Here is a 144,179-nt window from a genome sequence, read left to right as displayed (position 1 = left end):
AGGAGTGGTAACAACAGTCCACAAATTGACTACATTTTGACTAGAAGAAAACATCCTAATGTTGTGACAAATTTTAAAGTAATTCCAACAGATCAAGTGGCACAGCAACACCGACTGCTGTGCGCAGACTTTAAAATAAGATCGAAGATAAGAACCTCTGGAAGCCATCGGATGAAGACAATTAAGTGGCTTCACTTAAAAGAAGAAAGTGTGAGGAATCGTTTTAGGGAGAGGGTGTTAGAGAGGATGTCGGATGGACTGGAAAGTGTACAAGACTGGTGGAAACATAATTCAAAAGTAATCCTGACCTGTACAATCGAGGTGCTTGGCGAGACATCTGGAAAGATTAGAGAGCAGAAGGAGGGTTGGTGGTGGAATAATAATGTACAAGTGGCAGTGACAGCTAAGAGGAAGGCAAAGCAGAAGTGGGATGAGTCAAGAGTGGAAGAGGATAGAGAGATGTACAGAGAGAGAAAGAAAGAAACTAAGAGAGTTGTGGCACAGGCGAAGGCCATGGCATATCAAGATCTGTATGATCAATTAGAAACAAAGGAAGGACAGAGAAAAATTTACCAACTAGCGAAATGTAGAAATAAAGCAGCAAAAGACACCTTGCATGTGAGGCAGATCAAAAATGCTGAAGGAAGAGTATTATGGAGGGATGTGGACACATAAAACAGATGGAGAATATACTTTGAGGGACGTTTGAATGAGGAAAATGCAAGGACTCACAGAGAAGATAGGCCTTCTGGGAATGTTGCAGAACATCAGTAGAGTGGAAGTGACGGAGGCCATGAAGAGGATGAGGAATGGAAAATCGGTGGGCCCCCGACAGGATTCCAGTGGAGGCATGGAAATCACTGGGGGAAGAAGGAATTGGCCTGCTGTGGGATCTGTTCATGAAAATATGCCAACAGGAAAATATACCCGAGGAATGGAGGCTGAGAACTCTTGTCCCCATTTACAAGGGTAAAGGGGATGCACAAGACTGTAAAAATAACAGAGGAATAAAGTTGATGTCCCACACAATGAAAATCCTAGAAAGGGTTCTTGATGGAAGATTGAGGAAGGAGGTGTAGATAGCAAAGGAACAATTTTCCTTCATGCCTGGTAGATCAACAACAGATGCTATCTTTGGGTTACGGCGGATGATGGAAAAGTTTTGAGAAAAACAACCTGAGCTACATCTGGCATTTATTGATCTGGAGAAAGCATACGATAGAATTCCAAGGCAAGAAGTCTGGAGGTGTCTGAGGGAGAAGAAGGTTCCGGAGAAATATGTCAAGTTGGTGCGGGTGATGTACAGAAATGTGAAGACAAGTGTTCGGACCTGTCTGGGACAGACAGAAAGTTTTCAAGTAACAGTTGGCTTGCATCGAGGGTCAGCATTAACCGTATTAACCGTTTCTGTTTAACATTGTGATGGAGGTGGTGACTGACAATGTTGTATGCAGATTTAAGAAAAGATGAGGGAACGAAACTGGAAAGATGGAGAAAAGTCCTGTAAGAGAGAGGTATGAGACTGAGCAGAAGACAGAGTATATGTGTTGCACAGTGGGCAACACATATACTCTGTGTTGCACAGTGGGCGGCGGACAGGAGACAGATCTGGAGCCGGAAGGAAATGACATCAGGAGGGATAGGGACTTTAGATATTTAAGTTCAACAGTGGAAGAAGATGGAGGAGCTGAGAAGGAAGTGGGATGCAGGATACAAGCGGGTTGGAAGAACTGGAGGGAGATGGCTGGAGTATTATGCGATAAGAGGGTGCCGATCAATCTGAAAGGCAAAATCTATAAGACAGTAGTGAGGCCAGCTATGACGCATGCTATAGAAACTGTGTCCCTGAGGAAAAATAACATCAGCAGGATGGAAGTAACAAAGATGAGAATGCTTAGGTGAATGTGTGGTGTTACCAGGAAGGATCGTCTGAGAAATGACTATGTAAGGGGAACAGTGAAAGTTACGAACTTAGGAGCGAAGATACAGGAGGCAAAGTTGAGTTTGTTTGGTCAGGTGATGAGGAAGCAGGACTAATATGTGGGAAGAAGGGTCACGCAGATGGATTTGCAAGGAAGGAGGAAGCGTGGGCGGCCAAAGAAGAGATGGAGGGAGCTGGTCGAAGAGGACTTGAGGATGAAGAACTTGGATGTGGTGACAGCCCAAGACAGGAGGATGTGGAGGAGACTCGTCATCAACAGTGACCCCACTTAAGTGGGAGAAGTTGCAGAAGAAGAAGAAGATTATTATTAATGTATATTCTTAGATTTTAGAAATATTATTTCTCCACGTATAACCGCATGTCTATAAAGACAATGGCTCCATTGGATAAAAAATAAAATAGAATAAAATAAAATACTGTAGTGGAATTAAACATCATGTTATTTTTATGTTAAATTAATTAAATATAATTAAATATTATTTTAATTAAGATTTAAGTGACGTCCTTTTATTCGGTTTTTTATATTAATCATTAGAATTTTGTGATATCCCATTTCAAATTAAAATCGAGTTATCAGATGAGTAATAATCATATATGATTATTACTCATCTGTTAACTGATGAGATGAGTAATAATCATATATGGCTATTACTCAATAAACTGATTTAGTAATTTGATTACTAAAAAAAACCCCTTACTAGATATTTAACTAAAATTCTTGATACTAACTGGTATCAAGTTATTGTAGTATCAAGGTATCAAGTATTGTAGTTTGTTTATAATGTCGTAATCGTCTCTGTGTGTGTGTGTGTGTGTGTGTGTGTGTGTGTGTGTGTGTGTGTGTGTGTGTGTGTGTGTGTGTGTGTGTGTGTGTGTGTGTGTGTGTGTATTTATGTACGTGCGTTTATATGTGTTATTAAAAGCCAAAAGTGAATATTTTGTTTTAAGAAAATCTTAGTTAAAATTAGCATTTTATTCCCTCAGTTGTGGCTCCTATTTGGAATATCAGCAATCTTCTTTTCTTGCTGCATATATGCTATTGCGTGGGCATCATTCGAAATCCACCGTGGCCCACGGGTCAACATGTGGGAAGCCATATTTGCATATAAGTTATAGTGAGAAAACAGCATTAAAGCTGATCAATGTATTTTACAGGTAGGAATGATAGAATTCTCCAGTACAGAGCTTACAAGATATTCTTTATATTCTGGTTGTTGTCGCAGTTTGTGATTATATCAGCTTATTGCACCCTTCTACTGTCCTTCATGACGGTTGACGTACGTGATCGACCTATAGAAACCATTGAAGAATTAGCAAAAGCTGTAAAGAAAGGGAATATGCTATGCGGAACAGTGAAGAACACGGCAACACACACCTATTTTGAGGTGAGTTTGTGCGTTCTTTAAATAAAAATTTAATAGAAATACTGTACTATGTTTTGTTAGATGAATATGATGAGTATAGGACGAATTCTATTATAACCATTGTGACTGGTATATTTCATTTAAATGATCTAAATGTATAAATAATAATAATTTTTTGACAAAGTTTATTATAATAAACTTTGTCAAAAAAACATTTCGAACTATATATGTGAAGATGATAATTATCGGCTTCACATATACAGATTATTTAAATATATAATTGAAGTGTTACTAATACATTTTTATTTACTACAGATATTCAGTACTAAATGATATGTGAATACCTTATTTAAATTTCTATAAATAATAATACCAACAATGTATTTCAATTTTTTCCCGTATACTTACAATGATTCATTTAATGTATTAATAGTCAGATAATTTTCATATTAACAATATTGGTTGTGGAATAATTTTATATCAATATACACATAATTCTTTTCTGCATTCTGTCATTTATATTTCAATCTGCAGTTCATTTTAATTTACAAATTATATTTACAGTTTCTTTTTTGCTATCAGTAGGGAATGCTGAATGGATTCATTCACGTCTTAACATTGCTATTTTTTTTCGACTTCTAATAAAACAAATGTCATAAGCAGTTGACACAACAGTAATGAAGGTTGCCACTTTTGACAATAAAAAGATACAACAGGTGGCCACTAGATTCTTCTATTTTCGAAAAGTTCGGTTTCTTTTTGGAGACAGGGTGCATGTCCTTAGGAATCTTTTCAGCCTATTGTTGTTTGTAAGGTTCCTGTATTCAAAAGGTAGTTTATTTAGCATGTCTGGGATGTATGAGCTTCGTGTAGCCTTTCCCCACAGCCAATGTGACTTTTGGTTGTGGGGGTATTTGAAATCCGTTGTGTATGTTTCCAACATTCATGTCTTAAAATGCAAGAACATAAAACGGGCTGTTATGAACATCCAATTGACTCCTTACGCTCAGCTGTAGAGCGTGTCGCCCACCGGATGCAATTTGTTGTACATAAGAAAGGTCAGCACATTGGAAATCGGGTATGTGGTCCAGGAGATCCTGCCTCTGATGAATAAAACATTATTTCTTGTGATTCAATCACTACATTATTTTATGTGTCTCTTGCAAGTTGTTCTTTAAGTTTAATTATTATTATTCTTATTATCATTGTAACTCGCCACATATCCAGCTGGAATGAGTGACGCGGCTGTTGTTCACACCGTCGAAATGTTGTTATTTCATTTTATCTGACTTTGTAATTATCCGCTTGTTTTAGGCTCTGCCAGGGCCAAAATATCCCCTATCGGCTACTTTTGGTACTAAATCTTTTTTTCGAGGAAATCATCTCCCCATACCTTCAAAAGTCTCAATATAAAATTTGGTCTCATTCATTGGTTTTAGATACTTCCAAAGAGGGAAAATTATTTTATGACCACCCTGTAGATGGTTTACGTGGCTATTCCAGATCATATCTGCATCGAAGTAAATTCTAAGGTATCGTATTGTATTAACCTGAGTGACGGTAGGGGTTTTACTGTTCTGTGTTTTTGGTGTTGGAGATTAGATGTTAGATGGATATATATATATATATATATGTTATAAACTGGTCGAGTCAGTGGATTTCTGAATATAATTAATTTTTTCTTATCTGAGTTTAGCTGTGTAAAGTTTTTGGTGAGCTAGTCAATGATCAGATTTCTTTCGTGCTGCATATTTGTTTGGAATATTCTTGCATTATTAGGGATAGATATTATAGCTGTATCATCTGCGTATTGGAAGATCTTGCCTTTGAGAGGTAGCTAGTCAATATCGTGCATATAAATGTTGAAGAGAGTTGGGGAGAGAACACCCTCCTGTGGCATTCTATAGGTTACTGGTAGTTCTCTATTTGGGTTTAGCCCCATACTTGTGATATGCTTTCTATTTTGAAGGTAGTTTGTAAACCATCTGTGCAGAGGCCTATCTATTCCACCGTGTCTCAGCTTTTCTAATAAAGTTTGATGTGTGAGTGTGTGAAATGCTTTAGTCAAATCAATAAATATTACCATGGCAATTTTGTTTTTATCTGAGGCGATATTAATTTAGTCCGTAAAGTCTTCCAGGAGAGATATTATCTGCGTTGTAAGGCGATTCCTTTTTAACTTATATTCGGTTTTTAAAGCTACGTTATTTGGATTTCACTTTATTTATTTCCATAGAGAGTCCTTTCTGTGTATATCTAGAATTAAATTATGCGTTTTTTGTTATCCAAGGATTTTTGGCTTGTTTTTGAACGAATTCTGACTTTCTTTGCAGCTTTCCTATATATTCCTCCAGTGTGAGGATATAATATATAATATGTATTTAATGTTGCTGGATATAATATATAATATGTATATAATAATGTGTAATATATAATAATATGCATATTATATTATTATACTGTATACTGTACATTATAATATTATAAATAATAATAATAATAATAATAATAATAATAATAATAATAATAATAATAATAATAATAATAATAATAATAATAATAATAATAATAATAATAATAATAATAATAAATAGCTAGAAATATTAGAAGCCAATGATATCCTGTACTCGAAAGTTAAACAACAGGCAGCATCAGAATACATCAAAAGAGTTAGAAATATTCTGAAAACAAAACTAAATGGACTAAATACAATTAGTGCAATGAATTCTTGGGCAATACCAGTGATCCGATACACAGCTGGCATAATAGATTGGACAAAAGAAGACCTGGACAAACTGGACCGCAAAACTAGAAACTAATGACTATGTATCATGCGTTACATTCACGAAGTGATGTTGACTGGTTGTACCTACCGAGAAGAATAGGTGGACAGGGTTTGCTGCAAATGAGACAGACTGTGGAAGAAGAAGAATTTAGTTTAAGTTATATCTACAATAGCTCTGAACCAATGCTTCAAGCAATTACACAAGAGGGTCTTCTGAAAGCAACAGGAAACAAATCCGATTACAAAAAGGAATAACAAAATAACCGATATGTGTGTGATGGAAAAATAAACCCTTGCATGGCCAATTTCTTCGAGATACTGAGGACATAATTGACGTGAACAAGACGTGGCAATGGATACAATAAGGATACATTAAAAAAGAAACAGAAGGATTTATTCTAGCAGCTAATGAATAGGCATTACAAACTAATGCAATCAAAGCAAAAATTTTGAACATCAATAATAACAGCAAATGCAGATTATGCGGATTATGCAGAAATGCATATCAGAAAGATGAGACTGTAGAGCATCCGGTCAGTGCCTGCAGCAAAATAACTCAGACTTTATCAAACTGACTATAAACACCGCCATGAGCAAGTGGCCAAAATAATTCATTGGTATGTATGCAAAAAATATGCCTTTCCTACTTCTGATAACTGGTGGCAACATAAAATACAGACAGTATTGGAAATCAAACAGCAAAAATTCTCTGGGACTTTAGAATACAAACTGATCGGCATTTGTAACACAATAGACCTGATATCACAATCATCGACCATCGACAGGTTTGGATTATCGATATCCCAATACCCACTGATAACACATTAACAACAATGAAGTGGAAAAAATTACTAAATATCGAGATCTTGCAATCGAAGTTGGCCGAGTGTGGCTTCAACACACACCAAAGTCATCCCAATTGTTATCGGTGCACTTTATGCAACTTCAAAGAAGTTATCCAACTACTATATTTACAGCAATTAAACTTAAACGAAGTGATCCCATATGACCTACAAAAAAACAGCATTACTTGGAGTACATATTTTACGACGCTACCTGACGGACTATTTTTAGATTCTTGGGTAGAATCTGAATTGTTCTGTATCACCAGTCAAATTTTTGTTTATATGATATCTTGGTTTTACTGTGTATCAATTATTTGAATAAAATAATAATAATAATAATAATAATAATAATAATAATAATAATAATAATAATAATAATAATAATAATAATAATAATAATATACAGCTAGGGTTTACTTTTATATGACCCAAACTGCATGACATATTTTGCAACTTCCACTTTACAGCTATTTCAAAATATGTTTACACGGAATAGAAAATGCTTGGAGCCTCAGTTGGTGTAGACGAACCCTTTGGTTGGAAAAACACCGAGTTCAAATCCCGTGTGTGAGGACAGGAACCTTTATTAATAAAATGGTGAGTTGACCTATCTCATACGGAGGTGGAAGTTTTTCTAGGGAAATTGGGTTTTTTATCTTTCAAAATAGGGAAACTGGTCCCGAATTTGATGGATAATATACTGATGGCACCGCTGATCCTATAACATGATTTCTTAAGAAAATGATAGTGAGACACATATGATCAAATACAGCATTGCCTTATCAAACAATATTGCAATTAGTTGTAATGTAATTTTGTATATAAATCGCCAGTGGTTTCTCGTTTTATTGGTTTTCAAGGATGAAAAAACCAGAGTTTCCGGAGGAAAATCTCTTTACATCAGTATGAGGTTGACTAACTCATCTTTAGTAGGGTATAAATTATATTTAATTTATGAGTTTAAGTTTCTTTTAAATCAAATTATTTGAAATTTTAATAAGGAACGGCTCAAGGAAGTTATTATTCTACAAATATTTAAGTTTTTAGAAAATAATTTGTAGAGAAAGAATTCTATAGGTTACTTTCTAAACTATTATTATTTGAAAAGGCAGAAGGCGTTTAAGAAGAATATCAAATCCAAGCATGAAATTGTTGTTGTCTTCTATATTTTGAAAGATTACATTCTCAAATGCTACTCTTAATTTAAGAAATATTTTATTTTTTCTTGTAGAAAGCTGGAGGTAGCGAAGCATTGGATATTATTAGGAATCACATAGTGCATCACGAAAGTTCTCTGGCAAAGTCTATGCAAGAGGGCGTGAGTAGAGTGCTAAGAGACAAATATGCTTTTCTTTATAGCGATGGTTTAATTACAATACTGTCTGTTGATCACGGAAGACAACATTTCTATATAGGAAAGGAAGACTTTTATTCCCTTTCTGGAGGAATGTACATCCAGCATTCCCATCCATGTAGAGAAGCTCTGAGTATCACGTGAGTATTACGAAATAATGCTTAACATTGTTATCTAAACTTCTGATATTTCATCAAGCACATTATAATGATGATATACAGGAATTGATTTTCGTTTTACTTTTATTATAATTTATCGTGAAACATATAACAGTAAACTTTAAACTACCTTGCACATTTGTTGTTAAAAGGTAGTTGCTTATTATATAGTTGGGGGGGGTAGGTTGAGTGGGAATGGAAATATCTGAGGGAGTATGAGAGTATCAAGAGTATGAAGTTCAAGGGACATTCTGCATGACTTATCCAGTGTGAGCATTTTCTGGTTACTATTACATTAAAAATGATTTTTTTTCCTTCTAGGATACTGAAAATTATCGAAGCAGGACTGGATATCAAGTGGAGAAATCTTGAATTGTTCCTTAAAGAATTACCGTCGCAAATAAAGTCGAAACCCACTTCGGAAAACACAGTTCTTCAAATAAAACATCTTTTCGGCGCTTTTATCTTAATTATTTCTGGATGCATCTTATCACTCCTATGTTTCTTTATGGAAATCCTAAAGAAGGGTGTAAAATAAACACACAAAAAACTCTTTGGACTTTCTTCCTTATGAGTACCAAAAGAATTAACAGCAATTTAAATGGTCGATCACCACCATGTAAATGAGTGGTGGCTTTATTGTTCAAAATATCTCATACACAAAAGGATAAATGTATACACTTAGTAAACCTTTTATTAAAGGGGTTAAGGTATATTGGATTAAATTAAGAAAACGCATTACAATTAAAAGTAATCACACCGCAAAAACATATTCACGAGATTGCATTTGTGTTATAATTACGAGAGTATTTAAAAAAAAATAAGATGATGGTATCGCCCAAGAAACGAATCATAGAAGATGGTTTGAATACGTTAAGAAAATAATGTGATCGTCGGTTTCTTCGAAAGACCGCCAGATGTCACCAGTGGGCCATGTAAAGTAATGTTGTCAGTTACAAAAGGCATCATGACTGCAAATACAATTCGTAAGTTTTGGCGAAAACCTTACAAAGTTAGCAAGATAATTTGTACCAAACTGCCTCCTTCAAAATTATCCACTAAAAATTAATAGTTTCGCTTCAAAATATCCTATTTCATTAATCATGACAAGCTCACGTATAGGTGGGGATATTTTTAACGCGATTATTAAGCATGACAAATCCAGAAAGAATAATTAATACGTGTTAGTTAGAATATGTAATCGTAAATGCTCATTGGTAAGTGTCAGTACTGATTTGCTAGCTTGCCTGTTGGTAAAAGCCACTAATTGATTGTTTACTGCAAAAGGCTACTGGTTCGAATCACACTTAACAGAGGAATGCTTGTAAAAGTAAACTATGGACGAGCTTGCATGGTTACTTCAGTTTATAAAGCTTGCATTTTTAATTACTATTCTTAAATGATTAATCTTGAACCCTCCTGTAAGAACAGGTTTGATATTATTCGAAGAAAACATACTTCTCTTATCTATGCGGGAAAAAAAATCATTCTACTATAGTACATATTTTTATTTCCAACGAATCCGGAATGAGGGAATCATAACATATTGTGCAAATGTAGACTCTTACGGTTTATGATACTTAATGTACTTTTCATGTTCTTCGCGATGAACGGGAGCATACAATACCTAGATTTTTTTTTTTTTTAGTAAGCAATTTGTCATTAGGAGAGTATGATTGTATAATTTTCCTCTATTAAATTTTGTCAGTTTTTCTGAGTGGAAATCAGAAAATTCGAAAGCTTCCTCACTTGTATGAACATATGCAGTCAATGCTGACTGCATATGTTTCATGCGAGTGAGTGACCGTAACAACAAAAGAATTCAACGGGATACGCACCAAAAATTGACCTATTTTGGAATAAGGTGAAAGAAGTCTAGAAAAATATTCTTCTACTCAGTTTACGATCCATAATAGTCTTACTTTTGTGCGTAATATATTCAACTGTAAGCAGAGAAAATGACCAGAAGTTATAAAATACATACACTCAGTAATAAATGGTATAAAAATTTCTTATTCAAATCTCATGAACTCTTTTTCGATAATAATTCCAAAATTTTTATTTCTCCAATTCACAAAGATCGAATTCAATATTTTAGGATATTGAATTAATGCAACTCGCAAACTTACGTCATGTGTAATTTTTCTGACAAGGTCCTGAAAAAATTCGATTCTAATCCGTCGGACAGTTTGAGATTTCCATTTTCATCTTCTGTTATGATATTGAAAGGATTCGTAAAATGAGAAAAAAAAGAAATATCTTTACTAAAAAAAGTCATTTAATAAAAACCAATTAAATCAGAAGAATATTTGCGAGAGGGAGAGAAAGAGAGAGAGAAATGAATTAAATCGTAAGAAATTTCTTTCAATTTCTTACCTTTAAAAGTGATCTCGACATTTACAGTAATGCCGTTCAACATATGGCAGTGGTGTTTCTTAGTCGGATAAATCACGTTAAAATCAACAGTTCTATTGAAGGCCACGCGGTCTGTTGCGAGATCACCGAAGTATGGCTTTCTGTAGTGGAATAAGTCGTACTTTGATGAATTCTGGAATAAAATAACTGTATACAGACGCTGCATTTTTGTCTTGTTTCCTAATGATTGCAATTTCATTCGGTTAGAGATTATCGGTGCTTAGAACAATCAACCAATTTTGGACTGTCAGCCAGTTAAGTAGCGATCTCTACTATTTGTTGACCAAATTATGGAATTGATTAGTTGTCTTTACGATGTCTGATTAGGATGTCCAGGATCACTCAAGATTGGATACGGAAGGGACAGAGGGTATATAGATAAAATAAGGAGTTCCAGTTAGTGTGATGATATACGAAAATAAATACACTACAACACAGGTGGGGGTGGGGAAGAATATGAATAATTCTTGAAAGATTAGATCACACTGATATCTTACAAAAATAACAAAATGCTGAATTGCATTTCAGCATCTCAATGAATCGCGTTTATTATGCAGCTGTAATATTTTGTCTTGAAGGCAGTGAAACATCACCATGCAAGTGTCTTCAGTACCATCGGATCTTTTATCCAAACTTTAGTTTCTGAATTAAACTTACCTATATATATATATATATTCCTGTGATCACTCGTCAAATCACGTGTGATGGAAGTGGGGATTCAGCTATGAAGGTGGATTTAGATCTGCACTGAATGCATAATCCCAACTATGAATTTTGGTGGCAGAGATGCAATGGTTTATATTTGCATCTCCTGGTATAGACTGGGAAGGGAGTGCGGCCGTAGTGCTTAAAAGGATGATCGACGCGGATATCACTCATGAATGATTTAATGCTTCCTACATTGCGGCTATTTTACAGAGAACAGATCTATGTCTCCTTCAAGAAAACAGCCATACTACAGGCGTTAAGTATGAAATAGGAAATGATGTAGAAGATGTTGACTAGAACGTGTGCCTAAAAATGGCACATGGACTTCTATCATACTAAAATAAGAATAGTCCAAAATTCCTGATTCACCTACTGGAGAGAATATTCCTGTAAGTATGAAAAGTAGGTCTGGACCAGAAAAGCGGCACAAATATCCAAACTTTTATGGTAACACTAGATTAACACTAGATCCAAGATGGTAACACTAGTTACCATCAGGTGAGGATGATTCTTTATGTGCGCAACAAGATGAAAGTATGTTTTGGTAGTTAAAATTAGCTGAGTTATGCCAGATTGAATACTGTGATATCTATATGGGAGGGACATTTTCTTATGACAGAATCGGAGATATTACTACTATTATGAAGTCACATTACTCCTTATACCTTTTCATCTAATTTTAGCAGAACAAAACATGTATATTAACAAACTTATTCATAAGGAAATCTGAAGATAAAATGTTGCAAACCAAAAGTGTTACAAATTCGTAAATAGAAATTATGATATAGATGAAACTGATATTTCAGGGCCATTATGGATTAAAATGTATATACTGGAATAAATATATTCTTAAAATATTCAGAATTAATTTCTTTGAATTGTTCCTAAAAGTCAGAGATACTGATGGATATAATAAAAAGTAAAACAAAAATGTTCAATAACAACTTACAATTGAATGAGTTGCATTGCCGTCTTGAGAGAGGCCGATAAAAGTGCTTCGTTAATTCCAGGAAACGATGTAGTAAATGAATGTAACAAGAGCGAGTTATCTATTGGCTGATTAATCAATACGAACCATCTAATCAGAAACCTTGCCCTTGGATGTATCTAAAAACCAAAACAAACAAAAAAGAAACTCTTTTTTTCTGTTATTTTTAGAATTTCATACTTCAATCTATTGACTACATATATAAGCCAAATATTTAATAAACTAATTTATATAATTAAATAATTTACTTCATTTAATTAACTAATTAGCTAATAACCAATTTATTAAATTAAATAATCATTAATGAGATAATTTATTTAGTTAACTAAATATTTAATAATGAATTCAGTAATTAATTTATTAATAACAATTTGCTAATAACTAATAATATGTTAATAAACAGTTAAATATTAATTAAATATCTTTAATTAATTCTTCCTATATTTCGGTAATGCTTTATTACCATCTTCAGGGAACATAAAATTAATGATATGTGCAAGCAGGCACTAACACTGAACAAATATGGCTGAAGACGACAAATGAATTCGGTCCTAAAATGAAGTCAGTCCTAAAAGCATGAAATTTATTTATAAAATATTTAATATATTTTGTTTAATTCTATCAATTTTAAATAATGAAAATGTTTAGAATAATCCAAAATATAAAAAAAAGGAGAAAGAAACATCAATATTTATTCATGCAAATATCGCATGAATAAATCACGAAAGTTAGGGAATTGTCGGAGTAATAACTGCACGTAATCTCCTTAATGACGAAACCCTGATTGCTAGTGGGACATTGATGACAGCTGTGGTTCAGATCACATTCAGAAAAAGTGGAACAATGCTCGTTGATCAATTCCGAAGTCATCAGGATTTTGATATGAGTATTATTTAGTTGATATTAAGACATTAAGCTATTTGATACAAAATAACATGCCGTTAGATTGTTATATTTACCCGCATGTTAGGAGTATCAGAAACAAAGATGCAGAGTTTGTTGCTCTAGTCAATATGTTGCGACTTCAAATTGTAGACATTAGTGAGTCCTGGCTATCAGAATCAGCCATACTAACTGGTATCGAGTTTAAAGGATACAGTATTTTTAGGAATGATAGACAGAATAGGAGACGAGAGCAGAGGGTGTGCTGCTTATGATATCAGATGACTTGAATCCAGTTAGAGTTGAAACCTATGATTGAAGTACTAGTAACAATATTTGATGAGCCAGTGAGTTTGAAGCCATCAGCTGTGAGGTGGAATCTCAGAAGATCAATAATATGGTGGAGTGTTGTTACATAATCGTAAATCGCTTGCTAGAAATGCATCCCTAAATAGAGACGATGGATCGAGAAAAGAGTAATCATAATGGACACTGTAATTGTAATTATCCAAATATTGATTGGATAGCTATGAGTTCGCATGAAAAAAATTAAACTGAATTTATTGAGCTGTTGCGGGACAACTTCCTCAAGCAGCATGTGACAGAAGGAACTCGCGGTCAAAGAGTGTTAGATTTGATTATAGTGTCAGAGTTTTTTCAGTTAAAGAGGTAACTATTCTACCTTCGATTGGTGACAGTGATTATGCGGTACTCACTTGGGAAGTGACTAAGTTTATGAATGTTCCGTTCAGAAAAGGTTACACTGAACTACAAAGCAGGAAATTTTGACCAACTGAGTTCAATGCAAAGATATCGGTTGCTGAAAAGCTAAAGAATATCGATAGTGCATGGAAAGTATTTTAAATACTTAAATGATGCAATATCGAAAATGTACCGAGAGTTTGAAGAATAAATAAGGCAGAAGAGTCACAATTGTTGTGCGGAAAGATAATTCTGAGTATGAAAAGTAACTGGCTCTGCAAGCCAAAGACAACTCCAAAGAATTCTAACATTGCGCTGCTAGTAACATAAAAATTAATATGAAACACGTTCAAAATGAATATGAAACGCGTTCGAAGAATGAAAACATAAAAATGACCAAAACACCCCTTAAGTTACAAGCCATTAGGAAAACGAAAACAAGGACGTCCTCTTAAAAGATTTAACGATGACATCTAAGGCCAGATCAGGCCACTCTAGGCATAAATCCTTGATAAGCATGATGATGATGATGATGATGATATGAAACAATAACTCTACTGAATGCAAATGGCATGCCGATAGCTGATGCAAAAGAGATTGTTCAACTAATGAGCGCCCATTTTGCTAAAAGCTATCAACCTGGCGTATGTGCAAAATTCAGTTCACTGCTACCGCTTCACTGGATGAAGAAGAGGAGTATTACAGCTGTTGCACAAACTGAATAAGAATTCAGCAATATGGACTGATGAGATATCAGAGCGTGTGCTGAAACAGTTCCACTCGACTGGTTATTCCTTTGACCAGGCTATATAATTCGATTCTAAGAACAGGGAAGATTCCTCAGGAATGGAAAGAATGTATAGTAATCTCATTGCAAAAGGGTGGTGCAAAGACCGAGTATCCAACTATTGAGCAATCAGTATCTGTTTCAGGAGTGGTGGTGAAAAGTTTGGAAAAAATTGGTTAGGGCTCGCATTGAGAAATAGGTTTATAGTGAATATCTACTTTGTAATGAGCAACATGGGTTTTCTAAGGGAAGATATTGTCTTTGCAACTTGCTCACATTCTATAATAATGTTACCAGTAAGTTACAAAAGGAGAATGGATATACCATGATACTTTGGGATTTTACTAAGACTTTTGAACTGAACACAGCATGGAAGACTGTTGCGTAAACTGGAGAATATGGATTTGGATTATAAAATATTACGTGGATAAGAGGCTTGCTGGCTGACAGATATCAAAAAAGTGGTATATGGGAGATGTGAGTCGGCAAGATGTTAGGTAACTATTGGTGTACCACAAGGAATAGTCCTCGTTCCACTGTTATTTTAATCTGTACATTAATATTGGAAAAATTTGACAGGCAATATATAGTTATTTGCTGATGATGTAGAGGTAGGAAGGGTAATCTGGAATGCTACTAATGTGCTCTACTTGCAGAATGATTTGAATAGGCTGGAATTGTGGGCATGGGAAAATGAATGTCAACGTCAACGTCAGTAAATACAATGTAATACCCTTTGACGTGATTAGATATCTAATGTCTTATTTATTGGTGGTTTTAGGCTAGAAGAAACTGATCCGACTATTGATCTTGGAGTGTTAGTAGATAGCAAGCTGAAGTTCAGACACTATATTGCAGAAATTGCGAATACATTTCGAAAAATAACTCCAATGCTAAAATGAACTTTCACATGTAAATGTAAGGATGTCATTTTGCCTCTATACAAAGCATTGATAACAGGAAAACTGACATCCTTACATTTACATGTGAAAGCTCATTTTAGTATTGGAGTTATTTTACGAAATGTATTTGCAATTTCGTAAAATTGCAAATACATTTCGATCTGAGAAGATCGTAGATAGCAAGCTGAACGTCAGCTTGCTATCTACTAATATTCCAAGATCAGTAGTGTTTGATCAGTTTCTTCTAGTCTAATCCCACCAATATAATAAGACATTAGATATCTAATCGCGTCAAAGGGACTATTGTGCCCAGAGCTGGTCTCCTGGTTTACGTTGTGATTCTGATACAGTGGAGAGAGAGAGAGAGAGAGAGAGAGAGAGCGAGAGAGAGAGCGCATAGGAGAGTGTTAGAAATGATATCAGGATAGTGGAATACTAATTATGAAGACAGATTGAGAATTTGTAGACTGAAGACACTAGCAAACAGGAGAAAGAGGGGTCATATGATTGAGATTTACAAACTTCTGAGAAGATCATACAAGATCTCAGTCGATGGAAGTTTTCAATTTATAAAGGGTGGGGAATGGACAAGAGGGCATCCTTGGAAGCTGAGTATGAATGTCACTAAGAAGGGGTAAGGGCTAGGTTTTTCTCTCATAGGGTGGCGCGTGATTGAAATGGATTGCCATTAGATGATGTGAGTGCAAGTAGTGTGAATGAATTCAAGAATAAATATGATACCTGTTGGGTGAAGTATGTGGCCTCTCTCGATGAGTCACTGACTTCCTGAAGTCTCTCTTATTAATAATAATAATAATAATAATAATAATAATAATAATAATAATAATAATAATAATAATAATAATAGCAGTATCTGCGGCCCTGACGTATTTTAATATAGAACTCTTGTTCTGTGGATGATTATCTTAGAAGAGATCATCACAGGTTCCCTTTGCATCTGGAAATGGTTTTCCTCACTGGAGTAACTACGATATTTTATTTTCTCTATTAGTAGGTCTTCAATGAACCTGCTCAAGAGCTTTCAAAAGATCTTTTTTCTCGATTTCACTGAGTTATCTAAATCTCTAAGGTTCTTTAATTACAAAGTTTTAGAGAATAATTAAGTAGAGTGATTGAAGAAAGTAAAGTGCAAAGCGTCGATATGGGAAAAATAGCACTCAACAAGTTGAAGAACTTTGTCGTCCTAACAATACAGAAATTAATATGGAGGAACCTACTAAAAGACTCCTGAAGAGATGGAACCGGGAAACATTGGGAATTAGTTTAATTCCTCATGTCTCATTAAGAATGACAGGGAATTTAAAATCAACGAACCAGAGAAAGAAAAATGATAGAAAACATTACATCACTACCGTTTAATAAACCTATTTTAATAAATTAATCATTAAATTGGTACAGAAGTATTTTTATACTAGTTTTATAAATTTCAATAACATTTACAAAAATGACGGATCTAAGAGGGTGCAGAGTAAGAGACAATGTCCCCTTTCGCTCTCCCTCGGAATCCATTCACCACTCACCCGATGAATTTAAACACTACGGGAAACGTACCTGATATTTGAGTTCGTAGAGAACAGGCTACTTCACAGATTAAATAAAACACTTTGATATTCCACATAAGAGAATAAGCAAGCAAGATTAATATTTTGCTCGTTGCGCAACTGACGTTTATTATACCCGCACTTGCAGTATCTTATCGGTGAAACTCTCCTATAAAGAAAGAATGGTTTAAGAACTCTTCTGGTATAACTGGTGTTCGTATATTTCGGTTGCCAGACAACCATGAATTTTCTTTGTAAATAGCAATTTCAGAGTGTTGTTATGGTCTCTTTCACGGTAGTTACACATCATTGTACCTTGTAATAAGTGTTTCGTAGGGTTTATTTTCTCTCCATGACACAGTAGTAGTTATGCTGTTCTATCACTGCAAAGTTAGTAGATCGATAGGAGAGCAGCTATAATATAACAATATGGTTTATCATTTTTTAATGTTCTCTTTTTCTTAAATATGATATCATTATATGGTTTACGTTACAAAATGGTGAAGCCCACTGTTACAAATAATGTGCGGTTTACCTAAGCAGTATTCATCCCCCTCCCCCCTCCCCCAAAAAGAAAGGCTGCAAGTATAACGGAAATGCAAAGTACAGTAGACGTTTTATTGTAGGCCTAAATATGGTTTGAACGTTTGAATGTTTTTTACTTAAATTAATTTAATTAATTTATTTATTTTACAATGTGATGGCTGTCGTTAGTACGACTGAACGTAAATCTCATTCGTCGTAAATCGAGCTGATTATGTATTGCTGTTTGACAGAGTACAGGTACTACGGTCGTTTTTCTTGAGTTTCTGGAGAAAAGATACTTGCCGTTGAAAGAAGGCTTAGAGAATGTTTCTTTAGTCGGCAGATAAAAACTAGAACTTAAAATGCTCTTTCTTTCCAAACCTAGTGCTATGGATGATACAAACACCATTTTTCCACAGGGAAACAAAGCGTTTAAAAAACGTTGAGAGATTTACAGCTGTCCAAGTTATCATTAGGAAAAACACCTATGCGTGTCTTATTCGCATAGTAATCTTTTGGTGTAGAATTCGTTGCCATGATTTCCATACTCACTCCATGATATTTTCCATTAATCAACTGCTTGATTATATTTTTGCATGCTCTAGACTGGATGGCATCACTGGGACATCGACAGAAACAACAGCCATAAAAAAGCAGTAATAATAAATTAAAATTCGAAGAACATGGAATCATTGCATGCGCCTATCGATTTGGTAGATTCTCAAAGAAAAAAATAAAAACAAATTCGTTGCCAAGTACTCGTACATCATTAAGTTCAGCTGAAGCATGCATAGATAAGCTTATGATATGATAATACTGTCCTTACTGTTTACCAATAAACAAAATTTCGATCGTGCACTGAGATTAACAGGCATCACACTTATTATCGTGTCAGAAAAATCATATTAGAATGTGTTCTCAAGGTCATGAAGGTCATCTTACTTATGTGGTTAAAAGACGAAATCCAAACGTGCTTTCCCTTTTGGTTGAGCTCATATTGCACACTTCAGGTGAAAACATCTTTTCACGTGTTGCCAACTGGAGGAATATTTTTCTAGGCCATGCTCTAGAAAAATATTTTTTCAGAGAAGTTCCAGAGAGTTCATTTTGAAGCCGCAACTCTGAAAAAGCGACCACTGAACTCAAAGAATATTTCATACAACAATACAACTTAGAGATTAGGAACATGCGGTGAAGATAGTGGTCAGTGTATTCATGCCTCAACATTTTCAGGCAGAAAGTGCTAACCGTAATACATATAACTAACGGTGATGATATGTATATTATAGTTGACATTTACTTGGATCAAGATAAAGACATTCCTTGCATGGAGGTGCTATTAAATACTAAACAAATACACTTTCTTGAAACTTGAATGGATGCACGTTAGAATTTAGTTTCAAAGGAAGTACAGAGTATTTTATTTTAATGTTACTTTTATTGAATATGACAGTGCAATAAAAATAACAGAATAAACAAAATAACAGTGCACTGAGCGTGTTATTTTGTTTTACATTGTATTCGTATTTTGTTTCATGTATCGTATGTTGGTATATTTCGGAGCAGACTGTTTCGTTCTTGCATTCTTGCATACGCATTGTATTTTTCTTAAATTTGAAATAAAATGCTAATTTTTTGAAAGAAATACTTAGGTTATAATTGATTTCTGTTATAACAGCAATAATTAACTATTTATTCCGGAAATAAAATTCCTTTGAATTTATTGAAGAAATTGAAATCTCTATCTGTATTGGAAAAGGAACAAACAACGTTTCGTGACTTAAAAGGGAAGTCTGTTGAAATCAGTTGATCGTCTATTCAGCACTAACACGAAACAAGGCAGACAAATCAATGGATAAAAGTTTAATGAATGCTCAAAAAACAACTGAGATGTCACTTGACAAAAAAAGAACTCACAAATGCTTAACACATCCATCACATAAACAATTCGAAATACCAGGAGCAAATGATCATAGCTAATTATTATTCTACTAACTCATTTGATTAAAATATCTAGAAGATATAATGTATATAAAAAAAAAATCAGCTAACGCCTTTTTTATTACCGTATACGGGGAGTATGCGAGGCGATTTAGCCATATCTAACTTTTGGAGACTGAGTGGGCAGTTCAATCTCCACTGGTACCGATCAGAGATAGGTGGCCCAAGGCTATCACTAATTAAACGGTACAGAATGAAGAGAGTCGGCTCAAATGGGCCTCCATCTAGTGGTCCCTAACCCTAACACAATATATTTTTAATGTCTGAAAATGATGTGGTTTCTACGGTCCATTTTCTTGAATTGACGGGATGAAAAACCCGAGTTTCCAGGAGGAAAAACCCTGTTGCCCGTGCCAGAGATCGACTAACACGGGAACCAGTCGAAAAAAGGTTTAGAAAAATTTCCTCTAGTCGCCGACTAGACTCGAAACTAAGTCTTCCTTCGTTTGGCCAATCGCCGTGGTATGCAAACGCCACATCCACTGAGCTAATGTATATATTTGATGAAAATATTCCACACTAAGTTCATATTATTGTCTCTGTTCATATATAATACTAATAAACGCTTTTCGTTTTTTAATAATAACAGCTGTATATCAAAGTTATTCGCTTGTTATAAACATCGCAAACACTCATTGTCATGTTCGATCATATTTAAATATTCTGATTATATTGTGATGTCACGGCAGTCGTTGGATATCTGTAAGTTTCAAGTTACATTTCCACCACTTTAGCCCTATGCAACTATCATGTATGAAACGAAAATGTATGCAAACATAATCCTTACAAAGTCTCACATAAGGTTCGTCTCTTCTTCATATATTTCACATTTTAGCAGAAATAGGTGGACAAACAAGATATACTTTGAAAGAAACAACACGGGTTTACTAAAATGAGGTCATGTCTTAGTAATTTGCTCGTATTTTATAATAATGTTACGGCTGAGTTGAATAAAAGGAATGGATATACTATGATACTATTGGACTTTGCGAAGGCTCGATTGAATACTACATTAAAAATTGTTGCATAAGCTAGAGGATAGGGAATTGAAATATCAACTGTCGACTTGGATAAGTGGGTGATTGAAGGAATGTCATCAGAAAGTGATATGCAGGAATGTGCATCTGCCAGCCAACCCCCAAAAAACAGAGCATCGCTAAGAAACAACAAAGATCTCAATGAAACAGCTTACAGTCGAGTACCGAGGAGACAAAATCAAGTGGTAGCACTAACGAAACCCAACTTTCGGAAGAACCTCCACCAACATCGATTAAAAGCAATCCCAGAGAAAAGGAAACGGAACACAGACAACTAACTAACTCTGATAAAGACAAAAATAACGAAGAGGAGCAAGAAACAAAAAAGGAAAAAAAGCCAAAGACAAACCAGCGCAGCTGCAGCAAGGAACCTTTGCCTCCAAGCATTCTGGAACTCTCCCAACAGCCTGTAAAGGGGGATGAAGAGATCAAGCTTCTTGAGTCCTCAGATGATGAAGAGGAAACTGGGAATGCAGATCTTCCTCACACTGAAGACCCACTTGCAAGTGAGCAACTTCAGAGCTTTCTTAAAAACGTTCGAGGCTCTTCACAAAAACTGCTGAGAGCCTATGACAACACCGCTAACATCAGTGGCCTTATCACCCAGCTGGAAGAATTAAGAACTATTCTGGCAGAAAAAAGAGGGAGAAAAACCACCAATCTCAGGAAAAGGATATACTACCTGATAAACGGGCTTGAATCCCAGCGGCAGCGTAACTATCCGTAAAAGAAGTGAGGATTACCACACCAAATAAAACTAAACCATAAAATAATGAGCACCTCAATAAACCTTCTCTCACTAAACGCTAGAGGATGTGCCACACCACTGCGAAACAGGCTGGTCCTGCAGCATATCCTTGCCCACCAGCCAGAAATACTTATGCTGCTGGAAACAAACTTCCATTGCAACAGCAAAGCTTCATATCAACACTGGAAGAACTGGCCTTATACCATGCACCACTATCCTGCCTGACAACTTCATGGATCTGGAGTCAGCACTGGAATTCACCAAAACAGCGCTCTTAAAGTAGAAATACTCGATACCTTTCTGGGTGTGCAATATATGCACTCATTACAACTCAGACAGGAAAGAAAATACATATCATTAACATATACATCCCACAAAATGACCAGCTTGCAGTGCAGGTACTGGAGTTTGTGCGAAACCACCTCAGCAAGGTCAATGACCACATCATACTGGCAGGGGATTTCAACTGCACTCTGGATCCTGCAATGGACAGACAGCAATGCCAAGAACATCGACACTCACTAGAGAAGCTTCTCCAGGATGTAATAAATGATTTCGAGCTGACTGACACCTTCAGACACTTGCACCAACATGGGAAAGTGTTCTCCTGGAGAGCCAAAGGTGGTCCTAGCAGTGTCCTATACCAGTCTCCTGATGTAGGGTATTGTGTGCATCGCACATCGATGCACACAATACCCTACATCAGGAGAGTCACATACCATCCATCTCATGCATCAGACCATGATTCCATCCTTCTTAACATTTGCATTCCTGGACACACCAGATACAAAGGAGGAGCATACTGGATATTTAACAACAGCCTACTAAAGGATACAGAATATATCAGAACCTCTAAAATCTATATCGAAACTCTCATCAGAGATATACCTACTTCACAATCAATTTCCGAGTGGTGGTCACTTTTTAAATCCAAAGTTAAGGTATTCACCCAAAAATATAGTCACCGAAGAAATTTGAATAAGCATTCAGCCCTTAAAAATTTGCAACAACAACAGCAATTGCATCATCCAGAATCTGAGGAATACCAGTCCCTAGAAGCCACCATACGCTCACACCTAGAGCACTCTGCAAGAGGAGCACTAATAAGAGCATGACACAAACATATTAACTTCGCAGATGCCCCCACAAAGTATTTCTTCTCACTAGAAAAACGCCAACAAGAGTGCACCACTATATCTGCTATTAAACCAGATAAACGAAACATCATAGAAAATCATAACGAAATCCTCTTATATACCTTGCAGTACTACAAAAATTTGTACCAAGCCGACCCAACATCTATGGAGGCCACGAATATAATTCTCTCCGATGTGAAAAGACTCTCACCAACAACAAGGAATAACACAGAACTACCCATCACGTTACACGATCTGAAAACTTCCTGCACCTCCTTACCTAAAGATAAATCTCCTGGCATAGACGGGCTCACCAATGACGTTTATCAGTCCTTCTGGGAATAGCTTCGACCTATCCTCTACAGAGTTTTGTCGAAGCGAATACCAATGGCTTTCCACTCAATATGACAACATCAGTTATTAAACTCATTCCAAAGAATGGAGACGCGACGAAACTAGGAAACTGGAGACCCATCTTTATCACAAACACCGACTGCAGAATTATATCCAAAGCCATTGCCAACAAACTTAAACCCGCTCTGAGCGAAATAATAAATAGGCATCAGAGCTATTCCATCCCGGGAAGATCTATCCACGAAAACTTATACCTCATAAGGGATCTCATAAGCATAGCGAACAAAAACAGTGAAACAATGGGTCGTGTAACACTAGACCAAGAAACAGCTTTCGACCGCGTTGAACACCTTTCCTCTTCAACTGCTTGAAAGCATTTGGCTTTGGCTCAGGCATCATTCACTCTATTAAAATGTTGTATGCCAAGGCACAGTTTTGCATGAAAATAAACAACAGGCTTACCATAACTGCACCATACAGCAGAGGTATTAAACAAGGCTGTCCACTCTACTGTCCTCTTTACACAATTGCCATTGAACCCTTTTTGTGTAGACTCAGCATGCTGCTCAGAGCATGTCGCCCTAAACTTCCCTACCAAACCATAACCCTGACAGCATATCCTGATGATGTTACAATCATAGCTCGCAAAGAAGAGGACTTCCATAACATACAAATGGCATACCAACATTATCAGGCGGCGTCAGGAGCCAAACTAAACACACATGAAACCATAGAACTGTGGTGTGGCAAATGGAAAAACCGAACCGATTCCCCAATGTCTGGTACCTGGTCCACAGAGGGAAACAAATACTACCTGGGAATTTACCTAGGAAACACACCCTCTTACGTGGATAAGAACTGGGAAACACCAAACAAGCGTTTCAAGCAAGTTCTAGGAAAGTGGGCAGCAATACGAGCCTCTGTCTCCACAAGAGGGAGAACAATAATCGTTAACCAAATAGCCACCAGTGTCCTTTGGCATACACTAAAGATTCTTACGCCACCAGTGCAATTCATCAAACAAATAAAGTCAACCATATATCGATTCATATGGAACAAAACAAACTGGCTTTCCTACTCCAAGCTATGTAATTCTCTGAAAGATGGAGGACAAAATTTGACCTCCATTGACAACAGGATAACAACGTTCCGCGCTCGATTTCTCATTAATGCTCTACAACAAGAAATATCACACAAATGCACCACTGAGTATATTTTCACTTCTGCCACTAGAGGTCTCTCTCTCTCTCCACCACCTTAAGAATGACAACAGCTCATGTGCCTGTAAATTTAACAAATTTCTACAAAGATGCCCTTCGTCGATGGAAGAGGCTAAACTTCCAGCACACAATGAAGACAGCATCCCTACCTGAAATCCTCATGGAACCCATCTTTCACAACACGATGGTAAGAAGCCCGATCACTCAGAAAGAATTTTTCTTTCCTCCATGGAGCTGGCAAAACGTCAGGATCTTGGGTGACATTCTTTCTCCAAGCCTCGCCTGGCGTTTTCCAAATTCGCTCGAAAACCTGGAATATGAGAATGAATCTGACAGATAGACACCGTAAAGGCCGCTTTTCAAGCCGCTATGCCTGATAGCATAACAGAAGTGGAGCTTAGTCCTCCAAACTCAGAAGTTTCGGTGCCTATCTTTCTGATAAAAACCAATAACTCATGGGAGAAACTTACACCCAGCAACACCAACAAGATCTACAGCACCCTAACACAACAGTCGAACCAAAGAACTTTGTTGGAAAATCCTGCATCATCTGATCAAACACTATTTCAATGGGATCTACCATATCGCACAAGAGCCATCAAACCTGGCACAGATATTTAGTGGAGAATGTGGCATAATATATTACCTACTCCTACTATATTACGAAAATTTAACTCAAACGTCTGAGATAACTGCCTCTTCTGCTACCAACTAGGAACGGTCCGGCATATCTACTTGGAATGCCCAGTCAACACTAAATAAATCACTTTGACTCGGGAAACGGCAGCTCTTACCTGTGGTAGTCTTCATACAGAAGAGGAATATTTCAATCTCGTCCATGTGGAGTCAAATAACCATTTATTTTGCAATTACCTTTTCATCACCGCGAAAGCGGTAATATACAACTTCTACCTCAGCCATACAAGACCAGACAGCACAGCAACTTCACAGAGAGAGAGGCAACTGACCAACTCACTGCAGCCTTCCAACAAAAGGTGAGAAGTTGGATCCTACACGAGCATCACCACTATAGGCAAAACAACACCTTAGATCTTTTCCACCAAGAATGGAATCCACGGAATCAACTCCTGGCTGAGCAGGACGACTGCATTATAATCCAGTGTCCAGCACAGAAGTGACACCTCCCCTCCCCCAAAGAAAGGTAGAAGAAAGGATTGTTGTACTTAACAGTGCGAAAATTAATCAGCTGGCACTCTCATGTAAATAGATAATATTGTGCAAGAGTAACTCCTATGTTCTTCCACATTTATGTTGTTATACAGTATCATGTTAAAATAACTCTTAATGGCTTTAATTTAATAAAAAAAAATAAAAAAATAATGCAATTAGCCTTATAAGTGATTTCAATGTAACATACCTCAACAAGAGTATGAGCATGTAACCACTCTGTCTGACTGCAGAGAACCAAAAACCGGTTAAACCTGTATATAAGATTGATATGTTTACAATAAGAAAAAATCTATCTACCTATTTATCCGCTAGGTGACCAAGGTGCTGCACGTGCGTTCATACCGATCCTGCCTTCCCCCACCTTTTAGAAGTTTATCCGAAAGGAAGGACTTAATTTTTTGTATAGGTATATTCTCTAGCTGAGAGCTATCTACTAATACTAGTCTTGTACGCGTAAGTGTAGTGATAAGTGATTTATGACAGTTTTCTTCTCCTGGTGTACGACTTCGTATATGTCTTCAATTTCGAAGCCATAATTCCTTCTCCGACAGCTGCACCCCTCACCTGAGGCTACAGCCGGCGAAGGATTAACCGCCATTGCAACTGCACATTCATGCACTACCAAGGATTTAGCAATTCAAAGACTCCCTACGACTTCGGATCCGGAAGGAAGAGCAAAGTTCACCTGAACTATGTACATGGAAAACAGGTCAGTCAATTCAAGAACTTACGCTAATGTTGTATCTAATGGAAATATCCCATCGTCTCACAAAACAATGATCTCTGACAGGAATGCCACATCAGCCAGCAGTAAACCGATTAACGCAAAAATAACTACCACTGTTACCAACGTCATTTCCCGAGAAAATGGGATTGTTATTTTCGCCACCAAAGAAAACATCCCATTAGAAGCTTATCTGACGGCGATCGCCAAAATTGTACCTGCAAAAAATATTACTGACGCTTCCCGCGTAGCTGGAACTGCGCAGGTATATTTTAGCCATATCTCATGGGCGCCATCGGTACTGCAAAAAAGACGTCGATATTGGCGATTATCACTTCGAAGCAGCCCCAATATCACTGTCCCCAACAAAAGTAACAGTATCAAATGTTCTCCCTGAAATTCCTCATCAACTCATGAGATCCATGTTATCAAGATACGGTTCTGTCACAGGAAAAATACGCACTTTGTCAGCAGCCACGAAGAAGCCCGAATTTTCCCATGTCAAAAGCTTTCGGAGACAGGCATTAATGCAGTTTCCAAACAACGACGCACTACATGACCTCCCAAAATTAATCAACACGCACATAAAAGGAATAACCTACACTTTCTACTTATCCTCCTCATAACAATGCTTCTTCTGTCATGAGGATGGTCACATTAGGAAACATTGTCCCTATATTACCAACAGTTCATCAACAAAGATCCCAACCCAGAATAGCAAACCAGTTGAACAGAATAACAACGTACATGAAGAAAATCAAAGCATAGGAAAAAGTAAACCAAAAATTCTCTCCCCATCACGAACTTCGGAGGAAAGAAAATCCCGAACTGGAAAAGACAGTGCTCATGTCGCTCTTGAACATCAGCCAAGTATTGAGATCCAAGGCTCTGATAACGAAGTCTCACAGCACAAAACACCGATCTTCCCAACAGAGATGACAAGGACGAACAAATTAAAAGCAATCCCCAGACCCAGCAAACAGAATCACCAACCCAGCCTCACATAAATTTAAGACTTCACCTTATAGAAGAAACTACTCAAAATGGCCTTTCATCACCTGCAGACAGCCAAGGAAAAACAGAGCTCCCAGACGATCAGGAAACTGTATTTCCACATGACGACCTAGAAGAAGAGGAAGCTGCGGGCGAACTTCCCCACACTGAGAGTCCCCTAACCATGAAGCAGCTGACATCCTTCATACCGAAATTGCGAGGCTCTCCACACAAACTTACTATAGCCCTTAAATACACCACAAGAATCCCGGAACTAATATCTCAACTTCAGAACCTACACTCCAAACTGAAATGTAATAAGAGCAGAGTAGAGGTCAACCGGAGTAAGTGAAACTACTACCTAATTAACAGGCTACAAACACAGTACCAGGACCAATATTAGATTAAACTTACAATCAAACTATCATAAATCATAATGTCTATAAGCCTTTTCTCTCTCAATGCAAGAGGACGTGCCTCTGCTCTAGGCAGCAGAATAGCCCTCGACCAGTACAAAAATATCATATAGACCTGATACTTCTGCAAGAAACAAACATCAACTCCTCAACCAATATATCCAGAAGATGGGCAGAGTGGCTATATGACTTACAGCACTCTGCAACCCAACACCATCATGGAGCAGGTGTTAGCTTAGGTGTACATCGTAGATCTCCCTACAAACTAAAAGTGATTGCTGAGATACCAGGATATGGGTTGTATGCGCACATAATAGCACCCAACCATAATACCCTACATGTGTTCAACATCTATATACCACAACAGGATGCTCTGGCTTTACAAATCCTGGATTTCATTCAAAACCCACTTACTAGTATAGACCAAGAAGATATCATAATAGCTGGAGACTTTAATTGCACTCTTGACCAAGAAAAAGACTTCAGTGTGGTGAACATCGTAGCCAATTAACACACAAACTTCAAACACTGGTAAACGATAATGAACTCATCGACGTCTTTCGGCATCAAGATCCTGATAAGAAATCCTACACATGGAGGTCAGCAATCAGAGTGACAAATGGGCCACTATACCAAGCACGACTGGACAGATACTACATTTCCAAACACACCTTGCCTCTAGTTAGAAACATCTCACTCATCCCTTCCTGCATTTCGGATCATTGCTTCGTCAAGCTGCAACTTTCATTATCTTGGGAAGCATCCAAATCAGGAAGTGCCTATTGGATCTTCAACAATACTCTCCTGAAAGATCCAGCTTATATAACAAAAACTCAGGCTTTAATAACCAACCTCACTCACTGGAAAGTGGATACAGAACCAATGAAAACATGGTGGCCCCACTTAAAATCACGAATAAAATCCTTTACGCAGATCTACAGTCACCAGAAAAATCAACAGAGGAACATTAAAATCCGACAACTTGAAGAACAGCTCAAGTATCTCCCAGAAGAAAGCCCTGAACATCATTCTGCCTTCCAAGCCATGCAAAGACAGGCAGAATTATCGGCAAAAGGTGCCCTACTTAGATCGCTGCATACACAAATAAATCTTTCAGACGCCCCCACAAAATATTTTTTCTCTTTGGAAAAAAAATACCAGGCAGCAAATTCCATCTCTGCTATTAGACTTCAAGATGACAGCATCACAGAAGATCCAAGAAAAACCACCTCTGAAATCCTACAATACTACAAGAATACATACAGCACTGCAGGAATAACCCATCATGCCATTCACGAAATACTGAAAGAAACAAAAAAAATCTCTGCATCAGATCGGAACCACTTAGAAAAGAAAATCACGCTACATGAACTGAAAACCGCATGCACATCCTTGCCAAAAAACAAATCTCCTAGCCTTGATGGTCTCACGTCAGAGTTTTTTCAAGTCTTCTGGAATTAACTCGGACCACTTCTCCTCAAAACACTGCAAGAAGCCTACATCAATGGCCTCCCACAATCCGTCACGAACTCAGTTGCACGATTGATACCAAAGAAGGGAGACCACACGGATATCCGAAACTGGCGTCCAATCTCCCTAATTAATACCGATTGCAAAATAATTTCCAAAGTTATAACAAACCGAATAAAGCCAACACTGCCTGAAGTTATTGGCCAACATCAAACGTACTCTGTCCCAGGAAGATCAATACATGATAACCTCCATTTAATAAGAGATCTCATCCACATTGCAACCAGCCAACATGACGTCCTAGCTCTCGTCATCCTTGATCAGGAGAAGGCTTTCGACAGGGTAGAGCACGAGTACCTTTATGAAGTTCTAAAGGCATTTGGCTATTGTCCTCTCATCATTGAAACAGTGTAATTGCTTTACAGAGATGCACATATCTGTTTAAAAATCAACAACAGGCTCACTCGCACTTTGTCATACTCTCGAGGGATCAAGCAAGGATGTCCCCTTTCTGGTCAATTATACACACTGGCCATAGAACCCTTCTTAAAAAGAATACACGACACCATTATCTCCAAACGAACCAGAATAATAGAACCACATCAAAAAATTACCCTATCAGCATATGCCGATGACGTCATTGTGATAGTCCGAAATGAAGCAGAAATGACAGTTACCAAGGAAGCGCACAGTCTATATGCACAAGCCTCAGGGGCCAAATTAAATTCTGCAAAAACCACGGGCTTGTGGTTTTTGGCAGACTTCTATTTATAGACTTCTATCAGGCAGATAGAAGTCTATAAACGATTCTCCGATCGAATGTACCTGGTCAAGCGAAGGACAAAGATACTTAGGTGTGCACCTTGGCAACACCAAAATATATAACACACTGAACTGGACACAGCTGCACAATCGTTTTAAACAGGTGCTAGGTAAATGGCACAGCGTTCGTTCGATGTCTTCACTTAGAGGAAGAGTACTAATGGTTAACCAGATGGCTGCGAGTGTCTTATGGCATACCCTCAAAGTACTCGCACCTCCTGAAGAATTTCTCTACCACATTCAAAAGGAGATCGAACGTTTCCTCTGGGAAAAAACTCACTGGACAACATACCCTCAACTCTGCAAGCCACTCAGCAAGGGAGGTTAAGGCCTGATTTCCCTTGAAAACAAGATTAGATCCTTCAGGATAATCCTCCTCCTAAAGACACTTCCATGCAATCAAACTTATGTAACCACCTTCGATTAAATCACGAAATCATCCACCAGAGGACTTACACTTTCCACAATCCTCCGAATGGCCAGTCCTGCACCATCTCCTCCTAAACTACCTCATTTTTACAAAGATGCTCTATAGTGGTGGAAAAACACAGGACTCCATCACACACTCACAGGATCAATAGAGTTAGCTGTACTTACAGAACCACTATTTTCAAACCAAAACATCACAAGTCTCACAACTGGCCAGCCTTTTCTTTTCGCTACATGGAACTGGGCAGGAACAAGAGTCATAGGAGACCTCCTAACCCAAACCCTAAAGTGGAAAGCATTCACAAACCTACCAATGAATAACCCAAAAACTGAAAAGCAATATCAACAGCTGCAAGTCTCCATTATAAAAGCCTACTGCACCTCAGGAAATCCGTATTCCTTCTAGAAACTGCTCGGGTCCAATATTTCATCTTTTACAATCTGAAGCCTCACTTCCAATTCTTCCCTCCAACTACAAGAAAATATACCACTTCCTCATGTCAGTGTCCTCATCCTCACCATTCTTATATTCAGCCTTAACACTCTCATCTACAAGGCTGCATATACCACACAGTTTTCAGTGGGATCTGCCATATAAATCAAAATGTGCCAAACCAGATTCCGAAATACAGTGGAGACTATGGCATAACATCTTGCCAACTCCTTCAAAGCTCTACAAATTTATGCTAAGAAAAACGGATGTCCATTCTGTGACGTTTAAGGCACCTTGTAACACACATATCTGACCTGCCCGGCAAACAAAGTGATAAATACCTATGCCCTGAATACCGCCTCTAGCACCTGTAACTACACACACAGCCAAGAAGACTACTGAAATTTAGTCCACACAGAAGAAAAACCGACACAGAACATGCAATTTCATCTTGATCTGCGCTAAGGCCGTCATCAACAGCTTTTACCTAATACAGACAAGAAGTAACCAGCACCCATATATCACAGAAACTGCACAAACCCTCATGCACATCCTCCGTCGGAAACTAAAAAGCAGGCTTCTATTGGAACTTGAGCACTTCAAAGGAACAAGAACTGTCGCGAAATTCCTAGAGGAGTGGAATCCAACTGGTCCTCTTCTGGATTGACGACGACAATGTCCTTCATCTGAATGATAACTCAGACTGAAACTGAACTGTTAATTTTGAATATTCATTTATTGCATTCTCTATTGTACACCCGAAAGGAAAATGTTTTCTTTCTCTGTAAATATATACTTATAATATGTAAATAGTCATTGTTGCATATCGTGTAATGTTTATTTTAACAAGTTAAATAAAAATAAAAATAAAAAAAAATCTATTTATCTACTCGCTAGGTGGCCAAGGTGTTGCACGTGCGTTCATACCGATCCTGCCTTCCCCCACCATTTATACGTTTATCCGAAAGGAAGGACTTAATTTTGTATATCGGTATATTCTCCAAGCTGAGAGCTCTCTACTCATACTAGTGGTGTACGCGTAAATGTAGTGATAAGTGATTTATGACAGTTTTCTTCTCCTGGTGTACGACTTCGTATATATCTTCAATTTTGACGCCATAATTCCTTTTCCGACACCTGAACCCCTCACCTGAGGCTACAACCGGTGAAGGATTAACCGCCATGGCAACTGCACATTCATACACTACCAAGGATTTAGTAATTCAAAGACCTCCGTACGACTTCGAACCCGGAAGGAAGAGCAAAATTTACCGAAGCTATGTACATGGAAAACAGGTCAGTCAATTCAAAATCTTACGCTAATGTGGTATCTAATGGAAATATCCCATCGTCTCCCAAAACACTGATCTCACACACGAATGCCACATCAGCCAGCAGTAAACCGATTAACGCAAAAATAACTACCACTGTTACGAACGTCATTTCCCGAGATAATGGGATTGTTATTTTCGCCACCAAAGAAAACATCCCATTAGAAGCTTATCTGACGGCGATCGCCAAAATTGTACCCGCAAAAAATATCACTGACGCTTCCCGCGTAGCTGGAACTGTGCATGTATATTTTAGCCATATCTCATGGGCACAAACGGTACTGCAAAAAGGAGTCGATATTGGCGATTATCACTTCGAAGCAGCCCCAATAGCACTGGCCCCATCAAAAGTAACAGTATCAAATGTTCCCCCTGAAATTCCTCATCAACTCATCAGATCCATGTTATCAAGATACGGTTCGGTCACAGGAAAAATACGCACATTGTCAGCAGCCACGAAGATGCCCGAATTTGCCATGGCAAAAGCAGGCATTAATGCATTTTCCATACAACATCGCACTACACGACCTTCCAAAATTAATCAACACGGACATAAATGGAATAACCTATACTTTCTACTTATCTTCCTCATCACAGTGCTCTTCTGTAATGAAGATGGTCACATTAGGAAACAATGCCCCTATGTTACCAACAGTTCATCAACAAACATCCCAGCCCAGAATAGTAAACCAGTTGAACAGAATAACATCGCACATGAAGAAAATCAAAGCATAGGAAAAAGTAAACCAAAAATTCTCTCCTCATCACAAACTTCAGAGGAAAGAAAATCCCGAACTGAAAAAGACAACGCTCACGTCGCTCTTGAACGCCTGCCAAGTAATGAGATCCAAGGGCCAGAAAACGAAGTCTCACAACACGAAAACACGGATCCTCCCAACAGAGATGACAAGGACGAACAAATTAAAAGCAATCCCCAGACCCAGCAATCAGAATCACGACTCCAGACTCCCATAAATTCAAAACTTCACCGTATAGAAGAAACTACTCAAAATGGCCTTTTATCACCTGCAGCCAGTCAAGGAGCAACAGAGCTCCCAGACGATGAGGAAACTTTATATCCACATGACGACCTAGAAGAAGAGGAAGCTGAGGGCGAACTTTCCCACACTGAGGGTCCCCTAACCAAGAAGCAGCTGTAATCCTTCATACAGAAAGTGCGAGGCTCTCCTCACAAATTAACTATAGCCCTTAAATATACCACAAGAATCCCGGAAGTAATATCTCAACTTCAGAACCTACACTCGAAACTGAAATGTAAAAAGAGCAGAGCAGAGGTCAACAGGAGTAAGCGAATCTACTAACTAATTAACGGGCTACACACAGTACCTGGATCAATATTAGATTAAACTTACAATCAAACTTTCATAAATCATAATGTCTACAAGCCTTTTCTCTCCTAATGCAAGAGGATGTGCCTCTGCTCTACGCAACAGAATAGTCCTTCACCAGGTACAAAAATATCATATAGATCTAATATTTCTGCAAGAAACAAACATCAACTCCTCAACTAATTTATCCAGAAGATGGGCAGAGTGGTCTTATGACTCACAGCACTCTACAACCGAACAACATCATGGAGCAGGAGTTAGCTTAGGTGTACATCATAGAGCTCCCTACAAACTAAAAGTGATTGCTGAGATACCAGGATATGCCTTGTATGCTCACATAATAGCTCCCAACCATAATAGCCTGCATGTATTCAACATCCATATCCCACAACAGGATGCTCTGGCATTACAAATCCTGGATTTCATTCAAAACCACCTTTCTAGTATAGACCAAGAACATATCATATTAGCTGGAGACTTTAATTGCACTCTTGACCAATAAAAAGACAGACTTCAGTGTGGTGAACATCGTAGCCTATTAATAAACAAACTTCAAACACTGGTAAACGATAATGAACTCATCGACGTCATTCGGCATCAAGATCCTGATAAGAAATCCTACACATGGAGGTCAGCAATCACAGCGACAAATAGGCCACTCTACCAAGCACAACTGGACAGATACTACATTTCCAAACACATCTTGCCTCTAATTAGAAACATCTCACACATCCCTTCCTACATTTCAGATCATTGCTTCGTCAAGCTGCAACTTTCATTATCTTGGGAATCATCCAATTCAGGAAGTGCCTATTGGATCTTCAACAATACTCTCCTGAAAGATCCAGCTTATATAACAAACACTCAGGCTTTAATAACCAACCTCACTCACACGAAGGTGGATACAGAAGCAATGAAAACATGGTGGCCCCACTTAAAATCACGAATAAAATCCTTTACGCAGATCTACACTCACCAGAAAAATCAACAGGGGAACATTAAAATCCGAGAACTTGAAAAACAGCTCAAGTATCTCCCAGAAGAAAGCCCTGAACATCATTCTGCCTTCCAAGCCATGCAAAGATAAATAGATAGATAGATAAATAGACAGATAGATAGATTTTTTTTCTTAATTCAACTTGTTTAAAATATACATTTGACGATAGGTAACAACAACAATTTACATATTATAAGTATATATATTACAGAGAAATAAAAACATTTTCCATTCGGGTGTACAATAGAGAATGAAATCAAAGTTTCCAGTTCAGTTTCAGTTTGAGTTATCTCTCAGATGAAAGGAATACGGAATCCTAGAAGGAATACGGATTTCCTGAGGTGTAGCGATATCTGGATAGGCATTTATAATGGAGGCTTGCAGCTGTTGATATTGTTTTTCAGTTTTTGGGTTCTTCATTGGTAGGCTTTTGAATGCTTTCCACTTTAGGATATGGGTTAGGAGGTCCCCTAGGACTCTTATTCATGCCCAGTTCCATGTAGGGAAAAGAAAAGGCTGGCCAGTTGTGGGACTTGTTATGTTTCTGTTCGAGAATAGAGGTTCTGTAAGTGCTGCTGACTCTGTTGATCATATAAGTGTGTGATGAAGGCCTGTGTTTTTCCACCACTATAGAGCATCTTTGTAAAAATGAGGTAGTTTAGGAGGAAATGGTGCAGGACTGACCATTCGGAAACATCTCACACATCACTTCCTACATTTCAGATGATTGCTTCGTCAAGCTGCAACTTTCATTATCTTGGGAAGCATCCAATTCAGGAAGTGCCTATTGGATCTTCAACAATACTCTCCTGAAAGATGCAGATTATATAATAAAAACTCAGGCTTTAATAATCAACCTCACTCACTCGAAAATGGATACAGAACCAATGAAAACATGGTGGCCCCACCTAAAATCACGAATAAAATCCTTTACGCAGATCTGCAGTCACCAGAAAAATCAACAGAAGAACATTACAATCCGAGAACTTGAAAAACAGCTCAAGTATCTCCCAGAAGAAAGCCCTGAACATCATTCTACCTTCCATGCCATGGAAAGACAGGCAGAATTATCGGCAACAGGTGCCCTATTTTGATCGCGGCATACACAAATAAATCTTTCAGACGCCCCCACAAAATATTGTTTCTCTTTCGAAAAAAAATGCCAGGCAATAAATTCCATCTCTGCTATCAGACTTCATTATGACAGCATCAGAGAAGTTCCTAGCAAAATCACCTCTGAAATCCTACGATACTACAAGAATGCATACAGTACCACAGGAACATCTCATCATGCCATTCACGAAATACTGAAAGAAACAAAAAAAATCTTTGCAACTGATCGGAACCACTTAGAAAAGAAAATCACGCCAGGTGAACTGAAAACCGCATGCACATCCTTTCCAAAGAACAAATCTCCTGGCCTTGATGGTCTCACATCTGAATTTTTCCAAGTCTTCTGGAATCAACTCGGACCACTTCTCCTCAAAACACTACAAGAAGCCTACATCAATGGCCTCCCACAATCCGTCATGACGTCAGTAGCACGATTGATACCAAAGAAGGGAGACCACACGGATATTCGGAACTGGCGTCCAATCTCCCTAATAAATACCGATTGCAAAATAATTTCCAAAGTTATAGCAAACCGAATAAAGCCAACACTATCCGAAGTTATTGGCCAACATCAAACGTACTCTGTCCCAAGAAGATCAATACATGGTAACCTCCAATTAATAAGACATCTCATCCACATCGCAAACAGCCAACATGAAGACCTACCTCTCGTCAGCCTTGATCAGGAGAAGGCTTTCGACAGGGTAGAGCACGAGTACCTTAATGAAGTTCTAAAGGCATTTGGGTATGGTCCTCTCATCATTGAAACAGTGCAATTGCTTTACAGAGATGCACACTTCTGCTTAAAAATCAACAACAGGCTCACTCGCACTTTGTCATACTCTCGAGGGATCAAGCAAGGATGTACCCTCTCCGGTCAATTATACACAGTGGCCATAGAACCCTTCTTAAAAAGAGTACACGACACCATCATCTCCAAACAAACCAGCTTAATAGAGCCAGATCAAAAAATTACCTTATCAGCATATGCCGATGACCTCACTGTAATAGTCCGAAATGAAGAAGAAATGACAGTAACTGAAGAAGCACATAGACTATATGCACAAGCCTCAGGGGCCAAATTAAATTCTGCCAAAACCACGGGCTTGTGGTCAGGCAGATGGAAGTCTAGAAATGACTCTCCGATCGAATGTACCGGGTCAAGCGAAGGACAAAGATACTTAGGTGTACACCTTGGCAACACCAAAATATATAACACACTGAACTGGACACAGCTGCACAATCGTTTTAAACAGGTGCTAGGTAAATGGCACAGCGTTCGTTCCATGTCTTCACTTAGAGGAAGAGCACTAATAGTTAACCAGATGGCTGCGAGTATCTTATGGCATACCCTCAAAGTACTCACACTTTCTAAAGAATTTCTCCACCACATTCAAAAGGAAATCAAACGTTTCCTCTGGAACAAAACTCACTGGACAACATACCCTCAACTCTGCAAGCCACTCAGCAAGGGAGGTCAAGGCCAGATTTCCCTTGAAAACAAGATTAGATCTTTCAGGATAATCCTCCTCCTAAAAACACTTCAATGCAATCACACTCATGTGACCACCTTCGATTGCATCAGGAAATCATCCACCAGAGGACTTACACTTTCCACAATCCTCCGAATGGCCAGTCCTGCACAATCTCCTCCTAAGCAACCTCTTTTTTACAAAGACGCTCTACAGCAATGGAAAAACACAGGACGTCATCACACACTCACAGGATCAACAGAATCAGCTGTACTTACAGAACCACTATTTGCGAACAGAAACATCACAAGTCACACAACGGGCCAGCCTTTTCTGTTCCTTACATGGAACTGGGCAGGAATAAGAGTCATAGGAGACCTCCTAACCCACACCCTAAAGTGGAAAGCATTCACAATCCTACCAATGAAGAACCCTAAAACTGAAAAGAAATATCAACAGCTGCAAACCTCCATTATAAAAGCCTATTCAGATATCGCTACACATCAGGAAATCCGTATTCCTTCTAGAAACTGCTCTGGGCCAATATTTCATCTTGTACAATCTGAAGCCTCACTTCCAATTCTTCCCTCCAAATACAAGAAAATATACCACTTCCTCATGTCAGTATCCCCATCCTCGCCCTTCTTATACTCAGCCTTAACACTCTCATCTACAAGGCTGCATATACCACACAGTTTTCATTGGGATCTGCCATATAAATCAGAATGCGCCAAACCAGATTCTGATATACAGTGGAGACTATGGCACAACATCTTGCCAACTCCTTCTAAGCTCTACAAATTTCAGATAAGAGAAACGGATCTGTGCCTATTCTGTTACGTTTCAGGTACCTTAGAACACACTTATCTGACCTGTCCCACAAACAAAATGATAATCACCTATGCCGTGAATACTGCCTCGATCACCTGTAACTACGCACACAGCCAAGAAGACTACTGGAATTTAGTCCACACAGAAGAAAACAGACATAGAACATGCAATTTCCTCCTCATCTGCGCTAAGGCCGTCATCAACAGCTTTTACCTAATACAGACAAGAAGTAACCACCACCCATCCATCACTGAACTGCACAAACCTTCATGTATATCCTCCGTCGGAAACTAAAAAGTAGGCTGATATTGGAACTTGAGCACTTCAAAGAAACAAGAACTATCGCGAAATTCATAGAGGCGTGGAATCCGACTGGTACCCTCTTCTGGATTGAAGACGAAAATGTGCTTCATCTGAAAGATAACTCAGACTGAAACTGAGCTGTTAATTTTGAATTCATTTGTTGCATTCTGTATTGTACACCTGAAAGGAAAATGTTTCTTTCTCTGAAATATATATACTTAAAACTTATAATATGTAATATGTAAATCGTCCTTGTTACCTATCGTGTAATGTTTATTTTAACAAGTTAAATAAAAAAAAATAATAAATAAAATTCTATCTATTTATCTATTTATCTATCGGATAAAGATAGAGATTATCCGAAAGGAAGGACTTAATTTTTTTATATCGGTATTTTCTCCAAGCTGAGAGCTATCAACTCATACTAGTCGTGTACGCGAAAGTGTAGTGATAAGTGATTTATGACAGTTTTCTTCTCCTGGTGTACGAGTTCGTATATATCTTCAATTTCGATGCCATAATCCCTTCTCCGACACCTGCACCCCTCAACTGAGGCTACAGCCGGTGAAGGATTAACCGCCATGGCAACTGCACATTCATACACTACCAAGGATTTAGCAATTCAAAGACCCCCCCTACGACTTCTAACCCGGAAGGAAGAGCAAAGTTTACCGAAGCTATGTACATGGAAAACAGGTCAGTCAATTCAAAATCTTACGCTAATGTTGTATCTAATGGAAATATCCCATCGTCTCCCAAAACAATGATCTCACACATGAATGCCACATTAGCCAGCAGTAAACCGATTAACGCAAAAATAACTACCACTGTTACGAACGTCATTTCCCGAGATAATTATTACTATTATTACTATTATTACGGGCAACTCCAGGGAGTCATTAGACTCATTGAGGGAGGCCCCAAATCATATTCATCACAACTATTTGACATTCATACAGTATCTATCATACCTCGCCTTAAACTCATTCACTGTCACAGCATCCACCACAGACTCAGGGAGCGCATTCCACTCATTCACTACTCCAATAGTAAAGAACCTAGCTCTAACACCTTTACTAACCACACTTTTGCCCAGTTTCCATGGATGTCCCCTAGTCCTCCCACAACCAGCCCTGTTCTCAAAAATATCTTCTGAATTAATTTTATAGAAACCCTTCAGTAATTTGAATGTCTCAATCATGTCTCCCCTCCTCCGCCTATCAACCAATTTTTGCAACCCACAAATCCTCAACCAGTTCTCATACGGTTCATTCCACAGACCTGCTATCATCTTGGTCACTCGTCTCTGGATCTTCTCCACTTCCTCCCCATCACGAAGAAACCCTTGTGCCTATAACTGGGCACAGTAGTCCAGATAGGGTCTTATCAAGGCTCGATACAGAGGAACAATAACCTGCTTGTCTCTGCTTTTCAACGTATTCTTCAGCAACCAAGTGATTTGATGAGCTGATTTGGCCACTTTTGCAATGTGTCCCCTAAATTTCAATTCCTTATCTACCAACACTCCTAAATCTCGTGCCTCATCAATTTCCTGGAGCACGGTTCCACCAATGCAGTAAACTGCCGCCAGTCTTTTCACCCCAAAATGCATAACCTTACATTTTACCACATTAAACTGACATCCATTCTCCTTAGCCCAGACCTCCAATCTATCCAAATCATCCTGCAAAATTTTCACGTCATCTGCATTCACTATTGCCCTACCCAACTTCGCATCATCTGCAAACAAATGAACTGTTCCTCTCAGATCCTTTCCTATATCATTTATGAACAAATTAAACAGCAGTGGTCCAAGAACAGATCCTTGTGGCACACCACTAGTCACAGGCCGTCTTGTGGACTCTACTCCTGAGTAAACCACTCTCTGATATCTCTCCGTCAACCACCCTCCTATCCATCTCACCAACCCTATGTCCATCCCCATATGCCCCAATTTACTGATTAGAATTCCATGTGGTATCCTGTCAAAGGCCTTGGCAAGGTCCAGTAGAATCACCGTAAACCCATTACCCTTATCCAGTTCAGCCGTCACTGTGTTATAATACGTGAACAAGTTACTGAGGCATGACCTACCCTTCACAAAACCATGCTGTCCCCGATACAGTATCCCATTTTCTTCTATCCAATCTTGTATTTTCCTCTTGACTATTTTCTCTAAGGCCTTGATAATGATTCCTGTTATGCTGATTGGCCGGTAATTTTCAACAGCAGCCTTGGAACCACCTTTGTGCAGTGGAACTATTTTCCCCTCTTTCCACCCCCTTGGGACTGACCCAGTCCTGAGGCTCAAATTAAACAAAATGGTCAAGGGCACTGACAATTCTTTGGCCGCTTCACGTACGACACGAGCTGGTATACCATCCAATCCCACAGATGTATTGACATTGAGGTTCTGTAATAGATTAGTTACCTCTACTTCATTCATCACAATTCCAGTATAAGCTGTTGGTTCTTCCATTCCTGCAAAGTCACCACCTGGATGATATACTCTTGCAAAGTGCTCGCTCAGTAATTCCACAATATCGACTGATTCAGCTCGCTCAGTAATTCCACAATATCGACCTCCCTACCCTCAGCATTTTTTAAGATCATTCTACCATGAGCATTTTTCCTTTTACTTGCAATTTCCTTTCGTAATCTGCTTTTGCTTTTCTTACCACCCTTGTTACCATCCTGGCCTGAGCTTTATACTGTTCCTGCGCCTGATGGTCACCCTTCTTCTTAAAATTCCTCCACAATTGTTTCTTTTTTTGCAGCTCAAGCTTAATAGTGTTATACATCCATTTAACGCCTAATTGATTTATTATTCGGACCCTTGGTATACAGTCAACCATTGCCTCCTGCAAACAGTTCTTAACCACCTCCCATGCACTATCAACATCCAGCCCTTGCAGTTTTACATGCCATGGCATACTTACCAGCCCGGTAATTCCACATGCACCCTGTCTTAATTTTAAATTCGACTCCTTTAGCCACCTCAAAAGTCATGACTTTATGGTCACTCTCACCAATTGGTGGCAACATGGTCATGTTCATTACAGCCACATTCTCGGTTGCAATTACTAGGTCCAGCACTCTCTGCCCCCTGGTATTTTCCAATACATGTTGCCGTAGATAGTTGTCCCTTAATAACCGCATAAAATCCAATTCCTTCCTCCCATGTGCCCTCTCCTCTTTCCAGTCAATGTTACCATAATTGAAATCACCCATAATAATTACCCTCCTTCCACTCATTTCTTCTATTTGCTTATGCATACTATCCCCACCATCCACTCCATCACCTGGTCTATAGCAGCACCCAATTGTATATTTTGTTCTGCTGGATTGTATCTCACACCAAACAGCCTCAAATGCGCTTTTTTCCCCATCATGCAGTTCAACTTCTATACTCCTTGGCTGAAGATTATCAGCTATCATCAATAACACTCCTCCCCCCTTTTTATTCACCCTGTCACTCCTGAACACGCTATACCCGTCGCATTCAATCCCACTAGCTTTATCATCTTCTGTCAGCCATGTTTCACTAATACCGACAACCTCTGGCCTGGAAGTGCCAACCATGGCCAAAAACTCTTCCTTCTTGTTCCTAATACTCCTGGCATTAGTGTACATGAATCGCAGAAGCCCATTTGTCCCATCCTTACTTTGATGCCTTATACTAACTATCCCATTCTGATTTGTTGTCCGTCGTACTCGCTCGGGCATAATATACTCATTCATACACTTAACTGCCCCCTAAAGTCAGCATATCTACTCCCCCCCCCCTCTTAATAAATCTAGTTTCCCTGAGTCTGTACATCCACTTCCACATCATTCATCAACACTCTTTCAAGTCTCCGTACACCAACTCCATTCAAATGCAATCCATCCATCTTATATAAGTCCTTTCGCCCATCGAACTCATTCCACACATCCACAAATTCCACACCACTCTCCATGCATAACCCATGCATAAAGTCATTGGCAATTATGGCCCTCCTTCTAAACACTTCACTGTCATACCGCGGTAAGATACTCACCATCCTAACTCTCTCACTCTTCTCTTTTGCTACCTCAAACAACTCCCTCACATCCTCTATCATTTCCATTTTGTCCTGTTTCAAATCATTCGTTCCTGCCACTATTATCATCTCTTTCACCCTCTGTTTTTGCAGTCGAATAGATTCGCTGACGTCCTTTATGATCGCACCCGGCTGGTACGACTTCGTTAAATTCTCAATTATTACGCCTCTTAATAGCGAATCCCCATACAGCACTCGCTCCTTCATTTTATTGACGTTTGCAAACATTCTATTATTTGCCGTCGCAGACTTCCGCCGGTTATTTGTCGGTACGTTCAACACACATTTTTCCATACGCTCCAGTTGTCTTTTAGCTCTGTGTATGGCACCATTCAAACGGGCAATTTCGCTACTCGCATTTATCTCACCATTTTCATTATCGATCAAATCATCCATTCTTTCTGTGTTTCTACCTTCAATTACATTTTCGGCGACGCTCTCACACCTATCTGGCACTACCACGCAATTCTCTAGCACACCGCCATTTTCAACATTCTGACTATCGTTCACGATATCGCTCTCGACACACGAAACACGCTTGAAGTCCTCATTCTCTTTACACTTTTTACACATATTAACTCCACTATCACTCTCTAACCAGACTCCTACCGCTCTTCGCAAGGCATACATCTCACAGACAGCACATTGCATAAATTCGTTTACATCAAAACTCTTAAACAAACATGGCGATCTGGCGGCCATTTTTTTTTATCGGTGCCATGTGTGCGCTATCTTTTCTTAAAAATAATAACTAAAATAACAGAAAACACGCAAAAATTGTACAGACACATCAAGAAACAAAAAGCAAACAATACTACTTAAAATTCTAGTAAAATATCTAATGTTAACACAAAATAATACTAATCTTTTCAGGAGATCTCGACAAGCCGACGATCTAATCAGTGCGACACGGATAATGGGATTGTTAATAATGGGATTGTTATTTTCGCCACCAAAGAAAACATCCCATTAAAAGCTTTTCTGACGGCGATCGCCAAAATTGTACCCGCAAAAAATATTACTGACGCTTCCCGCGTAGCTGAAACTGTGCAGGTATATTTTAGCCATATCTCATGGGCACAAACGGTACTGCAAAAAGGCGTCGATATTGGCGATTATCACTACGAAGCAGCCCCAATAGCACTAGCCCCAACAAAAGTAACAGTATCAAATGTTCCCCCTGAAATTCCTCATCAACTCATTAGATCCATCTTATCAAGATACGGTTCTGTCACAGGAAAAATACGCACATTGCCAGCAGCCACGAAGAAGCCCGAATTTTCCCATATCAAAAGCTTTCGGAGACAGGCATTAATGCACTTTCCAAACAACGACGCACTTCACGACCTCCCAAAATTAATCAACACGGACATAAATGGAATAACCTACACTTTCTACTTATCCTCCTCATCACAATGCTTCTTCTGTCATGAAGATGGTGACATTAGGAAACTTGTCCCTATATTACCAATAGTTCATCAACAAAGATCCCAGCCCAGAATAGCAAACCAGTTGAACAGAATAACATCGCACATGAAGAAAATCAAAGCATAGGAAAAAGTAAACCAAAAATTCTCTCCTCATCACAAACTTCAGAGGAAAGAAAATCCCGAACTGAAAAAGACAACGCTCACGTCGCTCTTGAACGCCTGCCAAGTAATGAGATCCAAGGGCCAGAAAACGAAGTCTCACAACACGAAAACACGGATCCTCCCAACAGAGATGACAAGGACGAACAAATTAAAAGCAATCCCCAGAGCCAGCAATCAGAATCACCACCCCAGCCTCCCATAAATTCAAAACTTCACCGTATAGAAGAAACTACTCAAAATGGCCTTTTATCACCTGCAGCCAGCCAAGGAGGAACAGAGTTCCCATACGATTAGGAAACTTTATTTCCACATGACGACCTAGAAGAAGAGGAAGCTGAGGGCGAACTTCTCCACACTGAGGGTCCCCTAACCAAGAAGCAGCTGTCATCCTTTATACAGAAAGTGCGAGGCTCTCCTCTCAAACTAACTATAGCCCTTAAATACACCACAAGAATCCGGGAACTAATATCTCAACTTCAGGACCTACAATAGAAACTGAAATGTAAAATGAGCAGAGCAGAGGTCAACAGGAGTAAGCTAATCTACTATCTAATTAACGGGCTACAAACACAGTACCAGGATCAATATTAGATTAAACTTTAATCAAACTTTCATAAAGCGTAATATCTATAAGCCTTTTCTCTCTCAATGCAAGAGGACGTGCCTCTGCTCTACGCAACAGAATAGTCCTTGACCAGGTACAAAAATATCATATAGACCTAATACTTCTGCAAGAAACAAACATCAACCCCTCAACCAATTTATCCAGAAGATGGGCAGAGTGGCCTTATGACTCACAGCACTCTGCAACCCAACAACATCATGGAGCAGGAGTTAGCTTAGGTGTACATCACAGAGCTCCCTACAAACTAAAAGTGATTGCTGAGATACCAGGATATGCCTTGTATGCTTACACAATAGCACCCAACCATAATACCCTGCATGTGTTCAACATCTATGTACCAAAACAGGATGCTCTGGCATTACAAATCCTGGATTTCATTCAAAACCACCTTTCTAGTATAGACCAAGAACATATCATAATAGGTGGAGACTTTATTTGCACTCTTGACCAAGAAAAAGACAGACTTCAGTGTGGTGAACATCGTAGCCAATTAATACAGAAACTTCAAACACTGGTAAACGATAATGAACTCATCGACGTGTTTCGGCATCATCATCCTGATAAGAAATCCTACACATGGAGGTCAGCAATCACAGCGACAAATGAGCCACTCTACCAAGCACGACTGCACAGATACTGCATTTCCAAACACACCTTGTCTCTAGTTAGAAACATCTCACACATCCCTTCCTACATTTCAGATCATTGCTTCGTCAAGCTGCAACTTTCATTATCTTGGGAATCATCCAAATCAGGAAGTGCCTATTGGATCTTCAACAATACTCTCCTGAAAGATCCAGCTTATATAACAAACACTCAGGCTTTAATAACCAACCTCACTCACTCGAAAGTGGATACAGAACCAATGAAAACACGGTGGTCGCACTTAAAATCAAGAATAAAATCCTTTATGCAGATCTACAGTCACCAGAAGAATCAACAGAGGAACATTACAATCCGACAACTTGAAGAACAGCTCGAGTATCTCCCAGAAGAAAGCCCTGAACATCATTCTGCCTTCCAAGCCATGCAAAGACAGGCAGAATTATCAGCAAAAGTGCCGTACTTAGATCGTGGCATACACAAATAAATCTTTCAGACGCCCCCACAAAATATTTTTTCTCTTCGGAAAAAAATGCCAGGTAGTAAATTCAATCTCTGCTATCAGACTTCAAGATGACAGCATCACAGAAGATCCTAGCAAAATCACCTCTGAAATCCTACAATACTACAAGAATGCATACAGTACTACAGGAATATCCCATTTTGCCATTCACGAAATACTGAAAGAAACAAAGAAAATCTCTGCAACAGATCGGAACCACTTAGAAAAGAAAATCACGCTAGTTGAACTGAAAACCGCATGCACAACTTTGCCAAAGAACAAATCTCCTAGCCTTGATGGTCTCAAGCCAGAGTTTTTCCAAGTCTTCTGGAATCAACTCGGACCACGTCTCCTCAAAACCCTACAAGAAGTCTACATCAATGGCCTCCCACAATCCGTCACGACCTCAGTAGCACGATTGATACCAAAGAAGGGAGACCACATGGATATCCGAAACTGGGGTCCAATCTCCCTAATTAATACCGATTGCAAAATCATTTCCAAAGTTATAGCAAACCGAATAAAGTCAACACTGTCCGAAGTTATTTGCCAACATCAAACGTACTCTGTCCCAGGAAGATCAATACATGATAACGTCCATTTAATAAGAGATCTCATCCACATCGCAACCAGCCAACATGACGTCCTAGCTCTCGTCATCCTTGATCAGGAGAAGGCTTTCGACAGGTTAGAGCACGAGTACCTTTATGAAGTTCTAAAGGCATTTGGGTATGGTCCTCTCATCATTAAAACAGTGCAATTACTTTACAGAGATGCACACTTCTGCTTAAAAATCAACAACAGGCTCACTCGCACTTTGTCATACTCTCGAGGGATCAAGCAAAGATGTCCACTCTCTGGTCAATTATACACACTCTCCATAGAACCCTTCTTAAAAAGAGTACACGACACCATCATCTCCAAACGAACTAGAATAATAGAGCCACATTAAAAAATTACCTTATCAGCATATGCCTATGACGTCACTGTAGTAGTCCGAAATGAAGAGGAAATGACAGTAACCGAAGAAGCACACAGACTATATGCACAAGCCTCACGGGCCAAATTAAATTCTGCCAAAACCACGGGCTTGTGGTCAGGCAGATGGAAGTCTAGAAATGACTCTCCGATCGAATGTACCTGGTCAAGCGAAGGACAAAGATACTTAGGTGTACACCTTGGCAACACCAAAATATATAACACACTGAACTGGACACAGCTGCACAATCGTTTTAAACAGGTGCTAGGTAAATGGCACAGCGTTCGTTCCATGTCTTCACTTAGAGGAAGAGTACTAATAGTTAACCAGATGGCTGCGAGTATCTTATGGCATACCCTCAAAGTACTCACACCTTCCAAAAATTTCTCCACCACATTCAAAAGGAAATCAAACGTTTCCTCTGGAACAAAACTCACTGGACAACATACCCTCAACTCCGCAAGCCACTCAGCATGGGAGGTCAAGGCCTGATTTCCCTTGAAAACAAGATTTGATCTTTCAGGATAATCCTCCTCCTAAAAACACTTCAATGCTATCACACTTATGTGACCACCTTCGAGTACACCACGAAATAATCCACCAGAGGACTTACACTTTCCATAATCCTCCGAATGGCTAGTCCTGCACCATCTCCTCCTAAGCTACCTCTTTTTTACAAAGATGCTCTACAACAATGGAAAAACACAGAACTACATCACACACTCACAGGATCAACAGAATCAGCTGTACTTAGAGAACCACTATTTGCGAACAGAAACATCACAAGTCTCACAACGGGCCAGCCTTTTCTTTTCCCTACATGGAACTGGGCACGAATAAGAGAAATAGGAGACCTCCTATCCCACACCCGAAAGTGGAAAGCATTCACAAGCCTACCAATGAAGAACCCAAAAACTGAAAAGCAATATCAATAGCTGCAAACCTCCATTATAAAAGCCTAACCAGATATCGCTACACCTCATGAAATCCGTATTTCTTCTAGAAACTTCTAGGGGCCGATATTTCATCTTGTACAATCTGAAGCCTCACTTCCAATTCTTCCCTCCAAATACAAGAAAATATACCACTTCCTCATGTCAGTGTCCCCATCCTCGCCCTTCTTATATTCAGGCTTAACACTCTCATCTATAAGGCTGCATATACCACATAGTTTTCAGTGCGATCTGCCATATAAATCAAAATGTGCCAATCCAGATTCCGATATACAGTGGAGACTATGGCACAACATCTTGCCAACTCCCTCTAAGCGCTACAAATTTCAGATAAGAGAAACGGATCTGTGTCTATTCTGTGACGTTTCAGGTACCTTAGAACACACATATCTGACCTGTCCCACAAACAAAATGATAATCACCTATGCCCTGAATACTGCCTCGAGCACCTGTAACTACGCACACAGCCAAGAAGACTACTGGAATTTAGTCCACACAGACGAAAACAGACACAGAACATGCAATTTCCTCTTCATCTGCGCTAAGGCCGTCATCTACAGTTTCTACCTAAAACGGACAAGAAGTAACCAGCACCCATCCATCACTGAAAGTGCACAAACCCTCATGTATATTCTCCGCCGGAAACTAAAAAGCAGGCTTATATTGGAACTTGAGCACTTCAAAGAAACAAGAACTGTCGCGAAATTAATAGAGGCGTCGAATCCGACTGGTACCCTCTTCTGGATTGACGACGACAATGTGCTTCATCTGAAAGATAACTCAGACTGAAACTGAACTGTAAATTTTTAATTTATTTGTTGCATTCTGTATTGTACACCCGAAAGGAAAATGTTTCTTTTCTCTGAAATATATATGCTTAAAAACTTATAATATATAATATGTAAATAGTCCTTGTTAATTATCGTGTAATGTTTATTTTAACAAGTTAAATAAAAAAATAAAATAAAAAAATATCTATCAAATTGTCGCGACACGGAAGTGTGCAGACGTGCCCAAGTTCGCTCTTGCCTAAAGTTGTATTTTGTGCGGTATAATACGTCAATCAACTTCAAGATTTATACCTACATAATCGTAAGCACGTAATCTATCGCGTTAAAAAATTAGTTTTCTAAATTTGTGAAGGTAGGAAAAGTTATTTTAATTTTTCAAATCTTCATTGTTCGTGTGCTTATTGTTACAACGCTATGCCTTCGAGTACAGGAAAATTGTGATAGCTTGCGTTTCCCCTTATTCGCCAGAAGCAATGGCCAGTATAAACCACAGCATATCACAACCACCAGCAGCTGCCGGTCCACGCGCGAGCTCAGCAGGAATCGGTGAAAGGTCGCAGAATTGCGATCAAGGAAAAGACGCCACCCACAGCTCCAGAGAAGGAAAAGACATCAGTCTCAGCCCCCCCACCCCGGACAATAACGGACAAAGGTCAGTACTCTCTGTCTCTTATGCCAACATTGTAGCTAATACCTCCGCGCGAATTAATACTACTGCAACAACGACCACAGCGCGTACAAACGTTCACATAGCCAACCGTCTCTCCCGAGATAACGGAATTGTAATTTTCGCAATCGAAAATACCCCACTGGAAAAGTATGTAGACGCAGTAGCTCAACATGTTCCCCCCAAATATATAACTCACATTTCAAGAGTTGCCGGAACCGTACAAATGTACTTTAACAACGCCTCTTGGTCTGAGACATTAATTGAAAAGGGAATAGACATCGGAGCATGCCACGTGATTGTCTCACCAATCGCACTTGCTCCCACAAAAGTAACAGTGTCAAATGTCCCACCGGAAATAAGCCATCAAATGCTTCGCGGATTACTATCAAAATACGGCGCAGTGACAGGTAAAATCCGAACGCTACGCGCCACTACAACTAGGCCTAAATTCGCTCACATCAAGAGCTTTAGAAGACAGGCTCTAATGCACTTTGGCGACAATACAATCAGCTCCATACCCAAAATAATCAACACAGAAATAGACGGAGTACCCTACACCTTTTATATTACTGTTGCTGCTCAGTGCTTTTACTGCCACGAAGAAGGCCATGTAAGAAAGTTATGCCCGTATATACCCAGAAATGAGAAACCGGTTAACAATACTACTAACCCTAGCGGATCAGAGAATCAGAAGCAGCAAGCAGCTAACCCGCCAAAACAGAGCATCCCTAACAAACAACAAAGATCTCAAGGAAACAGCTCTCAGTCCCGTACAGAGGAGATAAAATCAAGTGGTAGCACTAAAGAAACCCAACTTTCAAAAGAACCTCCACCAACATTGATTAAAAGCAATCCTAGAGAAAAGGAAACGGAACACAGACAACTATCTAACTCTGATAAAGATACAAATAACGATGAGGAGCAAGAAACAAAAACGGAAAAAAAGCCAAAGACAAACCAGCGCAGTTTCAGCAGAGATCATTTGCCTCCAAGCATTCTGAAACCCTCCCAACAGCCTGTAGAGGGGGATGAAGAGATCGAGCTTCTTGAGTCCTCAGATGATGAAGAGGAAACTGGAAATGCAGGTCTTCCTCACACTGAAGGCCAACTTACAAATGAGCAGCTTCAGAGCTTTCTTAAAAAAGTTCGAGGCTCTTCACAAAAACTGCTGACAGCCTATGACTACACCGCTGACATCAGTGGCCTTATCACCCAGCTGGAAGAATTGAGAACTATTCTGGCAGGAAAAAGAGGGAGAAAAACCACCAATCTCAGGAAAAGGATATACTACCTGATAAACGAGCTTGAATCCCAGCGGCAGCGTAACTGTCCGTATAGAAAGTGAGGATTACCGCACCAAATAAAACTAAACCATAAAAATAATGAGCACCTCAATAAACCTTCTCTCACTAAACGCTAGAGGATGTGCCACACCACTGCATAACAGGCTGGTCCTGCAGCATATCCTTGCCCACCGGCCAGAAATAGTTATGCTGCAGGAAACAAACTTCCATTGCAACAGCAAAGCTTCATATCAACACTGGAAGAACTGGACTTATACCATGCACCACTGTCCTGCCATACAACTTCATGAATCGGGAGTCAGCATTGGAATTCACCAAAACAGCGCTCTAAAAGTAGAAATAATCGATACCTTTCCTGGGTGTGCAATATATGCACTCATTACAACTCAGACAGGAAAGAAAATATATATCATTAACATATACATCCCACAAAATGACCAGCTTGCAGTGCAGGTACTGGAGTTTGTGCGAAACCACCTTAGCAAGGTCAGTGACCTCATCATACTGGCAGGGGATTTCAACTGCACTCTGGATCCTGCAATGGACAGACAGCAATGCAAGAACATTGACACTCACTAGCTCAGCTTCTCCAGGATGTAATATATGACTTCGAGCTGACTGACACTTTCAGACACTTGCACCCACATGAGAAAATGTTCTCCTGGAGAGCCAAAGGTGGTCCTACCGGTGTCTTATACCAGGCACGGTTCGACAGATACTACACATCGATGCACACAATACCCTACATCAGGAGAGTTACATACCATCCATCTCATGCATCAGACCATGATTCCATCCTTCTTAACATTTGCTTTCCTGGACACACCAGATACAAAGGAGGAGCATACTGGATATTTAACAACAGCCTACTAAAGGATACAGAATATATCAGAACCTCTAAAATCTATATCGAAACTCTCATCAGAGATATACCTACTTCACAATCAATTTCCGAGTGGTGGTCACTTTTTAAATCCAAAGTTAAGGTATTCACCCAAAAATATAGTCACCGAAGAAATTTGAATAAGCATTCAGCCCTTAAAAATTTGCAACAACAACAGCAATTGCATCATCCAGAATCTCAGGAATACCAGTCCCTAGAAGCCACATTACGCACACATCTAGAGCACTCTGCAAGAGGAGCACTAATAAGAGCACGTCGCAAACATATTAACTTCGCAGATGCCCCTACAAAGTATTTCTTTTCACTAGAAAAACGCCAACAAGAGTGCACCACTATATCTGCTATTAAAACAGATAATGGAAACATCATAGAAAATAATGACGAAATCCTCTTATATACCTTGCCGTACTACAAAAATTTGTACCAAGCCAACCCAACATCTATGGAGGCCACGAATATAATTCTCTCCGATGTGAAAAGACTCTCACCAACAACAAGGAGTAACACAGAACTCCCTATCACGTTACACGATCTGAAAACTGCCTGCACCTCCTTACCTAAAGATAAATCTCAAAGCATAGACGGGCTCACCACTGAATTTTATCAGTCCTTCTGGGAACAGCTTGGACCTATCCTCTACAGAGTATTTGTCGAAGCGAATACCAATGGCTTTCCACTCAATATAACAACATCAGTTATCAAACTCATTCGAAAGAAAGGAGACGCGACGAAACTAGAAAACTGGAGACCCATCTCTATCACAAACACCGACTGCAAAATTATATCCAAAGCCATTGCCAACAAACTTAAACCCGCTCTGAGCGAAATAATAAATAGGCATCAGAGCTGTTCCATCCCTGGAAGATCTATCCACGAAAACTTACACCTCATAAGGGATCTCATAAGCATAGCGAACAACAACAGTGAAACAATGGGTCTTGTATCACTAGACCAAGAAAAAGCTTTCGACCGCGTTGATCACCTTTACCTCTTCAACTGCTTGAAAGCATTTGGCTTTGGCTCAGGCATCATTCACTCTATCAAAATGTTGTATGCCAAGGCACAGTTTTGCATGAAAATAAACAACAGGCTTACCATAACTGCACCATACAGCAGAGGTATTAAACAAGGCTGTCCACTCTCCGGTCCTCTTTACACAATTGCCATCGAACCCTTTTTGTGTAGACTCAGCATGCTGCTCAAAGCATGCCGCCCTAAACTTCTCTACCAAACCATAACCCTGACAGCATATGGTGATGATGTTACAATCATAGCCCGCAAAGAAGTGGACTTTCATAACATACAAATGGCATACCAACTATATCAGGCAGCCTCAGGAGCCAAACTAAACACACATAAAACCATAGGACTGTGGTGTGGCAAATGGAAAAACTGAACCGATTCCCCAATGTCTGGTACTTGGTCCACAGAGGGAAACAAATACCTGGGGATTTCCCTAGGAAACACACCCTCTTATGTGGATAAGAACTGGGAAACACGGAACAAGCGTTTCAAGCAAGTTCTAGGAAAGTGGGCAGCAATACGAGCCTCTGTCTCCACAAGAGGGAGAACAATAATCGTTAACCAAATAGCCACCAGTGTCCTTTGGCATACACTAAAGATTCTTACGCCACTAGTGCAATTCATCAAACAAATAAAGTCAACCATATATCGATTCATATGGAATAAAACAAACTGGCTTTCCTACTCCAAGCTATGTACTTCTCTCAAAGATGGAGGACAAAATTTGACCTCCATTGACAACAGGATAACAACGTTCCGCGCTCGATTTCTCATAAATGCCCTACAACAGGAAATATCACACAAATGCACCACTGAGTATATTTTCACTTCTGTCACTAGAGGTCTCTCTCTCTCCAGCACCTTAAGAATGACAACAGCTCAAGTGCCTGTAAATTTAACAAACTTCTACAAAGATGCCCTTCGACGATGGAAGAAGCTAAACCTCCAGCACACAGTGAAGACAGCATCCCTACCTATAATCCTCATGGAACCCATCTTTCACAATACGATGGTAAGAAGCCCGATCACTCAGAAAGAATTTTTCTTTCCTCCATGGAGCTGGCGAAACGTGAGGATCTTGGGTGACATTCTTTCTCCGAGCCTCACCTGGCGCTTTCCAAATTCGCTCGAAAACCTAGAATATGTGAATGAGTCTGAGCAGATAGACACCGTAAAGGCCGCGTTTCAAGCCGCTATGCCTGATAGCATAACAGAAGTGGGGCTTAGCCCTCCAAACTCAGAAGTTTTGGTTCCTATCTTTCTGATAAAAACCAATAACTCATGGGAGAAACTTACATTCAGCAACACCAACAAGATCTACAGCACACTAACACAACAGTCGAACCAAAGCACTTTGTTGGAAAATCCTGCATCATCTGATCAAACACTAATTCAATGGGATCTACCATATCGCACAAGAGCCATCAAAGTTGACGCAGATATTCAGTGGAGAATGTGGCATAATATATTACCCACTCCTACTATATTACGAAAATTTAACTCAAACGTCTCAGATAACTGCCTCTTCTGCTACCAATTAGGAACGGTCCGGCATATCTACTTGGAATGCCCAGTCAAAACTAAATTAATCAGTTTGACTCGGGAAACGGCAGCTCTTACCTGTGGTAGTCTTCATACAGAAGAGGAATATTTCAATCTCGTCCATGTGGAGTCAAATAACCATTTGTTTTGCAATTACCTTTTCATCACCGCTAAAGCGGTAATATACAACTTCTACCTCAGACATACAAGACCAGACAGCACAGCAACTTCACAGAGAGAGGCAACTGACCAACTCACTGCAGCCTTCCAACAAAAGGTGAGATGTCGTATCCTACACGAACATCACCACCATAGGCAAAACAACACCTTAGATCTTTTCCACCAAGAATGGAATCCACGGAATCAACTCCTGGCGGAGCAGGGCGACTGCATTATAATCCACTTTCCAGCATAGAAGTGACACCTTAACCTCCCCCCCCCAAAAAAAAGAAAGGGGAAGAAAGAAGGATTGTTGTGCTTAACAGTGCGAAAGTTAATCAGCTGGCACTCTCATGTTAATAGATAATATTGTGCAATAGTAACTTCTATGTTCTACCACATTTATGTTCTTATGTTAAAATAAGATCTTATGTTATCATGTTAAAATAACTCTTAATGGCTTTAATTTATTTAAAAAAAAAAAAAAAGAAATGTAATTAGCCTTATAAGTGACTTCGATGTAACATACCTCAACAAGAGTATGCGCATGTAACCTCTCTGTCTGACTGCAGAGAACCAAAAACCGGTTAATCCTCTATATAAGATTGTTATGTTTACAATAAAAAAAAAATATATATATATATTTTAAAAATACCAAGCTATTTTAAACCTGGTTTTACTCCATTTCACAAGTAAGCAAACAGACAAACAAGTCAAGTTTGCGCCTGCACGTATTGGAAGTCTAGCTGACCCTCAAAGTAGTGCAAGACCAAGGCAACTCTTGGTAAAAGTAGAATAAGCTCTGATCACTAATCTTAATATTTACCCTTAATGCAAACACATCTCCTGGAGGAGATGTATGATCTTTTGTATGAAAGGCAATGGGCCACTATCCAGACCGGTTTCGACCTTTATTGAGGTAGAATGGGAGTTCATGCCTTTCATCACTGGCCTCTTTAGATTTAAAAAAAGTTGTGCTGAGAGTCAGCTTGATAGTGAGAGAAGAGGAGAATGATAGAGTGGATAGTAGTAGATAGTTAAAAGAGGCCTCAGTCGATCTACTTGGCCTGACTTAAATGCCAGCACCAAGCAGATCTCCGACATTATCTCCCTCCATCCGTTCTCCGGCCAGCCACCTCTTCAGATGTCTGGCCGATGAAAGAAGTGAAAAACAAATGCAGGAGGACACACATAAATTGAAAAGCAAAAGAAACTAGGATACATAGAAGCAGACCAATAAAAGAGCTAAGACACACATAAAATAGGACAACAAAAGTCAGTGAAATAACAGAATAGTACTGTAGGAACTGGGGAGGAGCCTGGCCCGAGTGATGCAGCCCACAAGGAGCTGCACCGCCTCGCTGTAAGCCTTCGCCGCTCGGGTTCTCAGGTTCGCTCCCTCCTGTGAACTAGATATGAACGAGAAATTCTAAAAATGAACGAGAATTTTTTTTTTTTTTAATTCGATCCTTCCCTGATTCTCTCGAGTACCTTTTCTTCAAATAGTTTTGCCACGTTTCCTAGAAATTTAACAAATAATGTCGCCTCTTCATCCGTTAAATTTAGTAGTTTCTGCATATCGATTGGTTTCCAGTGCAGTCTGTGGTAAATATGGTCTCCCCATTTTATCGATATCTGATTGTTATTCATCTCGTCCGCATATTGTATTTTAGGATATCCCAATTCCGTTAGTGCCGTAGTCACTTTTTCCAATAACTCGGGACTCGTAATATATGTCGAATTGATGGCTGGTTTGAGATCCCAACTGAACAGTAAGTTTTCTTCAGATTTTCCGACGGCTGCTTCGTTTTCTTCAGATTTTTCGACGGCTGTTTCGTTTTCCTGCTCGTCCTCAGACCTTGACGTTTCTGTTGGACTTTCGGTGTTCGGCTTGGTTCTTTTATTTTCTTCTTCTTCTGGTGTGATAGGTCTTTTCGTTGTATTGGTACTGGTTTCCATTTCCTCCGATTCTGTGCTGTTAATGTTGCCTTCTGTTTCAATGGTGTGAGATGTCTTGGCGTTCCGTTTCTTTTTCTTCTTAGTTTTGCCTTCTGAGTTTTTCCCTCGTATTGCCTGATTTTCTGTCATAGTGGTTACGATAGTTGGGGGATGGAGGGCTGGAAAATCTTCTGAGTTAAGTGATTTTGGTTCGTTTAAAGTTTGGCCGGTATTTTGAGAGTCCTCTGTTGTGAGTTCCGGACTGATTACTGGAATGGCTACTGCTGCAGGTGTTATGGCACCTCCTGCTCTTTCAGCAAGCGTTCTGTTAGGGAAAACATTAACTTTGTGAGTTTCGTCTCTGCATTTCCGGCGAGATGATTCGCATTGCGCTAAGGCATGTCCTGTCAGCATGCAGTTCCTGCACTTATTTGGGGGGCAGCCAGCGCCCAAATGCTCAAGTGATCCGCACTTAAAGCATAGTCGCTTAACGCCAGGGTAGCTAACCATTACCCTGGCCGATCCTATCTTGACAAAATTCGGAATTTCTGCCTTCATCATGACAGAAAAGGTGACTTCTCCTGACTTACATTGAGGGAAGTCAGCGTCCGTGCCAATTTTTGTCACGCACGGCTCCCCATTTCGAGAAGACTTTAGGTATGATGTCAGTGTCTTCTTCGAGATATTCTAGCGGGAACCGATCTATTCTTACTCTTTTGGAAAGACTTCCCACTACAAAAGGGCGAAAAAATTTTCCCTGGCACTCGACTCCTGTCAGTAATATTTCTCTAGTTGCAACGTTAGTGCATACAACTTGAAACCTTCCCCCCCCCGTAAGGGGTAAAACTAGAAATGTTTTCTGCCCCGACATAGTTAATTATAGTCGTCGCAAACGTTCTCTTCACAATATTAGCATCAATTTCGAACCCGAGGGTTCTTACCCTCGGTAAAACCGAAGACATTACTTAAACAAAGAAAGGAAGAAGACTTTCCAAGGATAGTCTATTCCTATATTCCTATAAAGTAGCAGAATGCCGTGTATAGGCGTAAAAAAAAATCACAAAAGAACAAAGGAATCTTACCAAGGCAGGACTTCAATCGGAGCTCTGTTTTCGGTTCTCCTAAACTGTTGCTGGAATCCTCTGGAACAGGTTTGAAGAAGGACTGGAACATGAAGCTTTCTCTTGGAGAAGTTGGCTGGCGTAATGGCGGTTGCCAAGTGTTTATATATGTGATCAGTGATTTAAATAGTTGTTATGATGAGAAACTTTGGTTTTGTAGTTTAGCTGCTAGATTAACTAGCTGAGACGTGTTTAAAGTCATTAAATTGCGGATTATACTGTATTCAAGAACATCAGCGAAGGTAAGTGGACTCTAATTGCAACGAGGGCGATTCGTTAGGCCTAACAGCCGTTAGAATCGCCATTGTTAGCGTATCTATTTCAGATCCATTTACTTGCGTTTATACGCAAACTGTCAGGTGATGAATGTGTTAGATTTGGACGCCCTCACAGATTCGCTGGATGAAGAGCCAGCGCTCATACTTGTAAATAAACTGCAAAGGAAATTTAAGCTCAAATGGCCATCAAACTTGATAGATCCTGATATCATTATAGACTCTCTAGATAAAGGACTGGCTTTCAGCTTCGTAAAGAAACTCCTTAAAAAGTTCGAGCTTGAATGGCCCGGCTTCCTGAATCTTTACTCTTTACCCGAAAATGATGAAGATCAAAATGAAGACGTTCCTCAAATGGAGGAAAAACTAAGTCCAATTATCTCTGACTCTACTCATTCAGGTCAAGAAGAGAAGCACGCGCGTAAAAAACGCAAAACTCTCGCCTCGGAGTCAGTAAATGAAAATGGCATGGATGAAGATGCCCCCAACACAAATTACTCTGCCTCCACCAATAAAAAGGTGCCTCCAGTCATTCTTAGGGAAAAGCAGAAATGGACAGCCATAAGAACCACCATGGCCAACCTGCAGATAAATTACTCCACTGCCAAGAATACAGAGGAGGGCATCAAAATTCAGCCCACTACGGTGTCTGAATACAGAAATCTAACCAAGGAGTTGGACACAAGAGGTATACAATATCATACCTTCACACCTACCTCGGAGAAACATTTTAAAGTGGTACTCCGAGGAGTATCTGAAGACATTGAAACAGCTGCTGACCTCAACATGCAAGATCTGCCTCCCATCAAACTCAGTAGAATGTACAGATCTAACAAGACACCTATGCCTCTAGTATTGGTGGAAATACACAACATCTATAAAGATATTTATAACTTGAAGACAATCTGTGGGCTTAAGGTCTCACCAGAGCCACTTAGGAAGAGGGCCTCTTCTGGGCAGTGCCACAGATGCCAAAAATTTGGTCATGCCCAGAAGCTGTGCAAAGCTCAATACAGATGTCTGAAATGTGGTGACACCCACCCCACATATACCTGCTCCAAGCCAAAAACCACCCCGGCTAAGTGTGCTAATTGCGGTGGCCCCACCCTGCAAATTACAGAGGGTGCATTTGCCACCCAAAAAACAGACAAACTGAGTTAATCAGTCAGTCTACCTCACTGACAGAAACGAAAGCCCCAGAAGCTCAAGTTCATCAGGCGCCTATTAGCTTGAACAAGATGACAGGTTTTCACCCACCATCAACCGAGCCCCCTAAGAAAATAAATCTTCAACACCAAACAAGAACATATGCTGATGTGGCCCGCCCCAAAAAAGCAATCCATGACCAGAATATGACAAATCCACATTCAAATATAATAGCCATCATCACCTCTTCTCTTGTAAATATGTTACAGGATTTCAGTAACGCAAATCCATCACTGAGCACTACAAAAAGTTTCTCGCAGCAAACACAGTTCATTTTATCTGCACTCTCCAATGCATAGGAAAAAAATTACCGCAGATTCTCTAATGATTATCTCATGGAATGCCAACGGCCTTAAAAATAAAATACTAGAAGTGCAGGAATTCAATGCCCGATATAATCCGGATATATTATTAATTAATGAGACTCATCTAAGACCTGCTGACAATCCTAAATTCAAAGGATACCAACTCTACAGGAATGACAGACTGGATTACAGAGGTGGTGGCACAGCCATCCTCATTAAAAATCAATCAATCATCATGCTTTAGCCATTCCTACAACCACCAATCTCTAACTTACAGGTATCAATGTCATCACGAACTCTATCGGAAACATAAAAATATATTCTGCTTATAACCCACCATCAAAAACATTGCTGACCACAGATCTGGATGCTATCCTCAGCATTAAACTGCCGGTTTTTATTGCCGGAGATTTTAACGCAAAACATCACGCCTGGAGCAGTAGGTCTATAAATAGGAATGGCTGCATCCTCTTTAACTACACAAGCTCAAATTGCGCAACTGTGGCTGGTCCCTCAGTGCCAACTCACCACAGTCCTACTGGCTCATCCGACGTCTTGGATATAGCTGTCCTTCAGAATGTCAACCTACAGTACTCCCTGGAATCATTGAATGAGTTATCATCAGACCACAATCCTATTCTGCTCCAACTGGGTTATCAGAGGGATCTTCACCCTTCGCCTCATACCTTCATTCCCTGGGAAAAACTATCCAAAATGCTTCCAAACTACATTGATCCCATCCCTCATATTAATTCCAAGGAAGAAATTGATTCTGCAGTCAATAAACTTACTGATCAAATCAACACAGCCATAGCATCTATCACCTCAAATTCAGTTGCCTTCAAGCCTAAACGACTACCAGATGACATAATGAACTTAATCAGGAAGAAAAATAAAGCAAGAAAAAGATACCACAACACCAGAGCACCCCAAGACAAGAAATATCTCAACAAAATGAACAGTGCAGTGAGAGATGCACTTAAAGTCCATAGAAACAAACTATGGGAAGATAAATTAGCCTCCATATCACCTGGTGATCAATCCGTTTGGAAGTTCCTGAGAAACATCAAAAACAAAAACAAATCTCTTCCTCCTCTCAAATCTGACCTGAACATTGTTTACACAGATGCAGAAAAAGCCGAAACTATAGCTAAAAATTTAGAAAAACAGTGTAGCCCTTCATACAATAATCTAAATTTCAATCATATTTACAAAGTCCACCGCCACGTCAGACACGTGTTAAAACGGCCTGATACCTGTACCAGCCAACTCACACCTACTTCCCCAGCTGAAATTTATGACATTATAAAGAATTTAAAGAATAAAAAAGCTCCAGGGCCTGACGGCATCTCCAACAAAGTTATTAAACTGCTACCCCGAAAGGCCATCGTATATCTCACAACAATAATAAATGTCATGTTCAGGTTTAAGTACTTCCCCTCTGCATGGAAGTTGGCAGACGTAGTTCCTATATACAAACCAGGCAAGGATCCTCAGCAGCCTCAAAGTTATCGTCCCATAAGTCTGATATCTAATTTGGGCAAAATAGCAGAAAAAGCTATCCTTTCCAGAATTCAACTTTCAGTAAAAAAATTAAACATCCTTCCTTCAGAACAGTTTGCTTTTCGCCAATTTAACAGTACCACCCAACAAATTCATAGACTAATAGAATTCATTATCACAAGTTATAATTGGCATCAATACACCGGAGCAGTTTTTCTTGATTTAGAAAATGCGTTCGACAAATTATGGCACTTTGGATTGCTATACAAGTTGATTTTGGCTGGCATTCCATTAGATCTAGTCCAAATCATAAAGTCATTTCTTAGTGACAGACAAATGCAAGTCAAACTAAATGATATATTATCTACCCAGCGACGCATCTTGGCAGGAGTTCCTCAAGGGTCCCTTCTGGCACCGATACTTTTCGCGATTTACATGGCGGACATTCCGCACAATCCAATGTCATCCATTATTGCCCTATACGCAGACGATACAGCTGTACTAGCCAGATCTATTAAACCGCACCTTGTCAACAAGAAACTGCAAGAAAACCTGCAGAGATTAGAGCACTGGTTCTCGGAATGGAGACTGCAAGTAAACCCTCAGAAGAGTATCGCCATGCTCTTCACTAAAAACACAATATCTCCCAAAGATGGCATCTTCCTATTTAATACCAAGATTCCCTGGAAACCAGAAGCTAAATATCTGGGTGTACTGCTGGACAGAAAACTAACTTTCAGTTCACATATAAAAGCCTCATGTTCAAAAGCATCAAGAGTCATTGCACAGCTTTACCCTCTTATCAATAGGAATAGCAAGCTGGATATCAAAATAAAACTGCTCCTTTATCAATTGATGATTCGACCCATTATTACTTATGCTTCCCCAGCCTGGAGCCACACCTCAAGTATCTCAGGAATGAGATATAAATGTAGAAAGTATTTTACCTTGGGTATAATATAATAAATGTTAAAAATACCAAGCTATTTTAAACCTGGTTTTACTCCATTGAGACCTCAATAAAGGTCGAAACCGGTCTGGGTAGTGGCCCTTTGCCTTTAATACAAAAGATCATACATCTCCTCCAGGAGGTGTGCTTTGCATTAAGGGTAAATATTAAGATTAGTGATCACAGCTTATTCTACTTTTACCAAGAGTTGCCTTGGTCTTGCACTACTTTGAGGATCAGCTAGACTTCCAATACGTGCAGGCGCAAACTTGACTTGTTTGTCTTTGCTTACTTGGGAAATGGAGTAAAACCAGGTTTAAAATAGCTTGGTATTTTTAACATTTATTATATATAGAAAGCATTTTACCCAAAGTAAAATACTTTCTATATATATATATATATATATATATATTAGGAGAATTCATTTTTACTCTGTAGGAATATTATAAAATAAGTTTAATGACTATTACCGAGAGAAAAGATGACAAGATATATTTAACAAGATACTACTAGTTTACTAGTTTCGTTACAAGAACATCATCAGGTATCATACTCAAAGAAATATATAAAAAATTACAGAGACTTAAAATTGTATTAACAGAACAAGTGAAAAACAGTAGCATGTTTGAAAAAATGCAAGTATGAGTTCCATACAAACGAATACTACGCGCTGTCGCGAGTGCGCCAGTACTGAACAGAAGCAACGTGTGCGTCCGAGAGATTGTAACTCAGGCTGTTGTTGATATGAGAGGAATGTAGAGAAATTTCTCTTGATTCAACAATCTTTCTTTCGAGTTCATCGTAGCACACATGGATATTAGCAGTTTGAGTCCAGTTTACAATGTGCTGGCGGCCTTCGTCTGAGTTAGCAGAAAAGAGAACGTGGCTAGAGAGAGCGCTAGCTCTAGTCCTGTTATAGGAGATATCTCTACGGTGTTCATCCAAACGTAGAAGGATGGATTTAGCAGTCTGTCCATAATAAGGCTTTCCGCAATCACACAAAATCTTGTAGACTCCTGGAAACTGAGTAGGAAGATGTTTCTGTTTGTGTTTGCAAAGTAATGAACGAAGTTTTGGAAGCGTAGTGTAGCACGTTTTGAAGTTCGGCTTTCTCTTCGGTCGCTTCATCCCTTGATACCTCGACTGTATGGTATCGGAAATATTTGATCTTGATCATCCAGTAATTATTATAAAGAATAATATAGTTTTTATTTCGAAAATATGATAGATTTTATACTGAAAATCATGTAAAAATAACATTTTTTTGTATTTCAAGAATCCATTTTTGAATGTAGGTGAGGACAAAAAGGGAAATTTGGTTATCGAGGGAGGATTAGCAGGACACCTTTTGAAAACAATGGTGGAGACGCTCAATTTCAAGTAAGTGAAAAATAAAAATTTTAAAAAACTACGAAATCTTGAATAGAGTACTCAGATATACTTAGAAATACTGTTTATGGGTATATAAGAGTTCTACGACTACTCTTAAGAACAATTGAATAAAGCAGTTAGTCTGTTAAAAGTATTTATATATAGTACACTTATTAAGTGAAAGTAATTAAGTTATTTAAGCTTCTTCAGTGTATTGTATATATTTGTGACATATTAAAGTTTTTTAAGTTTCTGAAATATGTAGAAAAACTTGCATTTTTTTATTATTCTTCTGTTTAATAAGGCTTGTACTGAAGAAATCTCCAGACAACGAATATGGTCGGAGGTTTAACGGAAGCTATACTGGTATCTTAGGAATGGTCTACGAACAGGTAATTTCAAGTATTATCCAAAACGCATTTTGAATTATACAAAATATAATTCAATTTATTCAATCTCAATTAGAATAATTAATTATGACAGGTAATATTGACAGTCTATTAAACTGTTAAAATGAACTTTTTAATAGAAATTTGGATTGAAATGAACAGTTTAGCATTTTAGCGAAAATTTTATACCACTGTTGTTTTTATCGCGATGATAAGCAAGAACCTACAGTTGCCATGGAAACTGTGTGACGTATCAGTTGCATGCCAACAATTCAATTAGATTAAATACATGGAACTAATTATATTATATTACACAAAGACAAAATAATTGTGTTATTATTCTTGTTGAGAGGCTTATACGCTGGTTAAACATGATAACTAATATTTAAGGAATTGACAGCGTATACTAGACATATAGATTAAATAAACTTTAATGTATACTATCCGATATTTCGGCGAACGTCACATTGCCATCTTCTTGGGAACTTACTACATAGACACGTGCACACAAGTACTAATAACAGCAAATGAGACTGAAGCTAGGAAGCTAGCGTTTTCCTAAAGTCCTGATGGTGCCCCCTGGCGGGCTATATTGGTAGTTCTTGACCTTTGGGCTGAAGTTCTTCTGATATAGGTTTCCCAAATTTGGGGCAGTTTCATGCATCCAAATTTGTTGAGGTTTGGCATGTTCCTAAGGGCCGAGTCTGATTCCATGAATAGTCTTTCATACTTGAACTTGCTGCGGTGTATTACTGTGGCTTTCTTCCATCTTATTCTGTGGCGAGTATCCAGAGCGTGGTCTGCAAGCCCAGAGTGGCTGTACTGGTGAAATCGGATGTAATCCTTGTGTTCTGAGATTCTGATATTTGCTGTCCTGCCTGTTTGGCCAAAGTAGGACAGTTTACAGCTGCAAGGGACCTGGTATACACCAGGTAGGTCTAGGGGAAGTGGTTGGTCTTTGGTGGAGCGGATAAGGGAAGCCAGTTTTCTATGTGGTCTGTAACAAGTGGTCAAGTCATGTTTTTTTTTAATTTTATTGATTTTTTCCGAGGTGCCTCTGATGTAGGGAATAGTGATGGATTTAGAGTAATCTTTTTTGTGAAGGGGAGGGGGTGGTGGGTTGTGGATAGCTGGGTTAAGTATTTTTTGGATTTTTTGGAGGGGGTAGCCGTTGGCTGAGAAAGTGTCACGGATGTGATTTAGTTCAGTGGTTAGGGCTTGATCATTAGAACAGATTATTTTTGCCCTGTTGAATAATGTTTTAATAACTCCATATTGTTGTGAGGGGGGGGGGTGGGATTGTTGGTGAATGTATCTGCCTGTATGGGTGGGTTTTCTATAAACTGAGAAAACCAAGGTTCCATCAGGTTGGCGGGTGACTAGTATGGCTAGGAAGTGGAGGTTATTGTTTTCCTCTTTTTCCAGGGTGAATTTGATTCTAGGGTGTTGGTTGTTCAAGTGTGTTAGGAAGGAGAGGAGTGAATCCGGGCCATGTGGCCAAATAGCGAAAACATCATCAACGTAGCGAAGCCATATGGTAGGTTTTTGTGGGGCTGAGTTTAAGGCTTTCTCTTCAAACATCTCCATGAAGAAGTTGGCCAAGGGTGGGGAAAGTGGTGAACCCATGGCTGTCCCCTCTATCTGTTTGTAGAATTTTTCCTGCCAAACGAAATAGCCTGAGTTCATTGTAAACTGAAATAGGGCTGAGATATCGGGAGGAAATTTAGCTTGGATTAGCTCTGAGGTTTCTTTGAGGGGGACATTCGTGAATAGGGAGGAGACATCAAAACTGACCATTATGTCATTATGTTGGAGTGTAAGGTTTTCTATACTGGCTTTGAAGTGGGCTGAGTTTTTTATGTGTGATGGTGTATTGCCAGTATAGTGTGAGAGCGCTTTGGCTAAATGCTTGGCTAGTTTGTAAGTGGGGGAATCAATGCCATCCACTATGGGACGTAATGGTACATTTTCTATGTGTATTTTTGGGAGCCCATATATGCGGGGGGGGGTCTAGAGTTATAGGGTTTTAGTCTGTTGGTAATCTCCACAGGCCAAGAAGTGACCTTCTTAAGGAGCCTATGGAGTTTTCTAATTTGTGAGTTGGTGGGATTGTAATCAATGGGAGGTAAGTGGAACGATCTAATAATAAAGCCTTGAGCTTACCTGTGTAGTCTTTAAGATTGAGTACCACAGTGGCGTTCCCCTTATCCGCTTTGGTGATCACTATTTTTTTGTTTCTCTTCAATTCTTGTAGTGCCTTGTATTCACTAGTGGATATGTTGGATTTTGGAGGTTTTGCTTTATTGAGAACACAGGCTACATCCAATCTGATATCGTTGGCGATGTGGTTTGGAAGTTGGCGAATCCCGCGTTCAATTTGAATCATTAATTCCTCGGCCGGTAATTTCCTAGGAGCAACGGCGAAGTTGTGACCACTTGACAGAGCGTGGAGTACTTCTGGCTTTAAGGTAGCTGACGATAGGTTAACAACCGTGTTGATCTACAGTTTAGGTCTGGACGCCGAGTTCTTTGTTAATTTTTCAAACTTGTTGATATGTCGGCTTCGTACTCGTTCAAATTCTTTTTTGGCTGCCGTACACGAGACGTCATGTAGGACCGACCAAAGCTCGTGATTCAGCGTAAGTGAAAGCTCATTTTCTAGCGTTGATATAGCTCTGTTTAAGTCGGCTAGGGAACCGCGTGTAGCGGTAATTTGCTCCCGAAGTAATGCCTGGCTAGCGCGGTTGTAAATACGGAGAGCTTTCTGTGAGATGAAGCGGTGTTTAAATTTAACACAGTTCGGGATGACATGATTATCCCGGCAGCGTTTTAGGAATGCCAGACGGTTAAGTTGTCAGGAAAATTTCAGCTTCAGTTTGCCGTAATGGCGGGCCTTGCGTGCGAAGAGATCTCCGTGGATGATCATTATTCTTGTTGAGAGGCTTATACGCTGGTTAAACATGATAACTAATATTTAAGGAATTGACAGCATATACTAGACATATAGATTAAATAAACTTTAATATATACTATCCGATATTTCGGCGAACGTCACATTGCCATCTTCTTGGGAACTTACTACATAGACACGTGCACACAAGTACTAATAACAGCAAATGAGACTGAAGCTAGGAAGCTAGCGTTTTCCTAAAGTCCTGATGGTGCCCCCTGGCGGGCTATATTGGTAGTTCTTGACCTTTGGGCTGAAGTTCTTCTGATAAAGGTTTCCCAAATTTGGGGCAGTTTCATGCATCCAAATTTGTTGAGGTTTGGCATGTTCCTAAGGGCCGAGTCTGATTCCATGAATAGTCTTTCATACTTGAACTTGTTGCGGTATATTACTGTGGCTTTCTTCCTTCTTATTCTGTGGCGAGTATCCAGAGCGTGGTCTGCAAGCCCAGAGTGGCTGTACTGGTGAAATCGGATGTAATCCTTGTGTTCTGAGATTCTGATATTTGCTGTCCTGCCTGTTTGGCCAAAGTAGGACAGTTTACAGCTGCAAGGGACCTGGTATACATCAGGTAGGTCTATGGGAAGTGGTTGGTCTTTGGTGGAGCGGATAAGGGATGCCAGCTTTCTATGTGGTCTGTAACAAGTGGTCAAGTCATGTTTTTTTAAAATTTTATTGATTTTTTCCAAGGTACCTCTGATGTAGGGAATAGTGATGGATTTAGAGTAATCTTTTTTGTGAAGGGGAGGGGGTGGTTGGTTGTGGGTAGGACGGATACTATAATTACCATTGTGACTGGTATATTTCATTTAAATGATCTAAATGTATAATAATAATAATTTTTTGACAAAGTTTATTATCATCTTCACATATACAGATTATTTACAAATATACAATTAAAGTATTACTATTTCATTTTTGTTCATTACAAACATGTTAGGTGAATATCTTATTTCAGTTGTTTCCGACCGTAGGTGGCGTTGTAGGTATTGCCCACAAGGCATTCCTGGTGACATTTGTATAGGATAGTTCATCATTGCTCCCCCTTCCTCCCCCATTTTTTATCCTGGCTCGGGACCAGCATATGGCTGGGACGTATTCATGGCTGTAAACCATGTGTGTTCACGGTTTGCCTGCTTTGTGGGACGAAAAACCCTAGCTTCCGAATGAAATAATCCTCTACCTCCGTATGAGACCGGTTAACTCATCTTTACTCGAAAGAGACCAGATAAAAAGGTTCCTCACTTTACTGACGAGAATCGAACACAGTTCTTTACCACCAAAAGCCTTAGTCTATACTGAGTGAGCTACAGAGGCTCATTCCCCCCCCCGTCTACACACACACACAGACATTATATATATAAGTAAAGTGTGTGTGTGTGTGAGAGAGAGAGAGAGGGAGAGAGAGAGAGAGAGAGAGAGAGAGAGAGAGAGAGAGAGAGAGAGAGAGAGAGAGAGAAATTTCTCTCTAATTTTCAGTCCTGCTATAATATTTATATAGCACCGGTTTCAGTTCTCTGTAGGTCCCAAGGTTTTTGTCTTCGAATGGCAATTTGTATCATATCTGGTATGTAGACTCTTCGGCTGGCTTTATCGTAGTGATTATTATAATTGTAGTTCTGGTTACTCTGTAGGTTGGACAGAAGTAATGTTTAACTTGATTTTGCAGTGTCATAATTCCTTCACCTTAAATATTTTGTGTTCTCTTTGCTGACTGCATATGTGTGGGCTGTTGTTTTTGTTCATAGAATATCAGTTTTACCATTTTATTTTGCAACAATTGTAATCTGTTAAGTTTGTAGTCTGCGCAGATTGCCTGTGATGTCTTTTACGTATCTTAAAATATTTTTTCACATAATGCTTTATAGATTAGTATTTCTGTGTTTCGGGGCAATGTCTTTTAATCGATATAGATTGCTTGCTATTATCCTGATTTTGTTGTGTAGATAATTTATATGGCTATCCCAACTTTGTTCAGCATCGGAGTGAAGTCCGAGATAACGTGCTGTTTTCACTTGCGTGATGGTTCTATTTTTAGGATCAACGCATTGTGTATAGGAGGATGGAATTTGAACGGTGAGATATTTAGTTTCAATTGGTAGGGTTTGGGGTTTTTGAATATCACTAGCTTTGATTTTCCAGGGTTTATATATATGCCGTTTTCAGTTAGCCAGTTAGCGATTTGATTGATGTCGTGCTGCATATTTGTGTAAGCGATATTTTCGTTGTTGTGAATGGATACTATGGCCATGTCGTCTGCATATTGGAAGATATTAATTTTTAGGGGAAGATAGCTAATATCGTGGGTGTGTGAGTGATGAATAGTTTGGGAGATAGAACAGCTCCTTCTGGTACACCACAGGTTACCGGTACTTCTTTGCTGTGCATTGATCCTATATGTGTGATGTGCTTTCAGTTTTTCATGTATGCTTTGAACCAAAGGAGTAGACGACCTCCGATTCCGATTTGTATTAGTTTGTTCAACCAGTTTTTTTGTGTTAGTGTGTCAAACGCTTTGTTAAATCAATAAAAACGACTAATAATATTCTGTTTTTATCTAATGCAGTGTTTAGTAGGTCTGTGAAATTTTCCAGCAGTGTTGTGTTCCTTTATGTTTTTGAAAGCCATATTGGGTTGGGATGATTTGGAATTTTTTAATGTATGTGGATAGGTTGCATGTGGACACATTGCGCTCCATGATTTGGTTGATTACAGGCAATGTGGAGATGGGTCTGTAATTATTTATAATGTTTCTTTTTCCATGCTTATGCATGGGATTGATGAATATTCACGTTAATGTTTCAGGTATGTGCGCCGTTTCGAAGATTCTATTGAACAGTTTTTTTTTATAACTAGACATAGGTTAGTTGAGTGTTTTTTGATATCTTTTGGTCTGATCCCGTCTATTCCTGTTCCTTTGTTAGGATTAATTTGATGAATTGCAAGTGACAGTTCTTCTTTTGTTACTCTGGGGAAGCCACATTGACTGAGCTCTTTATGGTACTAGTGGACAATATTTCTTTTTATGAGGAGAGAATGTTTGCTGCAGTTTTTGGAACAGAGTTCGCGAAGTGCTGATTAAAGTTGCTTGCCAACTAATTGAGGGATTTGGGCTCGCAAGCAAGGCCTGAGTTTTATTGTTTCTGAGGCAGTGGTTTTGTATGTATTGTCCAGCAGTTCGTTGATTAGGTGTGTCAGGTTTCGTTTATGTCTTTCTGATCTGTTGTTAATTTGTATCTCCAATACCTTCTTTTGGCAGTTCTAATCTGCGTTGTTAAAAGATTCCGTTTACTTTTTTATTCAGCTTGTAAAGCGGTATTGTTAGGCGACTTCTTAAGTTGTTTCAATAGGCCATCTTTTCTTTGGATTACTATTAATATGTCGTCTGTTAACCATGGAATAATAATAATAATAATAATAATAATAATAATAATAATAATAATAATAATAATAATAATAATAATAATAATAATAAACATCCTCCGAAGGAACACGGCCTTGTTGTGGCGGTGAGACTTGCGTGTTTCAGTGATGTTGAGAGCTATTCTGGCGGTAGCATAGCTGCCAGCAGGGCCACCCTTGTCAGACAGGTCTCAACGTAGGAGCTAGACAGCAGTTTTCCATCCCTCATCTTAATGGTGAAAAGGAAGAAGAGATCCATACCTGATCAGTCGACGCCCAGGTGATCAAGGACAGCATCAGATGTTGGGGATCTGGGCATCAGGCAACAAATGGGCCACAGGACCCAGCTCTCCTTGCTGGGCAATCAGGCAGGAAGCTGAAAAGCGACTGGAAAAAACCAAACGTAAAAAATGGACTGTAGAAGAAAACAGATAAGTTATGAAATGTTTTTACAGATCAACACAAGAAAAATGATATTTCAGAAAGCGTATGGATTTATTTTGGAAACAAAAATTCCCAGAATCTGCAATAACAGAACAAAGACTTATGAACCAAAGGAATTTCATTTTCCATAACAAAATATTTACTGAGCTTGAGCTGCAAGAGTTACGTAATGAATCAAAAACTCCAATAACAGCAAATCATCAGGAGTTAGCTGTATCAAACTTTGGAATTCATTTCAGTAAACATCATGCTGAGGACATACATCACAATCTTTTGACAGAAGTGTAGTGTAAAATGAAGTCAGGGAAATTGGAATATATGACCTCCATAAATGACCGTATAAGAATACCACCAGTAAACCTTTTACAGAAATCTAAGCTTAAACAGCTCCTCTTAGACGCAAATGCTGCAATTAAAACCATCACAACCAACAGAATAAAGGAAACAAATCATCTCCTATAAAACACAGACTATATAGTTACAGCGAAGCGTGGTTGCAAACCGCAAGAGCAAAATCAGAGGATGAAACAATCTGCACCATGGAAAATCCGGTTGGAACGAAAAGTCAACAAACTTCGAGCTGATCTGAGCAACTTAAAGAGTTTTAAAGGACTGCTGAAAAATAATAGCATAAAAAACAAACCGATTAACACATATAATTTGGCCAACAAAAGAATTGCTGAAGTTATTGAAGACCTAAAACAAAGAATTATAGCGACTGCAGAGAGAAAATTAAAAGATATGAAGCAAGAATAAACCAATATGTACAAAATATGCAATTTCGACAAAACCATCGTCAGTTCTTTCGGTCGCTCGAGAAAATACAAATGCAAATAATCATTCACCAGAAAAGAAGAAACACTCAAATTTTGGGAAGTCAATCTGGGATAATCCTATTGAACACTATAAAGATGCCTCATGGATTAAGGAAATTGAATCAGAAATTATAACAGAAACAAATTCAAAATGTCATTATCACTAAAGAAATGGTCAGTGCAAAAACAAAAATTAAAAAAACTGGAGTGAACCTGGCAAAGACGAACTATATGGATTTTGGGTAAAAAATCTAACCAGTCTGCATGATCGAATGACAGAACAGTTTGTTCTGCCATTCGATTATTTGTTGTAGTCAGGCTCAGTGTAAGACTGGATGATATAATTGCCAAGTAACTATCGTCCAATAACATGCCTACCAACTATGTTTAAGCTGATCGCTGCAATCATAGCAACTTCCATATACCATTACTTATCAGATAGTCATATTTATGCGATTGAACAAAAAGGCAATTTTCAAAAATATAGAGTAACAAAACACCAGATTCTTATTAAAAATGATTCTCAGAATTTCAAAAAGACGACAAACTAACTTTAACATGGCATGGATAGACTATAAGAAAGCATTCGATTCCTTCCCACATTCCTGGATCCTAAAATCACTACAAATATTTGGAATTAGCAAAAACATGTTCGTTTCTGGCTGCTGCTATGAAATCATGGGAAAACAAATTTAATAGTGAATAATGAACGACTCGCAGATATCAGCACTAAACGTGGAATTTTCCAAGGTGATTCCTTGTCACCATTGCTCTTCAACATTTTTGATAACTTTATCTATGGTTCTGAATAAAATAAAACTTAGATATGAAATTCCTAAATGTAATATTAAAATTTACCATCTGTTATATATGGATATATGGAAAATGGGCCCAGCAAATACACTCTTTATTAAACACAGTTCGTATTTTCAGTGAGGACATCAAAATGATATTTGGTTTAGCTAAATACGCAATTTTATCTATTAAACGAGGAAAAATTAACGACACTAGCAATTTTAATTTTGACCAAGAGAAATATATAAAAGCAATTTCAGCTGACGAACATTATAAATACCTAGAAATATTAGAAGCCAATGATATTCTCCACGCGAAAGTTAAACAACAGGCAGCATCGGGATACACCAAAATGGTTAGAAATATTCTGAAAACAAAAGTAAATGAATTAAACACAATTAGAACAATGCAATCTTTTGCTATACTAGGGATCCGATACACATACACAGTAGATTGGACAAAAGAGGACCTGGACAAACTGGACCGCAAAACTAGAAGAAAAACTAATGACTATGCATCATGCATTACATCCACGAAGTGACGTTGACCGTCTGTTGTACCTACCGAGGAGAATATGTGGACGGGGTCTGCTGCAAGTGAGACAGACTACGGAAGAAGGAGAAATTAGTTTAAGAAGTTACATCGATAATAGCTCTGAGCCAATGCTTGAAGCAATTACACAAGAGGGCCTTCTAAAAGCAACAGGAAACAAATCCGATTACAAAAAGGAACAACAAAGTAACTGATATGTGCGCTGGAAAAATAAACCCTTGCATGGCCAATTTCTTCGAGATTCTGAGGGCAAAATTGACATGAACAAGACGTGGCAATGGCTACAATACGGATACATTAAAAAAAGGAACAGAAAGATTTATTCTAGCAGCTGAAGAACAGGCATTACAAAGTAATGCCATGAAAGCAAAAATTTTGCACATCAATATTAATAGCAAATGTAGATTATGCGATCAGAAAAATGAGACTGTAGAACATCTAATCAGTGCCTGCAGCAAAATAGCTCAAACTGACTATAAATACCGTAATGATCAAGTGGCCAAAATAATTCATTGGCATGTATGCAAAAAATATACCTTTCCTACTTCTGATAACTGGTGGCAGTATAAAATACAGACTGTATTGGAAAACGAAACGAAACGAAACGAAACGAAACGAAACTCATCTTTAGTATGGAATAAATTTTATTTAATTTATGAGCTTAAATTTATTTTAAATCAAATTATTTGAAATTTTAAGCACGACCGCTCAAGAAAGTTGTTATTATAAAATATTTAAATTTATAGAAAATCATTTGTAGTGAAGAAATTACATTGGTTACTTAGAAAATTCTTATTAATTGCAAAGGCGGAAGGCGTTTAACAAGATTATCAAATCTAGCATGAGATTGTTATCTTCTACATTTTGAAAGATTACATTATCAAATGCTGCTCTTAATTTAATATAAATCTTAATTTTTCTTGTAGAATGCTGGAGGTAGCGAAGCATTGAATATTATTAGGAATCACATAGTGCATCACGAAAGTTCTCTGGTAAACTCAATGCAAGAAGGCGTGAGTAGAGTGCTAAGAGACAAACTTTTCTTTATAGCGATGGTTTAATTACAATACTGGCTGTTGATCACGGGAGAGAACATTTCTATATAGGAAAGGAAGAGTTTTATTCCCTTTCTGGACGAATGTACATCCAGCATTCCCATCCATGTAGAGAAGCTCTGAGTATCACGTGAGTATAACGAAATAATGCTTACCATTGTTATCTGAAAGGCGAACTTCTGATATTTAATCAAGCACATTATAATAATGATATACAGGAATTGATTTTTTTTTTTACTTTTATTATAATTTATCGTAAAACATATAACATTAAACTTTAAAAGAAATCTTTCCAAGATATTTATTCTACAGTTCAGTGTAATTATATAAATACACCAATTATTTTACGAGGGGATCTGAAACGTTCTCTGCCTAACAATGAAACAAGTTATAATTTCAAAATTATTTTTATTTTTCAGCATAATCTCCCTTAAGACTAATACATCGATTTCCGCGATGCTCCAGCGCCATTATCCCGACCCTGTAGTAGTTCTCAGTACGATCTGCAAAATACCCCTCTAAGCTGCAATCACCCCTTGATTCGAAGAAAAGCACTGACCAGCGAGGAAGCGTTTTGGTTTGGGGAATAGACACAAGTCAGAAGCAGCCAAATCTGGGGAATAGGGTGGATGTTCCAACAATTCATAGTGCAGACTCCTTAATTTTCTCATTGCCAAAACACCTTTGTGGGCAGGTGCATTGTCCTGATGAAAGATGATTGCTTTTATTCTGCGAACTAGGTCTTTTCTCGCGAATTGTTTCGTCGTCCGATTAAAAGATCGGAATAATATTCCACCGTTATTGTTTTACCCTTTTCAAGATAATTAATAAACAAAATACCTTTAGCATCCCAAAACATCGGTGTTTTGAGATGCTAAAGGCATTTCCTGCTGATGAAACCGATTTGTCTTTTTTGGCACTGAGCAACCGGCTTCTGTCCGCTGTTTTGACTGCTGTTTGGATTCTGGTGTATAATGCTAAATCCACGTCTCATCCATAGTAATAAATCGACGCTAAAATCAGTTTTTCTCATGCGAGTGCGTTTTTAATCTGCTGTGACCAAGCACGACACCCATCTTGCGCAAAGCTTTTTTCATATGCAGTTCTTCATGACAAATATATCCTACACGTTCTTTTAAAATGCCTATAGTCTCCGCAATTTCCCTCACTTTGACTCGCCGGCCATTCAATACCATATCGTGCACTTGATCAATTATTTGTGGTGTTGTTACACTTTTTGGACATCCTTCACGTGGATCACCTTCAACGCTGGTACGGCCAAATGTAAACTGGTCAGGCCATTTCTTAATTGTCGAAAACGAAGGAGAAGCGTGCCCATAAACTTTTTGAACTTCGAATGAATTTTGTTTGGGGTTAAACCTTCTTTAACAAAGAATTGTATAACCGCACTATGCTCACTTTTATCCATTTCAAGGGTTACAGACAATCATATTGCTTTAGACAGCTGTATAAAACAAACTACTTGATAGAATGATTTGCAATTTCACACACATGCTTATGACAGATGTAACAACTTAAAGGAAACCTTGCCGATAGTTTTGCCATCTATGGTCGAGGCTGAGAACTTTTCCGACCACCCTCGTATACATAAAAATAAAGACTGAGGTTGTATCACAATTGCGCAGTAGTGAATTGCAATTGGTTTGCTATTCAAACGGTTTGTTCTTTGTCGTATTACATATGTATTATACAGTGTGCCCCAAAAAAAATAATATGGCAGTCAGAGAATCCATATTTGAGCCGAAAACTATTGGCAGAATATATTAATAAAAGTATTAATATCAAAGAAATAAATTAACATTTAAAATAATAATGCATTGTATAATGAAATTTTAATGACTGTTGTTCCGCAGTCGAAGTTAACTTATGAACCACCCTGTACATAAAGTAGATTTGCTGTTAAAAGTTAGTTTCTTATTATATAGTTGGGGGGGGGGGTTGGTGAGAATTGAAATATCCTAAGGGGTATGAGAGTATCAAGAGTATGAATTTCGAGGGTCATTCTGCATGCGTTACGCTGTGTATGCATTTAGAGGCTATTATTAGGCTATAAATGATTTTTTAAACATTTTCTTTCTAGTGTACTGGAAATTATCGAAGCAAGACTGAATATCAAGTGGAGAAATTTTGAATTCTTCCTTAAAGAATTACCAGTGCAATTGAAGCCGAAATCCAGATCGAAAAAACACAGTTCTTCAAATAAAGCATCTTTTCGGCGCTTTTATCTTATTTATTTCTGGATGCATCTTATCACTCCTATGCTTCTTTGTGGAAATTCTAAAGAAGGTTGTAAAATAAACAGACAAAAAGCTCTTTTGACTTTCTTCCTTATGAGTACCAAAAGAATTAACATAACATTTTAGCTAGCAGTTCAATTGGCGCTGTATAAACAAATGAGTGGCTATATTATTATTATTATTATTATTATTATTATTATTATTATTATTATTATTATTATTGCGTAACGCCTCCAGGGAGTCCAAAGACTCATCGAGGGAAGGCACCTGCTCTACAGCTCTCTGTCTCCACCACTCAATCCACCAACTACAAACGAATCCCAACTAACATCATCAGGATGATGATGATATACTTAATATCTGATAGTTTGATACTTTGATTCATACTTGAAATGATCATATTCTTCAAAATATCTCATAGAAACAGAAGGATAAAAGGTATACACTTCTTAAACTTCTCATTAAGATGGTTAGGGATATTGTATAAAATTATGAAAATGCATTACAATTAAAGCAATCAGACCGCAAAAATATATTCACGAGATTAAATTTGTATTATATTTACTAGAGTATTTAAAAAATAAGATATGTATCGCCCAAAAACCGAATCGTAGATGGTTTGAACACTTTTTTTACGTATGACCTTCAGATGTTTGGCCACGTACGACAATATTATCAGTTACGAAAGGCACCATGACTCGAAATACAATTCGTAAGTTTTGGTGCCAACCTTACCAAGTCAGCAAGATAAATTGTAGCAAACTGGTTCATTCAAAATATCCACTAAAATTAGTAGTTTCTCTTCAAAATATCCTACTTTATTAATCATGAGAAGCTCACGTATTGGTTGGGATATTTTTAACGGAGTTTTTAAGCATGACAAATCCCGAAAGAATACTTAATGTGTGTATGTTGAAGTATGTAATTGCAAATGCTCATCGGTAAGTGTCAGTACTGATTTGCTAGCTTGCCTGTTGGTAAAAACGACTGATTGATCGTTTACTGCATAAGGCTACTGGTTCGAATTACTCTTAACATAGGGATGCTTGTAAAAGTATACCATGGACGAGCTTGCATGGTTACTTCAGTTTATGAAGCTTCCATTTTTAATTACTATTCTTATAAGATTAATCTTGAACCCTCTTGCAAGAACAGTTTGATAATACTCGAAGATAACAGACTTCGCTAATCTATGCGAAAAAAAAAAATCATTGTACTAGAGTAGATCTATTTTTTTATCCTTTGCAACGAATATCCAGAATGAGGGAATCATAACATATTGTCCAAATCTAGACTGTTACGGTTTATGATACTTAAAGTACTTTTCATGTTGTCCACGATGAACCGGAGTGTACTGTACCTACATTTTCTTTAAGCAATTTGCCATTAGGAGAGTATGATTCTGTAATTTTCCCTCTTTTAAGTTTTGTCAGTTTTTGCAGTGAAAATCAGAATTTTGAGTTTGAAAAAGCTCCCTCACTTGCATGAAACATACGCAGTCAATCCTGACAAAATGAATTCGCGTTCAGAAAAGTCAGAATGAAGGAATAAAATGGTCATAAAATCCTTCACAATTCTAAAACTCGTGGAGTAGAGTGTAGCAATCATGGTAGAGACTTGATTTTCTTTATCTGAAGGGTGTGCGTGTGTGTATGTGTGTGTGTGTGTGGGGGGGTTCTGTAGTTGTGCATGCAAACGGATATTGTCCTTCTATACTTTGCTTTAATTCTTTAGGAATGCCAAATAATTTCTTCATTCTCTTCTTTATCAGGCACTGAACATTATACATACGAGGTGTAGCTATTAAATAACGAGACTGGTTGCAAAAATTTGGTTTATTATTACAGTTGTACAACTTAATTGTAATCCTCATAAAAATACTCCAGTGCTCTATCTGCTTGTTATATTCATGCCTGATCTTGCTCGATAACATAGGCATGTATTGCTATGTGAAATCTAAATTTCACATAGCAATACATTTCTAAATTGGAAATGTAAATATTAATCAGTACTTGGAAGCTATACATGTAATATATGCATTGTATGCAATGGAGTATGTACGAATAAATTTCCTCCTAGTAGGGTAATTTATTAGGAGAAAAATACACACACACACACACACACACACACACACACACACACACACACACACACACACACACACACACACACAACACACACACACACACACACACACACACACAATATTAGACCATGGGAATAAAATTTGCCTACAATGTTCCTTTGAATCTGATGTCAAAATCATGCTTAGTAAGGAATAGGTCTACTCGTAAGCGAAAAAGAGGAAGGATTACAGACTGATCGGATAGATTAAAAAAAAATACGGGACGTAAGAGCGTACTGTTTACGATAAATACTCATCTTACATACTAAACAGACTTAATGAGATGCAATATACTAACTCAGGTTTTCCATTTCAGTACCGCATCATAGCATTCCTAGGGAATGCGCTCTGTGTGTGTGTGTGTGTGTGTGTGTGTGTGTTTCTAACCCCAACTGCAGCGGTGTGGTAAATATCAAGTCTATTAAGTGTGAATTTACTTCCAACACAGCAACAAACTAATAATAACTTACTAGTATCATCCTCAGGTAAGCTGCAAGTATTCAAACTGTACATTACAATTGGAATCAATATAAAGAAAAAAAAAACCGTTTATTGAAAATAGAGTACTTTAAAATGATAAAAAAATAAACCATGCACTTTAGTGTAAAATGCATAAAAAATGAGATATAACTAACGAATGTTTATGTACTTATTTGTGTATATAAATAGACTGAGTGCAAAAAATTTAAATAAAGAATAATAATAATAATTTTTATTATTACAAAAGTATAATTATTATAAGTATAATTATTACAAAATGTAATATTTTCACCTGAAATTGTATTTTTATTGAACTGTAAATTGAGGTGTGTATATTCTACTGAATGTTGCCAAATGGATGCAGTGCTTCGCATTGAAACTTGCATCGTAATGTTATTTGTTATCTCTTTCTTTGTATGCTCGTGATTTCTTTGTAAGAGGATAACAACTGCACTACTGTGAATCTACAGTTATTCTGACACGGTCTTATAGACGATAATCAAAATAATAATAATAGTAATAAAATATGTATAATGTGTTAATGAACAAATTACATTTATTTTCGAATGCGCCATAAAAGAAAATATAGAAATGAAGAAGATATGCTGAAGAGTCATTTCCTTCTATAGGAAATTATAAATGGTGTTGAAGGATTCGTCATTCTGTAGATGTTACAACCGACGTGACGTTTTGCTAGCATTATCAGCGGCAATTTAACACTACATCCTCAGCGAAGGCACTAACTAAAATGACCTGGATAACAAGGACAGTCACGTGCGTGTATGGCGACAGTGGAGTTCTCCACGAACGTGACCATCATTTTAATTTGTCTTTACTGATTGTGCAGTGTTAATTTGCATCCGATAATGCTAGCGAAAAATCAGCTGTACATAATTCATTTAAGCTAATAAATTATTTGTTTACATTCCTGTATCCACATTGCTTTATGTTCCAGAAACTTAGATATGAATAAAAGGTATTGCATATTGAGCAAGAAGAGACACGAAAATTAAGCAAAAAAAGACTGCTTAATGACAAGGAGAATTACGTCACGAAATGAAAACATCAATAACGTGATGCCATATGTAGTACACTTTATAGTTACCAAAGAAAGTGAACTGCTGACATTTATGACAAAACATTATTATTATTATTATTATATTATAATAAGTTTAGTTTAATCCTTTATCCAAGTGTGAGCAAAGAAAGTTTGCGCCTGAAAGTATCATCAGGGCTGAGCTAAGGTGGTTCAATAACTTGGGCCTGCCCAAGAACCGGTCGAAACCGGTATGGGTAGTGGCCCTTGCCTTAATGCATAGCATTACACATATCCGCAAGGCGATGTGCTTTGCATTATGGGAGATACTGAGATAGGAGTGATGAGAGCTTTCTCCACCTTTGTCACGAGTTGCCTTGGTGTTGCATCAACTTAGCTCAGTCCTGAAGATACTTTCAGGCGCAAACTTTGTTTGCTCACACTTGGATAAAGGATTAAACTAAACTTATTATAGTCTAACCAAGTGAAAAACAAACACTCAACATTATTATATTATATTATATTATATATATTTTTTAGGGGGAGGAAGTACCACATATCTTCTGAAATGGACTAATATTTAGTTGAAAGTGATTGGAAAGGTTCTCCCCATCTTCAGTTGGATTCAAAACCAGGTATTTCCAACCAAAGCGTAAAAATCACGTCCTGCCTATCATAGTACGGACTGATAGCCTCATCAAAAGAAAGGTTATCTATCACTACTCTGTTGTTCGTCTATCCATAGGACATTTCATTCTTCTTCTTGCTTGAAAATAAGCTTTGCAATGCTCAAATGGGCCAAGATTAAAGATCTTTTAAAATCTGCGTCTTAAATACAATAACTATATGATTTATCAATTATTACAGGGAAACCTAATCACCATTTAGACTTTTTTCGTAAAAACCATTTCAGTTTCTCTTACCTTTAGTAATATACAGATCGCCTGACAATCTCTTCAGACGTTGAGGTGAGAGAAAGTTCAATAATTTCTTAGCAGTAAAATCTCAACTATATATTCTCCAGCTCCTCCACAAACAATCAAAAATATATCTTACTCAGCTTCATTATTAGGTAGGTACATCAAAAACCTCCATAAAATTCTTGATACTCACCTAAAGAGGACACTTGAGCAAATCTCCACCCTTAGGCAATCGTTAACAGCTTACCCAAGGCTATCAGTAATTTTAATGAATCTCTGGGAAGGAGAGCAGGGCAGATAACTAATGCCATCTCGTGGTCCCGAATACTAGAGATTGTTGACTGAAATGGTAAAGGTTGCATTGTGTAATTTCTGGAATTGTGGATTTTCAGAAAAAATAAAAAATAAAAATTGTTTCTTTAGTTAGCGAATAGAATCGAACTTAAAATCCTTTTCCTTCCAGCGGTCGTACGCTATGACCACACGTACTCTTTCCACAGCCATACAATGTACTTTTTTTATCCACTAGCTTAATATTAAGATATATTTCATTGCCTTCCTTTTATTCAATGGTAACTTGTAACACAATCCAACCAAATCTTTCGCTTTATTTATATCTATTTCCCATTATACCAGATTAAACATGTTTCATCTTTTTCTGATGAGAGTGGCGTTAAAAATAAAAAAATAAATATTAAATATATATATTTTGGTTTTACTGAATGAATGTTAAAAGACACACTCTCTGTCTAATGAAAAATGCTATGTAGGAGAAAATAATATTTGAGATCCAAATTGATATTAAGCTACTCATTTCGAAGTGTATTCTGGTGAACAGTTCCACTTTACTGAAGGGAGTGTAGTGGAAACAGTCTGAATTCTGCATGTTCCATCTGACCCTTCTCCTCTGCTGAAGTACTAGTTATGAATTCACGTTAAAATCTTGCATAACAAACATATTAACATCATGATTTATGCTCCTCATGTTTCCAATCAACAAATGATCCTATAACTTGCTCATTTTTCATATAATATTAAAGAGCTAATGCTTTTGTTGTTTAAATCTGCTACTATAGCAACGTTCTCAAGCGCATGTAGTATGATCATAAACTTATAATAATTTGTTTAGACAGAGACAGAACGAAAGAGAGAGAGAGAGAGAGAAGGAGAGAGACAAATGCACCACTCATCATACGAACATACGGTCCCATATCAGAGACAGCCTCATGTTCTTCAAGTACAGCAGTCTTTGGATTCTGTTGTGGGCAATTTGGGCCATGGAATGCGACAACGTAACGACTTCAGGTACGAATAATATTGCTTTGAATTATAAAGCTTTCTCACTAAAAGTAACCGAGTTAACTATGTCAGGAAATATCACAGATACAAATGATAAGAAGGAAAGGAAGGATTTGTATGAACCGGGTTTTTAAAAAACTTATTTTTTTTAGACATTTGAAAAAAAAATATAAATGTGGACAGTTTTTGAACTTTTCTGCATATTAATAAGGCATATGAGGATTAGACCTTAGCAGAAATTAAACTTTTTACATCGCCGTTTGAGAAAAATTTCATTTCTGTTAAAGCGTCATAATATATTCTATAATTATTTCGTTATTATTATTTGTTATTTTTCAGAAAGTACTCAGCATTTTTTTCTGATTTTGTTCTTTCAGTATGTCATGCTGTCCATTGTCCAAATTTCTACTGTAGCTGAGTGTATGTTAATTTGCATCATATATTCGCACCAAAAAATTTTATACAGGCGGTACCTGGGTTACGGACGATTTGACTTACGGCGTTAAGTCAGGTCGTCCTTATTACGACGGGCTCCCAAGACTTTTAAATAAGATGAACACTTTACTATAATTGTGTTAGATTCGTTTGCCACTTGAAAACATAAAGAAGAAAATTATCGTTGTCCTTGCCGTCGTTATATTTAGTTGAATGTGGCTTTAGTAATGTAAATGACTTATTACTTAAAAAAAGAAGTCGTCTGGATATCACAAACCGTGTGGATTTGAGATTGAAAAGAACTAAATTAGTACATCACCTAATAACTCTTTGCAGCATACATCACTCATGGATCACATTAACTTGGATTTTATTTTCTCGAGTTGAGTTCGATTTATGTTTTATAATACACAAAGTGTAATATAAAATTTATATTCATTGAAGAAAGTCAAATTAAAAACAGTTTTAACTATGTTCCTTTTTTATTTGAAGTTCCTATTTATATTATACATTTTCTGAACTTGGTTGACTATTATGTTAGAGGGGGCATCAAATTCTCTGAGGCGTGAGGTGGGTCATGATCAAAAAACGGTTGGAAACTGGTGCTATTTAGTGAAAAACATTTCGTCCATCCCAATGTACATCATACTGCACCCGCTTACCTGTGCATTATTTTTCCCAAGAAGGAAGGCTGCAAGTATAGTAGAAGTGCAGTGCACTGTAGACATATTTTTGTAAATCTGAATATGGCTTGAACGTGTGAGTGGTTTTACTTAAATTAATTTAATTTATTTATTTATTTTACAATGGGATGGAAGTCGTTAAGAACGAGTGGACGTAAGTCTCATACGTCTTAAATCGAGCTTATTATAAATTGCTGTCTCAAATAGTATAAGTATACTACGGTAGATTTCCTTGTGTTTCTGGAGAAAACATTTTAGTCATTGAAAGAAATCTTAGAAGGCTGGTCGGCAGCTAAAACTAGTAATTAATTTTTTTTAAATAGCAAAATTACGTTTCTGGTTATGTAATGCTATACCATTAATAGAAAAGATAAACGGCATAAGTTCCATTCCAGTTGCCAACTAGAGGAATAATTTTCTATAATAAATTTTTTTCAGCCCCTTCAAGAAAGTTGGTTTTGAATCGCAACACTAAAAAAGCGACCATAGAACTCAAAACAGTATTTCACACAACAATACGACCTAGAATTTACGAACACGCGATAACGACTGTGGTCAGTGTACTCACGCCTCAAAAGTTTCAGGCAGAAAGTGTTAACCATAATATACATATCCTCACAAGAACTAACCGGGACGATATGCATAGCGGTGCTATTAAATTTCAATCAGATGCACTTCCTTGAAACTTGAATGGACGTCATCATTTAGTTTCAAAGGAAGTACAGAGAATTGTATTTTAACGTTCATTTTATTGACTATGGCAGTGGGTAGTGTTAGTTTGTTTTACATTGTATTCTTATTTTGTTTCTTGTATCGTGTATTGATAGGTATCGGAATAGTTTGTTTATTTCTTGTACACGTATTGTACTTTTTTTAAATTTGAAATAAAATGCTAATTTTTGTAACAAATCCACTATTTGATCAAAACTATCCATATACCCCCTCCTCTGTAATTGGTAAACTGACGTCTAGATGTCACTGCACCTCACTTTCCGGTATAAAAGGAGGCATGGAGCTGTGTGTTGTTCAGTGATAAGAATTACGAGCAGAATGGTAGATCAAGGAAGTTCAGTGACTTCGAACGTGGACTAGATATTGGTTGCCACATCAGTAAGAAATCTGTCAGAGACATTTAAACCCGCCTCAAGTTGCCCAAGTCAAAAGTTGGTGACGTGATTCTGAAGGTGGAAACGTGAAGGCACAACATGGTACAACAAAACCAGGGTCGGGTAAGCCGCGTTTAACGAGAGACAGGAACCGTCTAGCATTGAAAAAGGTGGTTCTTGAAAATCGCCAGACATCGAGTGAAACAATCACCTCGGAGTTCCGCAGTGCTACTCACTGTCCAGTCAGCACTATGCCTGTGCAGCTAGAGTTAAGAGGAATTAGGTTCGATGGTCGAGCAGCTTTCCATAAACCAAACATTTCTCCTGTGAACGATAAGCTGAACCTGCAGTGGTGTAAAGAGCGATGCCACTGGACAGTGGACCACGGGAAACCTGTGATTTGGAGTGATGAATCACGTTTTTCCTTGTGGCAGTCTGATGAGAGGGTCTGGGTGTGGCGAATACCTAGAGAATGATTCGTGAAAACGTGTGTAGTGCCAAAAGTGAAATTTGGAGGAGGTGGCGTTATAGTGTCGGGGTGTTTTTTCATTGAATGGCCTTGGACCTTTCGTAACATTACACGGATATCTAAATGAGAAAGGTTACAAGGACATTTTGACCCGCTGTGTACTGTCTATCTGCGGTAGAAGATCAATTCGGTGATGATTATTGTCTGTATCAGCATGACAATGCCCTGCCATAAAGCAAAATCTGTGAGGAATGGTTTGTGGACAAAGACTTTCCAGAAATGGACTGGCCGGCCCACAGCCCTGACCTGAATCCAATAGAACACCTTTGGGATGAATTAGAATTCGACTTCTCTCCTCACCCGAACAACCCCCTCATCACGAACTGCTCTGGATGCAGCTCTTCAGGAAGAATGGGCTGCCATTCCTTCAGAGAATACAACACCTGCTAGAAAGTCTTCCCGGCAGAGTTAAAGCTATCATAGAAGCAAAGGGTTGATCCGCCCCGTATTAATTTCCACTACTGGAAAGTGTGTCACAGAGAAATCAATTTACAGTTTCCAGTCGGTGTCTGGCTATTTTTGAGCAGATAATGTACTTGTGTCATAATTGATTTCTGGTATAACTGAAATAATGAAATATTTATCAGCGGAAATAAAATCCCTTTCAATTTATTGAAGAAATTAAAGTCTCTGTGTGTGTTGGAAAACGAAAACAACTTTTCGTGACTTAAAAGAGCAGTCTGTTGAAATCAGCTGATCCTTTATTCAGCACTAATACGAAACAAGGTAGACGAATCAATGGATGCGCAAAAACCAACTGAGATGTGACTTGGCAACAAAACAACTCCCTTATGCTGAAACTATTCCATTCGAAATGCATTGAACATGTTTAATTTTCTTGCAGTAGAATCTGTTATGACGTATCAAGAAATAACACATCTACATCCCGCGAGCTAAACACGTGCATAACTTAAACAATTCGAAATACCAGTCAAGATAACTACGAATACTAGTCTCTTGTGGCCATAAAGACCAGAAGAATGTTGAAACATCTGTATAATAAAAATACAAATCTTGGTTCTGGTTTCTGACTCTGGTCGCCAACTGTTGTTAAATATGTTGAGAGAACTAACACCTGATCTTTCTTATCTCAATACGCTGTTTATAGTCTGCTTGTATCCACTTCACAGTACGAGACAGTAAATATCTAGTTCGCATGAATAAGTATCAGCTAATCACTATCAGCAATACGCAAGTCCAGCTATTCACTCTGCACACATTTCAAATCGGCCGAACTTTGGAATATTGCTATCATATTGATGTGGTGCGCTTCAGACATTTAAAAAAAACTGATACTTTACAGAAGAGGTGGCTGGGCTAATTGACGACGACCTTCCTCTCTCTCGCAGATTGTGTTCAGCCACTGTCTCACTATTCATTTTAGAGTTTCCTTATTATATTGCTTCAACAGACATTTCCATGCCGGTCTAGTTGCCAAGTGGTTAGCGAAAATACTCTAGTCAAAAGGCTGAAGGTTCGAATTTCGACGTTTGTGATTGTCCTACTAACATTTCTTCTAAGAGACGGCATCACCTCCAAAACTCTATGAGGTATGGGAGTGACCATACGGCATCGATTGACGTCACACATAACCAACTGACGTTTCCAATGTTCAGAAGAAATGGTATCCATCATGGCATCCTTATTTCTGCTAAATACATCAGCATGAGCAACACCTTCCCAACATCTGTTTGCAGCTTAATTGCTAATCCACCCAACCAATAACTTCCGTTTCATATTTCCTTTCCTCTCTGTGGGTGCCTTCTTGGTGAATGGTTTCTCCAAAGTCTACAACCTCGTCAAAAATAAGATTCACAGATTTTTCCCACTTATAAGCTCTTTTCACATATGGCTGGAATTACTAAAGTGTTCTCTTTATGTTTGTTGAACCAAAAAGTGTGCATTTATGTAAAGATTATGAACAAAATACAAGTTAAAAAAAATCTAAAATTAGCAATCTCTCTAATGAAATTTTTTAAATGTGAATCCTGTCGTAAAACTTGTAATCCTAAAAGTAAGCAAAGGGTAAGGGTTTTATATAATTTGTAAACCCTATTATAATGATCAAATTGAAACAATTAAAGCCCCTTTAGGCCTCCAATAAGCAGTGCGATGATCTCACCCTACACACGTTTACAAACTCCAATGTGTACAGTGCCAACGACCCCCCCAGTGTGTGGGATGGAGACAGAGTAGTTATCCATTCGACCAACCAGGCCGCATATGACTTTTATTCCAATCTTTTAGATGCTAACTTGATTAAAGAGTACAATGGAACTGTGACAAAATAATATAATAGTAATTCGTCCTATCTGAGCAAGATGATCTCATGAGAAAATTACTAATATTTAGGTCATTTCTTCAAATTCAAAGCATTCAATACCCATCTCTGTGTATATTGTATCTCTGTGTAGATCGGTTTTGTCTGTTAATCTATTTCAGCCAGGCAGGTTTAATGGACACTTGGCATTTTAGATCGGACACTAAATACGCGATTGTATTTGCACAGTCTTCTTAAAATCCGAACATGTTTATTGTTAAAATTTGACTTCGAAATCGTTTGCACAATAGTAACTCAGCCTTTAAGTAAACTACTTTAAAAAGGCAAAAAAAAGGACTGCATTCAATAAGAATTTAATTCAATTTATTGTAAAAATAATACAAAATGTTTCAATATGTGCTAACAGCATCGTCAAGAAGGTCGTCAGGAGCATAGCATACTATCACGCTCGGTGCAAACGTGTTAAAGCTACGAAATCTTTCAGATTCCCTTTGATAATTTATATTCTTTTTCACTATAAATACTGGTAACGATCCGCAGTTTGAGAAACGCTGCTCTTGAGAGACAGTTTTTCTTTTTAAGGTGTTACTAGAGTACCGAAAGATGTAAAACTTCTTTCAATAGCTTTCACTTCTACTCAATATTATTGGTTGATAACAGTCGAACTCCTTTGCCGCTGACGACGAACTTGAACTTGATATTAATGTCTAGATTGCGCTTAAATATATATATATATAATTTTTTAACTTGGGGATACTGAATATTAGGGTTACCAAGTAATTTTATAAGCTTGGTTATTTAACTCCTAATCGCAAGTAAGCAAAGTTAAGTTTGCGCCTGAAACATAGTTCAAGTCTAAAGATGTACAACACCAGGGCAACTCATTGTAAAGGCGAATAAGCTCTGATCACTGTTCTTAGTATTTCCCATAATGTAAAGCACATCTCTCTAGAAGATGTATACTACAATAAATTATGGGCGAGGTCACTACTCAGACCGGTTTCAACCTTATGAATAAGTAAAGCCGTCTCTAAAAAATTCGGACGATCCCTAGGCCACTCAATAGTGGGCGAAAGACCGTCCATCTCAGCGTTGGCTCCACTCAGTGATGGCCTTCCACCCACCACCACCACCACCGAGAAGAACCGCTCATATTCCGGAGAAAAGCATTCACCGATATAACCCCTCAACGGAAAACACTTTCCCCGGAGACTCAAATTGCTCCCTTACGGTTAAACCTTAAGAGAGCGAACTCATATTAGCAATAGTCGCGCCTCAGTTAAAATTCATTGGCTATAGCATTGCCAGACCGGTTTCACATAAAGTAAAACGCAACTCCTAGGAGGTGTATTGCTGTTTTACATTATGAGAGAAGTTCACTACCGAGACCGGTTTCAACCTTTTTTGAATGTAAAAAGTGAAACGGGCACTAAAAATAAGACGATCCCGAAAGATCGCCCAACCAACTCTGCATTGTTCCACTCAATGACAGGCTCACCCCGTTACCGAGAAGACTTCTCAGTATTGACTCTATCCAGTGGTAGACTCACCCCACCACCAGGCAGAGCCATAATCTCAACGGTGGCCCCACTCAGAGACAGGCAAAAACCTATCCCCAAGCAGAGCCTCACGGAGACCCCACCGGTTTTAATCTTTTTTTTGAGGTCTCCTCAGTGAGTAGCTAGACCCTAAACCAAGGTTTTAGTTTAGTAACACCGTGGTATTTTAGTAATTACCAAGTAATTACTTATGAATAAATAAAGCCGTCTATAAAAATTCGGACGATCCCTAGACCACTCAATAGTGAGCGAAAGACCGTCCATCTCAGCGTTGGCTCCAATAAGTGATGGCCTTCCACCCACCACCACCACCGAGCAGAATCGCTCATATTCCGAAGAAATGCATTCACCGACAAAGCCCCTCAACTAAAAACACTTTCCCCGGAGACTCAAATTACTCCCTTATTATTTATTAGCAATCTCACCAGTTTCAACCTTTTTTGAGGTCAGTAAGAACCTAGACCTTAAATACCAAGGTTTTAGTAATACCTTGGTATTTTAGTAATTACTTGGTATTTAGGTTCCAAATAACAAGTAACGGCCAAGTAAATACCAAAGTCTTAGTAATACAGAGCCTTATCAACTTTACCTATAAACGTTGCTACAAGGTGTTTTTAATTTTAATAAGAATCTCTGAAGGAGATATAGATGTAATTAATTTTTTAACTTGGATATACTGTATATTAGGGTTACCAAGTAATTTTATAAGCTGGGTTATTTAACTCCTAACCCCAAGTAAGTAAACAGTTAAGATTGCGCTTGAAACATAGTTCAAGTCTAAAGATGGTACAACACCAGGGCAACTCATTGAAAAGATGGGTAAAGCACTGATCACAATTCTTAGTATTTCCCACATAATGTAAAGCACATTATGAGAAATATTATCTTCTAGAGAGATGTGCTTTACATTATGGGAAATACTAAGAACAGTGATCAGAGCTTATTCGCCTTTACAATGAGTTGCCCTTATGTTGTACCATCTTTAGACTTGAACTATGTTTCAGGCGCAAACTTAACTGTTTGCTTACTTGGGATTAGGAGTTAAATAACCAAGCTTATAAAATTACATGGTAACCCTAATATATATATATATATATATATATATATATAAATATATATATATATATAATATATAATATATATATAATATATAATATATGTATAATATATAATATATATATAATATATATATATATATATATATATATATATATATATATATATATATATATATATATATATATATATATATATATATATATATATATATATATATATATATATATATATATATATATTTTATATATTAGAAAATTTTTTACCTTGGGCATAATATATGTTAAAGATGCAAAGCTATTTTAAACCTGATTTTACTCCATTTCCCAAGTAACCAAACAGAAAAATAAGTCAAGTTTGCGCCTGCACGTCATAAAAGTCTAGGTGACACTCGCAAAGTAGTGCAAGTCTAGGCAACTCGTGGTAAAGGTGGCATAAGCTCTGATCACAATTCTTAATATTTATCCTTAATGCAAAGCCCATCTCCTTGAGGAGATGGGCTTTGCATTAAGGGTAAATATTAAAAATAACCACTACCGGTCTGGGTAGTGGCCTCTTGCTATGATACATAGCATCATAGGCAAGGGGCCACTACCCAGACTGGTTTCGACCTCTATTAAGGTCTCATCAATGGGAGCCAGGCTTAGAAATACCAAGGTTCCTAAAGTTCTTAAAAGAACTGGGCGATGGACTGAGTCCTTGATTCTTTATCCCGTCATCTGAATGAAGAAAATCTGTGTGAATGGGATGTTATTCAGCTACAAGCTATAGTCATGGCTGGGTAATGGCAATAGCCGAGCCTCAGTTAAAACTTCATTGGCTACAGCATTGCTATTTGTTACCCTGGATTTTTAAGTAAAGGGTAAAATCGCAAAAAATCAGACGATCTCTAGGCCACTCAATCGTGGGCGAAAGACCGTCCAAATCTCCGCGTTAGTTCTACTCAGTGAAACTCGACCACCGAGCAGAACCGCTCATTTCGAAGAAAATAATTCACTGGCAAGAACCCCTCAGCGGGCCGTGCCGGAGAACACTTTCCCCGGAGACTCAAATTGCTCCCTTAGGGCAAAAACCCTAAGAGAGCGAACTCATCACCTAGGATAACAGCAACAGCCGAACCTCAGTTAAACTTCATTGGTACAGCATTGCTATTTGTTACCCTGGAAGCCCTAAAAAGGAGTCTTCGACTCTCCCCATTAATACCATGGTTAAGTAATGCAGAGCTTATAAGTATTTTACCAAAACAAGTTACCACAAGGTGTTTGATTTTATTAAATAAAAATCTCATGATGAGAGAGAGATGTAGAATGTTTTTTACCTTGGGTATAATATATGTTAAAGATGCCAAGCTTTTTTTTTTAAAACCTGATTTTACTCTATTTCCCAAGTAAGTAAACAGACAAATGGAGTAAAACCAGGTTTAAAAAAGCTTGGCATCTACCCAAGGTAAAAAAAAAAACTTTCTACATCTATCTCTCATCCTGAGATTTTTATTTAATAAGGTCGAAGCACCTTATGGTAACTTGTTTTGGTAAAATACTTATCAGCTCTGTATTATTTAACCTTGGTATTGCTAAGCCTATCTCCCACTGATGAGACCTCAATAAAGGTCGAAACCGGTCTGGATAGTAGTCCCTTGACTTTAATGAATAGCATCATACATCTCCTCAAGGATATGGGCTTTGCATTAAGGGTAAATATTAAAAATAGTGATCAGAGCTTATTCCACCTTTACCAAGAGTTGCCTAGACTTGCACTACTTTGCGGGTCACCTAGACTTACAATACGTGCAGGCGCAAACTTGACTTATTTGTCTGTTTGCTTACTTGGGAAATGGGGTAAAACCAGGTTTAAAATAGCTTGGCATCTTTTACACACACACACGCACACACACACACACACACACACACACACACACACACACACACACACACACACACACACACACACACACACAATATATATATATATATATATATATAGCGTGTCCAAAAATTCACGTAAGAAGTAATTTTTTTGATAGACAACACAGGTTTTTAATTAAAAATTGTAATTTCGTATTGATTCATAAATATACAGTATAGGGTTATGCACGGAATAGCATATCGGGTAAATGGCCTCCACGGCTTTGCTGGCACATACGCACTCTTTTGTCGAAATTTTCCATGACCGTTTTGCATAAATGTGGCTGAATTTCGTTGATACAGCGCTCAATTTCCTCCTTCAAGGCGTTGGTGGTCGTGGGTTTGTTGGCATAAGCCTTAGACTACAAAAAACCCCAAAGAAAAAAGTCCAACGGCGTTAAGTCACATGATCTGGGCGGCCAATTCTGATCACCAAAACGGGAAATTACGCGATCAGGAAATGACTCATGCAGTAATTGAATTGTTTCTCGGGCTGTATGGCATGTGGCACCGTCTTGTTGAAACCACATGTCGTCCGCATCCATATCTTGCAATTTGGGCACAAAAAAACTGGATTATCATGTCGCGATAGTGAGCACCATTAACTGTTATTGCCCGACCAGCCGCATTTTCGAAGAAGAATGGACCGATGATGCCTCCGGCCCCAAATCCGCACCAAACAGTGACACGTTGTGGATGCATTTGTTTCTCAGCAATCACTCGTGGATTTTCTGAACCTCAAATGCGACAATTTTGTCGATTAACGAAGCGATCAAGATGAAAATGAGCCTCATCGCTGAAGATGATTTTGTTCGAAAAATAAGCATCCACTTGTTGTTGTTCCATAATCCATTCAACGAACTCTCTTCACTGTGTGTGGTCAGTAGGATTCAGTTCTTGAGTCAATTGAACTTTGTAAGCATAAAGATGCAAATCTTTCGTGAGAATACGCTGTAGATAGCTTCTCGAAATGGCCAATTCAAGACCACGGTGCCGAATTGATGTTCCTGGACTCTCAGCAACAATCTCACGAACTGCTTCGATGTTTTCTGTTGAACGACTTGTTGAAGGACGGCCAGAGTGTATAAGATCACTAATTGATCCAGTTTCCTTGAATTTTTTAATTAATCTTTTCACAGTTGATGAAGTTAAATCACTATTCCGATCATATTTTGTACGAAAATTGCGAACAGTAGCTGCCAAACCTTCATTATTTTTAAAATATTGCTCAACAAATGAAAATGCGTTGTTCTTTCGTGTAGCGCTCCAGTTTTAATAACCCTGAACTGTCAGCTGTCACGCTGTCTTTTTTTTATCGTTGGCAACACTTTACCGCACAAATGGCGCTAAATTTAAATCTTGCGTGAATTTTGTGACACCCTGTATATATATATATATATATATATATATAAGATAGATGAAAAAGATACTCTGAGGTGTTTTGTGCGCTGACTTTGGGAATTTCATTTTTAGAATTAAACCATTCAGTTCCTTTCTCGATCTACTAATGCATCTCAATAACATTAAGTTCTTAATTTAAAATAATTATTTTTGTGACAAACTCAATTACTGTGGTACCATACATCAAAAATAAGCATTTGCTTAATAAATTTTAATCTAAATTAAAATTCATAAAAATGAATTGCAATTCATAAAGTGCAATTCACTTTATGAATTGCAGTGGGCAATTTTTATGAAAAAAATGTAATGCATTTTGGTTATGTTTCTGATATTTTATTTGAATGTTTTGGGCAACATTTGCGATTACGAAGGTATTCGCGACCATCACACTCATGCGAAGAGATTTATAAACAAATTATATCAAGAGGATGATTTATACTTGTATTGGGTCCAGTCATCTAAATTCGAGAGATGTCCACGCAGTCCTTCCATTGATTTATACATCGACGTATGTCTTTTGACAGAACACTGAAGTAGCACCTTGAGAAGAACTATATGAAAGAGGTTCTACAACTTTTAAGCAATCTGAATTGTCTTATCATGGATGAGTTGTGTAGTGATGAGATCCAGCCCTACTCTAGCATGATTTCTTTATTGGAATTTTCTGGACGATTCTATTATTAATGAGTGAATAGAGCACAAGACTTCATTTCACTGGAACACACTGATGGAGACGATAGTTTCTTCGATATCTGTGAATCATTCCTCATGTAAAGATGATAACGGAAAAGGAAGAATAGCACTAAGTATATTAATGCGAACATTATAACCTAAGGATGCACAAATTGCCGAAGAAAACAACAACAACAAAGATTAAATAGTTGTGTGTGTAGTGATGTTGCACTATCCTCCAGAACCAGATCGGTATTACCACGCTGAGTCTTTCAATCAAGAGCTAACCGTGTTAGTATTTCAAGCGTATCTGTAAATACAATAAACCTTTAAATGCTCACGGTGACTTTACACGGGACTGAATCAGACACATCTCTTGCAGTTACCAAATGGTTCACTGCTATATTTGTATTTGATTAGGTACAAGTACACAGAAGCATACCAATTCAAAATAACTACTACAGAAACAATGACATTAGTGGATCATTGGAGTCACGCAATGTATATATATTATTTTATTGTTATTATCACTAATGAAATCTTCAAAATGTTATTTTGTGTATGATAAACAGAATATAAAATTGATGGCGAATGTCAATATTAAATACGTAAGGAATATTAAAATTGTTAATTCTATCAGTGTAGTTATTTGCATGATAACCTAAGCATTGTCTTTGAATCATAATTATAAAAGTATTTAAATATAAAATCATATATTAAAATGCGTCAGCACTAAATTTCTATTCTTTTTATTTTTCTCACACCCACACCCCACACATACACATTGAGCTGAAGGCAATTCCTTCAGCTCAATACCAAGTTTTTGATTTTGTTTTTTCTTGCGCTTTGAATGTTATGCTGCATCACTTCAATGAAAGCGACCCCCTCAAAGCTTTAAAGAATTTGCTATGAGTGATTGTTTATTAATATGGTAGCCTATGATTATGCCTTGATAGAATTCAGTAAACGGAGGTAGCGAGTTTTTCCACCGGAACCTCAGATTTGTCGTCCCTCAGAACAGGCAAACTGGCCCGTGAACACACACATCGATTTACAGTCAAAAAAACATACTTGAAATCCTTTGTTTGTTTGTTTCTTTTTAAACTAAGAAAATAAGAATGCAATTCGCTTCACCTCATCTTTGATAATAAATAGAATTCCATATGGGATTGGAAACTTGTTCTTTGAGATTACACATCTAGCCTCTCCTGGATTAAGCACATTCTGTCCCATAGCCGCTTGCACTTTCAAAATACTAGGATCCGTTACCAATCAGTATATTGCTTCTTATTGGAATGAGAGCAGATGCAGTTTCTCCATTTTCATTTCCTCGACCACTTTGCATTGAACATTCGTTTCCCCAGACAGTTTCTCTAAGAACTATGAATAATCGCTTTGTCTAAAAGAATATCAATAGATTGTTTCTTTTTCTCTTCATAAACACTTTCCCCGACACACAGCAGTGATGTGCTGTATATTTTGCAACATGTTCTTTGTGGAGCTGAAGTAATACATTCTAATACATTTTGATATCATATGATTCGAAATGAACAGAATGATGCCCTGCCTGGCAAAATTAACAACGACAAGAAAAAAAAAACTTTGTTGTAGCCCATGCAGTTTCCGTTGAAGTATGACAAAATTTGGTATGGTGGTTGAGTGTAGAATAACAAGGAATGAGGAGACAGAAACTTCGGCGAAGTATAAGCGATATTACAAAGGGTGTAATATCACTTCAAAATGTATAATTTCAAAGCATTTCATTTGAAAAATGTCGTTATAACCGCTTAAATTGAAACGCCTTCTTCGATATTCAGATGGGCACAATTTATCGAAATTAATCCATTTAACAGAACTAAACGATTTACTACAGTAGGAAGCAAATCATCAGAGTTGTTTTTTTTATTATTATTAAGAAAAGGAAGTGATAATTGGAGGAGAAACTGTCGAATCACATTTATCCCTTTCTTCGGTCGTTAGCTTTAATAAATTAATTTTACGGTGTCGTAGCAGATGATTATTTAGACCACTGGTACCCACTACCAACAACTGCTTTAATTGCTTTCAAGTATTGTTTGCATACGCCTGCATCTCTTTCTGTTTTCCTAATAAAATAATACCACGGTGAATTTTTATCGTTGAATAAATATTAAAAATAATAATTAATAATAACATACGAATATTTAAATAATAGTATAATACTAGTAATTAACTCTTCTGCGAGATATTAAAAAAATATCCACAATTTTCACTCTTTAGTAAAAAAAGAATGTCTGATTTTTGTAATTTTGAACTCAAGTTCACATGCCGTTAAACTGAACGATATTACTTTTTTTTTATTATTATTATTTCTCAGATAAATTACATACATTATATGAACACAATTATGCATAACAAATATTTTCTCGTACATAAAGTTTTTTTAAATAATAATAATAACAATAAGTGTTTACAACGTATATTATTATAATACTCATAATGATGATTATTAGATGTTTTTTTAATAATTAATTAACATTTATTTAACATTTTATTATTTATTTTCTTTTATTTATTTATTTGTTTAATTTTTTTTTTTAAGTTTGAGAAAGAATGTTTATACATACAAATTTCTGCATTTGCTTATAAGGATTACTTGTAGATGAGTGAGGCAAGTTAATCCCAACTACTTTGAAGCTTGGGTTAGCTTTTATGAAGAGAGTGGGATTTAGCCTTCCTATTTGTGTTTTTTCTACTGTTTCTGTATGGGATGTAGGCTTTGGATGCTAGTGATTTGTGATATATATATATTAGTGTTAATGGTTTCTTAACTTTGTTGGTATATTTTCTAGAGTTCGTTATTTAATGTTCTGTAGTTATCTACGTATTTTTACTTTCTTGGTAGGTTGTTGAGTGGCGTGGGTATCTGATGTGATCTCACAAAAGAACCGTATGAGTTACTGAAGGGTGTGGGGATGTGGAGTTATTGTAGGTCGTGTTATACGATATGTGTCTCTGTTGTTTCGATAGGTGATGTTGAAGTAATTCCTTATTATTTCTGTGTAGGGTTTCAGGTTTTTAATGCTCAGAATTCTGTGTATCGCCATGTGCTTGTCGGATATTGGTTGTTGCGTGTAAGGTGTCCAGATCACTGTTGACACGATTTTCCTGTGTAGTGTTTCTAATTTTGTTAGGTGGCTGTTTGATGTATTTGCATAGACTGTTATTCCGTATCTGAGTAGGGATTCGCAGATACCGTGATATAGAAGTTTTTTGTGTTGGGTGGAATAATGTCTTTAACTTGGAAGAGTTTTGCTGCGATGATCCGGTGTTTGGTTTGTAGGTATTCTATATGTTTTGTCCATTTTAGGCGGGAATCTATATACAGACCGAGGTATTTTGCGTGTGTTACAGGTTTGATTTCGGAACATTGGCAGGTATTTTTGTTGTTAATGCAGCGGTATGTGTGACAATGTATCGATAGTGATGCGGGGCGTGTGATTCTTGGGTTGTGTATTATCAGCATCTGTGTTTTGGTGCCGTTGATTAGAATTGCGTTTTGGTGGAAGTATGTTGTGATTTTGTTTAGGTCTTGTTGTGTTTTGCAGAGAGCTGTGTTAATGTCTGTGTGGATTGCTAGTAGTGCATATCATCTGCGTATTGAAATATTTGACTTCTTATGGATATGTTATGAACATCGTTAATGTATATGTCGAATAGAGTGGGTGATAATATGGCACCTTGAGGTACACCGTGTTTTACTTGTATACTACGACTGTGACATGTACCTATTTTTGTTACTTGTGTTCTGTTTGAGAGGTAGTTCTTGAACCATGTATGCAGTGTTCCTCTTATACCTATTGAGTATAGTTTGGTGAGTAGTATGTCGTGTTCAAGTGTGTCAAACACTTTGGTTAGGTCCAGCAGTATAAGGACGGCGTACTTGTTTTTGTCGAGAGCTTTGTTTATTGTGTCGGCGATGTCTTCTAATAAAGTAATGGTGATTTTTGTTTTCTGAAGGCCGTATTTGTTTTGTGACATGATGTTGTACTTTTGTAAAGTTCCGTAGTCTGATGTGTGTTATTTTTTCTAGGATTTTTGAGATGACTGGTAGTGTAGCTATTGGACTGTAGTTCTGAGTATCGTTTCTTTTGCCGTGTTTGTATATTGGCGTAATTACTGCAGTTTTTAGTTGTTGTGGAATAATGCCTGTGTCGAATATTATGTTCACGAGTTTCAAGAGTATTGGATTTATTTGTTCAAAGTGTGTTATAAGGTCTGTGAGTCTTATTTTGTCTATTCCTGGAGTGGTCTTTGGTTTTAGTTTTAGGAGTGCTTCTTTCAGTTCCTGTTTTGTTATGGGTGGAAAATACATCGTTTGTTGTTAACTTTGTGTCGGTAGTTTTTTGTTGATTGTTGGTAGTTTTTCTTTTTTGAGTTGTGTGATGTTGTTTGTAAAAGCTTGGAGTCTGCTAGTTCTTGGTTTGTGTCCTGACCGAAGCTTTTTGCAATAAAATCTTGTGCTGACGTTTTCTTTTTTCGGGTTACTAATTCGTTGAGTGTAGCCCATATTTGCTTAATGTTGTCGTTATATTCCATGAATTTTTGGAAGTAGTAGCGTCTTTTTGCCTTACGAATTTTTGTTGTTAGTTTATTTCTTGTGTTTTTGTATAAGGCTTGTAAATGTGTGTTACTGGGTGACTTTTTAAGTATTTTCCATAGATTTTCTTTTTCAGCAATAGTATTTAGTATGTCGCCATTTATCCATGGATTGTTGTCTGTTTGTCGCCTCGTTTGTGTAGGTTTTGTTGCTTTTTTGTATATTTCTGTGAACTTTAGTTGAAAAGTCTCGTATATTGTTACAGAATCGTTTATTTTAAGTAGGAATTCCAGTCTCTATTTTTTACTTGGTTATCGACAATGCTCTTTAGTATGATCGAGTTTTGTCGACTTTTGTGGTGATGGGAGGGGGGATAGGAAACGTAATAAAACGAAGTTGAGACAAAGTGGTGATCAGCAATTTTTACGTTAATTACTGATGATGTATATGTATGGATGGGAGCCCGTATGTTGATATGATCAATGTATGATTGTGTTAGTGAGTTATTGAGTATTTCTTCTCTTGTTGGGGAGTTAATGGTAGGGTTTATGTTGTACTGACTTAGTATATCAAGATATGTGTTGGTGGTTGAAGAAGCGTGGTCAAGAGTATTTATGTTAATGTCTCGTATTAGGATGAGCCTGTGTGTTGTACCCGGTTCGATGCCGCTTAGCCATGTTTCTAACTCATGAAGAAAACTGAGTGGATTATTATCTGGGGGTCTGCATATTGTGTTTATTGTGTATTTGATATTGTTGTGGATATTTGTTAGTTCCAAAATTAGTGTTTCCTCATGTTCGAAGTGAGTTTGGTTTTCTGTCACATTGTATTTTTCTTTGATAAATGCCACAATGCTACCTCCTCTTTTGTTTGGTCTGCACAAGTTGTAGGTTTGATAATTATTTATGTTGTATGCGTAAATTTCTGTGTGGTTTATTGCAACTTCGGTCGGTAGTAGTAGAGCTTCTATGTTTATCATGGTATAATTGAGCTGTGTTATCAATGTAAGCCAGTGTTTTTTATACTTCTTATGTTTGTGTGTATGATTGTGAAGTTGGTGTTGGTGGAAATGTTGTCTGACTATTTCTTTAAAGAGTCAAAGACCTTGAAGTTTATATTGTCTGACTGGATATGTTCGCTATGTTTGAGATCTCCATTATATAGTTTTTAAATGAGTTCTTCTTAAGGATGTAGAGAGTTAGTGTTTTATAATGGTAGGCTGTATAAGTCGGATTCACTTGTAATTATGTATACTCGTTTTCATTCTTTCTCAAAAATATCTGGGAATTCTTTGTTCACAGGAACTTGTAGTTTTTCTCTGTTTTCAGAACTTCAGAACAATATTAGGAAACTCACTTGAAATTTATTGTATAGTCAATTTATTTGCACTTTAACCGTTTTCTTTTGTACAATAAAGAAAAACAGTTTAAATATTTCTAGATGCACTAAAGATTATTATTATTATTATTATTATTATTATTATTATTATTATTATTATTATTATTATTTATTTATTTATTTATCTTTTTATTTTTAAGAGAGACCTCCAGGGAGTCCGAGACTCGTCGAGGGAGACCACATGCTACACTCACACCAGCTATCACTCTTATTCTTGAATTCATTCACAATGCTTGCACTCACAACATCCAATGGCAATCCATTCCAATCATGCACCATCCTCTGAGAGAAAAATCTAGTCCTCACACTCTGGCGCCTTAATTCTCAGCTTCCAAGAATGCCCTCTAATCCTTTCCCCACCCTCCATAAATTGAAACATTCCATCAACTGAAATCTTGTATAACCCTTTCAGAAGTTTGTAAGTCTCAATCATACCCCTCTTTCTCCTGTTTGCTAGTGTCTGCAGTCTACAAATTCTCAATCTGTCTTCATAATCAGTATTCCACAATCCTGATATAATTTTTAACACTCTCTTTTGTACTCTCTCCAATATATCAGAATCACAACGGAAACCAGGAAACTACACCTGCGCACAATAGTCCAAGTGAGGCCTTATCAAAGCCTTGTAAAGAGGCAAAATAACATCCTTATCTTTGCATGTGAACGTTCGTTTCAGCATTGTAATTATATTTTGAGTTGTATTCTCAATCTTTTCAACATGTTCCCTAAACTTTAACTTCCTATCTATTAACACTCTAAAATCCCCAGTCTCATCAGTTTCTTCGAGTCTAATCCCACCAATATAATACGGCATTGCGTATCTAATCATGCCGAAGTGAATGACTTTATATTTACTGACATTGAACTGACACCCATTTTCCCATGCGACCAATTCCAGCCTATTCAAATCATTCTGCAAAGATTGCATATCACCAACATTCCTGATTACCCTAGCTATCTTTGCATTATCATCAAATAACTGTATGTCACTTGACAAATCCTTCCCAATAATTAATGTACAGATTGCATAACAGTGGACCAAGCACTGATCCTTGTGGTACAGCACTTGCAACTCAACCTTGCAGAGTCAGATCTCCCGTATACCACTTTTTGATATATGTCAGTCAGCCATCCTCTTATCCATGCTAATATTGTATAACCCAAATCCATTTTCTCCAATTTATGCAGCAGACTGTCATGCTGTATTCTGTCAAAAAGCCTTAGAAAAATCCAAAAGTGTCATGGTGTATCCATTCCCCTTGTCTAGTTGAATGGTAACATTATTAAAGAATGTGAGCAAGTTGCTAAAACATGACCTTCCCTTAGTAAACCCATGTTGTTCATTGCAAAGGAGAGCTTCACTGTCAACCCATTTCTGAGTGCCGCCCTGACCAATTTTTCCAAAATCTTCACCAAATCTTCTGAGATACTAATTTGTCAATAGTTGGATACATCGGTCTTTGCACCACCCTTGTGCAATGGAATTATCATACATCCCTTCCATTCTTGCGGAATCTTACCTGTTCTGAGACTCATATTAAATATCCTGGTCAAAGGTACAGCCAGTTCAGCTGAACACTCTTTTAGCACACGTTCTGAAATTCCATCAGTCTCTATTGCTGAATTCTTTTTCAGTTTGTGCAACAGCTGTAATATCTCAACCTCACACACCTGCCTTTCTTCATCTAGTGAAGAGGTGACAGTGAGCTCAATGTTGCGTTCATCAGGTTGATAGCTTTTAACGAAATGGGCACTCATTAACTGAACAACCTCTTCTGCATCTGTAACCCTCACGTTATCTGGATTTAGAAGATTATTCTTTCATATTCATTGTTTCTTTTACTTGCAGCATATCGGTAGAATTCTTGTGGGTTCGTTCGCACGCAGAGCCAGTTTCTTTTCATAATCAGACTTTGCTTTCCTTAAAACAGCTGCGATTATTCTAGCCTGCTGCTTATAACGTTCATAAGCAGCAGGCTAGAGTTTGCATAAGGACGCCATCCTTATGCATACGGTATTCCTTCCACGTCGTCTTTTTCTTAAGAATCTCTCAATTAATGAGATTACACATTCATTTGACTCCTAACCTATTTCTTCTTCGAACTCTCGGGACACATTCTGATATCGCATCATTCAAGTATTGTTTAAATGCTTCTCATGCACTGTCTATATTCTTTCCATCCAGCAAGTTATCCCATTCCACTGAACTCAGTATACTCCACAGTTGGTCATAATTTCCTGCTTTGTAGTTCAGCATGTAACCTTTTCTGAATGGAACATTCATGAACTTAGTCACTTCCCAAGTGAGTACAGCATGATCAGTGTTATCAACTGGAGGCAGAATAGTTACGCCTTTAACTGAAAAGCCCTCTGACACTATAATCAAATCTAACACTCTTTGACCTCGAGTTCCTTCTGTCACATGCTGCTTGAGGAAGTTGTCCGGAAACAGCTCAATAAATGCATTCTCATTCTTCTCATGAGATTCTATTGCTACCCAATCAATATTTGGATAATTAAAGTCTCCCATTACGATTACTCTTTTCGCACTCACCTTTTTCATTTGATGATTAATTTCTTCATCACCAGCACCCGAATCCAACAGGTCTGTAACAACATTCCACTATATAATTTATCTTTGTAGATTCCACCTGACACCAGATGGCTTCAAAATCACTGCCACCTGAAATATTGTTAGGAGTATTACTATATTCATAGGTCTCAACTGTGACTGGATTTATGTCATCCAATATCATTAGCAAATACGATACAGTAGCGCAATGTTAATCGATATGCATTTTGAAATTATACTCGTTGCACGTATTTTCCAAAGCGTGCAAAGAAGAATAGAAAAATCCAGAATAAATATAAAGAAAGAGATACGACACAAGAGCGCAATGGTAATCGATATGCATTTGGAAATTATACTCGTTATAGGTCTTTTCATACCGTATAGAATATTTTACGCATACAAATATTCTGTGCGTAAAAATAACAACATACAATAAAATACAGTACAATACAACATACAATGGGGTGTTGTCATTTATATCCTTTATATAAAAGATAATTGTTCTTTAGGAGAAAAATATTGTATGTGAAAATAAATCAACCTCCTGCATAAAAGGTACCTTAGAAACATTTCTCATATTCGGAGTACATTTTCATGCATTAAATGACGCGCAATGTCACGTATTTTCCAAAGCGTTCAAAGCAATGAATAGAAATCCAGAATAAATATAAAGAAAGAAATACGATACAATAGCGCAATGTTAATCGATATGCATCTGGAAATTATACTCGTTATAGACCTTTTCATACCTTATAGAATATTCTCTGCATACAAAATACCAACATACAATAAAATACAGTACAATACAACATACAATGCAGGTGTTGTCATTTATGGATTACACAGAAAAAATATCTCCAAATAGCACATAAATACTGAGATACGATAGAAATTTTGCCTTTTTTTGCAAAACAATGATCACAGAATTGTGATCATTGTTTTATGAGTAACATAAAACAATGATGTTGAAAAACATCACATTGTGATTGTAAGATGGATGGCAAAATGCCCAATTTCTTAACAAATATCAGGTAAGGATCTACAATATACATATTTCAGGCTTATATGTTACGTAGTTGTAGCTATTTTTTGTGAGTGCTGCACACACACAATTCCTCCTCCTGTTGTTGCTGAAAAGGAGGATTTTGGCTGCTAAAGTGCTGGGAGTTTAGCTAACAAGTTGCTCCAAATTTGAAGGTGATCAAGGAATGATACCGATATCCTTTTGTCACACGAAACAAGAGAATACATTAGAAATATTTGGAATTAACCCAGTAAAAGTTAGATGTTTGTAATAGAAGCGTAAGTGCGATAGCTTGTTTTGTAATTTCTTTCGTTCACAGAATTGTGATCCTTGAATAAACTGGGCATAATGTGGGAAAGAAATTTGAACTTAACTGAACAATTAAGTGGCATATTTCCGAGTCTTAGTTTAAGAATAATGATCAACATATCGAAGCGCATAAAGGTACTCATAATATTCAGAGAGGAGTCCAAATCTAAAACAAAAAAGGGGGGGGGGTATTGTGGCTTATTAGAGGCAATTTAGCTGATCATATCTATGATATACGGATTTAATATTTGGGAGTCGAAATCAGGAGAGGAATCATCAGTACTCGGACACCTTTGCGGATAGGTGAAGTAATAATAATAATAATAACAACAATAATTATTATTATTATTATCAATCATATATTAATATTAATATTATCGAAAAATTATCTGAATAAAATAATAATAATAATAATAACCATCATTTTGTATTTTGGTTTAAGCCAATAAAAATACAATAAGAAAAAGGAAAAGTTGGTCCTCGTTGGGGATCTAAATAGCAGAGTAGGAAATGATTGTCGGACATACTAAAATATTTTGTATGTCTGACATAAGAGCAAAGCTAATAATAATGGCAAATATCTGTTGGATTTCTGCTCAGGACATGGACTGGTTATTACTAACACCATGTTCCAACATAAAAATGTGCACAAATTCACATGGAGAGAAGAGGCTAGGAATAAGAAAAGTCTCATTGACTATGTTATTGTAGATAGTGATGTTTTCTCCCTGGTGCAGGACACCAGAGTGTACAGAGGATTTGAAATTGGAAGTGATCACTATTTAGTCTTGAGCAGGATAAAATTGAATTTCATATTGAAAAGAATAACATATAAGAAAGTTTTAAAGCGAATAAAAGTTGAGCAGCTCTCAGATGTGAACTGTAGACTAAAATACAGAAAGATTATTGAAAAGAAAATGAAGGAGTTTGAGAACAGGAATCAAACCTTGGAGATTCAGTGGCAAACTCTGAAGAAAACATTGATTGATTCTGCCAGAGATGCATGTGGAGAGGTTGTGTGCAAGGATAAAAAAAAATCAGAACTCCCTGGTGGACACAGGAAGTTAAAAAGGCAGTGAAGGAAAAGAAGAAAGCATATCAAAAGTTCCTGGCAAATAAGTCAGCTTTTACTATTACAGAATACAGAGACAAATGTAAGAACTAAACAGTGTGTAAAACTAGCTAAACAAAAGTCATGGGAGGACTTTGGCAAGAATATAGAAAATAAATATCAAGAAGGTGGAAAAATATTCTGGAGGTTGTTGAAGAAGCTTAGGAATGGAGGAAAGAGTGCTGTAAAAGGAGATAGAGATGATAAAGGTGACATGAAAATGGGAGAAAAAGATATCCTTGAAGTATGGAGTAATTACTTTGAAAAACCGCTAAATGAAACAAGCAGTGATGACAGCACAGTGATAAAAAACACTGACCAGGCATGCAGTCAGTAATACATATCCATACTTGAAGTAGAAAGGGCCATAAAAGGCTTGAAATGTGGAAGGGCAGCAGGAGTAGATGATATTCGACCAGAAATGCTGAAGTATGGTGGTATAAAAGTCTTACAGTGGCTGCTCTGCATAGTTCAGAAAGCTTGGACAGAGGGACGAATTCCCGATGATTGGAGTAGAGCTCTCATAGTACCCATATATAAAAAGGGAAATAAAACTGAATGTGAGAATTACAGAGGTATTTCCCTACTGAGTGTTCCTGGTAAGATCTATGCAAGTATACTTGAGAAACGGTTGAGAAGAATTGGGGAAGAAAAGCTTGGTGAAGAACAAGCTGGATTCAGGCCAAATAGAGGCTGTCAGGATCAGATCTTCACTTTACGACAAATAGTCGAGAAAGCATGGGAATATAACAAAGATCTGTATTTAAGTTTTGTCAATTTGGAAAAGGCATATGACAAGGTGCAAATACTTAGTCTTTATTTGAGTTATAAGCCAGCAGTTAGAATTGAAGGCAGTACAGGAAGGTGGTTTAATGTTAAATCTGGTGTGAGACAAGGATGTACATTATCCCCTCTGTTATTCATTATCTATATGGATCACATTATGAAGGAAAGTGGTATTAAACCTGATATCAAAATTGGAGATGTTAATGTCAGCTCTTTGCTTTATGCGGATGATGTTATACTTCTAAATAAATCCGTCACAAGTCTGCAAGATTCTCTGACTAAATTGAATAGCTGTTGTAATAGATATGGTATGAAGGTCAGCAATAAAAAGACAAAGAGAATGAAAATAGGCAGAATCATTGAAAATGTCAACTGTGTTGTGAATGGAGAACCTGTGGAACAAGTAAAACATTCCAGCTACTTAGGCACGATTTTTACTGAAGATGGTAAATTAAATATAGAAATAGACAACAGAATCAGCAAAGCTGGTATGGTGGGAAGTCAATTGAATAAATTCATATGGAATAAGAGAGAAATTAGTTGGAACACTAAATATACAAGACAGTGTTCAAACCAATTTTAACTTATGGATCTGAGAGCTGGGTCAGAAGTAAAACACTTGACCAAAGACTAGAGACCGCAGATATGAGAGTCCTGAGAAAGATTAGAGGCGTGAACAGATGGCATTAATGGCAATATCATATTAAAAATGAGGATATTAGGAAAGAACTTGACATTGTCAGCATCCAGGAATGCGTTAGCAGAGCTAATCTCAGGTGGTATGGTCACTTAAATAGAATGGGAGAGGAAAGATTAGCAAAACAAGTGTTCTCTGCCAGGTTGGCAGGAAAACGACCCAGAGGAAGACCAAGATATAGGTGGATTGATACAAAGTGCCTTAGACGATAGAAATATAAGATCTGATAATGTTGGAGTCTTGACAAGTAACAGACTGATTTGGAGGAAAATTGTAGATAGGAAGTTAGTAATGATGTAAATTTTTCATGTAGTACTGTCATATCCTGTACACCCATTGAGGGTACATGGCAGGAATTTGATGATGATGATGATGATGATAATAATAATAATAACCACTGAGGAGGATATAATGGAAATGAAAAAAAGAATAATGATGTAATGTTGGAGAGAAGGCAACTATTTAGATGATCTAAGTGCTTTATAAGTTAGAAAAAGTGAATGAAGAATTGGGATTTAAATTTAATTGAACAACCGTAAGTGTATTTATTCGATTCAGTAAAACAAAAAAGATGGATATAAGTTGAATGACTAACTTTTGAAAACGTCGACGAATTCATACATTTATCTATTCTCGTTTCTGTGGAATTTAAGTTTAGGAATCATTTAGTTATGAGAAACGAATTAGTAAAATTGTGAATTAAAACGCTTTATCACTAGAAATAAGGAATTAATGAGACCTTTGTAAGAATTCAGTTTGCAAATATTGGATAGTAGTCCCCATCTGTAATTATCAAGGTTTAAATCGATGTAGTGAGGTTGTACCATGATAGTTTTGAGAATTGCATGGTTAGTTGCAATCGGATAAGATTTATTTGAAGTCTATAAGTTAATTTAGAGCAGTGACCAGAGAAAAATTTTAGCTGATCCAGGATCAGAATAATATATGCACGTAAACACAAGAAAGATATTTAATTAACTAAATATTTCGGTCTGGAAATAGCAGATCATCTTCAGTGGCACTACAAGAACAGTTTTTGAAAAAATACAAGGTTAATTTAAAAAATATTTAATTAACCAAAAATATTTGGTTAATTTAATATCTTTCTTGTGTTTACGTGCGTATATTATTCAGTCTTTATGTCACAAGTATCCTTAAAATATCAAATTTTAATCCTTCACGGGGAAAATACCACCAAAATGATCCGGGATCTACTAGAGGGCGTCATAAGGAGTTAATGAAATCGAAGAGAATTCGAACAAGTATACGCAGTTCATGTTTTTACTGTTTTTGCAGAAAGTATGTGTAATAAGGTTCACCAACGAGTTATATAAATGGCGAGTTTACGTATCTTTAAGAAAAAAGTGATTACGACGATTGAAGGATACCCTTTAACCGTCTTTATGTCAATCGTCAGTTGTTTCGGTACCAATATTTTTCACGGTCTAGATATAGCCTTCAGCTGCCAGTAGCACAACGCTGATCTCGAGTAATAAGAATGGCCACAGAGTTAGTCTTTGTAGTTTCAACACTTTTGCTGGATTGCTGCTTACTTTTTATTTATTTTTCGAACATTTGAAGTAAGCCCATCAAGGAAATTCTTAATGCATCACTGTATATAGTTTCCGTTCTATTTTATTAATATTCTAAGATGAGCGCCTTTTCATTCTGCGCTATATTCGCTTAGACTAAAACTCGGAACAGTTGCAAGTAGAATTTTGAACGTTTCGTCACAGTTGATGGATATCAAAGTTATAAATCAGGTCCAATCCATCACTTAATTTTCTTTTTCTTTCTCGGTGAAAAATATCATCCTCTCACTGATACACTATTAAAACGAAATTAATTTTTAAGTGCTTTCAAAGAGAGAGAGAGAGAGAGAATATAAATAGTATTAATCACTTTTTTGCAAACATGTCACTAAGTCACATATTCCAAAAGGCTACTTTGAATTTATTTTCTCCAAGAGTAGAGAATTCACCTTTTGCTTTAGCATCTTCCTCTTTCTTGCTTTCGCTTAAAATATTTTCAATCCATACATTTGTTTCACATATTAGAGAAACAAATTTTCTAGATCTAAAAAAAAAAAATGCAAACGTATACTTTCACGAATTACGAAATTTGAGATATTAACCTATAATAACGTCCTTGAATTGGAAAATGTCTTTGATATAATATAACTAATCCCAATAATATATCTACTGACTTATTCAAAATAACAACAAGAGAAGGGGGGTAGTTACCACTAAGTTAAGACCTTAATTAGAACCTTAACTGTCAACCTTAATTTAAATCTTACGAAACTTATTAAATCTTATTTCTCACGAATAGAAACTGTTTTCATCTTCTAAGCCATTAAGAAAATTACCGTCAGTTTTGTGTTATTAATTTAAGTAACACCTCCCAGACCACTACCTTTCTTACGCAATCGAATGGCATTTTCTTCAGAGAACAAACCGTTCAGCATACTCTATTTCACATTACTTGATTTTTTTTAAACTGACAAAGAACGTAATTATTTATTGAGAACAATTAGAAGTTCGGAGGAGCTAAAATTAATATATAAATTTTAATTAGGTAAATTATTTACAGGTTTGTTATTTTTAATTAATAATGAAAAAATTACATTTGAAAATTCTCAAATAATTATTCTGGAATAAATATAAATGATTGCATAATAATAATAATAATAATAATTTTTTTTTTGATAATTCATAATTTTTATTGATTGCTAAAATATTTATACATGCAATAAACATCTTGTGTGATACTGCACCTTAAAATTTTACAGAGTTCAGCACAAAGTGCTGCATTTTCTACATTGGATTTCAATTACAATTTTTAATAATACTTTTTTGCCTTTATATTATGTATTTACATTTACAACACATGTTCTAATATTATCAATGAAGATTATACAGAATTTTTTGTATACTTTTTTTTTGTTGTTTTTTTTCAAAGTTTAAAAAAGAGTGATTATACAAACAAATTTTTGTATTTGTTTATAAGGATTATTTGTAGATGAGTGAGGCAAGTTAATCCCAACTACTTCGAAGCTCGGGTTAGCTTTTATGAAGAGAGTGGGATTTAGCCTTCACTATTTGTGTTGCTGCTACTGTTTATGTATGGGATGTAGGCTTTGGATGCTAGTGATTTGTGATATGTATATTAGTGTTAATAGTATCTTAACTTTGTTGGTATATTTTCCACAGTTCGTTTTCTAATGTTCTCTAGTTATATATGTGTTTTAAATGTCTTGGTAGGTTGTTCAATTGCGTTGGTATCTAATGTGATCTCACAGAAGAACCGTATGAGTTGTTGAAGGGTGTAGGGATGTAGAGAGTTTGTTGTAGATCGTGTTATACGATATGTGTCTCTGTTGTTTCGATAGGTGATGTTGAAGTAATCCTTATTATTTCTGTGTAGGGTTTCAGGTTTTTAATGCTCAGAATTCTGTGTATCGCTATGTACTTGTCGGATATTGGTTGTTGCGTGTAAGGTGTCCAGATCACTGTTGACACGATTTTCCTGTGTATTGTTTCTAATTTTGTTAGGTGGTTGTTTGATGTATTTGCATAGACTGTTATTCGGTATCTGAGCAGGGATTCGCAGATACCGTGATATAGGAGTTTTTTTATGTTGGGTGGAATAATGCCTTTAATTTGGAAGAGTTTTGCTGGATGAGTTTGGTGTGTAGGTATTCTATATGTTTTGTCCATTTAAGGCAGGAATCTATATAGAGACCGAGGTATTTTGCGTGCGTGTTACAGGTTTGATTTCGGACCATTGGCAGGTGTTTTTGTTGTTAATGCAGCGGTATGTTTGACAATGTATCGATAGTGATGCGGGGCGTATGATTCTTGAGTTATGTATTATCAACGTCTGTGTTTTGGTGCCGGTGATTACAATTGCGTTTTGGTGGAAGTATGTTGTGATTTTGTTTAGGTCTTGTTGTGCTTTGCAGAGAGCTGTCTTAATGTCTGTGCGGATTGCTAGCAGTGCAGTGCCATCTGCGTATTGAAATATTTGACTTCTTATGGATATTTTATGAACATCGTTAATGTATATGTTGAATAGAGTGGGTGATAATATGACACCTTGAGGTACACCGTGTTTTATTTGTATACTCCGAATGTGACATGTACCTATTTTTGTTAATTGTGTTCTGTTTGAGAGGTAGTAACTGTTTGGTGGTGCTCGGACGTTTATGTGAAGACAGGAGGCAGTGATAGTATTTCCGAATATTTCTTCTCTAGTACATGATGTTATTTTTGGTATTAGATTATACGTGGATAGCGAGTCTAGGTATTGTACAGTGTTGTTCTGGATTTCGTTTGCAATATTTATGTTTATATCGCCAATTATCATTAGTTATTCGGTTGAGCATATTTCTTGGAGTGAAAACCGGCAATTTAGTTCGTGCAAGAATTTTATCATGTTTAGGTTTGGTGGCCTGTAAATAGCATTTAGTATTATGGGATGCTGTGTATTCGCGGTATTAATGATTTCGAGGCAGAGGAATTCAGCATGCTCAAACTGATAGGCCGTTTCTTTTGCTATTAATTTATGTTCGATCAATATTAATATTCCACCCCCTCTTTTTGTTTGGCGGCATGATCTATGTTGTTGGAAGCCTGGAATTTGGAAAGCAGTTGCTTCGTCATTAGTTATGGATACTTCTGTAAGAATCAATATATCAATAATATCAGTGTAATTCCTTAGATAAGCCTGTAATAATAACCAATGTTTTCGGATGCTTCTGATGTTAATATGCAAGATTGAGAGACCTGTCGCTTGTACGGTGTGTTGTTTCCATGCATCAAGCGATTCGAAAGTACAATTACTGATGTATTCTGGTGTAATTACATCTATCTAATGGTTCACATTCATTTTTGTTGTGTTGAGATCTTCTTATTGAACTAAGTTGGAGTCTTCTGTTTCACTCTGGCAACCTATCTATAACTTCCGAGTTTTTTTTTTTTTTGTATAGACTTTGAAGTCTGTGACTTTCTCAACAATATTTTGCCGTCTTTGATCCATAAAAATTGATAATTTTTTCTGTTTTTTCTTTTCTTGCTTGGTTCAAAAGATTCTGATTGAAAGGTGTTAAATACTCAGATAGAAAGATTGGCCTATTGTCTTGCGTTGCATTTATATCCTTGACTACTGGCTTTTCATTCTGCTGACTTTTATGAGATTGTCTCTTGTAGCCTTGCTTGTCAGACGGATTATTACCGGTGCGAGCCGTAGCAAGCCTTGTTTTTTGTTCTTCCTGGGAATCCGATTTACGGTCTGAATATCATTATGCTGTAGGGGGTGACAAGAAGAGTTACTTTGTGACACTTTTAAATTAACAACAGGAGTTTGAACCATATTAAAGTATAAAAACTGGACCAGCGATACAACCATGCAACTGTTCGTATGCCTACACTGCCCCCTCTCGTATAGAATAGAATAAATATAAATATAAATATATATATAAAATCGAATAATAATAATAATAATAATAATAATAATAATAATAATAATAATAATAGCAAGAACGCAATTACGATGCGGCCATATTTTAAGTTGTCAAGTAGAGTTTTTACCAGTGGATTAAAATTCAAAGTGCAGCAATGACTTCCGTTCGTCAAGACGAACATATTGATGTACAAAGGGTAAGTATCTGTTGAAAGCTTGAACCATACAGTGGTCAACCACGTGATAGAGGAACAAAGGAAGCCGACATTTTAGCAATCACACTAGGATCGCCAAAACCAGAAAGATAAAGTGCTATAAATGGCAGGAAGACATAATTAGTGAAGAAAACCACACGACATACAGGAACTGTGAAGAAGTGTGCATTTTCTCTGTTCGGGATTGTCCGAGGCCGCTTGGCAGCGAAAATCGAATGCGAAACGCGAAGAGTGGAAGTGCGTACACTGTACAAGGCAGTGCTTAACAGCCAAATCAACAAACAACATCAGGCTGCAAACCTACAGCAATCAACAGTAGAAAAAATGAAAAACAAGGAGTACAATAACGAAAACTCAGGTGAGCTTACTTTGAGTTCATTATTAGAAAATAGACCATAAAACCTATGACCTATTTTCATTGGTTTTATGATAGACTGTTTACTCATATTTGTTAGAGAACTATCTGAAAAACATACCGCACAAATTACTGAAAAATTAAACCGATGTGAGGAATATGTCAGCAAAACTTTCTCAAATTCTCCCTGACATATTGTACTCCTAACTGGTGAACGGTCACTCCTCGAATTACGATAATATCATCGTAACGCCCCCATCGTAAGTGGAGGAATTGACTGTATAACATATGGTTACCATGGTGTGTGTGTATGCGCGCGCGGGCGAGGGCGTGCACGTGTTTTTTTCACTTTCATTACTAATTCATTGGTCTCTTTCTTTTCCACACACTATAAGGATCAGTCTTTGCCCGATATTGTTTTTATAAAGAAATAACCACTAAAAATCACACAAAAAAGATGTTATTATACAGCAGATGAAGTGGTTTTCACTACACTTCATGACCAAGCATCCGAAGTGGAAACTAGATTAAAGCGTTTACCGAAAGCTAAGACAAATCGTTTCGTGCTGTACTTCACCTTGGGGTAGGCACGCCATTTATCGCGTCATGTGCTTCAGTCATGTCCATAACTGTGTTGACGAGGGGAAGAACCTGTTTCAGGACAATAATTAAGGGAAATTCTCTATTTGGTTGGTATATTTTAAACTATATTTATAATTAACAATATCTCTATAGACGATAATATGTATTTGTAACTTCATACCAGAAATAAAAGGATACGATAAAGCAGTGTTTCCTAACATGAGGCATAATCCCCAAGGGGACAAATTTGAATATTTTTTGGGAGATCAGAAAATGATGTTGCATTCGTAACTTAATTTACTAATATTTAAGTGCATTTTTTAAAATTCAAAGCATCAAGTTAACCCTGTATATTTGCGGAGACTGGTTTTGTCCGTTAATTTCTTTCAGCTAGACAGTTTTAACGGAAACTTTACATTTTAGATCAAACATGAAATGTGCACTAGAGTTTCCATAATTTTGCTTGAAATCCGAATATTTTTATTGTTAAATTCGACTTCGAAATCTGATACACAATAGTAACTCTGCTTCTATTAAACTATTTTATTAAAAAGGCCAAAAAAGGACTGGATTCAATAGTTATTTTGTGGAATGTATTGTTAAAATAATAGAAAATGTTTCAGTGTGTGCTAACAGCATCGATAAGAAGAACTTCATGAACACAGTACACCATCACGCCCGGTGCAGACGTGTTAAAGCTGCGAAATCTTTGAGATTCCCTCTGATATTGTCTTTCCTTCCCTTAACCAATGGCATCATACGTGTCCGCAATAAGATGTGCTTTGTATTATGGGAGATACTAAGGAAAGTGATCAGAGCTTACCCCACCTTTACCACGAGTTGCCACAGAGCCGAAAATACTTCAGGCGCAAACTTGCCTTATCTTCTTGTTTGCTAATTTGGGAAAAAGGATTAAGACCAAGTTTATAAAATTCCTTCGTATATTTAACATACAATGTCATATATATATATATATATATATATATATATATAGAAAGTATTTTACCTTGGGTATAATAAATGTTAAAGATACCAAGATATTTTAAACCTGGTTTTACTCCATTTCCCAAGTAAGCAAACAGACAAACAAGTCAAGTATGCGGTTGCAAGTGCTGCAAGTCTAACTGACCCTGCAACTAGTGCAAGACCAGGGCAACTCATGGTAAATGTAGAATAAGCTCTGATCACTAATCTTAATATTTACCCTTAATGCAAAGCAAATCTCCTGGAGGAGATGTATGATACTTTGTATTAAAGGCAAGGGGCCACTACCCAGACCGGATTCGACCTTTATTGAGGTCTCATTAGTGGGAGCCAGGCTAGAAATACCAAGATTTTAGTAATACAGAGCTTATAAGTATCTTACCAGAACAAGTTACCATAAGTACCATGACTACTTTTACCATGAGTTGCCCTGGTCTTGCACTAGTTGCAGGTTCAGTTAGACTTGCAACACTTGCAGGCGCAAACTTGACTTGTTTGTCTGTTTGCTTACTTGGGAAATGGAGTAAAACCAGGTTTAAAATAGCTTGGTATCTGTATCATTTAATATACCCAAGGTAAAATACTTTCTACATTTATATCTCTTCCTGAGATTTTTATTTAATAAGGTTAAAATGCCTTATGGCAACTTGTTCTGGTAAAATACTCATAAGCTCTGTATTACTAAAATCTTGGTATTTCTAGCCTGGCTCCCACTGATGAGACCTCAATAAAGGTCGAAACCGGTCTTTGTATTGGCCCCCTTGCCTTTAATACAAAGTATCATAGATCTCCTCCAGGAGATGTGCTTTGCATTAAGGGTAAATATTAAGATTAGTGATCAGAGCTTAGTCTACTTTTATCATGAGTTTCTCTGGTCTTGCACTAGTTGCAGGGTCAGTTAGACTTGCAACACTTGCAGGCGCAAACTTGACTTGTTTGTCTGTTTGCTTACTTGAGAAATGGAATAAAACCAAGTTCAAGAAAATAGCTTGGTATCTTTAAAATATATATATATATATATATATATATATGTCATACAGAATTTAAACTGATGGAATTTTTCGATTTATGGAGGATGGAGTAAGGACGAGAGGCCATCCTTTCAAACTGAGAATGAAGGCCGCCAAGAAGATTATGAGGGCTAGATTTTTCTCTCAGAGGATGGTGCGTTATTGGAATGGATTGCCTTTGGATGTTATGAGTGCATGCATTGTGAATGAATTCAAGAATATGTATGATAGCTGGTATGTGTAGTATGTGGCCTCCCTCGATGAGTCTCTGACTCCCTGGAGATCTCTCTCTTATAATAATAATAATAATAATAATAATAATAATAATAATAATAATAATAATAATAATAATAATATGAAAAGATAAATAGAAATGATTTCGCAAAATGCATTGGTCCAGTGTCTCTATTAGCATGTGAAATATTTATAAATCTTCCCACCGTCTAGCCCCTACCCCTGAAAAAGAATTGCGCATGGAAACTTCCATCGCTACACAAAGCCCATAAAACTGCGCTGTTCGTGTGAGCATTTCACAGAAGTCACTTGTCTCATGAGGCATTCCTATCAACTGAAGAACGCAATGATAACGAACTGTCAGTTAATTCTCTTGCCACTTGGCCTAATCTTTATGAAAATGTATTCTGTGGGACTTGAATGTCCAGGTAATCGCTTTAAAAGTTTAAATAAGTAGAATGAATTTTTTGTGATTATACAGGGTGTCCCAAAATTCATGCAAGAAATCTTGCGTGAATTTTGGGACACCCTGTATATATCTCATTGAGTAAATGAATGGCCTTTGAATGGTTTAATTGTAAACAATAAAATTCCTTTAGTCAGTGCACAAAAATGCGTCAAAACTAAATAAGGCCATTCATTTACTCAATGAGATATATACAGGGTGTCCCAAAATTCATGCAAGAAATCTTGCGTGAATTTTGGGACACCCTGTATATATCTCATTGAGTAAATGAATGGCCTTATTTAGTTTTGACGCATTTTTGTGCACTGACTAAAGGAATTTTATTGTTTACAATTAAACCATTCAATTGCTGTCTCGATCTACAAATGCAGTTCAAAAACTTTTAAGTTCTTAACAAATAATGATTTTGCTCAATTACTGTGGGGCATGACATCAAAAACATGCTTTTGCTTAATACAATTAACATTTTGCAATTTTTATGAAAAAAAAATGTAATCTATTTTGTTTAGGTTTCTGAGATTTTATTTTAATGTTGTGAGCAACACTTGTAACTACGAAGATATTCACTACCATCACACGTATGCGAACAGATTTGTAAAAGAGATTATATCCAGAGGATTATTTATACTTGTATTGGGTACATTCATGCAAATTCGATAATTGTCCAGACAGTCCTTAAATTGAGTTATCCATCGTTGTATGACTTTTGAGAGGACACTGAAGTAGCACCTTGAGAAGCACTATATGAAAGAGGTTCTACAACGTTTAAGCAATCTGAATAGTCTTTTCATAGATGAAATGTGTAGGGATGAGATCCAGCATGTTAATGTAACATGATTTCTTCTGTTACATTAACAAGCATTGAGATTTTCTGGACGTTTGTACTGTTGATGAGTGAATAAAACACTAGGCTTTATTGGAATTCACTGATGGAAAAGATGGATTCTTTGATATCGGTGAATATTAAGATAAAAAGTAATAATAATCTAACTATATTTATGCGAACAATATAACCTAAGGACGAAAAAATTGCCGAAGAAAACCACCACACCAACGAAGATTAAATAGTTGTATCTGGTGATGTTGCATCATCCTCCAGACCCAGATCGGCATTACCACTTTCAGTCTCTTCATAAGGGCTCTATCTGATAGTATTTCATTTTATTTTGAACGGGACAGAATCAGACACATCTCCTGCAGTTACCAAATGGGTCACTGTTATATTGTATTTGATTAGAAACAAGTACACAGAAACATATCAATTCAAAATAACTACTACAGCAACAATGACATTTGTGGATCATTGGAGTGGCGCAGTGTATGTAGGTTATTAGTATCTCTAATGTATCCTTTAAAATGTTATGTTCTGTATGATAAGCAGAATGTAAAATCGATGGTGAATATCAATATGAAATCATTAACGAATGTTAACATTTTAAATTTTATGAGAGCAGTTATATGCATAATAACATGAACAGAGTTCCTGAATGATAATTATAAAAGAATTTAAATATAAAATAATAAAGCAAATCATATATTGAAATGCGTCAGCACTTATATTTTCTGACACATACACAGACACGCGCGTGCGCTCAACTGATCTCAAAAAAAAAAAAAAAAAGATTAACTTGGGCTTACGAAATACTCTTTTAAACTACTGAATCCCTTTCTTAGTGGTAGTCAGTTGAATTAATCATATCACTTTTGTAATTATCAAAGTGGTGCGACATTATCGCAGTCGAAAGACCTTCAGTTGAACTCTTCAAGGATACGAGGCATCTTTGTAAGGACTTTTCGTGTGAAGGTGATATATAGTCTCACACATATGGATGTCTGTAAATCTGTAGTGCATTTAATATTTCCTATAAAACAATTAGATCTAACGGAGAACACTCGCGATTGCTAGGCACATTAATAATGGTTTCCAATAAAGACGGGGCTGCTCAGACGTCACCAAAACTTTAGAATCAGTGGTTTCATAGAAATGAAATGTCAGGAAGGTGGCAAAATATTCTTGATATTCTTGAGGGTATTGAAAATTCTTAGAAATAGAGGAAAGGGTAATGTAAAGGTAATCAGAGACGAGAAAGGTCACATGAAAATTGAAGATAAATATTCCAGATGAGTAATGACTTTAAAAGACTGGTAAATTAAGCAAGCAGCAACAGCACCTTAGTAGAAATCATAAAGGAACACCATGGTAGAAACCAGAAAGGAATCCTGTCCATACTTCAGGTATTAAAAGCCATCAAAAACCAAAGATGTAGAACGGCATCTGGAGTAGATGATTCTCGACAAGAAATGTAAAATATTCAGGCGTAAAAGTTTTAAGAATGACACACGTAAAGAAACAAATATAAGAATCGACAACATCGTAATCAGACCAATTATAACTTATACAGCAGAAACGCGTGCAGCAGTTACAAAAATTTGAAAAAATTACGAAACGCTGAGGTGATAACATTAAGAAAAACTGAAGATGTTACAATACTAAACAAAATCACGAAGTCACAAATCCGAGATAACTGTAATCCACAGCAATTCTTCGCGTCGTAGACGGAAGTTGAAACCAGGTCTTTTCAGTCGAAGGATATCGTCGAAAATGATTAACTTAAAGTGATTATTGCAATGATTTACGTAGTCAATCCAGTTAATGAATACCTGTTTTTATTTCTGCCTGTTTAGACATTTATCCATCCATGTCATTTTTTTAACAGAAATTATTTAATGCTTTAATCCATTAGATTGGAAAATTCGTGCCATAGAAGACATTGGCTATCAAATCAACTGTGAAAATGAAGAATATAAAAATGACTTGATTTATTTATACACATCGAATGTGTCAGGTAAGATATTAAATTTGCTTCAGATTAACTCTATCGAAATTATTACTATTTTTCGAAATACGCATAGACCTTTTACAATAATAATAATAAATGCTATTCCAAATACTCACAGTTCCCAGTCAATGATAAAGATTTCAGTTAACTGAAAAGACAGGAATACAAATCCTGTTGACGGACCTTTGTAAAAACTTAAGTTGAAAAACTGAAGGTGCAATTGTCAGTCAATACGATGCATCGTTTTTTAACTCAAAAAACTGACTGCCTCCTTTTGCAAAACAAAGAAACTGTCTTGTCGTTAACACATACGTTGATAATAGTTGGCTACGAAGGTGGAAGTGATCCAATTGATATTATCTGATCCATTTAGGAGCATTTACAAGGGGAGGGTGAAAAGTTTTGATAATCACCATGAGGAAATGAGGTAGAACCACATAACTTACACATTATTCTACATATTTCCAAGGAAGTGTTATGCACTTTTACACAACACTGCTCCATCACTTGAAATCCTCTGAAAAAAAAAAGGCTTTCCCTTATTGCACAAACCATCATTTTTGTTTTAGGTAAACTATCAGAACTTTTCAGCTGCCACCTCCTATGTTGGAGTCTTATCGTTATAATTCCGTCTCAGGTTGTAGGTTTGCTTTTGGTTTTCTTACATCGAAGCAGTTTCAAGTTGTATAAGAATGCTTATAAAACGGTCTAAATTGTAATTAAAAAATTTATTGACGAGCCTTCTGAAAACGAAATCTTACCTCTACACGTGCATTAAATAACCGAAATGAAGGATTGACTACTGCCAGAATTTTACTTCACCTCAAACAAACAAACAAAAGAAGTCAAAATGGTCCAATGAATCCCAAATCATCTCTATTTATTCTACGAAAACAGCTTGATATGCTCTTCACAGCTGAAGGGAATTCCTTCAACTCGGTTGCCAGTGTTGTATTTTTTTTTTCGTGTGCTTCAATTTCTCTGCTCCATCACTTTAATGAAAACGATCTTATGAAACTCAGGATGTAATGTTCTGCCACAAACGGACACAGTTATGAATATCCAGATCCCTTCAATAGAAGAATTTGCTATGGGGTGATTGTTTATTAACATGGTAGCCTATGATTACGCTTTGATGGTATTCTGATTCACTCTCCACTTCCATTATGTTGTTCAATTACAGTGAATTAGCATCGAATCCCTTTTCTTTATACAGTACCTGCTGAACTGCGAGTGAAAAACAACGAACTACTCAACCATCTCTATATTTATAAAAGCATGGAGATATCCAAACATTTTTTGCGATATAACGTATACTATGTGGACAAAATTATTTGGATGCCTTACGTGGCATGCAAATATTCAAGGAGTCACAAGCTCATGGCATCAGTTGTGTAGATTCGTATTGTTAAGTGGATACAAATAATTTATATTTGTATAAATTATTTGTACTTTCTTCTGTTGCTGCAGTAGCCTCAAGACACAATTGGCTTTCGTATAAGGCTACTGTGGTTCCGTTGCTGTTTGGCGAGGTTGCGGTCTGTTCTGATTGAGGTATCATCCGGGTGACTTCCTCAGCTCTTCTTGTAGCTGGTAAAACAAATTTTCCACCTTCTCCTGGACTACCTGACATCGTAAAGACTCGTTTGAACGATGATGATTCATATTGCTATCCTTGAAGGTACTGGAGATGTAGCTAACCTTCTGAGCAAGAAAAAAAGAAAAAATATTCGTGAACGTGTCTATTAGTTTTCACGTTGTATTTTAACACTACATTTAAGGAGACATAGCGTTATCCTTAAAATTATTTAAAGTCAGCTTACACCAGTGATGATACAAGCAGGTTTCACGTGATTCTAGAGTGCATGTCAACAGTATATTAATATCATGTGGTATTTGAATAGTTGTCACGTGAAGAAGGGCAAAAATTGTTGTAAAGAGTATTACAGATATAATCATCGCCCATAAGATTCCAATACAAAAGAAACGGTCATGAATAAAGATCTCGACGTAATAATTAACATTAAATGACTTTAAGCACTACTAAGTTTCTTGGAATTTATGTTGTGTTTAATTTTTCTTTCATATTTACTTTTTGAAAAATCATATTATTAAAAACATCATTATGCTTTTAATATTTTATACGTTACGCTGAAAGATTGTGTTTCGTATTCCAATTTTAGTTGGTTGGCCTGAAATGCGTCGATGTAATGCCTCAAGAGAATTTTCTATGAAAGCATTCGAAGAAGATAAAGGCATAGAATATCTTAACCTCCTAAATGATCCTTTTTCAAATTTTGGAGTTCGTATTGATATTAAATCGAACATAATTTACAATACTGGGAATGCTAGTCATGCTTTAAACAGTTTACAAAAGGTTTGTATGCGTGTGAAGCTGTCATTGCTGTGAATTTCTTAAAAACTGTCATTTCTAAGCATGGTTCACTGTACAATTTTCTTTTTATTTCTCTTTCAGATCCATCCTAGGGCAAAGTTCACTTATAAATGGTTTATATTGGTAGATCATCCGATAAGTGAATCGTCTGTAACACAAGTATTTTCCAAATCATTGCCCGGAGTTTTTGATGCTGTTTTCATTGGTCCAAAGCTAAGCCACGTCAAGTTGCCCAATGTATGGTATACTTTTATTGATTTCAAAGAATAATAAGTCAGAGGAATTTTATTCAGGTTGTGAAGTACGAGTGTGGTCTAAAAAGTTCTTGGCCTCGAATATAGATGGGAACACTATCGTCAAGATTTTTTTTTCTAAGTTGGTACATGTATCATAAGCATCCATGTGAAATTGCAAGTCATTCTATCAAGGAGTTTGTTTTATGCAGCTGTCTGAAGCAAATATGTTGTTGTATCCCTTGAAATGGATAAAATTGAGTATCCTTCGGTTATAAAATTCTTTGTAAAAGAAAATTTAACGCCAAAAGAAATTCATTCGAAGTACACTATCGTTTATGGGCATTCTTGTCCTTCGTTTTCGACAATTAAGAAATGAGCTGCCGAGTTTAAACGTGCCGTACCAGCCTTGAAGGTGATCCACGTGAAGGACATCCAAAAAGTGTAACAACACCAGAAATCATTGATCAAGTGCACGATATGATATTGGATAACCGGAGAGTCAACTTCCGTGAAATTTCTGAGACTATAGGCATTTCAAAGAACGTGCAGGATATATTTTTTGCATGAAGAATTGCAAATGAAAAAGCTTTGCTCAAGATGGGCGCCGCGCTTGGTCATAGCAGATTAAAAATGCACTCGCATGAAATTCTCTGATCAGTGCTTGGTGGGTTTTAACAAGAATAAAACTGATTTCGTGCGTCGATGTATTACTATGGATGAGACGTGGATTCACCATTAAACACCAGAATCCAAACAGCAGTCAAAACAGTGAACAGAAGCCGGTTGTTCAGCGCCAAAGAAGAAAAAGTCGGTTCTATCAGCAGAAAAGGTCTTGTCATCGGTGTTTTGGGATACTAAAGGCATTTTGTTAATTTATCATATTGAAAAGAGTAAAACAATAATTGGGGAATATTATCCCGATCTTTTAACCAGACTAGACGAAAACATTCGTGAGAAAAGACAAGGTTTGCCGAAGTAAAAAAACATCTTTCATCAGGACAATGCACCTGCCCCCAAAGGCGGTTTGGCATTAGGATAATTAAGGGATCTGCACTGTGAATTGTTGGAACATCCGCCCTATTCCGCATATTTGGCTCCCTCTGACTTCTATCTCTTCCCAAAACTAAGACGCTTCCTCCCTGGACAGCGTCTTTCTTCGAAATAAGAGGTGATTACAGCTGTATTTTGGGGTATGTTGCAGATATTACTGAGAACCACTACAGGGACGGGATAATGGCGCTGGATCATCCCAGGAATAAACGTATTAGTTTTAAGGGAGATTATGTTGAAAAATAAAAATAATTTTGAAGTTAAATTCTTTTTTTCATTGTTATGCCGAGAACTTTTCAGACCACCTTCGTATACAGTCGTTAATTCAATTCTAATATAAACGTTTATAAATTATCTATTTAAAATGAATTATTATAGTTTGTTTGAAGGTATATTAATATGTTTACCAGTCAAAAAATTCCACACCAGATGCCGCAGATGGAACTTTTTTCTTGCATTCATACAAAATGACAGAGGTTTATATCCCGTGGAAAAATATTAGCAGGTACACGCTGATAATTTGCTAGTAGGAGCTGTTTATTGTTGCAATGTTAACCATCTTCACAGAGGAATAACTCTGCACTACAATGAGTCCAGCTAACTGACCATTTGATTATGGTCAGTTAGCTAACTAACCCGAAAAAGTTTCCTGTGGCCTAAACAAGATGCAAACCCTGGTTTTCAACCAAAAGGCCAGTTTACATCCATTGATCTACGGAGGATAGCAGAATGATGAAAAAAAAAAAAAAACTGCGCTTTTGAAAGAAATTTTATACATTACACGACTTTCACATTTTGTCTATGTTAAGCAGGAATGTCTTGTATATTTCGGTTTCTCGGAAAACTCTTTCCGAAATTCTCCATCGAATCATCTATCTTTGTACTTTAAATAGTTTAATATAAAATATGTTCGTAAGAAAAAGTTTTAACGATAAAATCCGAGTTTTAGTATTTCCCTCGTAATTTTTCTATATTCAGACAAGATTCAGTTCTGTCAGTTACACTTTATATTATACTGTATATATATAGAGAGAGCAGAATGATCATTGACTCGGTTAACATACATAGTTTTATGAAAAAAATTATTGAATGACTAGAACCGAGATTTAATTAAAAAGGTTTTAATATAAACACACTACTGGTTTCGGCCTGTAACAGCCTTCTTCAGGTTACATTATAAAAGAAAAAACACTAAACATTGAGGGTTAAAAGACTATGAACAACATAGACAGTCTTTATACATAATTAGCATGAAAACGTAGTTGTATTTGAAGCTGTTCTTTCATTTGTTGCATTGTTGGCAGAGTGCGTGCTTGCTGCATCACGTGAACGCCAGTACATGATTACAGCTGAATGACTATCTGGGAGGTTGTAGCTTAATTTGTTAATGATTTTCTTGGAATATCCATTAACTTCGAAAGAAGTTTTCAGATGGTTTATTTCTGTAAGCAGTTCATTTGGATCAAATGAACATTGATCATTTGATCAATGTTCATCAACCTGCAGACTACATTACTTCAACTGAACGCAAAGCTATTAAAAGTTTAAAAAACAACAGAGATATAATCATCCTCCCTGCAGATAAAGGAAATGCAACATTCATCCTGAACTCCGAAGATTACAAGAATAAAATGATTGAATTACTACATAATGATACCTGCTCAATACTTGAGAGAGATCCAACTCGTGAACTTCAAAATCGTACAAACAACTTATTAAAAACAACAACTGAATTATCCCGAAACGTCCGTTTATCTCTACGCTCTCTCCATCCGTTAATTCCTCGCATATATGGTGTTCCTAAAATCCATAAAGAGAACACCCCCATTACGCCCAATTGTAGAAGGTATCGATTCTCCTACATACAATCTTTCAAAATACCTTGCCAAATACCTCAAATGTTTTTCAGGGAAATCACCATCCTTTATCAAGAACACTACAGAATTTGTTACATACATCAAGGATATTACAGTTGATGAAAATGACATCATGGCTAGCTTGGACATAACTTCTTTGTTCACTAATGTCCCAACAGATGAAGTCCTAACATTACTCAAGGACAAGCTATCCAAAAAATGTTAGCCTTGCTTACACATTGCATCAGATCCGGTTACTTCAAATTTCAAGATAATATATACAAACAAAATCATGGACTGGCTATGGGTAACCCTTTATCTCCGGTATTTGCAAATATTTACTTAGAAGATTTTGAAACCAAGGCTATCTCTTCCTTTATTTTAACACCTAAAGTTTGGAAACGTTATGTGGATGATGTCTTCATTGTTTGGAGCCATGGACATGAATCCCTTATGGTTTTCCTCGAACATCTCAATAGCCGACATCAAAGTATTAAGTTTACTGCTGAGCTTGAAACGGATAATTCCTTGCCTTTTCTTGATGTCAAACTGACTCGCTCTTCTGGTAAACTAAAAATATCGATATATAGAAAACCCACACATACCAACAGATATCTGCACAGTCAGTCCCATCATTTCCCTCCTCATAAGCTTGGAATAATTTCCACCTTGGGACATAGAGCCCGTTCTCTTCTTGATGATCCAAATGAACTGCTTACAGAAATAAACCATCTGAAAACTTCTTTCAAAGTTAATGGATATTCCAAGAAAATCATTAACAAATTCCTTCTTAATCCTCCTAGACATCACTCAGAAGAAACAAATAGATTCAAAAGCAATATATCTATTCCTTACATAAGTACTGTTTCACATAAATTAGCAAAAGTTCTAAAAAAAATACAATATCAGAACCTTGTTCACTCCATTTCCAAAGATCCGTTCCTTAATTAGCCACCCAAAACCTTGTCATCATCAACTCAAATACCCTGGCGTATATAAAATATTATGTGATTGCGATATTCCTTATTTCGGGCAGACAGACAAATCTGTCGAAATGCGTATGGAAGAACACATGAGAGACATTACTTACAAGAGACAGCGAGCAAGTGCATTATCAAGTCATATCCTTTTCTCGGCTAATCCTAATGATGATAACCAAAGTCACAAAGTCTGCTGGGAAAAATCTACAAACATCTTCCGTTGCAGTGACGAAATAGAGAGAAAAATTGTGGAATCGAGAGAAATCATCTTCAGTCCTGTTCATCTAAATAACAACTTAAGCTACAACCTCCCAGATAGTCATTCAGCTGTAATCATGTACTGGCGTTCACGTGATGCAGCAAGCACGCACTCTGCCAACAATGCAACAAATGAAAGAACAGCTTCAAATACAACTACAGTAAAATAGAAAAAGAATAACATCTACTTAAAGTGGTTACCAGCATTTCACTTTATATTCGAAAAATTATAAATCGTTTTATTCCAGAATTCTTTCCAATACGAAGTGCATCAATACAGAAGACCTTATTTTGGATCCGCATCACTTCTAGATTCAAACGTATATAGCACAAAACCGTTGGCGGAAACTCATGCGAAAGACCCACCAAATTGTCGAAACTTAGGAGGTGTGCAGGCAGTCATATCTGCTAAAAAGGTAATAAACGAAAAACCCTTTTTTTCTTAAAAAACACACAATTAAGTTAAAAATTAATGCACTTTATATCTTAAGGACAACAGTTTCTTACGACGTATAAAAGACTCGAACATTAAAAATATTTAACATAAATAACTGATTTACACAGCCTTCTTGTGAACTCAAACCAACACAGTTGTGTTACTCTCTATCAATATGAGTTCTAAGGCTGATTTAGTGAGATGTGTGTAAAACTCTAGAGTTATTTGTTCTCCAGCAAATAAAAAAAAAACTCTAAATGACCGTTTAATTATGAAACCGATTGAAAACATGTCGGCAGAAAACGTTCCTGTATATCTTCTAAGGTTAGTTTTAGCGATGTAATACTGATTGCTTAATACAAAATAATTGCATTATCAATGAGAAATCTTTTAATATTCCACAAAAAAATCAATTACTGCTATGCCTGAAAATGAGTTACACCAATGCATTCTCCCTATGTTGATATATCGCCGTGTAACACATACAGAAATATAAAGGAAACGCAAAAATCAAAGAACAGCAAAATTTAATATACACTGCTTAGAAAGAAGTCAACGGACACTGTAGCGTGAATCAAAAACAGCCTTGGCGCTCAACTTAACAAGATGAAGGACCGACCTCATTTCGCTGAGATGACTGTAGCAATCTTATAGGGAATACATTGTGCCTGAAGGCATGTAATGGAGACTGTTGTGAGGCAGATGTCTCTTCACCTGCTCCAGTCATCCCATAGATGTCCAATAGGGTTGAGATCAAGATTCTGTGGAGGCCAGTCAACTGTGGGAACGTTCGTGTTCACAAACCACGCAATTATAGAAGCAGACTTGTGACACGGTGTATTAATTCGCTGAAAGCAAAACTGGTCATTTCTGCAGAAATGCCGCAGAGTAGGAAACATAGCATTGTCCAGAATATTCAAATATCTCTCGCAGTTTAATGTTGTGGCACCACAAACAGAGGTCCGTGGATAAATTAGGATAAAGAGGATCATACCATCACACCACCATCTCAGAATTTCATAGTTGAATTTATCCAGGTATCCGCTATACTTATTCCCGTCCATCTGCTCTTTAGGGGGTGTAGCACGACTCGTCGCTTCATAACACAGCCTTCCGAGCTAAATCTTGCCAAGGGCAGGATTTAGTGGCTAACACCGAGAACATAAGTTTCTTTTTTAAATCGATTATCTTAGTTAAATCTATATTGAAATGGATGTAAATATGAATGAAAGTATTTCTGAAGAAAATCGCCTTTGCATTCCTTCATATCATGATTTCTAAAGGCATATTTCCAGACATGACATGAAGAAGAAAACAAGTTCTGTATAGGCATCTAGAAATATCCTCATCATAGGTGATACCGGTCAAGGAAATGATTCTAAATATGTGCTATAAGTTTTTGATTCCTCTACCAACAAAACTATGATGTATCCCCCTACTACCGCCACGAAATTCACCTTTCTTTCTGAGTTTTGTTGATATGCAACTGATGTTTGGTATTTTTGAAAAAGGGTAGATAAACATTTATTAGGTGACCGCCCTGGGAAAGAATTCTTAAAAGAGATATCAGGAAGTTCTAATTGCTACTGGATTAAATATTTCCAACACAACAGTATTCTGAACGCTGATGATAATTTTAAGGAATTTTTGTTACGTATTATCCTCGGAAGAATTTGGGGAACAGAAAATCACTTCTCGAGATAGTTAAGCAGAAACTGAGGAATTTTATTTTATATTATTTATGTATTTTTATTTTTAGAGAATATTAACTAGTTTTGGAGGATACTAAGATGTTGTATATAATATGATATCTAGCGCTCAGATATATGAAAACACCATTAAATATCTAAAAAAAATCCGCTAGCAATTTTTTTATTCCCTATAGAGATGCATGAAAATGAGGTTTTAGAGTGTTGCATAAATTGGATATGAATTAGCCAATTGGGATTAATGGTATATCAGCACGTATGCTAAAGAAATGGTCAGCCGAAAACTGGCTAGGCCCTTGACATATTTGCATAATTTGAGTCAGCTCAGGAACGATCTCACAGGAACAGCAAGAATGTATGAAAATCCCATTGCATACGGGTGGTGCAAAGAATTGTATAACTATTGACTTATCAGTATTTCTGGAGTAATTGTAAAGTTTTTTTAGAGGAGTTGGTAAGAACATACGTATACAGAAATAGGTGGACAAACAAGATACAATTTGCAAGGAACAACATGTGTTTAGTAAAAGGAAGCATGTCTAAGCAATTTGCTCGTATTTTATAATAATGTTACGGCTGAGTTGAATAAAGGGAATGGATATACTATGATACCATTGGACTTTGCTAAGGGTTTGATGGAATACCACATGAAAAATTGTTGCATAAGCTAGAGAATATGGGATTGAAAAATCGACTGTTGGCTTGGAAAATTGGGTGGCTGAAGGACTGTCATCAGAAAGTGATATGCGGGAATGTGCATCTGTCAGATTTAAGTTCAGCAGTGATGTGTTCCAAGGACGGGTCCTTGGACCATTGTTGTTTAATTAATCTATTATTGATTCGGGAAAGAAGCTTGCCCGTTCCATTCTTCGACCGCTACGGGAATCGGTCGGAGAATGGGTTAGAAAATGTTCTGTTTGGCAACTAGATTAGAACTCAAAATGGCTTTATCTAAAAGTTCATACGGTTCGAACATCAAGTTTTAACTAAGCGTCAAAAATTAAACAGCGTAATGAGTAGAAAACATCACATTTGCCATTATATATATATGAATTTCAATTATTCTATTGTTATTATTTTTTTAATTTTTTTACAGTCTCTAATCTCCAATAAGTATGGGATGGTCTGATAGTGGAAAAAAGAAATGTTCTCCCACCTAAAGAGAATCATAAACATCCATATCCACAGTGGGACATTATCCGCTCTTCAACCACTTGTCTGAAGGTTCGAATCCCGCGTTTGATTTATTCATTTCTTACTTGAATATCATCGTGCAGACAAGCGCACTGCTTATTGGAAGCCTGAAATGGCTTAAAAGTTTCTTTTTTGGTCTCTGCAGCAGGGTTTCCAGATTATGTAAAAAAGATACTAAATTTAAAAAGATTTAAAATTCAACTACAGTTGAATTTTAACTTTAAAAGTTGAATTAGAACTGCTAATTTTCAGAATAAAAGCACACTGAGTGAAAATGACAATGATTTTAGAATTTTTTTTATAACTAGTGAGTAGAATTTATTTTAATAAATTTGATAAAATTGTTTCAAATTTGAACAACAGATAGAAACGCAATCGTCAGTCTTATAAAATGAACTTCTACAAGTGGATTAATACCACATCATTCTAAATCTTAAAGCACGCTCATTTCTGATCACAGAAAACCTCTCTCTTTGCATGTTAAAGCAAACAAAGAAATGAAACGTTAAGTATAAATGTATGCAAACAATTAAAAGATTTATCTTATTGCAAAAATATTTTAAAAATATAGAAACTGCATTTAAATAATGATGCCATAAATTAAAATAATGATCGCATTTCATGTTAAAATAGAACTAATAACTGCGTTTTAGATGTATATTTAATAAAATAAATATTTTCAATAAGTTACTGAAACCGACCAGAGATGGCAGCTCATCCATGACGTCCAGGGTAGCAAACAACCAAAGAATGCTTTGCCTTGATATATTATACCTGATGCATATTTCCCACGTGACTTTGGTAGGTGTAGATTACTCCACTACGCATACATTGTGAGCTCCCTATACTGTTGGTGAATCGTATTTTCTGGAAATAATTTTTCATCTTGGCCAACCAGTAATCATTATAAAGAATACTATGTTTTTTATTTAGAAAATATAATAAACCTTACACTAAAATCGTGTTAAAATAACATTTTTTTTTGTATTTCAAGAATCCATTTTTTAACATGGTTGAAGACAAAAAGGGAAATTTGGTAATCAGGGGAGGATTAGCAGGACACTTTTTGAAAACTGTGGCGGAGACACTCAATTTCAAGTAAGTGCAAAATAGAAACTTTAAAATATACGAAATCTTGAGTAGAGTATTCAGAAATACCTAGTTTTCTCTGTATAGGTATTTAAGAGTTCTACGACTACTCTTAAAAACAATTGAATAAAGCAGTTAGTCTGTTAAAAGTATTTATCATATAGTACACTTATTAAGTGAGAGTATTTAAGTTACTTAAGCTTCTTCAGTGTACTGTATATATTTGTGACATAATCAAGTTTTTTAAGTTTCTCAAATGTGTAGGAAAACTTGCATCTTTTTATTATTTTTATGTTTAATAAGGCCTGTAGTGAAGAAATCTCCAGACAACGAACCTGGTCGAAGGTTTAACGGAAGCTATACTGGTATCTTAGGAATGGTCTACAAACAGGTCAGAGTTTATTACAGTTATTTAAATTAAATTCACTAACGAATTTCATAATGACATATGGACAGAGCCTCTTTATCCTGTGGGTTAAATGGACTATAGCTCAGGGGTGCCGATCTCCATATATGTGTTAAATAATACATATAATTAATTATATGTATTATTTAATTATTGCCCAATCCAATGTGATTAAGGTGCGAAAATTTTTAGTCCAGGCAGCTCAAACTTGTTAAGGCGCCACATAATATGGGATTTGTAATCAGTAGGAATTAGACATGTCAAGATAACTTTTTCTTACATTTACTTGTTAATTCATTCAACATTCATCATACTGTAATCAGTAGGAATTAGACATGTCAAGATAACTTTTTTTACATTTACTTGTTAATTCATTCAACATATAACTTCAAAAATTTATTTATTGATTTACCTGATATATTTATTATTAGTTTGTTAATAATTTATCATTTATTTATTCAATTATTAATATTTATTTAACACTTCATAACATTTATTACCGTTTATGATTATTAATAACGGCGAATGAATAGTTCAGCCGGAATTTGTATTTGAATGGAGACGTACATATTCAAAGGACATGAAGATAATAGAATTTTGTAAAAGCAATGGAACCTAACACATAACACCACACGTTTGATAGCAGTACTCTGGAATAGTATTGAAAAATCTGTATCTAAAATATTTTACGCTGCTGTTAGTCAAATGTTTCTTTAAGCCTTAAGTTGATGGTATTACGGATAGATGGCACTGAAATGAATATCTGTATTCTTTAAAGAAATTATATTTGGAAATTAATGAAGCTAAAATAAGTATAAGAGGTCTGAATAACTCCATTAAAATTTAGGATACACTTCATTTTAGATGAATGTTTGAATATAATTCAAAATACATTTTGAATTATACACAATATAATCCAATTTATACAACCTAAATTAGAATAATTAATTATGTCAGGTAATATAATTTAATAAAATATAATTGACAAGTCTATTAAAGTGTTAAATTGAACTTTTTAATAGAAATTTGGACTGAAATGAACAGTTTAGCATTTGATATGCAAGATCTTACCGTTGTCATGGGAACAGAGTGACGTCGTAGTTGTATGGCAACAATCCAATCAGATTAAATACACGAAACTAATTATACAAAGACGAAATAATTGTTAATACTTTAAAATAATAATAACTATTCTCCTATCTGAGAAATAATTATGAGTATAATTATTTCTTGTGTGATATTTTTCATACAGTAATGATTAATATTCCTTGCACGATATTTTATTTCTCAATTTGTTTCCCGATATTAAATGGAATTGCTGTATTACTAAAACTTCGCTTCGAAAAATAGTAAACTTTTTCCTTATATTTTTAGATAGCAGATGTTTCGGCCTCTCCGTTAACTAACAATTTTCAGCGGAATTTAGCTGCAGATTTCATTCATCCGTATTACAGTTTAAAAATGGTATTCGTTACTAGAGCACCAAAAGCTGAGCTGAAACCGGAGGTGTTGGCTTATCCCTTTACTCCTAATGTAAGTTTTTTTTTAAATGTATTATTAATGTATATTCTTAGATTTTAGAAATATTATTTCTGCACGTATAACCGCATGTCTACAAAGACAATGGCTCCATTGGATAAAAAATAAAATAGAATAAAAAAAATACTGTAGTCGAATTAAACATCATGTTATTTTTATGTTAAATTAATTAAATATAATTAAATATTAATTTAATTAAGATTTCAGTGACGTCCTTTTATTCGGTTTCTTATATTAATTATTTGAATTTTGTTATATCCCATTTCAAATTAAAATCGAGTTATCAGTTACTCAATAAACTGATTTAGTAATTTGATTAAAAAAAAACACCATACTAGATATTTAACTAAAATTCTTGATACTAACTGGTGAATGATTTCTATAAGTTTCGATAGCATTAGTAACATTGTTTCGGACAGCTTTGATAAATCGTTTAAAATCGATTTATTTTTGCCAGCTTTGTAGGCCAAATGCAAAACGGTACTCAACAATTAGTAATTTAATGTAAATTTATATACGATATCGAAGTTTAAGTAAACTGTGTGTGTATTCCTAATCATATATCATATACTTATGTATAAGTATGACTCTGTTTACGTAGGGCAAATTGAAGCAAAAATATAACTGGAACATATGTCAATGCGTTAGGTTCCATTCTGACATTTCATTAATCGACAGAAAATGCTTAAATGTTTTATTTCATGAACTTTACGTAGTCAAACGTGGCAGTAGGACACCAATCAGACATAACCTTTCAGCTTCAGCGTCCTGTTATGTAGACACCAGTGCATGTTTGTCAGTTCACTTGCCGTTAAAGTTCTTAGTCGGTGGTTAATTTAATTCACTTTTTCTCGTCATATTTTATATCGTGGTTTTGTTTAATTATTGAAATTTAGGCCATAGTTTAATCATTTAGTATTGTAGCTTGTTTATAATGTCGTAACCGTCGCTCTCTCTCTCTCTCTCTCTCTCTCTCTCTGTGTGTGTGTGTGTGTGTGTGTGTGTGTGTGTGTGTGTGTGTGTGTGTGTGTGTGTGTGTGTGTGTGTGTGTGTGTGTGTGTGTGTGTGTGTGTGTGTGTGTGTGTGTGTGTGTGTGTTATTAAAAGCCAAAAGTGAATATTTTTTTTAAAGAAAACCTTAGTTAAAATTGGCATTTTCTTCCCTCAGTTGTGGCTCCTATTTGGAATATCAGCAATCTTCATTTCTTGCTGCATATATGCTATTGCGTGGGCATCATTCGAAATCCACCGTGGCCCACGGATCAACATATGGGAAGCCATTTGGATTGTAGTAGCAAGCATACTTCGTCAGGGTAAGAATAACAAAATGATGTGCATATTTTCATACTGATGTTTAACTAACAACGAAGTTATAGTGAGAAAACAGCACTAAAGCTGATCAATATATTTTACAGGTAGGAATGATAAAATTCTCCAGTACAGAGCTTACAAAATATTCTTTATATTCTGGTTATTGTCGCAGTTTGTGATTATATCAGCTTATTGCAATCTTCTACTGTCCTTTATGACGGTTGTCGTACGTGATCGACCTATAGAAACCATTGAAGAATTAGCAAAAGCTGTAAAGAAAGGGGATATTCTATGCGGAACAGTGAAGAACACGGCAACACACACCTATTTTGAGGTGAGTTTGTGCGTTCTTTAATTACAAATTTAATAGAAATACTATGTTTTGTTAGATGAATATGATGAGTATAGGAGGGATACTATTATTACCACTGTGACTGGTATATTTCATTTAAATGATCTAAATGTATAATAATAATAATTTTTTGACAAAGTTTATTATCGACTTCACATATACAGATTATTTACAAATATACAATTGAAGTGTTACTATTATATTTTTATTCACTACAAATATTCAGTACTAAATGATATGGGAATACCTTATTTAAGTGTGTATAAATAATAATACTAACAATGTATTTAAATTTTTTCCCTTATATTTACAATGATTAATTGAATGTGTTAAGAGAGAGAGAGATATTTTTCATATTAACAATATTGGTTGTGGAATAATTTTATATCAATATACACATAATTCTTTTCTGCATTTTGTCATCATTTATATTTCAATCTGCAGTTCATTTTAATTTACAAATTACAGTATATTCACAGTTTCTTTTTTGCTATCAGTAGGGAATGCTGAATGGATTCATTCACTTTTTAACATTGCTATTTTTTTCCCGACTTCTAATGAAACAAATGTCATAAACAGTTGACACAACAGTAACGAAGGTTGCCCCTTTCGACAATAAAAAGAAACCACAGGTGGTCAATTATATGGAAAAATAGGAATCTTTTCAGCCAATTTTAGTTTTTTAAGGTTCCTGTATTCAAAAGGTAGTTTATTTAGCATGTCTGGGATGTATGAGCTTCGTGTGGCCTTTCTCCACAGCCAATGTGACTTTTGGCTGTGGGGGTATTTGAAATCCGTTGTGTATGTTGGTGGCGTTGTGTATGTTTCCAACTTGCATGTCTTGAAAGAGAACAGAAAATCCAATTCACTCCTTACGCTCAACTGTAGAGCATGTCGCCCACCGGATGCAATTTGTTGTACACAAGAAAGGTCGGCACATTGAAAATAGTGTATGTGGTCCATGAGACCCTGATTCTGATGAACAAAAGATTATCTCCTGTGATTCAATCACTACATTTATTTCTGTGTCTCTCACAAGTTGTTGTAACTCGCCACATATCCAGCTGGAATGAGTGACGTAGCTGTTGTTTGCACCGTCGAAATGTTATTATTCCATTTTATCTGACTTTAATGTAATTATCCGATTGTTTTAGGCTCTGCCAGCGCCAAAATTTCCCCTCCCCTATCGGCTACTTTTGGCACTAAATCTTTTTTTTTTTTTCGCCGATATCATCTCCCTATGCCTTCAAAAGTCTCAATATCAAATTTGGTCTCATTCCGTTTATTGGTTTTAGCTACACATGTCCTCAAAGAGGGAATGTTATTTTATAGCCACCCTATAGATGGTTTACGTGGCTATTCCAGATCAAATCTGCATTGAAGTAAATTCCAAGGTATCGTATTGTATTAACCTGAGTGGGGTTGTGGTTTTGGTGTTCTGTGTGTTTTTGATGTTGGAGATTGGATGTTGGATGGTTATATACATATGTTATCGACTGGTCGAGTCGGTGGATTTCTGAATTTAATTAATTTTGTCTTATCTGAGTTTAGCTGTGTGCAGTTTTTGGTGAGCTAGTCAATGATCAGAATTCTGTCGTGCTGCATATTTGTTCGGGCTAAGCTTGCGTTATTATGGATGGATATTACAGCTGTGTAATCTGCGTATTGAAAGATCTTGCCTTTAACAGGTAGATAGTCAATATCGTGCATATAAATGTTGAAGAGAGTTGGGGGAGAGAACACCCTCCTGTGGCATTCTACAGATTACTGTTAGCTCTCTACTTGGGTTTGACCCGATACGTGTGATATGCTTTCTATTTTGAAGGTAGTTTGTAAACCACCTGTGCAGAGGCCTATCTATTCCACCGTGTCTCAGCTTTTCTAATAAAGTTTGATGTGTGAGTGTGTCAAATGCTTTAGTCAAATCAATAAATACTACCATGGCAATTTTGTTTTTATCTAAGGCGATATTAATTTCGTCCGTAAAGTCTTCCAGGAGAGATATTGGTCCCTTATTTTTCTGAAAACCGTATTGTGTTTTGGAGATAATATGAAAGTTCTCTGTATATGGTGCAGGTTTCCTTAGTACGATCCACTCCATTATATGATTGATAATTGGTAGTGTTGCTATGTGTCTGGAATTGCTGATTAAAGTTCATTTTCCATGTTTGTTTATGGATGTGATTATTACAGTCTTTAACACACTTGGTATCTGTCCTGTTTTAAATATATTATTTATCAATTTTAGTAGGATAGGGCCTAAGATAATTGCGCGTTGCTTGATATCCTTAGGTCTTATACCATCAATTCCTGGGCCTGTGTTCGGTTTGATTTGATGTATTACAGAGAAAAGATCTGCTTCTTTTATGGCTGGAAACCGTAACGTGTGTTTTGATTGTGGTCCAAGTGGAGGATCACGTTTTGTGATTGGAGGAATATTTCTATGCAGTTCTTGGATGGCGTCTGCAAAGTATTGGTTAAAGTTATTTGCTAGTGTTGTTCGACAGATTTTGCGTCATTCATGAAGGTGTGTTTTATGGTTTCAGAGGTGGTGGTATTGGGAATACAATCTAGTATCTCGGTGATCAGATGCTAGGGTTGTATCATGTTGTTTTGTGCACAGGCTAATTTGTCTTTGTAGTAGTTTCTTTCTTTCTTTTTTTTTTTTTTTTATTTCTTATCTGCGTTGTAAGGCGATTCCTTGTTAACTTATATTCGGTTTTTACAGCTGCGTTATTTGGATTTCACTTTAATTGTTTCCATAAAGTGTCCTTTCTGTGTATATCTACGATTAAGGTATGCGTTATCCAAGGATTTTGGCTTATTTTTGAAGGAATTCTGACTTTTTTTGCAGCTTTCTTATATATTCCTCCAGTGTGAGTTTAATGTTGCTGGATACAATATATAACATGTATATAATAATCTATAATATATAATAATATGTATATAATATTATTATGCTGTATACTGTACATTATAATATTATAAAATATAATATTATAAAATATAATAATAATAATAATAATAATAATAATAATAATAATAATAATAATAATAATAATAATAATAATAATAATAATAATAATAAAAATAATAATAAATACCTTGAAATATTAGAAGGCAATGATATCCTCTACTCAAAAGTTAAACAATAGGCAGCATCAGAATACATCAGAAGAGTTAAAAATATTCTGAAAACAAAACTAAATGGGCTAAATACAATTAGTGCAATGAATTCTCGAGCAATACCAGTGATCCGATACACAGCTCGCATAATAGATTGGACAAAAGAAGATCTAAACAAAGTGGACCGCAAAACTAGAAGAAAAACTAATGACTATGCATCATGCATTACATCCACGAAGTGATCTGGACCATTTGTACCTACGGAGGAGAATAGGTCGACGGGGTCACCTGCAAGTGAGACAGAATGTGGAAGAAGAAGAAATTAGTTTAAGAAGTTATATCGACAATAGCTCTGAGCCAGTGCTTCAAGCAATTACACAAGAGGGCCTTCTGAATGCAACAGGAAACAAATCCGATTACAAAAAGGAATAACAAAATAACCAATATGTGTGTGTTGGAAAAATAAACCCTTGCATGGCCAATTTCTTCGAGATACTTAGGACAAAATTGACGTGAACAAAACGTGGCAATGGCAACGATAAGGATACATTAAAAAAGAAACAGAAAGATTTATTCTAGCAGCTAATGAACAGGCATTACAAACTAATGCAATCAAAGCAAAAATTTTGAACATCAATAATAACACCAAATGCAGATTATGCGGATTAAGCAGAAATGCAGATCAGAAAGATGAGACTGTAGAGCATCCAGTCAGTGCCTGCAGCAAAATAGCTCAGACTTTATCAAACTGACTATAAACAACACCATGATCAGGTGGCCAAAATAATTCATTGGCATGTATGCAAAAAATATGTCTTTCCTACTTCTGATAACTGGTGGCAACATAAAATACTGACAGTATTGGAAAACACATTCACTGGGACTTTAGAATACAAACTGATCGGCATTTGGAACGCAATAGACCTGACATCACAATTATCGAACATCAACAGGTTTGGATTATCGATATCACATACCAAGTGATAACAACATCAACAACAAAGAACTGGAAAAAATGACTGAATATCGAGATCTGGTAATCGAAGTTGGCTGACTGTGGCTTAAACACACCAAAATCATCCTAATAGTTATCGGTGCACCTGGTGGAATTCAAATAAACTTCAAATAAACTATCCAACTATTTAAAGAAATTAAACATGAACGAAGTGACAGCATTATTTGGAACAATCCATATTTTACGACGCTACCTGACGGACTATTCTTAGATTCTTGGGTATAATCTAAATTGATCAGTATCAACAGTCATATTTTTATTTACAGGGTGTTCGGGATAAATTTGACAGTTTCGTAAGGAAAAAGAAAATCTTCTTTGTATCTATTAAATTTAATGAATTGACAAAAAAACATTACAGGCAGAGTTAATTACAATACTATCAACAAGATTTACTCAAAATAACCACCATTAGCATCGATCACAGCTTCAATTCTGCTTCGGAACCTCGAACAAGCTGATGCTACAGTCTCCCTGGGAAGGGCCGCAAAAACTGTTTTAATTTTATTCATTAACTGGGCTTTTGTATTACTGGAAGTGCGATTGGTGTCTTTTTCAACTGCGCCCCATACAAAATAATCCATGGGGTTAAGGTCTGGGGAGTTTGGAGGCCAAACATTTGGACTGGTGAAGTCGTAGAAATTTTCAGACAACCATTTTTGACTTTTCCCAGAGGTGTGGCAAGGGGCCGAATCCTGCTGCCATACATACGGCCTACCATTGGCTACCCTTGTTATCCAGGGCTTGACTACAGTTAGCAACTCCACGAACAAAGCCCGAATTCCAATGCCAGGGTTCTTCAACACCTGTTCCTGCAGATTTGCGAGGAATTCTGCTGTACGAACGCAATCAGATCGTCTGCTAGGGATCTTTCTTCTTGCTACATCCTCGTAGTCACCATTGCAAGTCTCTAGTTCATGCCTGATTGTTTTTACTGTATTCAGGAAGCATTGGGCAGCAGTCGTAATATCCTTATTTTGATGGCGGGCACGAATCATCATGATACAAGTTATTCTCTTCCATGATTCAGGTGGGTTCCAGCTATCCATCCTTTCTGACATCTTGTATATGAATGAAGAAGGGTCCAAACATTTAAATGAAGAGAAGTGTGTGTTAATACATGTAACTTACGGAAAAATATAATTAATTATAAATATGTCAAATTTATCCCGAACACCCTGTATATGATCTCTTGTTTTGACTGTGTTTCAATTATGTGAATAAAATAATAATAATAATAATAATATACAGCTAGGGTTTACTTTTATATGACCCAGAATGCATGACATATTTTGCAACTTCCACTTTACAGCTACTTCAAAATATGTTTACACGGAATACAGAATGCTTGGAGCCTCAGTTGTTATAGACGAACCCTTTGGTTGGAAAAACACCGAGTTCAAATCCCGTATATGAGGAGAGGAACCTTTATCAATAAAATGGTGAGTTAACCTATCTCATAAGGAGGTGGAATTTTTCTATGGAAATCGGGTTTTTCATCTTTGAAAATAGGCAAACCGGTCCTGAATTTGATTGATAATGTATTGATGGCCCCGCTGATTCCTATGACATGATTTCTTAAAGAAATGATAGTGAGACACATATGATCAAATAAGGCATTGCCTTATCAAACAACATTACAATTCGTTGTAATGTAATTTTGTATATAAATCGCCAATACTTTCTGGTTTATTGGTTTTGATGGATGAAAAAACCAGAGTTTCCGGAGGAAAATCTCTTTACATCCGTATGAGGTTGACTAACTCAACTTTAGTAGGGAATAAAATATATTTAATTTATGAGTTTAAATTTCTTTTAAATCAAATTATTTGAAACTTTAATAAGGAACGGCCCAAGGAAGTTATTATTCTAGAAATATTTAAGTGTTTAGAAAATAATTTGTAGCGAAAGAATTCTATAGGTTACTTTCTAAACTATTATTATTTGAAAAGGCAGAAGGCGTTTAAGAAGAATATCAAATCCAAGCATGAAATTGTTGTTGTCTTCCACATTTTGAAAGATTACATTCTCAAATGCTACTCTTAATTTAATAAATATTTTATTTTTTCTTGTAGAAAGCTGGAGGTAGCGAAGCATTGGATATTATTAGGAATCACATAGTGCATCACGAAAGTTCTCTGGTAAACTCAATGCAAGAGGGCGTGAGTAGAGTGCTAAGAGACAAATATGCTTTTCTTTATAGCGATGGTTTAATTACAATACTGTCTGTTGATCACGGAAGACAACATTTCTATATAGGAAAGGAAGACTTTTATTCCCTTTCTGGAGGAATGTACATCCAGCATTCCCATCCATGTAGAGAAGCTCTGAGTATCACGTGAGTATTACGAAATAATGCTTACCATTGTTATCTGAAAGGCGAACTTCTGATATTTAATCAAGCACATTATAATGATGATATACAGGAATTGATTATTTTTTTACTTTTATGATAAATTATTGTAAAACATATAACACTAAACTTTAAACTACCCTGTACATAAAGTAGATTTATTGTTAAAAGGTAGTTTCTTATTATATAGTTAGGGGCAGTTTGAGTGGGAATGGAAATATCTGAGGGAGTATGAGAGTATCAAGAGTGTGAAGTTGAAGGGACAAAATCTGCATGACTTATCCTGTATATGCATTTTCTGGTTACTATTACATTAAAAATGATTTTTTTTATTTTCCTTCTAGGATACTGAAAATTATAGAAGCAGGACTGGATATCAAGTGGAGAAATCTTGAATTGTTCCTTAAAGAATTACCGTCGCAATTAAAGTCGGAACCCGCTTCGGAAAACACAGTTCTTCAAATGAAGCATCTTTTCGGCGCTTTTATCGTAATTATTTCTGGATGCATCTTATCACTCCTAGGCTTCTTTATAGAAATCCTAAAGAAGGTTTTAAAATAAACACACAAAAAACTCTTTGGACTTTCTTCCTTATGGGTACCAAAAGCATTAACAGCAATTTAAATTTTGGCTAGTAGTTCGATCACCACCGTATAAACAAATGAGTAGTTGTCGTATTCTTCAAAATATCTCATAAACTAAAGGACAATAGGTATACACTTAGTAAACATTTTATTAAAGGGGTTAAGGTATATTGGATTAAATTAAGAAAACGCATTACAATTAAAAGTAATCACACCGCAAAAAATATTCACGAGATTGCATTTGCGTTATAATTACGAGAGTATTTAAAAAAAATAAGATGATGGTATTGCGCAAGAAACGAATCGTAGGAGATGGATTGAATATGTTAAGAAAATGATGTGATCGTCGGTTCTTCACATGACCACCAGATGTCACAAGTGGGTCATGTAAGGCAATATTGTCAGTTACAAAAGGCACCATGACTGCAAATACAATTCCTAAGTTTTGGCAAAAACCTTACCAAGTTAGCAAGATAATTTGTACCAAGCTGGCTCCTTCAAAATATCCACTAAAATTAGTAGTTTCTCTTTAAATTATCCTGCTTCATTAATAATGACAAGCTCACATATAGATGGGAATATTTTTAACGCAGTTTTTTTTAAGCATGACAAATCCTGAAAGAATAATCAATACGTGTAAGTTAGAGTATGTAATCGTAAATGTTCATTGGTAAGTGTCAGTACTGATTTGCTAGCTGCCTACTTTAAGAGTGATTCTGACCAATAGCCTTTAGTAGTAAACAATCAATCAACTGATTGATTGTTTACTGCAAAAGGCTACTGGTCAAATCATTCTTTATGTAGGGATGCTTATAAAAGCGTGCTATGGAGACGAGCTTCCATAGTTCCTTCAGTTTATGAAGTCGCAGTTGTAATTACTATTCTTATAAGATTAATCTTGAACCCTCCTATAAAAACAGTTTGATATTACTCGAAGAAAACATACTTCTCTAATCCATGCGGAAAAAAATCATTCTACTATAGTACATACTTTTCTTTCGTTGGAAAGAATGAGGGAATCATAACGTACTTTTCATGTTCTTCCCGATGAACCGGAGCATACTATACCTAGATGGGTTTTTTTTTTGCCGGTAGGAGAGTATGATTCTATAATTTTCCTGTTTTAAATTTTGTCATTTTTTCGCAGTGAAAAGCAGAATATTGAGTTGTAAAACGCTTCCTCACTCGCATGAAACATATGCAGTCAATGCTAATAAAATGAATTCGCGTTCAGAAAAGTCAGAATGAGGGAATAAAATGATTATAATATTTAATAAAATCCTTCATAGTTCTAAAACTCGTTAGTGGAGGAAAGTGTGGCATGATGGTAGAGACTTGATTTTCTTTGTCGGAAGGATGTGGGGGGTTCTTTAGTTGTCCATGCAAACGTATATTGTCCTTCTATAGTTTGCTTTAATTCTTTAGGAATACCAAATACTTACTTAATTCTCTTTTTTATGAGGCACTCAGCATTATACATAATATTCATCCCTGGTTTTTGCTTGATAACATAGGTTGCTTCCATCTATTAATATATGAAGTCCTATATATATATATATATATATATATATATATATATTATATATATATAAAGTATAAACCATACACGTTAGTGTAAAACTAAAAAAGGATATAAAAATGAATAATATATATATAACTAATGGATGTTTATGTACTTATTTGTGTCTATAAATAGAATGAATAAAAAATTAAAGAAATAATAACAATTATTATTGTTGTTATTGTATAATTATTATAAAAGGTAATATTTTCACCTGCAATTATATTTTTATTGAACTGTAAATTAATGTATATATATTAATTCTTGTCCGCGCGCTTAGCCTAGTGGCTAAGCGCTTCGCAACTATGTCTCTAGGGAAGGACTGTCCTAAGTTCCATTTCCGTTGACGACGTGAGAAGTTCAAGGATCTTCCTCTCTCATAGCCGATCTTGGGCGTTGGAGGCACGGTTTCTCTCCAGTTTATCTGTGCTTTTTCATTCCGCAAGCAGCCAAAACCGGCCCCGTGAACACACCCGGATACAGTCCTAGGATACCTCTAGGAATAAGAAGTAGCCAACCTATTACGGTTCCGACACGGTAAAAACTGTAGGTCTACGCGTGAACGTAAATTAGAACAGGGTGTTAATTCTACTGAATGTTGCAAAATGGATGCAGTTCTTCGCATTGAAACTTGCATCGGAATGTTATTGTTTATCTCTTTCTGCGTATGCACGTGATTTCCTTGAAAGAGAATAACAACTATACTACTGTGAATCTGCAACTATTCCGACACGGTTTTACAGACGATAAACAAAATAATAATAGTAATAAAATCTGTTTAATGTGTTCATAAACAAATAACGTTTATTTTCGAATGCGTCATTAAAAAATACATATATAAATGAAGATTATGTGCTGAAGACTCATTTTCTTCTGTAGTAAATTATAAATGTGTTGAAGGATACAGCATTCTGTAGATGTTGCAATTATTCGTGTCGACGTTTCTGGACCATTAAACTACGTAGACTGGAATGTAAACGGATGAATTATTAGCTTAAATTAATTATTTACAATCGACGTTTCTGTGACATTAGTAGAGGCAGATTTAACACTGTACACTCAGTGAAGACAAACTAAAATGATAGTCACATTCGTGGAGGGCGCCATTGTTGCCGTTCACGCACGTGACTGCTCATTTTAGACAAACTACAATGACCAGGTCATTTTACTTTGTCTTCACTGATTGTGCAGTGTTAAATTGCCTCTGATAATGTTACCGAAACGTTGGCTGTACATAATGAATTTAAGCTAATAAATCATTCGTTTGCATTCTATCTAGTACATGTAGTTTTATGTTTCAGAAACTTCGACATTAATAAAAGCAAAAGCAATTGCATCATTGAGCAAGAAAAGATACGAAAATTATGCACAAAAAACAACAACGAAAAAAGACTGCTTAATGACAAGGAGAATTACGTAACGAAATGATATTATATCAATAACGTGATGCCATATGAAGTACACTTTATAATTACCAAAGGAAGCGTATTGTTGATTAGTTTCAAAGGTTATTTAATGGAAAGGGTAGGAAATAGTGTTCTGTGTAACAAGAACATTACACACACACACACACACACACACACACACACACACACACACACACACACACACACACACACACACACACACACACACACACACACACACACACACACAGAAAATAATTCAATGATTGATTTCCCAATAGGAAAATTATAAAATTCTCTCTCTCACTCTCTCTCTCTCTCTTTCTCCTGAAAATATTAAACAAACACTCAAAGTACTATCCTCCCAACCAACCAACCACCAAAAATAAACGCATACTACACAGAAGAGTAGAAAAATCCGTTTTTCCTCAAAATACCGCTATAACAAGGAATAAAAACATCCAGAAAGTTACACTAATGTAAACAAGAAACCGTGTGATAGACATCTCACAATGTTTTCTGCCCATGGAACCAAAGGAAAGGAAACCGTACTTGGGAAAAGGAACGTTTCCTAAGCTCTTTCACCTACTCTAACCGGTTTTATGATCCTAGAAGTCATCACTGACTTTTACAACAACACTTATTATTATTAGTATTATTGTATGTTTTTCGTGGGGGAGAGGTACCACATATCTTCTGTAATGGATTAACATTTAGTTGGAAATGATTGAAAAGGTTCTCCACATCTTTCATTGAATCAAAACCAAGTATTTCCAACCAAAGCGTAAAAATCATCCTGCATATCACGGTACGGGAGGAATGGCTTCATCAAAAGAAAAGTTATCTATCATTACTCTGTTGGCGTCTATCCATAGGACATTTTGTTCTTCTTCTTGCTTGAAAATAAGCTTTGCAGTGCTCAAATACGCCAAGATTAAAGATCTTTTACAACCAACCCCTTAAATACAATAATTATATCATTTATCAATTGTTACAAGGAAACCAAGAAACTTAATCACCATTTAGACTTTTCTCGTAAAAACCATTTCAGTTCAGTTTCTCTTACCTTTAGTAATATACAGATCGCCTGACAATCTCTTCAGGGAGATTGTCAGGCGATTAAATAATTTCTTGGCAGTAAAATCTCAACTATATCTTCACCAGCTCCTCTACTAAAAATCAAAAATATATCTTCCTCAGCTTCATTATTAGGTTGGTGCATTGAAACACTCCATAAAATTCTTGACACTATCCCAAAAGAGGACACTTGAGCTAATCTCCATCCTTCGGCAATCACTAACAGCTTGCCCAAGGCTATCAGTAATATTAATGAACATCTGGGAAGGAGAGCACGGCAGACAACTAATGCCATCTCGTGGTCCCTGACACTAGAGATTGTTGGCTAAAATGGTAAAAGTTGCTTTGTCTATTTTCTTGACTTGTGGGTTCCCAGAAAAAAACAACTCCTTTTTGAGCCCGAGATCGATTACTTTTTTTTAATTAATCGATCTCGGGTACGACCTAAAAAAAAAAGCTCCTTTAGTTAGCGACTAGAATCGAAAACGCTTTTCCTTCCGGCGGTGGTGCGTTATGAGCGCAAATACTCTGTCCACAGCCATACAGCGTACTTTTTATTCACTAACTTAATCGTAAGATATATTTCATTGCCTTCCTTTTATTCATTCTTTATTTGCCATTATACTAGCTTAAACATATTTCATCTTTTTCTGAAGAGTGCAGAGTCACAAATAAAAATAAAAAACATATTATATATATATATATATATTTTATTTTCTGAATTAGTGTTAAAAGTTACTTTATCTGTCTATTGAAGAATTCTATGCACCAGAAAATCATATTTGAGTTCCAA

General features: G+C 36.8%; 1 protein-coding gene across 1 annotated transcript; it reads left to right on the top strand.

Moving 5' to 3' along the window:
• Positions 1-62,462: 62,462 nt before the first annotated feature.
• On the top strand, positions 62,463-139,319 carry LOC150094858 (glutamate receptor ionotropic, delta-1-like). The gene is made up of 14 exons (XM_090411682.1): positions 62,463-62,495; positions 62,592-62,695; positions 75,190-75,398; positions 117,362-117,463; positions 119,641-119,834; positions 119,934-120,089; positions 124,481-124,648; positions 128,566-128,669; positions 128,964-129,051; positions 130,441-130,599; positions 131,773-131,917; positions 132,020-132,249; positions 138,481-138,743; positions 139,103-139,319. The coding sequence occupies exons 1-14, from the start codon at positions 62,463-62,465 to the stop codon at positions 139,317-139,319; spliced, it is 2,172 nt and encodes a 723-aa protein (XP_090267808.1).
• The last annotated feature ends 4,860 nt before the right edge of the window (positions 139,320-144,179 follow it).

Source organism: Typopeltis vanoorti, chromosome 21 (assembly GCF_054136105.1).
Source record: "Typopeltis vanoorti isolate ZY-2024b chromosome 21, IOZ_Tvanoo_1.0, whole genome shotgun sequence".
In the NCBI taxonomy this organism is placed as follows: domain Eukaryota; kingdom Metazoa; phylum Arthropoda; class Arachnida; order Uropygi; family Thelyphonidae; genus Typopeltis; species Typopeltis vanoorti.
Note: the sequence above shows the minus strand (reverse complement) of the source record. Positions and strands in the feature narration are given on the sequence as shown.

Bases quoted from the DNA above. Each gene is read 5' to 3' on its own strand.
- LOC150094858 (XM_090411682.1), top strand. From the start codon at position 62,463: ATGGTATCGGAAATATTTGATCTTGATCATCCA. The intron at 129,052-130,440 runs GTCAGAGTTTAT...TTATATTTTTAG, and splicing joins TAGGAATGGTCTACAAACAG to ATAGCAGATGTTTCGGCCTC. The intron at 138,744-139,102 runs GTGAGTATTACG...TTTTCCTTCTAG, and splicing joins AGAGAAGCTCTGAGTATCAC to GATACTGAAAATTATAGAAG.